Source organism: Myxocyprinus asiaticus, chromosome 14 (genome assembly GCF_019703515.2).
Source record: "Myxocyprinus asiaticus isolate MX2 ecotype Aquarium Trade chromosome 14, UBuf_Myxa_2, whole genome shotgun sequence".
NCBI lineage: Eukaryota > Metazoa > Chordata > Actinopteri > Cypriniformes > Catostomidae > Myxocyprinus > Myxocyprinus asiaticus.
This window is the reverse complement of record NC_059357.1, coordinates 35114018-35221888: the sequence shown is the minus strand read 5'-3', so window position 1 is coordinate 35221888 and position 107871 is coordinate 35114018. Positions and strand designations below refer to the sequence as shown.

The 107871-nt window shown below is 38.4% G+C and overlaps 4 protein-coding genes and 1 pseudogene across 4 annotated transcripts; 3 read left to right on the top strand and 2 right to left on the bottom strand.

Annotated features, from left to right (window-relative positions):
* Positions 1-925: 925 nt before the first annotated feature.
* Positions 926-15071, top strand: LOC127452254 (suppressor of SWI4 1 homolog; annotated as a pseudogene).
* Positions 15072-16448: 1377 nt separating this feature from the next.
* On the top strand, positions 16449-25066 carry p2ry11 (purinergic receptor P2Y11). Its single transcript, XM_051717338.1, has one exon. It carries the CDS (start codon positions 16778-16780, stop codon positions 17672-17674), a length of 897 nt encoding a protein of 298 aa, XP_051573298.1. The 5' UTR covers positions 16449-16777; the 3' UTR covers positions 17675-25066.
* A 143-nt stretch (positions 25067-25209) lies between these two features.
* On the top strand, positions 25210-33508 carry eif3g (eukaryotic translation initiation factor 3, subunit G). Its single transcript, XM_051717339.1, has 10 exons — positions 25210-25380; positions 25471-25517; positions 28282-28370; positions 28468-28527; positions 29362-29466; positions 30037-30226; positions 30965-31072; positions 31158-31294; positions 33239-33345; positions 33424-33508. The coding sequence occupies exons 1-10, from the start codon at positions 25358-25360 to the stop codon at positions 33437-33439; spliced, it is 882 nt and encodes a 293-aa protein (XP_051573299.1). The 5' UTR covers positions 25210-25357; the 3' UTR covers positions 33440-33508.
* Positions 33509-34901: 1393 nt separating this feature from the next.
* LOC127452089 (DNA (cytosine-5)-methyltransferase 1-like) lies at positions 34902-56872 on the bottom strand. The gene is made up of 34 exons (XM_051717267.1): positions 56665-56872; positions 56003-56045; positions 55504-55611; positions 55185-55422; positions 54987-55059; positions 54735-54819; positions 54613-54650; positions 54151-54205; positions 53990-54073; positions 53728-53837; positions 53538-53656; positions 53366-53458; positions 52934-53085; positions 52680-52867; positions 47910-48093; positions 47725-47822; positions 46029-46179; positions 45638-45753; positions 45363-45561; positions 45121-45254; positions 42274-42453; positions 39397-39621; positions 39058-39250; positions 38725-38815; positions 38514-38645; positions 38150-38432; positions 37888-38033; positions 36970-37132; positions 36671-36848; positions 36110-36305; positions 35867-36030; positions 35521-35637; positions 35315-35405; positions 34902-35211 (listed from the first exon to the last, which is right to left on the bottom strand). Exons 1-34 carry the CDS (start codon positions 56709-56711, stop codon positions 35174-35176), a joined length of 4512 nt encoding a protein of 1503 aa, XP_051573227.1. The 5' UTR covers positions 56712-56872; the 3' UTR covers positions 34902-35173.
* Positions 56873-61033: 4161 nt separating this feature from the next.
* On the bottom strand, positions 61034-104108 carry s1pr2 (sphingosine-1-phosphate receptor 2). The gene is made up of 2 exons (XM_051717322.1): positions 103496-104108; positions 61034-64033 (listed from the first exon to the last, which is right to left on the bottom strand). Exon 2 carries the CDS (start codon positions 63925-63927, stop codon positions 62815-62817), a length of 1113 nt encoding a protein of 370 aa, XP_051573282.1. The 5' UTR covers positions 63928-64033; positions 103496-104108; the 3' UTR covers positions 61034-62814.
* Between the last annotated feature and the right edge of the window lie 3763 nt (positions 104109-107871).

The following is a 107871-nucleotide window of genomic DNA, read 5'->3' as shown; positions in this document are numbered from 1 at the left end:
ATGTTATTTGTCTCATCATTTACTCACCCTCATGCCATCCCAGATGTGTGTCTTTCTTTCTTCTGCTGAACACAAATGAAGATTTTTAGAAGAATATTTCAGCTCTGTAGGTCCATACAGTGCAAGTGAATGGTGACCAAAACTTTGTCAACAAAGCACATAAAGGCAGCATAAAAGTAATTCATAATACTCCAGTGGTTAAATCCATGTCTTCATAAGAGATATGATAGGTGTGAGAAACAGATCAATATTTAAGTCCTTGTTTTACTATAAATCTCCACTTTCACATTCTTCTTCTTTTGTTTTTGGCAATTCACATTCTTTGTGCATATCGCCACCTACTGGACAGGGAAGAGAATTTATAGTAAAAAGGACCTAAATATTGTTCTGTTTCTCACACACACCTATCGTATTGCTTCTGAAGACATGGATTTAGTGAGTCATGTGGGTTACTTTTATGCTGACTTTATGTGCTTTTTGTAGCTTCAAAGTTCTGGTCACCATTCACTTGCATTGTAAGGACCTATATCTGAAATATTCTTCTAAAAATCTTTGTTTATGTTCTGCTGAAGAAAGAAAATCATACACATCTGGGATGGCATGAGGGTGAGTAAATGATGAGAGAATTTTAATTTTTGGGTGAACTATCCCTTTAATCTCAGTAATCGCCCTTTTATTGGACACTTTTTTTTTTTTTTACTGTAACTATATCTTATAAGTGCTAAACGGGATAAATCACCCTCCGAAGGGCACTTTCAAGGGAGAACAATAATAATAGTCATGCTGTAAGACAGCTTCAGGCTGAATTTCCAATCAAAATGACTTAAAAAGTGAGTTCTAAATTATAATTATTTTTGAGCCCCACACCTTTTAGACTTTCAAAGCTCTCACAGAGGATGGGAAAGTCTTCGAAAGGGAATAGGGCATGGGGATGATCACTTCTGAATGTAACGCACCCAGAGAATTTCTACAGTGGCATAGAAACGGAACTACTGCATTTAAATGACGCTGCATCCATGATGCCACTAGATGTCAGTGTAATTCCAAGATGACTTAAAACATTTTACTGAGTGTACCTTTATTTACGTAATGTAAATTGATATCGATAGGCCTATTTTGGGACTTAGTGGAGTTAAGAAGTAAAAATTTTCCTCAAACGTGATTGTATACCACAGGGGACAACGCTGCTAACTAGTACACAAATGAGGGCAGTTATACATACACTGCAGGAGGAGGCGCTGTAGAAACGTCGACGTGTTGCAGAGAGCGTGTGAGAGGCTGATGATGCGCATGCGCTAGATTTCCACTTGTTTTTCAAAATGGACAAGTCGTAGATGAAACACATGTGGCACTTTAGCTGACGTTTCTGTAATTAATTCAAAGCAATCACGATCTTTAAAAAGACAGTAGTGATTTATCCCATTTTTGGCTGTGCGGAGTTGTGTCGTCCTTTTAAAAAGTGGGAAAATCAAAGGTATGAGTTTAATTTTCAAAAGTGAACTAGCTTTTCTAGCCTGCCATGATGTTTACGTGAAATCACAGTAGCAAAATGTCATATGAAAATCTTAAGTTGCGTGGTTGTTAGTGAGCATTATAACTCTATTGAGAGAAGAACATTTAAAGGCTATCAAATCTACTTTGGTGTCGTGACATGTTGACCAATGGCATACCTAGTCAGTTTTATAGTTCATTTGATAGAAGTTAACGGATTCTTATTAAGTTGATGTAAAATCATCTATATGTGTGGAATGTTTTCAATCATTTTCTGAAAGACTAAGAACCAGAAGAAGTCGCGTGTAACTGCCGATCAGTTGGCAGAGGAGACTTACGGCAGTGTGCCGCGGACGGATCGGGAAGAATGTCGGTCAGCTGGTGATGGACATGAGACGAGTCTTGGAGCCTTTCACAGCGAAATCTTTAAAGGTACACATCACAATGAACTTTTAATTATCCTATTAGTTCAGTGTTTGTGGTTTATTTTATTTTTTATAAGTCTATGAAAATGTCTTTCAGGTAAAGAAGAAAAACATCTTAAAAGATTTTGTTACGGTGGCCGGGCCATTAGGAGTCACACACTTCTCAGTATTCACCAAAACAGAAAACCATTTAAATATGGTGAGTATTGATCAGAATCATTTTTCAACATTAAAGATGTTCTCTTTCAGCTATGATATATTAAAGCAGGGGTTGGTAACCTTTTTGATAGGAGTGCCATTATTGTCCTTGTTCAAGGGATATTTCAACCAAAAACAAAACACTCTCATCATTTACTCACCCTTATTCCATCCCAGATGTGTATGACTTTCTTCTGCTGAACACAAACGAAGATTTTTAGAAGAATATCTCAACTCTGTAGGTCCATACAATGCAAGTGAACGGGGTCTAAAACTTTGAAGCTCCAAAAATCACAAAGGCAGCAAAAATGTAATTCATATGACTCCTATGGTTCATTCCATGTATTCTGAAGCGATCTAATTGGTTTTGAGTGAGAACAGATCAAAATGTAACTCAATTTTCACTATAAATCTTGACATAAGCAGTCTCCTTGGTGATCATGATTTCAAGCACCATCTAGCGCTCTGCGCATGCGTCAAGCACAAGGAAGTGTAATCAAGCTTGAAATCTTGATTGTGCCTAAAGACTGCAATGGCAAGATGTACAGTGAAAGAAGTTACATTTTGGTCTCCGATTGGATCACTTCTGAAGACATTGAGTAAACCATTGGAGTCTAAAGCCCCATTCACACTGCCAGCGACTTTGTTGCTTGGTGTCGCAAGACCCTGTGATCTGTGTTGCTAGTGGCCATTCCTACTGTTTGTTGCTGTAACTTTATTGGAAGACTGCACATCTGGCCATAGCTTTTGAAAATGTGATCACGGATGCGACCTAACACCGGTATAATTAAGATATATCATTACAATTTGACAAGGAATCAGTTCTCTGTGTTTTATAAAATGTCCAGCAGTGTTCAGTGCATTAAATCATTAACGAGACGATCAATCTATCATGAATGAATGAATCAAACTCACTCGGAATGCAGACCGTTTCTAACATGCTTTTCTACACATCAGTGTTTTAATATATCCATGCATGTGGTTACAGGCAAATGATATAGAACAGTAAATTCATCATGACACTGAAACTTCTCCTCTGTCTTGCCTGCACTCGTCTCCATTCTGCCAGGAGACAAATGACGTGAGCTCAGCTGTCTTCACTCTCATTGGTAGTCGCTTGCGAATGTCGCTCGTTATTTGCCTAAAGTTGACATTTTCTCAACTTGTTAATCTCTGTCGCCAAGGGCCGCGACAGCTCGTGTCGTCGGAAGTTGCTGTGCTCTCACTGAAAATGAATGGGATGGTGTCGCTGTCTCGCACGGTCTCACTGGTGGTGTGAACGGGGCTTAATGGAATACTTTTATGCTGCCTTTGTGCTTTTTGGAGCTTCAAAGTTTTGGACCCCATTCACTTCCCTTGAGTGGATATTCTTCTCAAAATCTTCGTGAGAGTTAAGTTATGAGAATTCTCATTTTTAGGCGAACTATTCCTTTAAACCCTTTGCCAACCGTGCGGACACATTTACTTCCAAGATTCACCGTAAGTGATGCACAGTGTGTCATGCGAATGGTTTGCACGCACAAATACAGTTTCATCACCTTAATAGTGTTTTGCTTCCTATTCAGCTCATAACTGAAATGCAATATGATTCTGGAGAAGCATTACATCAAGAGGTAGATTAGTAACAGGTGCTGAGGGACTTCAATGTTTCCAGGGACTTCATAGAAATTGCCTAACCCTGCATTAAAGCATAAAACATGATATGCTTATGTATGCCAATTTTTGATTAAGTAAACCATATTTATTATTTCATTTGAATGTTCCTCCCAACAAGGCTTACAAAAAGTTCTTAATTTATTGCTTATTAATGAGTGATTGAAATTAAGCAAACAAACTCTGGTCCAACTTATCAAAATCATTCTTTTCACAGAGACTTGCACGACTTCTCAAAGGCCCAACGCTTTACTTCCATGTTACTAAGGTGATATGACCACACTACTTTTGACCAGTACTTTTTCTCATATCTGAGGGCATTTGGGCACAATTGATGACATTTTAGTATTTTGACTGTTGAGTGATGTCATTTCAAAGTAAACGCACTGATGTGTCTAGTTTCTTTTTGATCATCAATGAGAGGCTGCTCTTCTAACTTATGTTTTGAAAGCAAATTGTCTTTTTGTTCCAGTACACACTCATCAAAGACGTGGTTTCATCTTTAAAGAGACACAGGATGGATGACCAACAGTTTTCCCATCACCCATTACTAGTGCTGAATAATTTTGGCACAGCGGGCATGCAGATCAAGCTGATGGCCACCATGTTCCAGAACATGTTCCCCTCAATCAACGTGCACACTGTAACTCGCTAAGTAGGGGGATAAGGCCTCAGGTGATCAAAGCACCAGCTGTTTACACCTGGTATTAACATGCATCTTCTATGAATTCTTGTTTAGATTTTGTCAGGGGGTGGTCTCTTAGATGCATTAGTGTTTACACTATAAATGGGATGCTATCGCCTGAGATGGATGTTTATACCAGGTGTAAGCTGTGACGAAGAACAATAAAATGTTTCTCTACATGTGATGCAAGTATAGTCTTCTGAGATTGTGATGAGTTAAAAAGCTGATGTTCACGTGCTCTTGCTTGTGCTGGTGCTTGTTGTTGTTTGTGAGGGTCCTTGTATGTTTGCATGGTCTCTAAACTCATGTCTATTATAGATCAGCCTCAACAGCATAAAGAGATATGTGCTGTTGAATTACGATCCAGTGTCTCAAGAAGTGGAGTTTTGTCATTAGTAAGTAACCGTACCTTGTTTTCTTGTTGTGGAAAAAAAAGGTGCAAATGATGAAAGTTTTTAATCATGATTATATTGTGATTGTTTTCAAAGTAAATGCACAGATGCACCCTAAAATCAAAGCTTTTCTGTGAGATTGGTTGAAACATCCTTACCAACTCTTGTTTCCCTCCTGCAGTAGCTTGAAGGTGGTGCCAGTGGGCATGAGTCGAGGGGTGAAGAAGCTCATGCAGGAGAAATTCCCCAACATGAGCAAGCTGGAGGACATCTGTGAGCTCCTCATGAAGTTAGTTCACCATGAACTGGAGACCATTAACATTGTCTGATGCATATGATGAAACTTGTTGTAGTTGATGGAACAGTGATGTTTCAAAGTAAACGCTCTGATGTATCGGCTTCAGTCTTCATACTATAAAGTTTTACTATTTAAAGTAATTTTACAAGCCAAACTTTCTTTGTCTGTTTGTATTCTTTTCAGAGGGGTCAACCTTTCAGAGAGTGAGGCAGAGCAGGATGGCGATCACAACATCACAGAGTTGCCTCAGGTGTATTCGGGCCGTGGGAACATGGCTTCACAGCAGAGTGCGGTTCGGCTAACTGAGGTGAGGAAACTTTAACAACAAATTATAACTATAGATTCTTGCCATATGTCTTAATGAGAAATGAAAAATGTTGTATATTTGCTGCAGATCGGCCCCAGAATGACACTGCAGCTGGTAAAAATTTTAGAAGGCCTGGGAGATGGCAACGTGCTTTATCATTCAATTTGTAGGTATAGCTTTGTGTAGAGACCATCAGAAGATGCTAAATCTGTATCTGTTCTTGTGATTACTGAGAGGATCATTAAGCTAGCCCAAAATGTGCTTTCTCTTTGTAGTCACAAAATCTGAGGAATAGTTACAGGAGATGCTAAACAGGAAGGAGGCCCATCTGAAAGAGAAGGCAGAGCGGAAGAAAAAGCAAGAACAGAACATCGCCCTGAAGAAAGAAAAACGGGATGAGAACAAGTGAGTTAACCTAAGTTCAATTAGCAATGAACCGCCCACATCACCTTAGTGTTAGGGCTGTTGCGGTGGCAAGTTTGTTAAGGGCCAACCACCGCTGGAGAATGATGTTTGGCAGTGTTGGGTGTAATCTGATTACTAAGTAATCAGTAACTGTTCTGATTACTGTTTAAGTCAAAAAAGTAGTGTAACACATTACATGTTAAATTCTTGTAACTCAGATTACAGTTATAAAATGTAAGTATATTACTTTGGTTACACATATTTTTAAAATAGTATGTCAAATATATTTAAAACCATTTATTAATGTGTACATGTGTTTGCATATCTGTGACAGCTGAAGGTGTGGACCCCCTAACGAGTCATTGTAAGGGAGAAAGTGTGGTGCTGAGTAGAGGTTGACTGATAGTGGATGTGGCCGATATCGATAACTAAGGTGGTGGATAAGGCCAACAACCGATTAATGGGATAATTTTTAAAATAGATTTACTAAATGTAAAAAAAAATTCTTAGTCATTCCTTACTGTGACGGGCACAGACATAGAGGCTTCAAGAGTCCAAAATAAGTAAAATCCCAGATGTGTGTCCCAATAATAAGAATCCCAGTAATAACCAGAAAAAAAATTAAGATTTGATGCACAATGCCGGAATTTTATTTACAAACTAGCCCAATACACCAGGAAGTCTTCTTTTGAAATGCATTTATGTGAAAGAAAAGACAAAGGAAATAAAACACTCTTAACAATCATCTACAATGTATTACAATAGAATCAATATAAAGTAAACTTTGTCAGATGGGCTTATAAATACTGTGTATCAACCGTAGATCATTCATCAATAGTGGTTCATCAGTTATTGCTTGTCAAGTGTCTTTTTTTTATTTTTATTTATTTATTTTTTGTTACATTTTGCATTAATAATGGTGAAAAAGCTATTGGCAACTATCGGTGTAGATTTTTGCAGAAAAAACTATAGCTATAAAAAGAATCTATCGGCACTAATTAATCGGTAAAACTGATATATCGGTTGACCTCTAGACCTGCGTGTATTTTGTGCGGCTTTATACACAGAGGAAACTAAGACATTATTTGGAATTTGTTGAACACAAAAATAAACTTCTCTGTGAATCTTTAAAGTAATTAGTCGTGTGATTACTTTTTGAAGTAATCAGTAAAGTGATTTGATTACAATTTTAAATTGGTAAAATATTGTGGATAGGGCTGCAACTAACGATTGTTTATAATTGACTAATCTAACTATTATTGGAACGATTATTCGACTATTCGGGCATTTATTGCAACGATTAATCATTAGCTCGTAACCGACTATCCAGCTTGTGCCCCGACTTAAAAGGTTGTATTAAACATGCTTACTAGAGCCCGACCGATACCAATTTTAGAGAGGGAAAATTCACAGATTACCGATATGGTGGCCGATATAGTTAATTGTTGAGCTGGAATGAAAACAGACCTTTTCTGTGTGGATTGTGCACCGATATGACTATGCAAAGGTACTCAGAAGGCTGCTTTCTTAAACAAATATTTTTATCAAAGAACATTTGACATTATTATTATACAGTCAACAAATTCTAGAAATGAACACAGAGAAAATAAAGAATAAATAAAAATAGAATAAATAGCTTAATTAAAATCAGTACTGTATGTTTAGCATCTGTCAATTACTGACCATTAAAATAAAGAATTAATAAAAATAAAATATAGCTAAATCAACATCAGTACTGTTTAGTATCAGTCAAATGCTGACCATTAAAATAAAGAATAATTAAAAATACAATAAATTGTTAAATAAACATCAGTACTGTTTAGTATCAGTCAAATGCAGACCATTAAAATAAAGAATAATTAAAAATACAATAAATTGTTAAATAAACATCAGTACTGTTTAGTATCAGTCAATTGTTGACCATTTAAATAAAGAATAAATTAAAATAAATAGCTAAATAAACATCAGGGGCCGGTTGCACCAGCTATACGTACGTTACAACGTAGCCTAGTTGTGGTGTAAATGAGCACTAAGTCACAATTTACGCTCTACTAAATATTTGACCATTGCACCATCAAACGTAGGTAACCCTACATATAAACTAAATATATACGGCAGCCTCCGACCAGGAGTAACTGATGGAATAAAAAAATCAGACTCAATGACATCAATGAGCTCATGTTTTTGTTCACAGGCATCAGTCCTTTCGACATATATGATGTTGGCATTTACACTTATTTACATTTACGAGAGAGAAAAAAAAAAAGTACTTTTAAGCGGCTCTTCAGCATGAAACAGATCTAACAGTGCCATTTTTAGGGTGCGTCAAGTTTCAACACATTCAAAATATATTTAGGATATTAAAATGAATAAATGTCTTTTTCCAGCATGTTGTATTAGTATTTATTTATCACCCCTCATTTATTTTAGATACAGTTCCTATATATTATTATTATTTACAGAGGGCAAATATACTATTTATTAAATCTACTTTTATTACGTATCCTATTTTAATGTCTGGAAAACCAGACTTTTAAATATTACATTTTATAAATGCAATGACTGGAATTGTTCGGTTGAAGGGGGTACCAAACTGAATCATGAACAAAACAGTTTGGTGAATACATGTTTATACGCTGACGAGTTATGAAAGTAGCTACGTGGTTAGCTATAAGCTCGTTGTCACATAGAGTAAAAGATAGACTTTATTTACTTTCCAGCATTGTGTCTCACCAAATAGGTAACAGCGAAGCGTGAAATCAACACTCACCACACACAGTCCACCACCGCACCGTTGTCTGCTGAGCTGCAAATAGATGCTCTGATGTTTTCGCTTTCAATCTGTTACATTACTGACTGCACTGATAAACTATAGCTGGCTAACAGCAAACAGATGTGATAAACATGAGTGACATGGTTGTCAGGGACAGGGTTAACAGTATATAAGTTATATAAAATGGGGTCATTGTTTATTAACTTTCCAGTATGTATTTCACAAACTAGTTAACAACTTACCAAGAAGAGACTGCTTAACTCCGCCCTGTCTGCAGAACCACCGTCAGCTCAGAGTCAGCTCTGTAAACAATGGAGTCGGAGGGCGCTCTGCTGGACAAACTACGCTATGACACCAATTCTAAAGAATTGTTTTCGGCATTATATGTTCTGAAAAAAACTTTTCATATCGGTAAAATATACGGCGATACCGATATATCAGTGAAAGGCTAATATCGGCCGTTATATCAGTCGGGCACTAATGCTTACTAACAATAAAGCAGATGGGAAAAAAAATACCTCAATGACATTCACTGAATTAAAGGAAAAAAATACTTTTTTTATTAAGTTTAATTCTGTAAAGAATAATTCACTGCAAAAAATTATATTGTTATTGAGTGTTTTTGTCTTGTTTTCCATTTAAAATTGTCTAAAAATACATTTACTTGAGAAGCAGCTCCGGCTCCGCTTATTCCACAATGAGAGTGTTTCTGTATTTACCTTTTTGGTATTTTTATATAATTCCCTCATACTTTGTGATCTACATCACCTGAAGCTGTTTGGAAAGTTTAGAGTGCATCTTGACTGAGCTGTTTTCTTCCTCTCTTCAGTCAGGCGTGAGCTGCGGTGCAGTGCTGTTGACGAGTATTTGACAACAAAAAATTTTGTCAATGTTTTATTGTTGACGTTGTCTAATTGTTTCAGCTCTAGTTGTGGACTACTATTTTTGAGTAACTAACCCAATACTGGTGGTTTGAGTTAAACCACCAGTGCACTTATTGTGGATCAAACTTTAAAACTGCATAATTTAACACAGAATAGATATTAAACCCTTTGTAAAACATCACAAAATACCCAAAATAACAAAGACAAAACTTAAATAGTTTGCATTGGTTTTTTAAAATGTGTCTGTTATTGCACCATACAGTATATCCTACTATATGCAATGCAAGACAGAAGTTTACATACACCTTAGCCAAATACATTTAAACTCAGTTTTTCACAATTCCTGACATTTAATTGTTGAAAACATCCCCTGTCTTAGGTCAGTTAGGATCACTACTTTATTTTAAGAATGTGAAATGTCAGAATAATAGTAGAGAGAATTATTTATTTCAGATTTTATTTCTTTCATCACATTCCTAGTGGGTCAGAAGTTTACATACACTGTTAGTATTTGGTAGCATTGCCTTTACATTGTTTAACTTGGGACAAATATTTTAGGTAGCCTTCCACAAGCTTCTCACAATAAGTTGCTGGAATTTTGGCCCATTCCTCCAGACAGAACTGGTGTAACTGAGTCAGGTTTGTAGGCCTCCTTGCTCACACACGCTTTTTCAGTTCTGCTCACAAATTTTCTATCAGATTGAGGTCAGGGCTTTGTGATGGCCACTCCAATCCCTTGACTTTGTTGTCTTTAAGCCATTTTGCCATAACTTTGGAGGTATGCTTGGGGTCACTGTCCATTTGGAAGACCCATTTGCGACCAAGCTTTAACTTCCTCGCTGATGTCTTGATGTTGCTTCAATATATCCACATAATTTTCCTTCCTTTGATACCATCTATTATGTGAAGTGCATCAGTCCCTCCTGCAGCAAAGTACCCCCACAATATGATGGGATGGTGTTCTTCGGTTTGCAAGCCTCACTCTTTATCCTCCAAACATAACGATGGTCATTATGGCCAAACAGTTACATTTTTGCTGCTTCATTTCTCCAAATGTCCCCATGTGCACTTGCAAACTGTAGTCTGGCATTTTTATGGTGGTTTTGGAGCAGTGGCTTCTTCCTTGCTGAGCAGCCTTTTAGGTTATGTCGATATAGGACTCATTTTACTGTGGATATAGATACTTGTCTACCTGTTTCCTCCAGCATCTTCACAATGTCCTTTGCTGTTGTTCTGTGATTGATTTGCACCAAACTACGTTTATCTCTAGGAGACAGAATGAGTCTCCTTCCTGAGCGGTATGATGGCTACATGGTCCCTTGGTGTTTATACTTTGATACTATTGTTTGTACAGAGGAACATGGTACCTTCAGGCTTTTGGAAATTGCTACCAAAGATGAACCAGATTTGTGGAGGTCCACAATTTTTTTTCTGAGGCCTTGGCTGATTTCTTTTGATTTTACCATGATGTCAAGCAAAGAGGCACTGTGTTTGAAAGTAGGCCTTAAAATACATCCACAGGTACACCTCCAATTCAGTACACTTCCTGTCAGAAGCTAATTGTCTAAAGGCTTGACATAATTTTCTGGAATTTTCCAAGCTGCTTAAAAGCACAGTTAACTTAGTGTATGTAAACTGACCTACTGGAACTGTGATAGTCAATTAAAAGTTAAAAATTTGTCTATAAACAATTGTTGGAAAAATTACTCGTGTCATGCACAAACTGGATGTCTTAACTTGCCAAAATTATAGTTTGCTAAAATTAAATCTGTGGAGTGGTTAAATTAGTTTTAATGACTTCAACTAGTGCCCGACTGATATATCTGTCGGCCGATATTAGCCTTTCACCGATATATCGGTATCAGTGTATATTTTACCGATATGCGCAGGTATGAAAACTTTTTTTTCAGAACATATAATGCAGAAAACAGTGCTTTAGAATTGGTGTCATTACGTAGTTTGTCCAGCAGAGCGTGCTCCGACTCAATTGTTTACAGAGCTGACTCTGAGCTGACCGTGGCTCTGCAGACAGGGTGGAGTTGAGCGGTGTCTCTGTAAGTTAACTAGTTTGTGAAATACATACTGGAAAGTTAATAAACAATGACCCCATCATTTTCCCTTTTCAATATTACTAATATAACGTTAACCCTTTTTTAGGATTAAAGTATGGTTTTCTGCCGTTGAAAGTTTCCCCTGAACTTGTATAGCAGAATACGGTGTAACACCACTGCCTCTGTTTTTTTCTCTTGTCTCGGCAGGTGTTAATGCTTGTTTTACAACCTGCCAATAATTGACTGGCAGTATTAAAATAGTCAGCATTTGACTGATACTAAACAGTACTGATGTTTTTACGCTATTTATTGTATTTTTATTTATTCTTTATTTTCTTAGTGTTCATTTCTAGAATTTGTTGACAGTGTATAATGATAATGTCAAATATTCTTTGATAAAAATATTTAAGAAAGCAGCCATCTGAGTACCTTTGCATAGTCATATCGGTGCAAAATCGGTGCACAGTCCACATAGAAAAGGTCTGTTTTCATTCCAGCTCAAAAATTAACTATATCGGCCACCATATCGGTAATCAGTGAATTTTCCCTCTCTAAAATCGATATCGGTCTCAAAAATCCCATATCAGTCGGGCTCTAACTTCAACCTAAGTGTTTGTAGACTTCTGACATCAACTGTATGGCAGTACCATGTGAATGCCAATGGCTAAAATTATTCCAGAATGCCCAAATCTGTTAATACCTAAACTCGAATATTCAACACTACTAAATAGCAGTAAATAATAGGGATGTAACAATTCACTCGTTTTCTCGATGCAGCGATTACTAATCCTGCCAATTCATATTGGGGACATCTGGGAAGCAAAAGGTACACAATTAGCGATTATACACATTTCTGTATGGAAACAGCTTAAGGGCAGATTTCTTTTGTGATAAACCAAAACTTGTGACAAACTGTTTTTTTTTTTATTTATTTTTTTTTTTTAAGCATGACATCACACACCATTTTTATTGATAAAAGGCCATTTGAATGGAAACAAGCAGAAAACGGCTAATTTCGCAAAATTTATTCATTTTCACTTTGTCGATAACAAAACAGTGCAAAAAGTGGATGGAAACTAGGTTGTTTAGTTGGGGACTTGGTGTGCAGAAAATATTTAACTTGAAGTCATCTATTTGTTTTCTCTTTTCTTTGAAACCGAATGTAGTCAGGTGATGTTACTTTAACGTTGTAACATTTGGATTAGTTTACTGATTCAGGGTCCCCACGGTCATGGAAAACTTGGAAATATCAGGGAATTTTTAAATTGTGATTTCAAGGCCTGGAAAAATAATGCAAAATATTAAAAACATTAAAAATCAAAGTCTTTTTATAGTGAAATATGGAATACTTTTCTAGCTATGTTCAGCACTGAAATATTTTATTGGCACATTGTACTCTTGTACTATTATTGTATACAGTAAACAGTATGTACAGTACATGTATTTAATGTGTTTCCTTTCAAGTTACTTTTGGTGGAATAAAGCATCTTAAGTAGTTTGCCTTTCTTTTTCTTGATTAAGACACATTAGGGAAGTATTTAAAAAAAATACTATAAATACATTTTTAAAAAAATGAAGAATTTAACTGTTAATCGAATTTCGTTATGAATCGAATTGAATCGTTTTGAATTTGCAAAAATATTTTCTTTAATCTAATCGAAAACCTGTGAATTGAATAGATTTGCTTTCAACCCAAAAATTCACAGCCCTAGTAAATAACAGTAAAATCAAACAGAAATTAAATATTAAATAAAAAGCATCACATTGAAGTAACAATTTTGGTTAATTAACATTCTGGAAAACAAAGACCTGAACATGTTTACTATTAAACAGGTGGACAATAATTACTGTAAATTGTTCAGTCCTACATTTTGTTTTTACTGGAAAAAAGCATGTTGAATTTGTTCGATTTTAGACAGGACCTTTTTCCCACCGCCCTGAATGCATGCTCAGATGCAATGTTAATCTTGTCAACTAAATTACTGACTGTTAACTGATTCTGTTAAGATGAGATGGAAAATACATATCATGAGGGTAATTAAAACATAATGTTGGGAAAAATATGTAAATCAATAACACTGATAGAAATGACTAATGCACTAACATGTATTCAAATGACAGTCATAATATTTTGGGGATTACCACTGTCTGAGCTGAAAGAACTGAACACCAGTAAACTGCATGTAATTAATCAAACGCATCCTGTATAAATTAGATTTAGCAGTTATAACTATGCACTATTGTGCTAAATCCTAAAGTCTTTCGGCTTTTATTAAGACCTTGATACATTTGCATGCACATCACTGCTTGTGGCACCACTCCATTGCAATGGGGCGGTTGTCCTGGTAATTCTTGTAGCCTAGCATCATGGCAGTTTTGCACAGCCAAGTTCTACTCTTTAGGAAATGTAAAATTACTAATTTTGATAAGTCATTCATTAGCATTCTGGTATAGACCTTGATGCACTTATGTCTTTACAAATTCTTATAACATGGTCTAAAAGTTTTTTGGTTGTTTTTTCAGGAAAAAGAGCTTGGAAGGCATCAAGAGAACATGGCAGCGGGAAGGGCAGGTGTCTGATGATGAAGTGGAGGATCCTGGGGACCAGGCTCCTGCTGAGGAAACAGAAGATGAAGCAGAATATTACAGACAGGCTGTAGCACAGGAACCAGATGAAGGTGCTGCCTCATACCCAATTGGTTTCACACCAAAATAAATAACTGTTGTGATTTGCCTTGTTAGTAATTTTGTTCTTTTGCCTACATCTTCTCAGATATGTTTCCTGGGGCACAAAGGAAGCGTAGCCCTGGCAAGTCACTCAAGCCCTTCAAAAAGAGGAAGATGTCACTAGGAAAGGCCACTCCTCAAGACAAACAGAATTTCAAGTCACCTAACAGAAGAAAGCAAGCAAGCCCTGGGGGAAAACGGTTTGGAGATAGAAAAGCGGAAGAGGGAAGAAGCAGGTTTAGGAAGAGTGAAGGAAAGAAGTTTGGAAATAAAGGGGAAAGAGGAAATAGGTTTATAGGGCAAAAATGGGAGCAACAGGCAAGAAATTTGGTGGACAAAAAGCTTTTAAAGGACGACAGAAAGGCGCTGGAGGAAAAAAGGACTTCAATCACAAGAAAGGAAAAGGCTAAAGATCTAATGAAAGCAGAGTAAACGAAGGTGAGAGTGGTAATATCTTGTGGGACTGTTGAGTCACAGATGTCTTGTGTTACTTGACTGTATCATCTTCATGCAAACATTAGCAGTTCTGCTGCTTGACTAATGTCTTGCATGTGCCTTGTATAAATGTTCATTGAGTTGGATGTGTTTGCCATTAAACAATTTTCAAAGTCAAATGGCTTTTTACTGTTGCAAAAGTTCAGGTGCAGCCTTGACAGTGTGGTTTCACACATTCGTCTTCAGCATCTACCCAGAAAATGTGCAATTTTTGCATGAGACAGGAAATAACGTTTTCTACAGGTTCAGGGAGACAGTCAGAGGAATTAAGTGAAGCAGAATTATTTGGTAAGTTTTAACCATTAAACGTTATGTGCCAGCTTGGTAATATGTAATTGAAATCTATGTGTAGTTGATGTGGGTTTATTGGGTTTAATACATGTTTAAGGTATTTTGTTTGTGAATCTTATTTGCTAAAATGGGAAGACAAAGTTTTCTTCAGTACCCACACAAAAAAAAATATATATATATATATATATATACATTTATATATATACATTTATATACATTTCGATTCCTAAATTTCCATCATATTGAATTGTGTAATATATATATATATAAAGCCTTTAAGAATATACAATTCAATTTGAAGAAATGTATTAATGAAAGTCTTAAAAATAGGCTTAAATATGTTTTTGGGTGGTAGACAGTCATGGGTGCATAAAATCATGTTTTGAAATGTGGTGGCATATCTTTTCAATCTAGCACACAAGCATTTAGAAGAGGAAATGACTGTAAGCCACATGCTCAAGGCATTTTTTTTCTGCAATATTTAAATTGTACTCAGCAACTGGACATTTACTGTTTGAGATGGTAAAACGGGCTGCCTGAGATACTATGGCATCTGAATTGTAAGAAGTACATCGCTGAGAAGTGTTTTTGGATTTTAACTAGTAAGAAATTAATTATAGATGACAGATCATTGTGAAATTGTACTAGTGAAAATGCAGTTAAAGATATCTAAAATTTCAATTTTTATATAAAGAATTAGTATTTCCACGAATAATGACTAATATATATATATATATATATATATATAAGAATTAACATTTTTACTAGTGCAAACCTAATTACTGATTTCAAAAAAGCTTTTTCAATGGTAGAAATCCCATTGCTGATATCAAGAATGAGCATTTTAACTAGCGGTACACGATTAACGGTGCACTCAGTATTTTTTCCTCATTAAAAAGTTTTTACTCCTAAAGAAATTAATTCTAATTTTGATATGTATAAAACCATGATAACTCACAGGAGAAGACTCTTGTCATATCAGTAACCTTTTAAAAGCTGTTTTATTCTACATGGAGAGGGTCGACACATGGTTAAAATCACACAACCAGCTGAATACTTAACTGTCCTGTTACTGGACACTTTCACTCATGGATAAAATTAATTTCTAAAATGGTAGTAGTCTATTGGTAATGGAAAACTATTGATTAAAAAATAGTATTTTTTTTGTTTATTTTTTAATCAATAGTTTTCCATTACCAATAGACTACTAGCATTTTAGAAATTCACTATTCACAGTCTGCCACGATTCATTTTATCCATGAGTGAAAGTGTCCAATAACAGGACAGTTAAGTATTCAGCTGGTCGTGTGATTTTAACCATGTGTCGACCCTCTCCACGCAGAATAAAACAGCTTTTAAAAGGTTACTGTTATGACAAGAGTCTTCTCCTGTGAGTTATCATGGTTTTATACATATCAAATTAGAATTAATTTCTTTAGGAGTAAAACCTTTTGGAAAAAATTACTGAGTGCACCTTTAAAAGGCTTGCAATAGAGAGACAGCAATGTGTTTATGTGACTGACTGCTGAACTATTTGAGAGAGTAAAAAAAAAAAATTTTGCAATTTAATAGTGGCTTACTTGTATTATCTGCTTCTTTTTACAAAGTAACAGCCTTAGAGAAACATCTAAATGATTGGTTTAAGAGTGACTTTTCAAACACTGTGTTTTTCTTTTTGAGGGACCAGACCACATCGGGGACAATGAACAACAGCTCATTCTGCAATTCTACATTTCAAACCCATCTCCTACCCCCCATGTATAGTATTGAAATGTGTGTGGCTTTGGCAGGGAACATATTTGCCCTGTGGCTCCTGGCAACACGAGAGAGGCAGAATTGGCACACTGGAGTAGTGTTCTCCTGTAACCTGGCCATCAGTGATGTGCTTTACATCCTAACGTTGCCTTTGCTAATCATTTACTATGCCAAGACCAAGCACTGGGCCTTTGGAAGCACTGCATGCAAAATCGAACGCTTCCTCTTCAGCTGCAACCTCTATGTCAGCATTTTCTTCATTATGTGCATCAGTGTCAACAGATACCTCGCCATCGTTCACCCCTTCTTCACCCGGAGCTATGTACGGCCTAAACATGCACAGATCACAAGTGTGCTGACTTGGCTATTTGTGATAATTGTTTCATCACCAGTCCTTAAATTTGCAGGAACTTCCCAAAATAAAGACATCATTCATTGTGTGTCAAACTATGATGATCAACTTGAATCATCCCATTTTAAGTTCAAGTTATTTCTAATGGTTGTGGGATGTATGATTCCTTTGCTAGTTACCGTTGCATCTTATTTAGGTGTGATTTGGACAGTTTTGAAAAATAAAAATATAACCATACTGGAGAAGAGGAAAGTAGCTCTGATGGTTGCTCTGGTCTGCATCCTTTATGCCATGTCATTTGTGCCCTATCATGTTCTGCAGACATACCAACTGTATCTGAGGAGGATAAACATTAAGAAATGCTGGGTTTATAATTCATATCAAGTGTCAAAAGGACTAGCCACGCTAAACATGTGCATACATCCGCTTCTTTATATGGCTGTTTTTGATAGCATACGGACAGCTTTCTGTGGTAGGAGCTCAGATGACTAAGCTTCATAACACATATCTTGCCAAAAACATAAAGCAGTGACATCCTGTGTATAAGCATAGCGTTTGTGTTAAAGTTAGAACTTTGTTTTTGTCTAGATGCAATATGTAGATACTTCCCTACATGTCATTTTTGTGTTCACAAGTAGGCTAACCATGGAAATGTCTGACAATTACAATTGACTGACTATTGAAATTAACTTGAAACAAGCTTTAAGCTGGAAATATAGGCTACCAATTAAAGGCATTTCAGAAAAAATGGGCTTATTTTTTTCTTAACCTGTATTCTGAATTTCTGAACATAACAGATGTTATGATGAAATAAATGTGAACTTGGAGGGCAGGTGTTCTGTTCTGTAGGGATAAGATGAGCCTCCTTTGTATCTAGCGAATTGCACAGTTTCTATTATGTGACATCATTTTCGGAAAGTGTCCATCAACAATATTTTAATCCTGTGCTATATTAGATTTTTTAAAACAAATTTATTTAATGTACAACTGATATATTTTTTTATTATACTAATTTTCTACTCTACTAAGAAAATCTTGATTTGCATAAGGTGCACCCTTGCATCTCTAGATGCAGACTTGACGTTTCTTAGAATCCTAGCCCACACTCCCTCCTCCAAAAACATTTAAATATTTCTCCCATAATCTCTTGATAGAAGTTAAAGCTCCGTCCCCCAGACTCTGAATTAGCAGGGAGTAATACACTGATGCCTCATGACCTTTTCCAAAAGCAGTAATCACCATTCCCAGATCATCTGGTGCTTTAAGGGGGTGTATGCTACTCCCAAATATAGCACAGAGCAGGTAGCACAGTTGTAAATACCTAAAAACTGAGATCTGGGAATCCCAAAATGTTGAACCAAATTTTCAAAAGATCTCAACTCTCCACTCTCATATAGGTCACCGAGCGTATTGACCTCCCTTACAATCCACTCTGTCCAACAGAAAGGAGACTTATTAATACATAATTTTAGGTTCTGCCATATGCTCGAAGCAACATTTAAATAAATGTTAAGCACTCATAAATGAATTAAACACTCTGGACACGTTTGTCCATATCGAGTGTAAATATGAGATAATGGGGTGTAACTTAACTTCTCTGATTAGTTTGATAGAAATGCTTTGCAATGCAAAATAGGGGCAAGAACTTCCTTTACAATACAAAACCAGGGAGAGGCTCTCTCAGGTGGAAGCGACCAATGAGCCAAATGTCTGAGACTGAATGCATAATAATAAAACAAAATCTTGGGTAGGCCTAGCCCACCTTTGTCAATCAGCCTGTGTAACTTAATGAAATGTAATCTGGGACACTTACCTTACTTAAATGAAAGACTTTGCTATGCTATCAAATTGCTTGAAATAACAGAGGAGGACATCTATAGGGAGAGACTGTAGCAGGTAGTTAAATTTTAGAATACAGTTCATTTTAATAACATTAACCTTCCCAATCATAGATAAATGTAATGAAGCCCACCTGCCCACATCGCTCGAAAACCTTTTTATTAAAGGGTCAAATTTGCTGGGAATAAAATGCCCAAATACTTAATGCCCTGTCTGGGCCACTGGAAGGTGCCCGGCTGAAAAGCCGTTAATGGGCAGTATGCTGTCAGAGCCAAAGCTTCGGATTTAGACCAATTGACTTTGTATCCTGAGAAATTAGAAAAGGAGTTAATAATTCCGTGGAGGCAAGGCATAGATCTAGAAGGGTCGGAGACAAATAATAAAATATCATCTGCATAAAGCAAAAGCTTATGCGCCACACCTCCTGCCATCACCCCTGGAAAATCATCCTTCTTTCTTATTGTGGGTGCTAATGGTTCCAGGGCAAGACAGAACAATTATGGGGAAAGAGGGCAACCCTTCCGGGTGCCCCTATTCAGAGAAAAATAATCTGAAATGAATCAATTTGTTTGTACCGCCTCTAACGGGTGTCTATAATGTAACAGTCCACCCAATAAATGTACTCCCAAACCCATACATTTCCAAAATCTTAAAAAGATAATCCCATTCTACCATATCAAACGCCTTATTGGCATCAAGTGAGATGGCAACGACCGGAGACTGATCATTCACTACTGATCACATGATATTGATGAAACGCCTAATGTTATCAGAAGAGCTGCGGCCCCAAATAAACCCCACCTGACCTATATGTATAAGAGATGTCATAACTTAATCGATTAAAATTTTTGACAATATTTTAACGTCTAGCTTGATCAGGGAAATTGGACGGTAACTCTTACACTCGCTTGGATCTTTGTCCTTTTTAAGAATCAGACTGATCCCGGCTTGTGTCATGGTTGCCGGAAGCTTTCCATTCTTTAATGATTCCGTATAAACATCTAGCAAAATTGGAGCCAGTTCAGTAGCATAAGATCTAAAAAACTCAGCGGCAAAGCCATCTTGCCTGTAGGTAAGGCCTTAATTACCTCATCAAGCTCCTCCAAGGTTATCTCAGAATCAGGAGAATTTTTTTGCTCAGTCATCAGTTTAGGGAGTTCTAAAGGTTCCACAAAATTTCTAATATCTTCAAGATAGAATTCTTTAAAAGCATTATTAATATCAATGGCCGAGGTAAAAATTTCACCACCTGCAGATTTCACTGAGGGAATGGTAGAAAAAGACTCTCTCTGGTTTATATATCTAGCCAGAAGCTTCCCTGCTTTGTCCCCCGACTTGCCCTGAATAGCTAAAACTCCACCTTCTGCGACAAAATATTATTATATCTGTATTTTAATATTCCTTTCTAACTCAACGAGTTCTCGTGCTTTGTATTTTTTGGCGAATGAGGCATACTGTATGATCTGACCCCTAAAAAACACTTTAAGTGCCTCCCAAGCCACGCCCACAGAGGATACTGAGGACCAGTTGGTCTCCATATAAACATTGATTTCAGCCTTTAACATTTGTTGGAAATCAGTATTTTGCAAAAGGGATACATTAAAGCGCCAGCTGTATGATTTCTTTTTCTCCATATGTGGCAACACCTCTAAACACACAGGGCGTGATCTGAGACTAAAATGTTTCCAATTGAGCAATCAGCAACAGATGAAATGAGGGACTTGGATATAAAAAGAAAATCTATTCTAGAATAAATCTTATGAACTGATGAAAAGAATGTGTACTCCCTACCCGATGGGTTCAAAAGTCTCAAAATATCTGTAAGACCAAGATTTTTACACATCATGTGAAGCGTCAGTGTTGCTCTGAGGGGCTTACACACTTTTGCTTCATTATGATCAAGGACTGAGTCCATCAAAAGATTAAAGTCTCCTCCCAATATTATATCATGAGGGGTGCCAGCGGCTTGCAACATCCCTTCAAGATCTATAAAAAAGCCCTGATCATCAGCGTTAGGTGCATAAATATTAGCCAAAATCAACCTTTGCCCCTGAATTTCTGCTAAAACGATGCAGTGAGATCCAGCAGATGGAAATGACTTCAATAAATCAGATGATTTGTAGAAGGAATAACAACTTTAATTTGTAAAGATTAATAAATAAATAAAAATATTGAAAATTAATGTGATAATACAGAAAATAAATGTTTGATTATAAATGTTAAGTAGATATATCTTAAGGATATATCCAAGGACTAAGTCCTGGAATAAACCTACTAACACAAAGTCTTGTCTTTGTCTAATGAACTAAGTAAATGGAAAAAAGTTAAAGTACAGAGAGTCAAGATGAGGCCTTAAAGTTGGAGAACAGATGCAAAGAGCTAAAGAGCTGAGGTGTTAGTCTGACACCCAGATATTCATTAAGGTCTTTATACCCTTTTGGGACTGTGCCAGCAGGCATTTCCTTTCTAGGTGCAGAAAGTTCTGCACAATGATGTAATGACCCTAAGTACCAGGTCAGGTGGTTATGACTTATATATAAGTGTGAAACTTGTGTGAAACTTGTGGTTTGAGTGGAAAGATCGACCATAGCTCCACTCATACATTTGTCTATGCAAACAACTCGTAAATGTACTTATCTCAGGTAAATCTGAGGACAGGTGTCCAGAAACATATCCTGATATGTACTAGGTATATGTCTGTTCTATGTCTGCACGTTTCTTGGAACAATAGCAGACATAAACTATGCTCTCTCTTTCCAGCTCTGAAACCTCATCAGGTCAAAAGGGTAATCAACATGTCAAAAGGGTAACAAACTCATATACTAGAAGACCAAATGTATACATTTGGTCTCACGCATGCATTTAGTTCTCACAGGAACACTGGATACATAATGCATCATGCATGGATATAATGATAATAATACAGTGATGTTTATAAATGAATATATGTGTGAATACATAAGTGTGAATATATGAATATGATTGCATAGCTTCTGATTATAGGTGATTTCAAGCATAATATCAATAAGCAAAAAGTATAAAATATAGGAAAGACTCTAGCCACTTGCATCAAATAATGACTCTTCCTAATTTATCTTTAATCTGTTTGAGACATTTGAATTGTAGATGTTTATTTATCAGTGTAATGACTCCTCTGCTCTTACTTGAGCCAGCACTAAAGAAAACATGTCCACCCCATATCTTCCCAAATTTTTCAGCTTCCTGTGGGGAAAGATGCATTTCTTGAAGAAACACTATATCATATTTCTTACGTTTAAAAAAAGTGCCCCAACCCATTCACATTCCACGTGGAGAGAGACAATCCACTCATATTAACATTTTACATTTTGATATATTAGAAAAAATAGATTGTGTGTCAAAAATAAAATTCTAAAGACCACATTCTCCATTAGTGCAACAAACAACCCCTGAACTTCCCCCGGAATAAAAAAAAGAAAAAAAGAAAGATGTGCGCTTTAACCCCATGCACGATAGCGCCAACCGGCGTCCATCCCCTCTAAATTAAATAGTCCATGTACGCCTACGAGAGTCCCCGCGACAACTTTGCCATTGAAATGCTCAAGAGCAGTGCTTCAATACAAATTTTGTGAGACAGAATTACACAGCAAAAAATAGTCTACAAAACAAACTCTAGCCAATAAACGGAATAAACACAAAAAACGTGTAGATTCATCCTAGCGGAACGAGCACACACACACAAAAAAGAAGAGCTCGTCTAGGAATTTTACCATATCTCAGCCTACTTCGTTCTCAGGAATTCCAACAAATCAGACATTGTTTCACCGATTAAGATTTTCAAGGTCTTCCAACTTTTCCCAAACGCATTCCAAATCTGTCTTGGTTGCTAGCGGGTTAGCAGCTAATTCCCTCTCCGATGACTCCAGATAATCTATCTGTTTCTCGACGTTCCCCAGTCTTGTAACCAACTCGGTGAATTTCGACTCCATGGCCGTAATTGATCGACATATTACAGCAAGATCCTCCAAGTCCGCTACGACCTTCGTCAGCATCACCGACATGCTGGACAGTTGACGCTGAATTTCACCCACCGCACCATCCAAACTGAGTCCCTGGTCTGCGGCCCTGTCTGGGGTATCAGCTTGAGCACGTAAGTGTCTTTTAATATCTCCAGAGCCTGAGGATTTTGAATTCTTTAACATATTGCCTTCATAGAACAGTTAAGAATCAGGGTGTATCGAATCTCACCGGTTTATGACACAAATAGTAATAAAACTAGCAAAGTGCGCAGAGCTCGCCGTTCACACGTCCGACCCTCACATGGCACCACCGGAACCAACCGCTTTGCAGATCCTTGGCATTCTGGCTGTCAGTTTGTCCAGATACTCAGGTGACATTTCACCCCACGCTTCCTGTAGCACTTGCCATAGATGTGGATGTCTTGTCGAGAACTTCTCATGCACCTTACAGTCTAGCTGATCCCACAAAAGCTCAATGGGGTTAAGATCCATAACACTCTTTTCCAATTATCTGTTGTCCAATGTCTGTGTTTCTTTGCCCACTCTAACCTTTTCTTTTTGTTTTTCTGTTTCAAAAGTGGCTTTTCCTTTGCAATTCTTCCCATAAGGCCTGTACTCCTGAGTCTTCTCTTTACTGTTGTACATGAAACTGGTGTTGAGCGGGTAGAATTCAATGAAGCTGTCAGCTGAGGACATGTGAGGCATCTATTTCTCAAACTAGAGACTCTGATGTACTTATCCTCTTGTTTAGTTGTACATCTGGCCTTCCACATCTCTTTCTGTCCTTGTTAGAGCCAGTTGTCCTTTGTCTTTGAAGACTGTACTGTACACCTTTGTATGAAATCTTCAGTTTTTTGGCAATTTTAAGCATTGTATAACCTTCATTCCTCAAAACAATGATTGACTGATGAGTTTCTAGAGAAAGCTGTTTCTTTTTTGCCATTTTTGATCTAATATTGACCTTAAGACATGCCAGTCTATTGCATACTGTGGTAACTCAAAAACAAACACAAAGACAATGTTTAGCTTCATTTAACAAACCAATCAGCTTTCATCAGTGTTTGATATAATGGCAAGTGATTTTCTAGTATCAAATTATCAATTTATCATGATTACTCAAGGATAAGGTGTTGGAGTGATGGCTGCTGGAAATGGGGCTTGTCTAGATTTGATCAGAAATTACTTTTTTCAAATAGTGATGGTGCTGTTTTTTACATCAGTAATGTCCTAACTATACTTTGTGATCAGTTGAATGACACTTTGGTGAATTAAAGTAACAATTTCCTTCCAAAACAGCAAAATCTGTACATTATTCCAAACTTTTGGTCATCAGTGTATGTAAATGGACAGGGTTGGGGAGTAATGAAATACATGTAATGGGATTACGTATTTAAATACAAAATATAAGTAACTGTATTCCACTACAGTTTCAATTTAAATCATTGGTAATTAGAATACAGTTACATTCAAAAAGCATTTTGATTACTGAAGAGATTACTTTGCATTTTATTGTCATTTGTTTCATTTAATATTTAGTCCTTTCAGATGGAAAACATTTATACATATAAATGATGTGATCCAAAGAGCATTTGAACAGCGGTGAAACACTTTCTTATGATGTGTTACATTCATACGAGCAGACAGAGAAGTAAGTCTGAAGTAAGTTTGGAGCAGAAGACTTTACGCTAAGCTAAAATGCTATTTCTAGCCATTTTACATGCACGTTACCAGGCACAATCATATTTTTTTTTATCAAGAAAATTCACGTTGGATCATAATTTCTTTTTTTCTAGTAAGACCTTTGATATTAGGGCAAAAATCATATTCTTGATAATAATTTTTGTATTTTTCCTGTAAAAAAATATCTAAAAATCCAATTTGATTTATCTTGTTTTAGAAACAACACTGCATAAGATATTTAGGTTTTTCAGAGAATGTATTTTTAACGTGTATTTTGTCTTACTGTACTGGCAGAGTTTTTATAGTTAAAACAAGTGAAAAAATCTACCAGTGCTGAAGAAGTAATCCAAAGTATTTAGAATACGTTACTGACCTTGAGTAATCTAACGAAATACGTTACAAATTACACTTTACAGCATGTATTCTGTAATCTGTAGTGGAATGCATTTCAAAAGTGACCCTCCCAACCCTGGTAATGGATGTAGTGGTGCAACAGCATCTAAACTATGCAAAGGCAGGGTTGGGAGGGTCACTTTTGAAATGTATCTCTTTGCAGTCCGCCGCACGTACAGGGGCGCAGTAGCGCCGCGTGCCCTCTCAGCGCCTCAGTCCCGGGAAACGCTTCCTCTCGAGGCTGCGCTGCGGACACCCGGTAAATATGCCATCGATCGAATACGACGAGTAAGTTTTTCATCTTAATATAGTAACGTAGGTTTTTAGCTATGCGTTATTATGGTGGTTGGGCAGCTAATGTTGTGTATTTTTCCACAGCTCAAAGCCGAGCTGGGCCGATCAGGTGGAGGAGGAGGGAGATGAAGGTACGAGGCCGCAGCGTTAATATATTACACACATTCATCCACGTGTCTTAACACTCTAGAAATAAAATACACCTAATTAATTAAACTGATATTTACAAATATATGAGTACATTCATTTGGAGTATTAAACAGTCAGTAAACGGGACATAAGTTTGTCTGAAGAAGTCAGCTGTCACTTTGTGCTGTTGCTACTATACTATACTATACTATACTATACTATACTATCATAATGTAACTGCCAATAAAGATGAAAGTTAGAGTAAGAAATGTTGACTTTGTTGGAAGGAATTTGTGCGGTTTCAGTTTAGTAAGTGTCAGATGATATTATGGATAACCAACAACTAGTAGCAGGGTAATTGACAAATAACTAATTTTTCAACTAGATATCAGGGTAAAGCTAATATAAAGGTTTAAGACTGAGTGTATCTTTTTTTAAATGTTTAAAATGTTTTATATAATGTATTATATATATATATATATACTGTTGAAGTCAGAAGTTTACATGCACCAAATACATTTAAACTCAGTTTTTCCCAATTTCTGACATTTAATCGTAGAAATTATTCCCTGTCTAATGTCAGTTAGGATCACTACTTTATTTCAAGAATGTGAAATGTCAGAATAATAGTAGAGAGAATGATTTATTTCAGCTTTTATATCTTTCATCCCATTCCCAGTGGGTCAGAAGTTTACATACACTTTGTTAGTATTTGGTAGCATTGCCTTTAAATTGTTTAACTTGGTCAAATGTTTTGGATAGCTTTCCACAAGCTTCTCACAATAAGTTGCTGGAATTTTGGCCCATTCCTCCAGACAGAACTGGTGTAACAGAGTCAGATTTGTAGGCCTCCTTGCTCGCACATGCTTTTTCAGTTCTACCCACAAATTTTCTAATAGATTTAGGTCAGGGCTTTGTGATGGCCACTCCAATCCCTTGACTTTATTGTCTGATGTCTTGAGATGTTGCTTCTATATATCCACATAATTGTCCTTCCTCATGATGCCATCTATTTTGGCCAAACAGTTACATTTTTGTTTCATCAGACCAGAGGACATTTCTCCAAAAAGTAAGATCTTTGTCCCCATGTGCACTTGCAAACTGTAGTCTGGCTTTTTTATGGTGGTTTTGGAGCAGTGGCTTCTTCCTTGCTGAGCAGCCTTTCAGGTTATGTCGATATAGGACTCGTTTTACTGTGGATATAGATACTTGTCTACCTGTTTCCTCCAGCATCTTCACAAGGTCCTTTGCTGTTGTCCTAGGATTGATTTGCACTTTTTGCACCAAACTATGTTCATCTCTAGGTGTCAGAATGAGTCTCCTTCATGAGCGGTATGATGGCTACATGGTCCCGTGGTGTTTATTCTTTCATACTATTGTTTGTACAAATGAACGTGGTACCTTCAGACATTAGGAAATTGCACCCAAGGACGAACCAGACTTGTGGAGGTCCACAAATGTTTTTTCTGAGGTCTTGGCTGATTTTTTTTTTATTTTCCCATGATGTCAAGCAAAGAGGCACTGTGTTTGAAAGTAGGCCTTAAAATACATCCACAGGTACACCTCCAATTCAGTACACCTCCTATCAAAAGCTAATTGGCTAATTGTCTAAAGGATTGACATAATTTTCTGGAATTTTCCAAGCTGCTTAAGGGCACAGTTAACTGTATGTAAATTTCTGACCCACTGAAATTGTGATATAGTCAATTAAATGTGAAACAATCTGTCTGTAAACAGTTGTTGTAATATGCTGTGTCATGCACAAAGTAGATGTCCTAAACGACTTGCCAAAACTAGTTTGCTAATATTAAATCTGTGAAGTGGTTAAAAAATGAGTTTTATTGACCTCAACCTAAGTGCATGTAAACTAATGACTTCAACTGTATGTATATATATATATGTATGTATCCCATAAAATGAATAAATAAATAGTCCTGCGGTTTGACATACATTTTTAAAAATAAGAATATTTCATGTAGTCTCAAATTTAATTTGAGGTGATAAGAACTGCAGGCAAAATATTAGAAATGTTTAAAATATTAAAGATACAGACTGGGGTGATGGTAAAGCATTCAACTCACATTTGTAAGGTACTGTCTTCACTGAAGTGTTGCTAGTTGCTACATTTTCTGTTGTTTACAATTGCGCCCCTTTCGCTACGTACGGCAAGCCATGAGCGCTGAGTGCATGAAGTGTCCAACATTGCACACTCCGTTTTGACAGTTTAAGAAGTGTATCTCATATTACACTTTGTTGCATTTTCAGTGTTAACATAGTACTAGCACTACTTGAACTACAAAATGACGTAGAAATGTGCTGAAGTGTGCAGTTTGGGACGCACCAACAGACATGCTAATAACCATTGTGTTGGAGCAGATGGAGGGCAATGGTCCCCCTTAGCATTTCACTGTCTGACCCTAAGTGTTTTGCTGGAGCAGGACACTGTACCGGCCCTTATACAAGCATATATGGGCTTCCCTGTGAACGTGGACAATGTCATCAGTTAGAAAAATCGTAGCAACCAGAGTCATCTCTCTAAACATCTGTGCCAAATTTGGTGGAGCTTTAGGAGTTATAATCAGAAATTTTGGTCTAAAAGCCTAAACCATGTCTGTAGGATAAGTATGTTGCAAGCTAACATAATGATGTTTAGAATCATATTGGAAGTGTATCAAGTCACACTGTTGTCACTGTATGACAAGTCACGTTAACTACCCAGCTACAGTTTCTCTACAAACCTCATATCAAAATGTATTTCTTTAATAGGTTCACTCCCTTCACCAAAAGAGATAGTTAAAGGTAATATTAAGACTGTCACAGAATACAAGATTGATGAAGATGGCAAGAAGTATAAGGTGAGCAGGTTTTTGTATTTATTTTTTAATGTGAAAAGGTTTACACTTACAATGCCAGATTGTGCAGATGTGCAGGTCTCATTTTTTTTCTGACCAGATTGTCAGGACTTTCAAAATTGAGACACGGAAGGCCTCCAAAGCAGTGGCCAGGAGAAAGGTATAATGTCTTTATGTCTTACTAGCTGCTTTTCCACTTTTGGGCCAGTGCGAGCCAGGTCTATCAACTGACCAGCCAGGGCCAGTAGCCTTGGATCTTGTGCCGCAACAGCAAAATCGATCTGTATTCCCACCATCGGGCCAATAAACCTGCAGTGCTGCCCTAAAACCCACCCTTAACACGCTCCCCGGTGCCAACATCACACAACCCGCCCATTTCACAAGCAAGAGGGAAGCTCAAGCTGAGGTATCATGTTGTCTAGTTATCTAGAATATCGTTTGTAAACATTAACTAGATAGAAAGATATATTAGCGTTGAGAACTCACTGACTGTAACTGCCGTGGTGTCCCGAGTGGTCTCTCCACTGACAGCAGGACAATGTCCCAGCACACTGTCCATGATCTCGAACCATGATCTTTGGGCACCGCTTTGTCCATTTTGCGTTTTAACGGATTTGCACTGTGGTTGCAATTTTAAAATTTTTCCCGAACCTGTACTGTTGCGCGCTAGATACACAACCTGCAAGTTTGGTGATCTTGGTGCTGAAACCTCTGACCTGACACAATGAAACTCCACCTTTGACACTGACCTCACCCCAATCGGCCTTGTTTGGCCCAAGGGTAATCGGTCGAGGAAGCCCTGAGGCGGCATGATGAAGCCTTGGAAGTGATGGTTGGAATGCAACTCGCACGCACTAGCATGCCCTCATTTGGCCCGATAGTGGAAATGCGGTTAATGACTTGATTTGTCTTTTTTTTTTTTTTTAGCTATCCAATAAACATATCATTCATTGCTTTATGTGGGTGTTTTTTTGTTTTATCCATTTTCCAACAGAACTGGAAGAAATTTGGCAATTCGGAGTTTGACCCACCAGGTCCTAATGTTGCCACCACGACAGTGAGTGATGATGTCTTCATGACCTTCATCTCCAATAAAGAGGTATGACGTTGATAAGATCAATCTTTTGCATGATTTCACGGTATTGCATGTATATTATTGATCATTAGATTAATCAATAGGTTTGATGTGCTGCATAATGTTCTTTGATTGAATTGAGTGTGTCTTTTGTTAATATTTGAGCATGCACAGAGCGTATTACTTGGAACACGATAGTCAAAGAAATCTCTCTAAAAGAAAAAAATTCTTTATTCAATAATTACAAATAACTGGAAAAGTCATGGAAATTCATTGGTAAAAAGGTGTTTGTAACACTGCCGGTTACAATACTGATTTTTCATTTCCTTGTTTACATCTCTCAGAAATAACCAATCAGGGTTGCGTTTCCCAAAAGCATCAGTCTAAGTAGATTGAAGAAACCTTTGGCATCAATGGCCTCTACGGACAAATGGGAAACGCAGCCCTGGTTGTTATTGTTATGTGGGGAAGGCATCAGTTTGCTTTGTTTAGCTGTTCAGTTCTGGGTACAAGCTGATATTTTAGTCATCAGAGTGTTTCACTTCCCCGTTCTGTCGACGCCAACTTGAAGTGATTCTCCCAACTATTTTAAAGGACTTGAATGCCCAAGACCAGGATGAGGATCCCATGAACAAGCTGAAAGGACAGAAGATTGTGTCCTGCCGTATTTGCAAAGGGGATCACTGGACCACCCGCTGTCCATACAAGGACACGCTTGGTCCAATGCAGAAGGAACTGGCTGAGCAGTTGGGCCTGTCCACGGGGGAAAAAGAGAAAGCGGCAGGTATTTTAAAGGGATAATTCACCCAAAAATGTACTTGTCATTCCAAACCTGTATGACTAGCTTGCTTTTATGGAACACAGAGATGGTTGTTTAGAATAAAGGTGCAATGTAAGTCAATAGTGACTGAGGCTAACATTTTGCCTAATATCATCTTTTGTGTTCCACAAAATAAATAGTCATATAGGTTTGGAACAACATGAGGGTGAGTAAATGATGACAGAATTAGGGCTGCTCGATTATGGCAAAAATTTTGGTCAATATTGAGATCACGATTATTTAACATGATTACTTGTTGACTTTGAAAACATCATGCATTTATTGAACTTTAAAAAAAAAAAAGGTGTTCCTTGTCGGACTCCTTGAAACCAGTGTTTCCAAACAGCTGAATTGCATTGACCTTTCTTGTTGACCAAAGGCTCTCTTTCCATCATCTTGGCTTGAGCTAAACTAAACATGCCACAACCTGGCGGGGAGTGAGTTTAGGCTTATAGGGTGGGGTGAAAGCACACCGTTGTAAAGGAAAGGGGTGCGCTGGATTTATAACACAAGACAAAACGAGAGTATCTTTCTGAAACGGAATGCGGCACAATAATAGTTTTATCTCGATTGTCTTGTTTTCATAATCGTTGGAAGCCAAAATTGTAATTGAAAATAAAATTCAATGAATCGCCCAGCCCTAGACAGTATCCCTTTCATTATATCCTGGGAATAAATTACTTGGTTTTCTTTGATATCTAGATCCTGAACCTGCTCAGCCAGTCCAGAATAAGACCGGGAAGTATGTTCCCCCAAGCCTGCGGGACGGTGCTACACGCAGAGGAGAGTCCATGCAGCCTAACCGCAGAGGTGCATGTTTGGAATTATTGGCAAATGCATGCCATTTTCAAACATTGAAGACTTGGTAACTCATATTTTCATAATTTGTCTGCAGCTGATGATAATGCTACAATCCGTGTGACCAACCTGTCTGAGGACACCAGAGAAACAGACCTGCAGGAGCTGTTCAGACCTTTCGGTTCCATCTCTAGAATCTATCTGGCCAAGGACAAGAACACAGGCCAGTCTAAGGTGAGAGAAAACATGAGCATTCATCATATGATGCATAAAGATAAAAGTGACTCATCCACTTGGACAGTGAAGAACAAAAAAGGAACATAAATGTGTGCTCAAAAGTTTGCATACCCTTGGAGAATTGGTAATATATGTACCATTTTTAAAGAAAACATGAGTGAGCAGGCAAAACACATTTCTTTTATTTCTTATGGGATTCATATTCAACTGTAGGTTATAACAGAATGGCACAATCATAAAACAAAACATGGCAACAAAGAAAAAAATGAAATGACCCCTGTTCAAAAGTCTGCATACCCTTAATTCTTAATACTGTGTTTTACCCCCTTTAGCATCATTGACAGTGTGCAGTCTTTTGTAATAGTTGTCTATGAGGCCCCAAATTCTTGCAGGTGGTATAGCTGCCCATTCATCTTGGCAAAATGCCTCCAGGTCATGCAAAGTCTTTGGTCGTCTTGCATGAACCGCATGTTTGAGATCTCCCCAGAGTGGCTCGATGATATTAAGGTCAGGAGACTGTGATGGCCACTCCAGAACCTTCACCTTTTTCTGCTGTAACCACTGGAGGGTCAACTTGGCCTTGTGCTTAGGGTCATTGTCGTGCTGGAAAGTCCAAGAGCGTCCCATGCGCAGTTTTCGTGCAGAAGAATGCAAATTGTCCGCCATTATTTTCTGATAACATGCTGCATTCATCTTGTCATCAATTTTCACAAGATTCCCCGTGCCTTTAGAACTCACACACCCCCAAAACATCAGTGAGCCACCACCATGCTTCACAGTGGGGATGGTATTCTTTTCACTTTAGGCTTTGTTGACCCCTCTCCAAACATAGCGCTTATGGTTGTGACCAAAAAGCTCTATTTTGGTCTCGTCACTCCAAATTACAGTGTGCCAGAAGCTGTGAGGCGTGTCAAGGTGTTGTCGGGCATATTGTAACCAGGCTTTTTTGTGGCATTGGCTTCTTTCTGGCAACCCGACCATGCAGCTCATTTTTGTTCAAGTATCGTCGTATTGTGCTCCTTGAAACAATCACACCGTCTTTTTTCAGAGCAGCCTGTATTTCTCCTGAGGTTACCTGTGGGTTTTTCTTTGTATCCCGAACAATTCTTCTGGCAGTTGTGGCTGAAATCTTTCTTGGTCTACCTGACCTTGGCTTGTTATCAAGAGATCCCTGAATTTTCCACTTCTTAATAAGTGATTGAACAGTACTGACTGGCATTTTCAAGGCTTTAGATATCTTTTTATATCCTTTTCCATCTTTATAAAGTTCCATTACCTTGTTACGCAGGTCTTTTGACAGTTCTTTTCTGCTCCCCATGGCTCAGTATCTAGCCTGCTCAGTGCATCCACGTGAGAGCTAACAAACTCATTGACTGTTTATACACAGACACTAATTGCAATTTAAAAAGCCACAAGTGTGGGAAATTAACCTTTAATTGCAATTTAAACCTGTGTGTGTCACCTTGTGCGTCTGTAACAAGGCCAAACATTCAAGGGTATGTAAACTTTTGATCAGGGCCATTTGGGTGATTTCTGTTACATTTACATTTACGCATTTGGCAGACGCTTTTATCCAAAGCGACTTACAGTGCCCTTATTACAGGGACAATCCCCCTGGAGCAACCTGGAGTTAAGTGCCTTGCTCAAGGACACAATGGTGGTGGCTGTGGGGATTGAACCAACAACGTTTTGCTTACCAGTTCAGTGCTTTAGTCCACTACGCCACCACCACTCCCATTTCTGTTACCATTATGATTTAAAAAGGAGCCAAACAACTATGTGATAATAAATGGCTTCTTATGATCACTGTCCTTAAAAGATAAACCAAAATCAATGTCAACATTTTTGCCAGGGTATGCAAATTTTTAAGCACAACTGTTAGTATGAAAATGATTTGAGAACAACGTCACATCTGTGTAACCTATTTTTCCTTCACTCCAGGGCTTTGCTTTCATCAGCTTCCACCGCCGCGAGGACGCTGCCAGAGCCATTGCTGGTGTGTCAGGATTTGGATATGATCATCTAATTCTCAATGTGGAATGGGCCAAGTGAGTTCTCCAGAAACTGAGATTTAGTAAATTATATCTTAGTGATTTCTCTGATCTGTGATTTTCTTTTTCCTGCAGACCTTCCAACAACTGAGAGTTGCATAAATATTCCAGGTTCCAATTGTGCAAGGCAGTGATCTAAATAAATGCAAATAATGTTAAATCCATTTGTGCCGTCTTCACATCAACACTGGTCCTTCAATATTATCTTTTTTTTTTAAGAAACCTAAGTTTAAAGTAACTGTTTAACTTACTGATACTAAACCAGAAAATGAGAAACTAGGGATGCAGTCTTTTAGAGAAATGCAGCAGTGCATTTGCTAAATGTTCTTAGGGTGAATAAGAAGAGGAATTATGTTAAAGTGCAAGTCACTCAAGGGTTTTTATATGTAAATCAAGTGCTTAAAGTTGCCAAAATCTGTAGCTGGAACAGAGCTAGGTTAATTTCAACTTAAAGTATATGAGCAGAATCTTTGGCATGTGGTCAAACACTACAATTTGTCCCTCAGTGTGAATGAACAAACAGGATATGGATTTAAAGAACACTTGCAATGCCAGATTTGATGGCAAAATATAAACACTTCAACATTACATGTGGTACTACAAGACTGATGTGCTCCAAATGCATTTGATAACCCGACTTAAACTTATCTGGTGCCCATGAGCACATTAGCAGAAATTACTCAAAAGTCCCACTTTAAAAGAACAATTTAAAACTACGTTATAGCTACAAGTGATAATTCATTAGTGTTTTAAATATAAGCTTAAAGTTTCTGCTTTTAAACTATCTGGCCTGCTAAAGTAAAAATTGTCAGATGCAATTCATAGACACCAATCTAAATTATGGGAAGAGTCTAAGTTTAAAACCAAACTCAGACTACGTAAATTTCAATGAGATAAAATTCCAAACAAGTCAAATTTTAATAATTTTCTACATAATTGAGCTTACATATACTTCAAATTTGTACAAATAATTTCTCATTTAAATGGAAATGGCAAAACCTTTTAAATGTATTCATGCCATCCCATATGACTTTATTCTGCAGAAGAGATTAATATTTCAGTTCCATAGGTCCTCAAAATACAAGTGAATGTGTACCAACATTTTGAAGCTCCAAAAATGCACAAAGGCAGCATGAAGTGAGCCATAAGGCTCCAGTGGTTTAATGTCTTCAGAAGCAAAATTATAGGTGTGGGAGAGAAACAAATGAATGTTAAAGTTTATAGTAAAAAAAAAAAAAAGTTTCTCACCCACACCTATCATATCACTTATGACATCGATTTAACCACTAAAGCCTTATGGATTACTTTTATGCTACCTTTGGGTAAAAACATTTACATTCAAAACAAATATTCGTTTGTATTGTATGGACCTACAGAGCTGAAATTCTCCTAAAAATCTTTAGTGTTCAGCATAAGTCAGTCATACACATCTGAGATGGTGAGTAAATGATTCAAATATTTTTTTGAGTTAATTATTCCTTTAAGACCATTTAAACCATAATCCTTGGAACACCACAACAGGCAAAAGTTCAAATACACTTCAAAACAAGAAAAGCATTTGATAAGCTTTATTTGAAATATTACAACATATAAAAACTACATAGAATTTGTACCACCATCTCAGTGGATATTGCAAATACACTGTTAAAATCACATTTACAAATTGATAAACATCACATAAAATGGCACTGCACAGACTGTCCATAGAAATGCCACAGAAGTGGCCGGGCTCCAAACCAGCTCATGAATAAAAATGGAATTAATTTACTGGGCTGAGACCTCAGGCGCTCAATCAAAATGGAATGTTACATTGAGGAAGATGGCTTTAGTCACAAACCTCCATCTTCTCCTGCTTCACAGGCTCTGAGTGAAAGAAAGAAGAGCAAAAATTAAAGCTTCAATCTGACAGTAACCGTTCAACCAGGTCTCTAAACAAAACGCAATTTAAAAAAAACTTTTTTTCCACCTGTAGAGTTCTCCCTCATACTCTCCATGACACATCTCTTGATTTCCAGGCCAATGGCTTTGGAGAGGGGTGGAGGCACAGCATTTCCAACCTGAGTATATACACAAGGCAAAGACAATACACAAGTTAGTGCTACATTTGGGCTATACATCTCAAACGCAGACAGAAAAAAAAAAAAAAAAAAAAATTAAGTACAGGCATCATACCTGCCGGTGTTTGTCTAGAATATTGCCAAAGAATCGATAGGTGTCTGGGAACCCCTGGGAGCGAGCACATTCCCTGACACTCACCACACGGTGCTGCTCAGGGTGAAGAACACGTCCCTGTGAAAAACAATGCCTTGATTAAATGTGTACTTGTAATGGTCTAATTAGTCTCTGTAAAACTGTACAAACACCACTCCCAACTAGGCACTACACAATAACCCACCGCTGATCACAAGAAACATTAAAGGATGTGCTCTGTGAAGAGGGATTTTGGACCAATGAGATTACTGTAGGTGGGACCACAAAAACATCCTGCTGCACAGTAGTTTTGGTGCATTGACAATACCTGCTTTCCCATGGGCTCAGGATTGGTAACTGTAGTGCTGAAGAATCCATCCCATTCCAGCCGGCCGTACAGGCCAGCCCAGTGGTTATGACGGTTGCCCGTGTGAGGCAGACACCACGGAATCAGTGTGTTGAACTGCCTGTCTGCAGGGTCACACGGTTTTCCTAGAATGAGAAAGCACAAGTGTTAAGAACCAGACTTGACTTAATATTAATCAGAAAACATTCATGTGGTAGAACATACCCTCAGCACAGGAACACACTCCTCTCAGAGCACCAGTGCCACTGCGACCATTCTTTTTGTCAGGGTGGCTGTAGCGAAGCTTCTTTGTGGTAGTGCCATCCCGCAACCGCACATCAATATTAGGCAGATCCCTCCAATCAGAGCCAGGAGCCAGAGGAATGTGACGCATGCGGGCAGCCACCAGAGCACTCATGTCCTAGAGATGCACAAAGCCATTTATTTAAAAAAAAAAAAAAAACCCTACACTTATGGCTTAAGCAACATAGTCTTCCCTCTTGCAAGACTAGATTTTGACCATATCTTTAGGTTTAAACTAGCTGTGGGTACCCAGCCCTTGAAAAGAATATCCTGTATGTTTCTCACAGGAAAATGAGATTATTCATAAAGAAAGTACAGCTTGGGTATTAGATGACTTGCATAAAGCTCCCCAATGTGCAAAAGCAGAAACAACATCAGTTTTATTCTGTACAACCAGTATTCCCAGCTCTTGGCCATTTTCCAAATTTCCACAGAATTGTCAAAGAAATACACCTTCAAGACAAAGTCAGAAGAGGGACTGACCTTACAGATGTGGTCCCTGAGGATGGGCTGGTATTGAGAGCCACGAATGTGTCTCTGGAACCAGGACTGTGGCTCACCATTGTAGGAAATCTCAAGAGCAGCAGCTCCATTACGGATCTCTGGGAGATCGGACATTGTGTCCCGCACTGTGATGGTGCGATAAATGCCCCCGTTTCCACTGGAAAAGATAAAAACTGTGATGTTCATTGAACAAGCAGATCCTCAAAATATGTTAGTTAGAGTTAAAGTTAGAGAGAGAGAGAGAGAGAGAGACACACACACACACGTTAAATGCCTACCGAGTGACATTGCTGACAAATCTCTTTTCGTCAACCACCACGCTAAGAGAGCATGCACGAGGAGCAAACACATGGAGGGGCTCAGGGTAGCGGGGCAGTTTTTCTCCTGGAGCAGCAGCCAGAATGATAGCCCTGCGTCGTGTCTGGGCAACACCATACTGCCCTGCCTGTGGAGGTCCAAAGAAATAGGTATTAACTAGGGATGTCACAGAATATCGATAATTGATCAGCATGTTATTTTATCTACATATGAGGCATCAATAAATTAACATCAGCTGACATTTAAATTAGAAGCCTAATGTTTGTGCTTTCAATTCACTGCCAGTTGCATTCTATTCAATGTAGTCTGATGTAAAAGGGTTGGGAGACCACAAGGGGGGGTGACAATTTACTGAAGCCAGTCATGGCATGGACAAGACATAGATTTCACACAAATATTACAAGCTGATGGCAGTCCAAAGTTGCGAAAGTTTTTGAACTTTGTTAATACTTAATGTTGAGTTTGCAGGTAAGTGTATAAAACTGGAGTAACTGCAAAAAATGAACTATTAGAAATGGCGACGTTTATTACGCAATTTCCCTGTATGTAGCCTTGAATAGGTCTTTCAAGCTGTCAAACCACAAAACGATGTACTTGTAACTGAAAATACATTGTGTAGGCTGTATGAAAGATATTCTACACAATATCTATTTGCCCTATTTATATCTGAAACAAATCCTGATACATTGATAAATCATTGGGGAAAATCTTCCAACTATCGATACGTGAAAAAGGCATTGATTTATCCCAAGTATAGTATTATTACCCAAGAATCAGACCTTGATTATGATTAAAATTCCTTAGTGCAAATGACTTAAAAGTTCCCTTTTGTATAATTAGTCATCAAGATGCCCCCCCATTTACTAAAGTAAATCAACTTGCCTGCAGCACACCGAATGTGCACTGATAGCCCATGCGCACCAGACAGCGCAGAGTGAGCTTCAGGACCATGGAGCGCTTGAAGGACACAAAGTTCCTCACATTCTCCAGCAGGAAAAATTTGGGTCTGTAGTAGTCACAGTAACTGAAAAGGGAGATGGACATGTTGGTGAACATTCTGCCTTTTTCTTTTTCTACATTTTTGAAGTTTACAGCTTAAAAAAAAAAAAAAAAAAAAAAAGCCTTTACTGTTCTGCTGACCTCAAATAAGAAACCACCAGAGAGTTCTTGAACTTTGAGTATGTGCGTGAGTTGAAGCGGTTCATTCCACTGAAGCCTTGGCAGGGCGGCCCACCGCAGAGCATCTCCACGTCACCCTTCTGTGGCAGCTTCTGTCCAAGGGAGTTGGTCTTCTCTCCGGACATCACCAGCTTGAGCAGGACGTTACAGTCCTCTGTAAAAACTGTGGTGCCTGGATTATTCAACCTGAACGCCTGAGCAGCAGGGTCCCACATCTCTATAGCCCAATGAGTCTCTGAGATGCCTGTTGGGGAACAAGTCCAACTTAGTCCCTTGACCAAGCTTAAACAGCAGTGCCATTGATGGCATTAAATACAAGCCCTACCTGCTTGATGGAAACCTTCAGACAGACCACCACAGCCAGAGAACACATCCAACGTGCGTAGTTTGGAGATCGCAGGCTCTTGTGGCTCCTGTTCCGGTGATTCCTGTGAAGCTGCTTTACCTTTCCCTTTCCCTGCAGAGAGACAATGCTATAACATGCCACGATGTTCTCTCCAGGAACCAAGTCAATGTAATAATTCCAGCATAAATACCTTTGCCCTTTCCCTTCCCCTTGCCCTTATGCACAGCGGATCGGGCATGATTGGGAGGATCCTCAAAGCTCTTAGTCTTGGCATTGTAAGCCTTTAGATGAGGAAATACAAACAAAAACCTTTAATGAAACTTGTCATTTATGCCCAAACAGCCTGGTGTTTGTTTTAAACTAGCTTTTTATGGCCTTATTTAAAGTTACAGCAGAGAGGGGGACCAAAAACAAGAGGGAACATGATTGGGAAATGTTGCAAGTGTGACAAACTCACATGAGTGCCACAGCTCAGTGCTAATCACTATGTGAATTTACTCAATCACCTAACCCTCATCAATACCTCCAGGAAGTAAAAGCGATCAGGTCCTCTATTTGAATAGTCCTGAACACTTTCCACCAGATCCTCGGCATACTCCACACTACAGCGGCCCAGCACCTCCGTCATGTTCACAGAAACTTCCTCATCACTCCAGTACAGCTGGTTTATGTCAGAGTGGTAGGCACCTTTTGGTCCTTTATGAGTGTTTTCTGGTCTGAAAGTAACAGTCATTGTGAGAGCAGGTCAGTTTAAAGTACAGGCGTGTGGTACAGAAATGGACATTTCTGTTCCTAGACTGAATACAACCATTAGAGGTGGATTCATTGGCTAATCTAATAACCAAGTAAGAGAGAAAGTCACCTGTAAAATTTATAGAGGCGCAACTTGATCTCATTTGTGTCTGGCTTTCCATTACTGCGCTTGCTGCAGAAAATCTGTTTAATTCGCCCAATGCGGAAGGGTTCTGGAGCATCCAGGTTTGAGCCCTTGATGTAATCAGAGGACTTTCTGTAGTATTCTGGGTACAGATCTTCATCAACATCATCCTTCCTGTGAGAACGCTTCACTGGGCTCGCAACCCTCACCCTTTGAGAGAATATGTACATTATAAAAACTCAAGGCATGACACCAACCATGTGCAAAACCTCATTAAATCATGCATGTACATTAGGGCTGTTGCAGTTTTTACCACCACTGTGATTGTCAAACATATAGCATTTGAACAATTGTTTTACCATTGTGATTCTCCCAAAATACCAGTAAACATACCTGTTCACGTTAACACCGCTGGTGAACAGTGTTTGGAGGGCAGGGGAGCTGGTGCATGCAAATTACATGTTTATTATGGATCAAACTTTAAAAAGTGAAGAATCTGTATGAACCCTGAACGAAGCAAAGTTCAATTCAAGGTCTTTAAGCACATTTTTATTTGTTTAAGGACTATGCTCTTTCATTAAAACTAATTCTTTGTTAATTTTAAATAAATCTTCAGTTAATTTTTATAAAACCACTTATTACAAGTACAACATCTCAATGTGCATCTTTAACTACATATTACAGTAACAATTCTTGGTTCATTAATTAACAAATTGATGTGCAATTGTTGTGTGCTCCCTTAAAATGCACTTTGCTTCCCAACAAAAGTGAATAACTGGGACTGTAAACAGTAGTCCATATGACTCATGTGCTACATTCCTTGTTTTCTAAAATCACAACAGATTTATGTGAGGAACTGACAAATAGCAAATGGGTCTTAAATGTTGACTTTCCAACTGACAATATTGACATTTTCCATTCTTGCCTATAAATGCTGGGGGTAAACCTTTTGTAACATGCTGACATTTTTATTCATAACACAATTTGGCTATTGTTCACTTTTATTCAATTTTGTTTCATGAACGAAGCAAGTTATCACTGAGGGTTAAATAGGTTACACCACCAAATTGAGGGTTCAATGGGGTACAATTTATTTGTGTGAATATTACTGTTAAAATGTGAATTAACTAACATGCTGAAAAAAAACTATGCATATTTAAGCAGCCTCTGAACTTTAGAATTAAATGATAACTTTGTATAAAAAGTTAACATTGGTGTTTTCAATGCCATTAAGGGACAAACTTTAAATTTAAAATTCAATTTTGTTTAGCTTTTTTGCACTCTTGTTCGGACTAGCACTAATGCTTGTAGGGATAGGCGATATGACCAATCGTGATAGGAGTAATTTTATATCACGATAACGATATATAAAATCGCGATATAGCCTCTTTTTCTTCTGGAAAACCAATAAAAATCTGTTAAACCGTATTGTAATGCCTATTTTTGGAAAAATCTAGGCAGTGAAAAATACTTTTTAAATGATAACTTCCTCTTATATAATTCTCTTTATTTAGAACTTGACAAAGTTACAAATAAAACTGTTTTAAATCAACCCTACCATAATACTCAATTTCACATTATGCCACAATTCTGTCTGATGTTGTTGACCAGTATTACTATAAACTTTCCTCAAGAAAATGAAGTTCTTTTCAAAGCAAAGTAACAAAATTACATAATTTTTGTTTTAACAAGCTCCCCTTCATTTTCTTAACTTTTTTGATAACATCAGCAAAAACTGATCAGTGATGGAGATGTACAGATATACGGTTTAGTCAAGCACACCTCGGCATGTTAGAGGGATAATCTGGGTGTCTGGATCACAGTGACTGTGTCCTAGCAGCATGTCAAGTCAGATCACGGTGGACTTCTGCATCCTTCGCTGTAGAGTGCTCAGATCCAGCCCGCAAAATCAGAATAGCAAAGAATCAGCCACGAGTTTGTGGGTGCGTTTGAGACGTTACCTGATCTGCACAATTCCTTTAGTGAATCTGGTGTTAAATCAGCGTGGGCAAGTAACCGGCAAATTCATTCCCCCGCTAAAGTTTCGGTTTCACGTGAAACGTGCCCACTGATAGATTTGGTTACGCTGTGCACATGGATATTTTCATACCACAATATACACAATATTGCAAAATCTGCCGATTGACGCATTTTATCATCATTCATATAGCCCAACATTAAATACATGTATTAATACAAAAATTAATGAATAACTTTAAAAGTCATAGAAGTGGTGTAACAGATGAAGGGGACAAGGATTTCAGGCAACTGATTACATTTTTTTTAAATATAAAAGCAAAACTGAAGTCAAGCCATTTCATATCATTAAAGGTTACGTTATAGAATGATACATTGAATTATAAAAGCGCAGAAACAGGCACAAGCCTTTTCTTTAATATTGTTAACATGTTATCATGAATAAACTCCCATGAGTGAGTTAAGGAATTTCAGGATCATTGCTTCAGTCGAGGATGAATGGTTAATTCACCTAATCTGCGATCAGTCACGTAGAGCGAGCATCAACAAGTGAATACAAAACACTACGCCGAGTCGTTAGGTGAGTGTTTGGCTTGCGTATCTCATGTTGTGAATATGCCGTCGCCATAATGCGCTATGTAGTGCGAAATTAAGAAGTCTCTAAAAATTGTTTAAATACATCCCTTGGATGAAGAATCCACAACACAGTTACTAAGGATCTAATACTTTACTATCCTCATTAAATGACATTAAGAAATTATTCTAAGTTTTTGCAAGATGTTTATGTAAATTGATATATTTACATCGTGCATCTCAATGGTGGGGTGGCTGTCACAGTGATGCTAGCAGCCCTAAATGTACATCTGTAAAGGCAAGAAAAAGTACCCAAAATGAAAGGCATCAGGTGGGAGGTAGACACTGTCTCCTACTCGGTACTGTTCCCCCTTCAGGGTCACCAAAGCATAGAACACTTTAGAGTCACTCTCCTCATCTTCCAGTTGTTCACAGACATGAGGTGCATCCTGTTCTTCTCGTTCCTTATTCCTGATGCAGCTGGCACAAAATCTGCAGAAACATCAACAAAATCAGTCTTCAGACTTTCCACAAATTGTGCCAATTGGCATTCCTAATCATTTAACAAACCCCACACGTAAGTGTGGTACACAGCAGGTTGACTGTTGGCTCAAATAAACCAAAAGGCACTGATGTCCCTGATCTTGCAACAGATGAACAGCAGGGTTGCAAACAAACATCTGCAAGCCTCACCATCTAAGAGAGCATGTTTTTTTTTTTATTATATGGTACTGCATTGTACACAAGCTACTACTAAAGTTGCATTGAATAATTTGCATCGGAACACGTTTTCATGGAAAAATATTGTCCCACTCAGCGCTCTTTTTAGCCGCACACTTCATATTTCCTGATGTTTCAGACTGAGGAAGAGGATTAAGCGTTAAACAGCACCCTCGCGTGTACGTAATAAACCCATGAAATCACCTCTTTAGTGGTTTCATTTAAGTACAATTATTAACCAGTAGTATTAGTCAAACAAATTGTTAATGCCGGTTAATAGTCTAAATTCCTACAAACTATAAAATGGGTTGTCTTAATCAGGGTTTCTGCAGGTTCGAAGGAATGAAGACTTTAAGGCCAAATAAAAGAAATTAAGACCACTTTTGCAATAATAATAATACAAAAAAAAAAAAAAAAAAAAATTATTCTTTAGCTGGTAAATACAAAACCACCGAGACTACTTGGATGTCTCTGGACACGTTTCTTATATTTTGTGTATTTATGCGTTCTCTTTTTTTAAATAAGAATACAACATTAAAACTCTAAATGAATGTATTAAGAATGCATGTAGCCTATATTGTGATCCTTCTCTTTAGTCACTTGCTTTCCAGCAAAACGTGAAGCAATAGACCAATGCTTTGGCAACGTCACCACTTATGTCAAACACGGAAGTGGTGGCAAAAACCATTTGTAAAAAATAAACTTATCGGATTACATTGTTGAAAAATGATTCCAAGTGCTCTCGTTGACCACTGTGGCTTCAAGCCATCAGAGCTGACTGGACAAATAATTAACTCAACTTTGCAGCAAAAATTTAAAGCGAACATGGTTACATGTTTGTTATGAACTCATTTCATTATAGTAATTGTATCGCTAAGAATGTGTTTGTATTTATGATGGTTTTGTGTCACTTTCATTTAATCATCGAATCTGTCAAATCTAACGCAACAGTCAGCGGGCTTACTGCACATGTGCTGACATTTTTGTAAACAAGAGGATTGGTCTATAGACCTATTTCACAGTAGCACCATGTTTGATTTTTAATGGGAATGGAAATGAGGCTGTGAGTGATAGACTTACCATTTCCTCAATGGCATGCACGGTATAACTCTGTAAAAAGCTCCAATATCCCCATCTGATTTTCCACAACTCTTGTTTGGAGTTTTTGTCTACTGTGTGTCCTTAAATATATTTTTCCAATGTTTTTGGATTTTTCTGCGTACAAAACACTTCAAACTGCAGTACAGCCCATTGAAGAGACTGTACGTCTATCCCTCACAGCCTCATTGTCATTCTCATCAAAAATGTAATAAGGCACTGCTGTGAATAAGGTCTAGCATGTGCTGAATAACATTTATATATTTTTTTCTTGGAAGATACCTTTACCAAATACTTTAACTGGTAGTTAAAGGGCAGTTCATTTAAAAATGAAATTTCTGTCATCACTGCTCACCCTGGAGTCTGTATGAATTTTTCTCTGCCATGGAACAAAAAAAAGATGTTAAGTAAAATGTTTAGTCTGTCACGATTCACTGCACCTTGTTTTTCCATTCAATGTAAGTGAATGGTGACTGAAACTCCCTAATATCTCCTTTTGATATACACTGAAATAAGTCATACAGGTTTGCAACAGCATGAATGTAAGTGATGACAGTTTTAATTTGTGTGAAATCTCACGTAAGTCAAAACTCGTCAGTTACCTTAAAAATGGTTGTTTAAAGTTGACAAGATGTATTGAAAATGTAACCATTAAATTATGAAAACTGTGCTGCATAATTATGTACATTGAACACAGATTATATACTAAATAGATAATATATTTTCATATGTATATTATTATATTAATTATTTTGTATATTACACATTTTACATTGATTCAGATGGCAGAGAAAATACTTGTCAGATGGAGCTCAAGAGGAGATGAGATATAACAGGTGTAACTCTGCAGCTGAGTAGCTCTGTTAGCTTTACAATTCTTGTCAAAGGTAATGTGAAATAAGCGCCATGATTTGAAAGGCATCAAGACACGCTCCAACCTCGCGCGCTTGCAAATTGCAATGTTGACAGCTTTGTTGATTATAAGCAGGAGTGACAGTGTTAGCGCATCGCTCGCTTAGACGTATAACACCATTTGCATTTCTGATTAACAGGTTTACGAAGGTTTATGTGTAACATCGTTAGTTCAGTAAAAATGCACTTCCCTGCACGCGCACTAAACTCAAGCATCAGCTGCTAAATGACGGATGCACGAGCGAGAGATGATTTCGATTCTGCCGTTTTAAGCATCTCCTCTACTCACGGCCCAAAATTTAAGACCTCAGCAAATGAAATGTAAGACTTATGGCCTTAAAAAGTAAATTTAAGACTTTAAGGACCCGCAGAAACCCTGTTAATAGTACACCTGAACTTCAGTCTACCAAAAGCAACAAATCAACTCACTTGTACTTGCAGTCCTCAGATGGTGTGACCTTGGGAGGAGTCTCAAAACGAGCACATTCACCTTCATACCAGAGCTGATAAAAGAAGCTATTGCCATCATCGTCAATCACCTTGATGTCATCATCCATTCCACCCTAAAAGAATGCAAACATGAAAACTCTGTCTGGTTCAATCAAGGTCTTGCAGTTTGACGTTCTCCAATAACGGATGCATAAATCAAGGCAAGATCTCAGCATCTGTACCTCCATGAACCAGTTTTCAGATGGAGCCTTGTAGAGAACATTAACTTTGCCATGGACGAAAGTCAGCTGCATATCTTCACAATCGTCAACGAGGAAGAGCTCCAGAGGGTCAGATGATTCCCCAAGAACAGTATCAGTGCCACGACAGAACCAGTGAGCATGGAACATCTTTGCGCTGTCCTCCCACAGTGCTGTAATCCTGAAAATGTAAGAAACTTCAGTAATTTAAGCAATATACCCAGGGAAATTACAATTCCTTAGCTGTTGAAGGTTACCTGGCCAAGTACAGAGGATGAGATGGGTCATCAGGACTGACAGACACGCAGTCTCCCACCTCCAGCACCTCATTCTCAACACGCACTTTCATGTAGTATTGCTTCCTTCCCTCGGTCTGAAATAACAAAAGCAATACTTTGTCAGCGACCAATTACTTGATACAAAATAAGATCTAGCCTACGCAATGGAATTTAGATGAACTTTTACACAGTATTTCCTCAATTAACAAAGAACCCACTTGGAAATGTGCACTAATCTACAAGGGGGTAGATCATGGAACCGACACCAGGTGAAACACCACTTCCGTTACTAGGGGGTCCCATTATTGGACCACTCAGTGAATATGTTTTTTAATCCTGAAAGTGAACATCACTACATAAGAGCACATACCCTTATGGGCTCTCCCACCCAGCTGATCTTATTCTTAGTCTCTTTCTTCTTCTTGGCCTGGGACATTTTCTTTTTCTCTTTAAGTGGCAAGACCTCTTCCTCTTCCATATTCTCATCATCCTCAGCTTCCCTCACTGCCAGGTTGGGACATCTGGAAAAGGGACAAGACACTCATTCATAACTTGCTCTTCTGCAAACATGACTGACTCTTCTCTGCTTCACAGTCAAGCCAACAGGCAAAAGTTTAGGTTTTATCTGTGCCCCTTTAGCTGGTCATAAACCTGACATAAAAGCTGCAAATGCAGAGATGGTGAGGTGGTGTATTTACGGCCGTTTTCATCTTAAAACCTTGTCCCCAACGCCAAAGTACCTTGGTTATGGGCCTGCTGGATTGAACTTTAGATTTTATAGTGAATAACGGCGAATGTATGTTCAAGAAATTCACGCCTGAATGGTTCCAGAGTTGATTATTTCTGAATGAAATGGGAGTCGAATGCAAAGAATATGGCTGGAGTTTATTCATTTTTAAATACAGGCATTTTTCAGAGGCATCTTGGGATGTACAGCAAGACTAAAATGTTCTTTATATTTAGTGTATTGTGATTCAACTCGCTTGTTTCTGCATTGGATTTGCACAACGGCTCCAGCTTTGTCACAAGCAAAGACCGCAATGTGCTGTGTGTGTTTGTGGACTGATTATGGATTAAAGTTGTCAGTAAGATCATCATTCGTTTCTCAAGTCAGTGGAAAAGCGGGCTGGTATTGAGATCGCTTCAGTTTTCCTGGCTCTGTCACCAGCAGCACAGCAGAAAAGGTGTGTTGTGTGTGCTGCGATGTAAACTAAAGCCTATTGGGTACTTTAATAGCGATGAGCTATCTGGCATGTCCCGGCCCCACTTCCCATTTCAGTATGAAACATCAAAAACACCACACAGAAGCACTCAAGGCACTTCACTGTGACTTCAAACTAGCAAGGAAATAAAAAGGCCTTCTCATTCACTCTGTATGACAAGGCAGAATGCCAAATAAGCAAGTCCGATCATTATTACCATTAGTCATTTAACAGAGTGAGCTCAGCTCTGAATAATAATAGCACGAGGTATTGCTCAAGTATCTGCAGGGGCAGATTTATGTGCTCATACTAGTCTAACCTTTCACCTCAGTGTCTGTTTTTACACAAGTTAAAACTTATTGCAAACAAACACATCCAAAGTTTACCTTATGGTCTTATAGCTAAGATGTAAAGCTAATTATGTTAAAGGCTCATCTAAACAGCCTAATTTTAGCTTCTGAGGGTTTTAGCCAAAGGCAGTCCACCATAAAGTGCAGTAGTTTTGGGCTAGCAGACACTTGCTCTTTTGAACTTACTGTATAAATGGGCAGGGTTGGCCAAAACAAAGCTTTAATTTGTATGGTTGTATGAGAAGGTGCCAAATTTTTGGTCACAGTAATATTATATTTGTTACCAGAACCTTTGCTCAGGAAGATGCAATTATGATGGATGTTCTGTGTACTCTACATGTGATTTTCAAAATAGATGGACCTTCTAAAGAGATGAAGGTCTAAAGACAGTTTCAAACCAGTGATTGACTCATTTCACAACACTAACAAAAAACTACATTTCTTTGCCAAGCAGACAGATTCTTGGGCTAAAATGTGGTCTACAGAGAAGTATGACTGGACAGATTAAGCATACCTTCTTTTCTGACAGGCCTGCTTACTTCTGCCACTTCCTCCAAACTTGATCATATCTTTACAAGCTGAACATTTGCCACAGTCTGGTGCTTGACACACCTGAAAGAAAAAAAAGGGGTGTAATGCACATAATGCACTTACAATAGCTTCATTGGGTTACAAATCAAATACATTTTGCCAACTGACCTCACAGACACCACAGCGATGCCTCTTAACTCCACCTCCCTCCTTATTGTTCTGGTCAATCTGATCAGAGAAGAAGGTATCAAAGATCTGGTAAACCAGTTTAGTGGTGGTGGCTTTAGTTGGGCCCTTGCTGTCCTTCTCAATCTTGGTAGGATGACGGATAGCCTGTCTTCTGGCTGCTCTCCTGAATATGGAAATGCCCCCCACAAAAACCACACACACACACACACACACATCCCCCTAATGAGCCACAAATACAAAGGCTCCACTAACAGCCAATCTGAAATTAAGCCATGCATGTACATATAAGGTCACAGGAGATGGAGTGGATTGACAGGACGAGTTCATCAATTCAATACAGAACAAGGACATTGTTCCTTCAGACATTTATATTTCTCCAAAAAGGGGTACTTGTAAATTCAAACGATGGGAGCTCAAACATCTGTTATTCAGAGCCATGCAAACTTAAAAGAAAAAAAAAGGGAAAACATAAGGTTTTACATACCAGTACAGCTGCCTGCTGCGTTAGAGGAACATTAGAAACATGATCAGGGAACAAATACCAAGATCATAAGTTTCTGCCCTCCTTCTCCCATTGCCAAACAGATAATTATATGTATTAGTGGTCCATTAAACTAGACTTACTTGGAACTCTTAAATTCAACATTGGCTTACAACCATGCTTGCTTGACCAACTACCAGAAGTTTTAGCTCCCCCTTGTGCCAGTCTCAGAAAATCTTGCACAATATTTTCGCAACTGTGTAAATATTGCCTTTATACTTGGATATACCATGAAATGCCAATTAATCAGCCATTGGCAGGTCCAAAGAAAATCTGACCAAACAGCTCTGCAGACTTGAAGTGCTTATTAAAAGGCAGAGTCACATTAATCTTTGCACAGTGAAATTCTGTGGGCGGAGGCAGCATGGACAGATGTTGAGCACATGTGAAATCAGCAGAAAACTACTTGCAAAGCAGCCTCTTTAATGCTGTACTTCACTCTGGGAGTGTAGTTAAAAATAAACTTGCTACTAAAATGATATCCTTGTCCATTGTGAATATTCAGTGTAGCTGTACACGAAGCTCCGCCCACACAGAGGTGACCGCCAAACAAAGCAACTCATTGGTCAAACCGACATATTCGCCCATGAAAGTTCAAACTTAAACTCCACATGGAATCCGCGAGGGGAAATTCTTCACCACTGGAAGTCCATTGTGCAAAATTCAAGATTCCCACCGAGATGATTGTATTCCGCCCACGGAATTTTGCCTCGCAAAAGGTAAATGTGAATGCACCTTAACATACAAGTCTCTTGTAACTATATGAAATGTAACTGTTAATACTAGGGCTGTCAATTGGGCAGAGAAACTAAATTAGAATTTTTACCTTAAATATTTTAAATTCAAATAATATTTGAATTTTAAAAGCGGATTTTTAAATTGACGTTTCCTTATTCCACAAGAGGGCACATTAAATACATAAACCATTCAGCAGTTATATTATTGCAAATAATATTCCTGGCTGTTGAGAAAAAAAAAAACATTCCAATTTCAACTACTGTTTTAGTCAGCCCATAAGTCAACAGTAAAATGAGTGAGCAAACTCTTCAATAGACAGCTTACATGGTGTTACACTTGCACTGATGCCACAGTACTACTCCAGACTCAAGCTTCATAACAACAGCGAAATGCTACATTGTTTTTTATTCATTACAGATGTAGGGTAGCAACATTCTAGATAGCAGTGTTATGGTGAAGCGGCTCGGACAATGAACACAGGCCAGGGGCCGTTCAAACAGACAGAACAACAAAATGGAAGAATGCAAGGATCTTGAGTAACATTACCAAGTTGAACACCTTTCCTGACAAAGCATTTAAAAACTCATTGCTTAATCTGAGAAACGCTTAAAGGTGCAATATGTAACAATTTTCATGTAATATTCACCTTTTTTGCCAATGTGTGAACGGCTTGTAATTCAACTTAAAAATTAGCCCATCCAGGACTTCCTATGTTGCCTATTAAAGCCTGTAGACTGATTTTCATGTGAAGGGAGCGGGTCGCTTTTACAGGGAAAATCCAAGGGATGTGATGTTTATGCATAGTCAGACCTATATCCACACTTTGTTTTAGCCCTGTTCCAGTACTGGAGTCAATATATAGTATATAGTCTCAAAGTTTGTAGTAAAACAATCATAACTGTGTACTTTTATGCTACCTCATCTGTCAGCATGATGCCGGTGAATCACGTTGTCTTCGTACGTTACGTCATTGTTTTGGCTGATGCTCGCATCCCTATGTAGTGTGTGCATGAACAACAGGTAGCTGGCTGCAGTTCACTTAACGGCCATAGGTGTCATTAAAGGAATAGTTCACCCAAAAATGAAAATTTGCCGATTTATTCACTCTCAGGCCGTCCAAGATGTATCATGAGTTTCATCAAAACAGAAATAGATTTTTAGGATTTCATTTCTGGCCTCCTCCTTTAAACAATGCAAGTGAATGTACTCCATTTGACTGTCCAAAATGCATATTTAGGGTGCAAATTAATCCACATGACTCCAGTCGACAAATAAATTTCTTCTGAATGCAAACAGACTGATTATTTTGAGAAACAAAACAATACTTATATACACTAACTACAGATGTTGCATCTGTACATCTGTGATGCACGCTCGTAGGGATGTAAGCTCGTTGGTAATGTCACGCGTCACATGGAGGAGGCAGGAAGCGCGTCATTGTTTACAAGAGGAGCGCTGTACAAAAGTTTAATTGTCTTTGCTGTAGATTTGTATAAGTGTATTGTTCAAAATGGTCATTTGGCGTGTGTATCCTGGATGCTTCAACCTTCAGAAATCCCAAAGGAAATGCACACCGGGAAAATATTAACTTTTCATCGATTGCCTATACATGATCATGAGCGATTGAAGCTCTGGCTTATCGCGCTGAACCTGGATATCAGTACACCCCTCTCTCAAATACTGGAGGGTGTGCAGTGAACATTTTACCCCTGAGGATTTCAGACCATCGAAAGAAACAAAGGGTCGATATCTGAATTCATCGGCTGTGCCCATGCCGTTTTTCCAGCGAACTCGGGTATGTGTGAAAACTGTCAATTTCACGCCTCCCTCGGGCTCTGCACCTCCCTCAGCGCTCCATTCCTCATCCGATTACTTTTTTTTTTCTCCCTAATTTGGAATGCCCAATTCCCAATGTGCTTTTAAGTCCTCGTGGTCACGTAGTGATTTGCCTCAATCCGGGTGGCGGAGGACGAATCCCAGTTGCCTCCACGTCCGAGACCGCCAACCTGCGCATCTTATCACGTGGCTTGAGCGCGTTGCCACGGAGACATAGCGAAGGCTTCACGCAATCCACGCTCATCTCACCACGTGCCCCACCGAGAACGAATCACATTGTGACCACGAGGTGGTTAACCCATGTGACTCTACCCTCCCTAGCAACCGGGCCTGGCTGGAGTCACTCAGCACGCCCTGGGATTCGATATAACTAGCGAACTCCAGGGGTGGTAGCCAGCGTATTTTACCACTGAGCTCATCACCCGACTTCTAATTCACCGCACCTGCACTCAATTCACTCGCGCATCACTGCCTGCATAAATAAGTTAGTGAAGCTTCTCTTCTGTGTGATATCACCTTTACCATTGATCTCACTGTGTAAATCCTGTGAATCTCAGTAAACGCTCTTGCACTTGGTTTCACTAACTAAAACTTGTGTGGCTTGAATTCCTTAGTCATATAGCATATATATTTCTGCTAAAGAAAAAGCTCAAGTAGATAACGCAACAGCATTGCTCCGAAATAAAGGATGGTTATTTACTGTAGTAATGTTTATTATTTGGAATTTTTTTTACATTTTATATTGTTTTGGACTGTGGAAGTTTCTCTTGTAAACAATGACGCGCTTCCTGCCTCCATGTGACATTACCAACGAGCTTATGTCATCCCTCTCATGAGCGTGCGTCACAATGTACGGAAGTTAACATTTGTAGTATTGTTTTGTTTCTCAAAATAATAAATCGTTTGCATTCAGAAGAAATTTGTCGACTGGAGTCGTGTGGATTAATTTGATGCACCCTAAATATGCATTTTGGGCCGTCAAAAAATGGAGTACATTCACTTGCATTGTTTAAAGGAGGCGGCCAAAAATGAAATCCTTAATCTTCTGTTTTGAAGAAACTGAAGATACATCTTGGACGGCCTGAGGGTGAATAAATCAGCAAATTTTAATTTTTGGGTGAACTATTCCTTTAATAAGGGTTTCTGAATCTTACAAACTGCACCTGTAAGAGAGCAAGATGCAACGGCCAAGTACCTCCACCAACTAACTGTAAGGGGCCGTTCACATCGAACACTTTTTCAAACCATCCATTTGTTTTTCTATGTAAACACGCTAGACGAAAGTCTTTGATTCGCTTATTCAGCAAAGGAGTGCTGTTTTTTTAGATGCCATGTCTTATATAAAAGAACTTCAAAAAGCATCTAGAGTCTGATTTCTGTTCAACTTTATTTATTGCACTGTCTAACCTTTTTTAGCACAAGAATGCGATCGTTCTGAAGTCAGTGCTTGGCACACATCCAAAATTCAAATGCACAGTTTTAGCATTCGAATGTGCAAATTTTAATTTGACAGTCCTAGTTAATCCATCAGCCGATTCCCTGCTTTCTGGAGAGCACCAATATTTCGGTCATCCACAACTCAGAATAGCCACATTGGTTTAAATCTCACAAGAACTTTGCTGTACTAAACCAACCTCTTTCCCAAAGTAACACCAGCCAGCTTGATCAAGTCTCGCATGCAGGGAGTAACAATGATTGGCTGCTCATCAGAGTCTCCAGCCTCGTCGTAGCTCTCCACCTGCTCCACCACAAACTGGGCATGGCGCAGCAGTGTGTCCTCAGTAAAGCGGTTGAAGTTCAGCCCAGCAGGTGGAACTGTAGTCTAAAGACAGAGGAAAATGGTCAGAACTGCCGTCGACAAACATTGATCCACAAAAAACCCACACACCTCAATTTTATTCAGCAGGTCTTCATATGAAGCATCCTGGTTCTTCTGAAGAAATTCAACCACAATCTTGCTCATGTAGATCTTCTCTTGCATCAGAGCAAAAATAGTGGAATACTCCTCACTGGGGTCCATTAGGATGTAGTCAGCAAATGCTGCATGAAGTTAATTAACTTTAGGGTTGCAGAAATGCTACAATTCTGGCCAATACTGATAAGTTGATAATTCACACATTATAGCCCATAATCAATAAGTGGCCAATATTATAGATGAAATCAAAACTAAAATAGTTAAGCTTAAAGTATATAAATGCACATAATACAACTATGAACTAGGAATTTAGAGTTGAAACAAGTAAAATCTCTTAAGTGAAATTAACTTTATATGCAATCAACACACAGCTCTTATTACATCAGGGGATGACTTAAAGGTTACCTGTAGTGAATCCAATTAAAGCTTTCTCCCCACCATCAAAACCAGTTATCCACCAAGCATTGATGGGTCCAAGCTTTTTGGCAGGAACACCACCTGGAGAGAGATAATTTCTTATTTTTATTTTCTAAAATTGGTGATGCCAAGGGAGTATTAAAACGGTCCAAAAACGCACCATCCATGCACGGGTTGTCATCATAGATGGGTTTAACAGCACAACTGAAGTATAGTTCCACATTTTTCTCTATGAGGCCAGAGTCAAAAGGACACAGGTGTCCATGCTTGTCATAAACACTGTAAATGACAAATCACATCAGTTAGATCATTGACAACAGACGTTTCATTTTAGAGAAATCTCATTTTACCTGAAATTAGTAATCTTGTGCTGGGGCAGGTCTTCATAGCTTTCGAAACCATCCTCATTGGCATCAAAAAGGGAGAGACGCTCATCGGTTAACATCTCTGGTTCATCCAGCTACCAAATACGGTCATATACAAATTATAAACTGCTCTGAGTGAAAAGTGTGTGTGGGGTGCCTAAATTGTATGACCAAGGAGACATTACTGAAATAATACAATGGTCATTGCTAAATTCAGACAAACACTTTGACAAAACCAAATTCTGACCGCATCATCAGGATCTCCTTGGAAGAACTTGAGGTCTGAATCATCCAGATACTGCCTGCAGTCAGGACATTTTGGTGGAGGGGTCTAAAATGCAGAGTTATTACATTAATTTGGTGCATTACCAAATAAGAAAAACAAACTGAAATGAAATAGTGCGTCACCTTGGCAGTGGACACCGGCTTAATCTTGTCATTAGGAGAGTTCTCAGTGTCAGGCCTGGAAAAGAGGGGGAAATTAAAAAACCTGGCTGTACAAAAAAAAAATATATATATTTTTATTTTTATTGAACTGCACATTAAAGCAGCACTATGTAAGATTTTTTGGTTAAACATTAACATTTATCTTCAAAGTGATACTTCAGTTTTAAATGTTTAATCTAATAACATAATATCAACATGAAAATAGCAAGTTATGACTCCAGTTCTGATTATCTCCCAGTCACGATCACACACAGGCGATGTCCAGGTAAACTCAAATCATGAGATTAATCTGACAGAAGAGCAGTGCCGAAACACGATTCACATAATGTGTTCTTCCGCAAATTGCTTGCAATTTTAACTTTCAACCACAGATATCCCTAGAGAGCACAAAGTTACATAGTGCAGCTTTAACAAGTAACTCACTTTTCATCCTCTGTTTTAAGGCGTTTCTCTTCATGGACCTTGAAAAGAGAGAAAAAAAAAAAGTGAATACAACCATAGACTTATTCCAATTAAAACAACATTCTATGGGAAATTAATCTTACCTCCTCTGGAATGTCTTCCTCCATCTTAACTTCTGCATCACCATTCGTAGTTTCACCATTCAGCTCATCAGACTTGCGTTTTGGGCTATTAGAAGGATAAGATTAAGTGATAGCTTCTTAATATACTCTCATACACTTCTCATTTCCCTTTGCAGTTCAATCGCTCAAGAAACTGCCATTGCAGAGCCTATACATGCCACAAACAGATACACACAAAAAGGAAAACATTCAGACATTAAATTGTTTACTTACATTCTAGAGAACATTGACATGATAGTTGGCTGTTTCCCAGAGTTACATGTAACCCTGCTACTGGCTGGAGATTCTGTGGGAGGAAATGAGACATTAATAAAAACATTCTACTTTAGATTCAGTTTTCAACACAATGATGAGATGCATCTATTGTAATAGATGGAGGGGAATTAAAAGCTCAAAATCTGTTGAACTCACTCTTGGGCTCAGAGTCTGCTGTACTGCAACGCCCACCCTTTCGCCTCGGGACGCTGGGAGACTTTATAGCATCTCCATCCTCCTGAGTATCCATGGCACCCTCCTGCTCGCCACTGTCTTTATGAGATCCATTTTCAGTGAATCCATTTGAATGTCCGTTCTGCCCCACTCCATCATCCCCCTTGCCAACTCCCAGAGCTTTCTTCAGAACTGCCTTCACCTCTGATGTGTACAACTCCTACAAAAAGACAATCCTATTTCAGAAATTCTTCAGAAGAAAAATTCTAATAGGGAAAGCCGAAAGGGAAGAGTAACTCACAGTGGAAAGCTCAGAACTCTTTAACTTGTCCTCAAGGATTTTGAGCTGGTCCTGAGTATCAGTGAGCAGAAACTCCTGTAGTAACCTGAGCTTTTCCTTTACACACTCCTAGAAGAGTTGTAAGCCAACAGATTTCACAAGTTTCAGAAATCAAATCAGAAAATTTCACTAAGTATTGACAAGTAAAACAGAGGCCGTTTTATGATCTTCGTTTTAGAAGCGTGAAAACACTGGACTGAACACACGATTTTTTAATCTAAAGGTTTATGCTTGTGTCCGAAGACCAAACAGTGTCTAAATGAAACTTTATAAAACAAATATATTATTATTTTATTTAAATGGATGAGTTGTTTAATTTCCTTTCTCTGATCAACAAGTGCCCAGCATATTATGGTAATTCATTACAAGAGAGTAGTGGAACTGGTACAGCATGTAAATAAACATTTACATGCAGTGCACATTATAAACAATTTCTATGGCTGCAATGAAAAATACTCACCTCATCTGACAAACTGTCTCCACCTTCCTCCAGCACCTGAAGCCTGGGGACATGAAGGTAAATAGTTTATCAACGTACAAAACGCCCACCAACATTTGTAAGATCTAAATGACTCAACATACACAAAGCTATATTACATACATACACACACACACACACACACACACACACACACACACACACACAGAGAGAGAGTGAGTAACCTGTAAAATTTAATCTCGATAGCACGGTTTTACACCAAATCCAGTAGCATGCATGACAGATGAGCAATCATGATTTATTAGATTGGATGAAGTGATTAAGTAGAGAGAGAAAGGAGGCGTGCAGTGGCTTTCCTGTTACACGTGTATTTGGCGCCAAATGCATTCAGACTGATAAATGCGAGTACGCTCATATTTCCCGCATCAAAACAATCAGCCGCTGCCTATTTTACCCGCTAAATGTGAGCTGATGGCGGGTAGAGCATTTGTATCACGGCTAAATGCTAACGAAAGTTAAAAACGAATTGTTATTTAAACGTATCGACTTCTCCAAATAGCACATAATGCAGCGGCGGTTATGTGACAAGATCAATGTTTTAATAACTCGCGAACAAAGCCCGCGAACAAACAAAACATCACATTCAGTATATCATTATAGTTGCATTTAATACAGCACCGTACCGTTCCTTGACATCCTCTGGCAGATACAATGAGGTCCTGGTAGGCATTTCAAGTTAGAATTGTATGAAATAAAATGACAATTTAAAAATACAATTTAAAACAACAACAGATAAAAGCCGTTATTAAGATATGACAGTGTCAACTGTAGCGCGCGCTGGAGGAGCTCAACTGTCTTTATGAATAGTCGCTAGAATACGCGCGGGCCGCCTTTTCGCGCGGAAACGCGGGTGAGTTGGACGCTACCACTCATTCAAAGGCCGGGGATTAAAGGTGTCTAATTAGTTATCAGTTTCTAATTTGACTACAAATATCTCAAAGGCGTCATTGTGAGTACATGTCATATACATGTCATATACATTATAATTATAGGATATATATACGTTATCAGTGAAATAATGTCAAATGTTAAGTCGTTTTCAAGATTATTTTCATGCGCACCCCCTCTTCGGCTTCAGAAACTCTACCAAAATGGGTTGTACCACATTTCGTCTTAGCCTCAGGGGCGCAAATTCCCTCTTCACTATTTAATTAGCTCAAAGTAAATCAATATTTAATACTGCCAGTGACGAATAGAAATCTACTCCAAACTAGTACGTTTCATCTCTTTCGATTTAATATCCATATTTTGAATTAATTTGATATTCAATGAGGAACGATCTTAAAAAGAATCCCATAAATTAAAAAAAAAAAACGTTAATTGATTGATTACAATAAATAATATTATTAAATAACTGTAATAAATACATATAGTTCTAAAATTAAAAACTGCTGTATATAGTGCTCTGAAATAAAAGTACCACTAAATAAATGAATATGACAACAACGTATGAGGTGGTTGAAAACAGCCCAACAAAATAAACACAGGTTCTACCACAGTAGGGCTTGATGTGAAAGAATGCTTTATTCAGTCAACAAAAGTGGGGTCAAATAAATGAAGAAAACAAAACGCAGGTAACTGCTGTAGTGAATTTGCCTCAAAGGGATAGTTCACCCAAAAATGAAAATTCTCTTATCAATTAATTACCCTTATGCCATCTCCGATGTTTATTACTTTTTTCTTCTGCTGAACACAAAGATTTTTAGAAGATTATTTCATACAATGCAAGTGAATGGTGATCAGAACTTTGAAGGTAAAAAAAAAAAAAAAAAAAAAAAAATCACATAAAGCCATCATAAAAGTAATCCATTAAACTCCAGCGGTTTAATCCATGTCTTCTGAAGCGATCTAACTGATTTTGGGTGAGAACAGGCCAAAATAAAACACCTTTTTCACTGTACATTTTGCCATGGCAGTCCCATGATTTCAAGCTAACTTTTCAAGCTATTTATAGTGAAAATGTAGTTACATTTTGGTCTTTTCTCACCCAAAATCGATTAGATTGCTTTAGAAGGCATTGATTAAACCACTGGAGTCTTATAGATTACTTTTATGCTGCTTTTATTTGCTTTTTGGAGCTTCAAAGTTCAGGCCACCATTCACTTGCATTATATGGACCAACAGAGCTGAAATATTCTTCTAAAAATCTTTGTTTGTGTTCTGCAGAAGAAAGAAAGAAAGTCATACACATCTGGGATGGAATAAGGTTGAGTAAATGATAAGAGAATTTTAATTTTTGGGTGAACTGTCCTTTTAAAACTCAAAATGACTGAAAACTAGTTATTAACAACAGTAATCTGATACAATAACTCAAAGCTTATCACCCACGATCATATTCATGAAATAATAGTGTAATCATGTCCCACACTATTTATCCTATGGATAGAGTTTATCCTATGTTTTATCCTATGTATAGAGATAGGCAAGTGCAAAAGTATTTTGTTTAGCTGACCACAAGATGACACTCTTGTACAGTAGTTGTTTTAATAATTTGGGTGTGGTTCTTCTAAATAAAAAATAAAAAACCTAGATAATCTGAGGTTGTTGTTGTGCATCTGGGCCATCCAGTTCACTGGTTAAATCCAGTTTGCTTTAATCTTTCAAGACAGTAGCACATGGAATAGCCTTCAACTCTCTAAAGAACAATAGACTGATGAGTTTCTAGGGAAATGTCTTTCTTTTGGCCAATTTTAAAACCAAAAGGTGACTTGCAAGTGTATGTTGTAAATAAGTGTAAGACATTGTATTGCGATTTCCACACTTCATTAAGCAGCACAACCTTTTTTAATCCATACAGAAATCTGATATATGGCCATGATATTTCTTCAACTTTGGGCACTTTTAGCATGGTAGATTTCTAGAAAGTCTCCTTAAGACATTGTTTACACACTCTCTATATATATTTTATTTGTCCACTAACAATGTTCAAAAGTGTATTTACATCCATCTCAACTTCTGAATAGGGTTTAGTAGAATTCTGTGGTGGAAATGGTGCTGATGGAAATGACATTTTTAATAATTTTGAAATAAAATTACAAATTACAAAGCAGTTAGTTACTGTAATCTAATTACTTTTTAAGAAAAAATTAGTGTAATGCATTACATTTTAAATTCTTGTAATCAGATTACAGTTACTAACTTTCAATAAATGTAATTACTTTTTAATTAAATATTTTAGGTTTATGTTTATTTCTAATATATTATTTATGTAGAATACATGAATTATGGCCCAATAATGAGTCATTGTGAAGGAGAAATGTGAGGTGCTGAGTGTACGTATGACTTGTGTGTAACTATTAACAAGAAAGAAATATAGACATTGTTTTTAATTTGTTGAGTGGAAAAGTGTTTTAGAAAGTAATTGAAAAGTAAATTAATTCGTAATATTATTTTTTCAATGAAGTAATTAGTAAAATAATCTGCTTAGAATTTTAGAGAAATAATTAGTAATTTGTAGTGGAGTTGGTCACGGTTAACATTTTATCTATCCAAAATACACACAATGATTTAATTGATTGGAAATGACACCCAATAAGTGATATTTACTTTGAATTTATTTTTTTCAAACATCACATATCACTAACTATATTTAATCTCAATCATTTACTTAATTTATACTTTTTTTGACTTGTTTAAATACACTTTAGAAATATATATATTTTGTTATTAGGGGCAAATGTTTTTGGTGGGGTGGAAATGACACCACAACTGTGGGACAGTCTAAAAATGGCAAGTTTTGTAGTATTTTGAAAATACGTTGCAAAGTATATGTAAAAGTATGTGACTTTTCTATATCAGTGAAAACCATCCTATTTTTATATGGGAACTGCTAAAATAAGAAAGGTTTCTTGAATACCAACTTTGGACATTATGTAGGATAATGTGTTTACTATTAGAGATGAAAATGGGCCTTGGTCATCACAGGTAAAAATAGAATTTTAAAATATTTAAAATAGGAAACAGTAATACTAATTTAAAATATTACTGTTTGTCTTGTTGATTAATTAAATGCTACCTTTGTGAACAGAAAGATCTATTTCTATCAAAAACATAAATGTGTAAGTGATTCCAAACTTTTGAATGGTTGTGGATGTGTAAGCAGTTTATCCTACAGATGGAGCAATTGGCAAACACATAGATATATGACGTTAGAAGTTTTTTTCTTTAGTCGACCATAAGATGACGCTCTTGTACAGCAGTTGTAGTTATTGCTTTGGGCGTGTCTTCTCAGAATAAACGTGTTCTCATGTATGCCAAGTGGGAGTATTAGAGCATAGACATTAATCACACACAGACTGTACTTAAAACAACTGTGTATGTGGTGCAGCTGTTTCAGCAAAGCTGATGTCACTTCCTGCTAACTGTTGGAAATATTCTCAGCTGTGTTGTCTCCCAGGGTGGGTTGCTGTTCCCACCCAGGAATTCTGGATGTTTGACAACAACCACACCAGACATCTTTAAACCAATCAGTCAGAATCTTTTTCTGAGCACCCCACTGCTTATGGTCATGCAGCCTCCCAAGCACCCCTTTCCCACAATAAATACTCATCATACTACCCCCTTAACTATACAACTGTTTTGGCGAAACATCTGCACTTCCACAAAGCCTTATAACTGGCAATCATTGGGCTGTTAGAAATCAAGGCCGGCAGTTCAAGGCAATTTCATGTGCAAACAGCTTTTCGTGTCATAGCGAGTTTTGCCCTAACCATGTTCGTGCATGTTTGTATTCAGTTTCCCCTTTTCAATGTGCGTCTAGAATGTTCCTGTGCTAATCCAATACTGCGTAGCACTGAAATTCAAACCAAAAATTGCTAAGTGGAATTCATCCTCTCTGTCACACACATTTGTGGACACTACAACTACTACTTCTAAACAAGCTTCTGCTAAAAGTATAAATCAAGATATCAAGCAATAAGCACTAAATAGTTATTTACCTTGAATAAAGATCAAGCAACAAACATTTTGAAACACATTGAATTAAATTTATTTTATATATATATATATATATATATATATATATATATATATATATATGGAATGAACTAATGTTTATGTACCTACATTAGTGTTTGAGATTGTACCGATTTAGCACAGGTAGCTTGCTACTAAACAAGGCTATTGCACACAAGACATTCTATTCGTATACACATTACAGACATACACTGTACATAGATACATACATACTTTCATATTTTCATAATACAAAAAAACAAACATTGGTCCACAGGGTAGGCAATGTTTTACATTGAACGGAGTGATAGCGATGCTCACACAGACTTGAATATGTCTTCATGCAAATTAAAAAATAGGGGGAAAAAAAGATACATTAGGCCAGTATTGGAAGAGCTGCCAAAGTGCTTCCTCTACTGAAACGAACTGATCAACAGAGGAAACTAAAATATGTTAGGATCAAACAGTGAATGGGTACGATGTGTTTGGTTGATGACACATGAGATATTAAGGTCAATTCTTAACAACAGGAAGAAGCATAAGAAAACACCGGACTTCCTGTGGTTGCAGGAAGCTTAAATTATATTTTCAGAGGACTGTGAATAACCTGTAACACATAAAAACACTGCAGAACATCCATCCCCCATGTCTCAAAATGAACATGCCTTTAAGAGAGAAAGGTGCGCTCAATTTGTCCAAATCTCAGAGTTTTCTGTCTAATCAATGGCTAGGCTATACCTTAATTTTTAATGAACCTTAAACATCGTTAAGACTTAACAGTGAGAGCACCCCTTCTTTTTGCTGAATGCTCAATACTCAATACAACATGAAAAGAATGATGTTCGGTAATACTGTCGATCAGTGAAATTTCGCTCTTAACACTTCATTCTTATGTTCAGTTTTGTTTGACACCTGCCGAGAAACATTTCAGTTCAAGATCATTTAAAAAATTCAGTATTCAATTATTGATTGTTGTTTTCCTCTTAGGAAACATTAGGCATGTTAAGGAAAAGAAAATTTTAACCATAAAGGACAGTGAGCTCAGGCCATTGAAAATTTTGCATAAGTTTGAAAAACATATTAGTTTTTACACAGGTTAGACTTTCATGCAATACAATGAAGCGGAATACTTTGTTTCTATAATTAAAGGCCATTATGTACAGTATATTAAAGTAATTCGATAATTACATTAGAAGAGGTTCTGCAAGCATGCATGGTGGTTTGGCTAACATGGAGTGCATTGTTGATCCTTACATGTCAATCTGTCCAGCTTTTTCTGAACCAAGGAAACCGTAGCCTACTTGTGGATACATTTTGTAGGTTACATGTTGTATGCGACTTCTGATAGATTGGTCGGCATATACAATCCCAAACTGTCTAGAAGGCTACAAAGTGCAATATCTTCAACTTTGATTTATTAAGAAACAGAAATTGCATCTGTATTTTTGTTACCAAGCAAAAACATTGTCCAAGAGCTAAAATGCATTAATACCCATTTGAATTCAATAGTTTGCACAGATGTGGAAGAAAAAAATGATTTCCAAGGTCTTAATACATAAAAAATGTAAAATACGTGGTGGAAAAACAGTTGCAAAATGAGTCTTGTTCTGGGATGGTCATCAACTTTTGCTAGGATAGAAGCAACAAAGGACACAAGGTGTCCATTACCACAGCTGTGATATTTGCCATATCCATAAGAAATAATTGTGATTCTAGTTTCTTAAAGCATCCACGACGTCTCTGAACACTTTTGTCTTCTGTGTCTTGCCTCCAGTTCTCAGTTCTCTTCAGCTTTGCTCCTCTCCAATTTTCAAACACCTTTACACACAGGTAGTGCAGTCTTGCATGATGGGAATCGACTGATGTTCGTGTTTGTTGGTGCAGTGCTCCAGTGAACTTGAGCTCTTGAGTGGGATCATGCAGCGGTGCGGAGGTCTACCACAATTGAGAAGCCCCCAGCAGCACAGAACCCTGAGGAACTCCTTCCTCATGTCCTTACTTCGCATCGTGTAGATCAATGGGTTCAGTGCAGAGTTCAGGGTGGCTATGCTGAAGAAGATAGCGGCATTATTGAGTATAGGGCATTGTTTCATTTTACATGAAGTATCCAGGAGAAGGATAGTGAAGGCAGGCAGCCAACACACGATGAACACGCCCAGTACAATTGTGACCGTCTTCAGGAGAGCGTAAGCTGGAGAATTGGTGGCCTCTTGGTGGCTGGTGCGCACAATAAGGTAGATGCGAACATAAAGGATCACAATGGACAGTAAGATGATGCTAAAGATGGTGACAACAAACAGAATGTAGTATCTGGAGTTGAGAGGCAGGACAGCGGAGCATTCCACTAGGTTATTGATACAGTTCCAACCAATAATGGGAAGACATCCCACAAAAATGGACATAACCCAGCAAGCGCCAATTAGAAGAAACATTCGGCAAGTTTTGTTGGAGCCATAGACCTTGACCTTGGTGATGGCAATGTAGCGCTCTATAGCGATAGCCAGCAGGCTGAAAACTGAGGCAGCCAGTGCAATGAAAGCAGTGCCCTCTCGTATGAACCACTGGACAGGTGTCAATTGAAATGTCTGAGGCCCTGACAGGAAGATGTTGGCAATATAAGCAGACCCAGCTAGTAGGTCAGAGAAGGCCAAGTTCCCGATAAAGAAGAACATGGCTGAATGGAACTTCTTATTGCGGAACACGGCAATGAGCACCAGGAGGTTTTCCAAGATGATGATACTGCAGATGATTACAAATAAAAGGTTCAGGGAGCTGAGGCTCTCTTTTTTCTTCATGCGCTCAATTAATTCATTCTTGGTCATTTCTTTAGCGAAAAGATAGTGGACCTGTATGAGAGTGTTGTTGTAGTACTGGGAGTATTTGCTCATGGTGACGGTTTGGCAAATCCCTGCAACCTTATAGCCAGTAGTCATTCAGAGGGCAGCTTATACGAGCTTGTCTGGGCCAGCAGGGGCAGAGGAAATGAGACGCCCGGCCCAAAGTCACGTCTCAGCGGCCCAGGAAACTCCTTGGTGTCACCTGAAAACAAATACAAAACATGACAAGATAATTAGACAACTGGCAAGCCAACAAAGGTGAAAAAGGGAGTATCATACACATTTAATATACTTAAAGACAAAAGTGTGTAATTTCGGCCACAAGCAGCACCAAACAGAATTTCAATTTTTTTTTGTTTGACTGGGCCAGACAACAATACTGGTTCAACCAATAGTTGAGTTTGGGGCTAGGCTGCCTGTTCTCAAAACTAATTTTAGGTCTAATTTGATTCTCATAATGCTACACAAAGTCCTGTGACTATTTGATGCAATTAAGGCCAAAGTTCATGAGCGTGCCGCTACGTCTCACGCAAAGTTTGTGTTTCGCAAATTTCGTCTTCATCACAGTACGCGTGTGCAGCCCAGTTTTTGTAGATGCACGGACATTCCGTGTCTGTGTGTCTTCTGCACGCGTGCCTGTATACAAGTATCACAAAGCAGTTGTAGTGCGCATTCAGTGAATGCATCTGTACGGGTTTGTGGTCAAAAGAGTATACATTGAAAGGCTAGAGCGTTCTTGCCAAGAGTGTCTTTGTATGTACGCAGGATGATTAGCCTCTGTCTTAAAGGTTTTGCTAGGCTTTACAGGGCTCCAGACTAAAAAAATGACTTAGGAGCCATTGGCTCCTAAACTGAAACATTAAAGAGCCAAATGGCTGTTTTAGTCGCCAAATCACAGAACTGCTTAAATTCTTCTTTGATTTAGATTGCTGTTCACAAAGAAGTTAGAAAGCAGAAGAAAAGGAAGACAGCTGACAACCCATTAATCGGAGGTTTAATAAACAGTATATAGTATATAGTTGAGAAGATAAATTTACATTCCATTTTGTCTCATAAATGTTCACACCCCTTTCATAATTTATACAAATATAAGAGATAAAAGTTTTTTTTTTTTTAATACTGCTCTTCACAATCTACATTACAAATAATTACATAAAATATAGTATGCATATAGTAGTTTGTTGTCTTCTTGAGCATCAATGAATGTTTGCACCTTGTGTAATAGTTGTGAACAAGTCCCTCAATTGTCCTAAGTGTCAAAAGCTTGATCTCATAAATATATGATACTGGACTTTTAATTATAAAGAAGCCCGAAATACACACGGGACTCTTATTTTGAAATGTCTGCACTCCCAGTTGTAAGCTCACTGACGGCTGATTCGCTGAGAAAGTGAATCTGATTCAAACTGCTAACCTGAGCTCCTGAGTTCAAGCCCTCAGTTCTTTTCAGGTGATTCATGAAAAAGATCCGGTTCAAAAGAGTAATTTGGTCACGACTCTCTTGCGCTGTGTTTGCTGTTGCGTGTGGTGCAGCGAGCTCATCAGAAACAGAACGAGTGAAAAGCAGCGCAAGACAAACTGGTTGTGCACATTCTAAAAATATATTCAATAACTCACAAGATGATATCTGATGAAACTGCATATGAGCGCACACAATCCGACTGTTGCCAATGGCGACTAGATTTTAAATGATAGTCGCAATAAATTATTTTTGGGTACGTTTACATGACAATGATGTACTAAAAACAGAAAAAAAATGTTCCTTTGTTTTTTTTAAAAAACTTTTGCGTACGGACGACAACATTGTCAAAACGATCCCCGTTTACACAGATCCGCGAAAACGACTAAAAACACTGTATTATGCATGCCAGGCCAGTAGAGCGGTGAATACAAACAATGAAGATGGCGAAAGCATCGAGCAATTTTGGCTGGATGGACGATGAGGTTGCTTTATTACTACAATTACTTTGCTAGAGAAGCATCAATAAACTCAAAACCTTGAGCAGCACAAACAGTCTTGTAGTCCACCACTGTAGTTTTGAATGTCTCGCACGTTGTTTTGAAGTACTCGTGCGCATGCCTATAGACTGAACTCTCAAGATTATTCAATAAACTCCGCTCAATTTTACCATCACTTCTTCTCCTGCCTTCTTCTGTATTCCCCCTGCTGACTCTTGGGCTGGTAAGTGAGTAAGTTAACATAACAAGCTGTTGATGTTGACTGGTTTTGGATATCAGACATAACTCTGATATATGGATATCTTCTGATGGAGAGAGAGGTCTTGTTTACACTGGATCTAACATGCATTTTCACTGCCTCATGTTTTCATTTTCTAAGCATATCATTGAATACTGTACATGGCATCACATCTCTGTCTATAGGCTATATACATAAGCGGTGGGTGAATGAATTGCAGGGTAAAGGTACATCAAATAAAATTAAGTAAATAAATTAATAACATTTAAAATATAAATACATTTTCCCCATCTGAATCCATACATTAATTTCAAGATTTTCAAATTGCAGGTTCTGCCTACTGTACAATGTTCACACTCCATACAAAACACTCCAAATGAATAAATTGTTGATTATTGTTATTTGCACAGACACCAGTATTCATATTGATAATTATACATCTCAAATTGATGCCTATCAATCCATCATTCTTTATATAACACGTAATACATGTGCGCATGACGTCATCGTTTTCACAAATTCGTGTTTTTGTATGTTTACACGGAGACGATAACGGCATCATTTCCAAAAACGTACACTTTGAAACCCGTTTTCAAAAGTTTGAGTTTTCAGGCCCCAAAACGGCATTGTCGTGTAAATGAACAGCTAAAAGGCATAAAAAGTTTTCCATTTTTAGTTGAAAATGTTGTCATGTAAACAGCCTATTAGTCGCAGTCTGGAGCCCTGCTTTATCTAAGGCGCCGTTTACACGACAACGTTTTCAACTAAAAACGGAAAATTATGCATTTTGGCTGTTCGTTTACATGACAACGGCGTTTTGGGGCCTGAACCTTGAGAGTTCAGTCTATTGGCATGCACGCGAGACATTCAAAACTACAATGGCGGACTACAGGTAAATGTAAATGTACAGGACTGTGTTTGTGCTGCTCAAGATTGAGTTTATTGACGCATCTCCAGCAAAGTAATTGTAGTAATAAAGCAACCTCATCGTCCGTCCAGACAAAATTGCTCGATGCTTTCACCATCTTCATTGTTTGTATTCACCGCTCTGTGGAAGAATGCTTATGTGCGCAGGCGCGTATTGTTTCTTTACAAAGTGACATCGGTAACTACTGGCCTGGCATGCATAATACAGCGTTTTTAGTTGTTTTCGCGGATCTGTGTGAACGGGGATTGTTTTGACAACGTTGTCATCTGTGCGCGAAACTTTTAAAAAAAAACAAAGGAAAAACATTTCCGTTTTTAGTACATCGTTGTTATGTAAACGTACCCTAAAATGGTCGCAAATGCAACCAAAAATAATTTATTGTGACTATAATTTAAAATCTAGTCGCCATTGGCAACAGTCGGGTTGTGTGCGCTCATATGCAGTTTTGTCAGATATCATCTTGTGAGTTATTGAATATATTTTAGAACGTGCACAACCAGTGTGTCTCGTGCTGCTTTTCACAAGCATTGATCGGACACATGTTAAAAATCAAAAATTGCTCAAGTGGAGTTTTAGAATTTCCCCTTTGAGCAGATGCTCACCTTGAACTAAGTAAGATAAGGGCATTAACAGTCTTCTACACCCACGTTACTGCAGGAAGAACTGCAGGTTTAGGTCTGCTACTCTCAACTCTGACTCACAAAACATTTAATGCAGTCTCAAGGAAAGTGTAAAACATCACATTGAAATGACAAGGTGATGATTCCTATGTCTACATGAATCACCAAGAAAAGTTACATGGATGACAAAAGTGTGATCAAAGTCATTTTCACCAGCAAGCAGGGTGATATATTTCCCCCTAATCTAAAATCCCCTTTCAACTACACACATGAAAAATGCTGAGATTGATGTCTGTTTTTATTCTAGAATGTTCATCCTACTGCAGTTTAAGACATTGATGTTATATCTCATCAGGACAGCCACAACCCTGTTTTGTCTGGCTTGGCCACAGCGTGAATATTGCAACTGGCAACGTAAACTGCCAACTTTAAGACTAAGCAGAAGCCCCTGCCAACTGGTTGCATTAGAAATAGACTGAGAAAATACACCGATAGTAAGCCATTTGGGCAGTAGCAATGAAACAAATTGACTAAACTGTCAAAATCAAACGTAAAAAAAAATACCTTTTGGTTCAGTTAAAAAGGGCAAGCATGGGATGGAACTTCGCACAGCCAAAAGAGGTAAACCCTAGACTTAACTTGCATTTCTGGTTAGAAGATCTCTATGTTGGTGGTTATGCCAACTAATGAGATATTATTGTAAGGTTGCGCCACTAAGTGGAAGGTCCGAACTTAGTTGCTCCAAAACCATATGAGGTCCACTTCCCAAGACTGATCAGCACAGTCAGAGCAAAGCTGCCAAAACTTCAACCCTGAAAGGAGCAAATCCCCATTCAGGGCAGTGACTGTAGAGACCAAGCAGCCATGTGGAATGGCATCTGGAGACAAAGGCAGGAATCAGAGACATCTGCTTGACGCACACACCTCACACACTTCCCCATCTCTGTTTGCTGAAGAGTTTGATCCCACTCGCATACATACTGACAGATGCAGACTTATGTAAACATACCAGGACACACGTCTCAGTCACCAAAAAGAAGACAATAAGTTGCAGCTGCGCAGACAGTACCACAAATCTGCTGCCAAATGCCAACAATATCCAACAAGGCCATTTCCTTGAGCAGAAGCAAAGAACAATAACTCCCTTGTTACACCATATGACAACTACCAAACGAGCCCTGTTGTAGTAGTCCCATTCAAACTATTAAAATACAGACGGAAGGACACGTTTTGAGATAGCTCTACGAACATTCCTCTGTAAGGTCCTTCTCACATGCACTCTGGGCCTCTGTGTTAACATGGAGACCTTCGCTGTCTTTCATCTAGGGATACGAAAGCGTGTGAAACCTGATGGTCTGGTTTGTCGGCAGTGCTGTCTCCAGCCTGCCCCACTTCACCATTACCCCCCGCCCTGTCCTTCACCACAGTCTGGAGGGGACGCCTGACCTTCCTCTCTGAAAAAAGGCAGGGCTGGTGTCCGTGAACGAATGCACTGTTGGCAATTGACCTAACTTTCATATCTTTTTTTTTTTTTTTTTTTACAGAAAAACATAGTCATGACACTAGAAGATAAAACAGCCAAGATACTCATAAGTAGGACATGTAGATTGAGATGAAACTATGGGAAATATGAATGCAGCTCCAGTAGTGGACAGTTTAGTCTTCCTGTATGGTTTGTTTTGAGTGCAATATATAAACAACGTTATAACAGGACAGAGGAAGTATTCTTGGTGTCAGAAAACTAACATCCTGTTAGACTTCATAGCTAGGTGGCAAGACAGTTAGTGTGGAAAAGGTTCAGTGGATGTGAGTGACACAAAAGCAGAGCAGAGGAAGTTTATACGATTCTAACAGGTGTAATACGTGTGGCAGGAAATGAGCTGAAGCAAAGCAACAAGAACTTTGTGTTTAAAATCTTCCATCTGGCACAGAAACCAAATGTCGGTTGGCTATACTGAGCAGCCAATAGCTTCAAGAACTAACTGCAAATTGGTTAAGTATCAATTAAAATAAAACATTTGCTTTGATTCAGTTCAGACAGTTACAGAATTGAGTCATCATAAAGCCCAATGTATACTTCCATTTTCCGCCTGCTCATGCACAGCCCATAACACGATGTATAGCACAGAACACGCAGACTGTCCGCGTGCAGTCTAGTTTTTCTAGACACATGGACAGTCTGTGTCTTTGCTCATCATTTGCACATGCACCTGACATTGATTGTGCTAAAAGAGTATAAGAGCAGTCATAGTGTCCATGCATTGAATGTGTCCATACTGAGTAGAAGAAGAGGATACTCTGTCAGAAGAGTATGCTTTGAAAGGCTTAATAGCTGTAAATAGTCATGTTCCCAACCAAATTACAAATTAAATGAATGCAAAAAATCTGAGTATAGCAAAAACAATTTGCACATAAATCAGCGTTTCTATTCCACGTGTTTAAGAGAACAAAATCATCCCTTCTGGGGAAACTGGTGCAAATTAGAAATGAAAATGGAAGTTGAAACCCATGTGGCTCTTTTATTAAATGTAATAAATGCCTAATTGCGGTTTAAAACACAGACCAAATGCTCTGACGAATTTCATGTTTGCTAGCGAAAGCGTGTCAGACTGTTCTGTGAGGTAAGAGCCAATCATTTGTATGCATTTTATAATAATAAAATGATATTGATGATATTCTCATTGTGAAATAAGTATTCACATAGCTTGTTGAGGTCACATTACTTTTTTCATGTGTATCTATATTCCTTTAAAAATTATATTGGAATATTTTCAGTAAATATGTTTCCATCGTAGTTTATGTGCATGTCTTCCTATCGAATACATTTTTTTTTTAATAAACCTCAAGCAAGCGTCAAAGTTTTTAATGCGATATTGGAGATTTAGAGATTTTGCTTTCATCCTGGCATTTCCATGCAGCATTTTATATGCGACATCCCAAAATTTGCTCAAAAATATGTAGATAGAAAAACTAGGGCTGCCCCTGACCAAAGATTTTCCTAGTCGACTAGTAGTCGTTAGTTTCAGCCATTAGTTGACTAGTTGTTAATTTAATTACTTGAACATATTTTTTGGGGGGCATCAGAAAATGGCTTGAGTTCCAGGGCTGAGAAAGAATGTTATAAGTAACATTGCTAACACTGTTCTACATTACAGAGAAATACCAAACCATAATAATGAGCCTTTAAAATATAAATTTTACAAGCACACGCACGAAGTGAGCCACAGCGACACCGATAAAAGCGGTAATGATTCTGAATGTGTTGGAAAAACCATCAAGGAGTCTGTCTGAACATTTTGTTAATTTATAGAGAGAAATGCACATTAGGGTTGTGCCGACAGATGATGATCTCGGGGCTCGACGATGGTCAGAGTGATCGCCAATAGCTGATGCCTTTGACAATGTCAAGATGATATTTGGCTCATTTTTCCATGTATTAAATTATAATTATTATTAGGCTATTATTATTATTATCAAATTAATATTACAAATAATTTGCCCCGGGGCACACAGACACGCGCTTGAAGAAACACTATTATATTATTAAGAACAGATGACAGAAAAGCTGTCTATGCTCATGTATGACACGCTGTTTGTACGGAGGCGTGCAGTCTCGTGGAACACGTGCATGTAAAAGGTTCTCACACTTTCTTTGTTTCTGTCTTCTGAATTTTTTTTAATTTTTTATTTTTTTTTGCAAGAACAAATCAAATCAAATCAAATCACTTTATTGTCACACAGCCATATACACAAGTGCAATGGTGTGTGAAATTCTTGGGAGCAGTTCCGATCAACATAGCAGTCGTGACAGTGATGAGACATGTACCAATTTACAATAACATCAAATTAACACAGCACAATTTAAACATCTGATATACACATAATTACACTCAACAATATACAAATAATAACATACACTGTACAGTATACAATATGCACTATATAGATACACATTATTCAATAAAAATAAAAAATAAAAATATATAAAAAAGTATATATAGTATATATAGAATGTACAGTATTGTACTGTATTGACATTCAGGCTGTCGGTTGATAGTCAGTTGTTAAGAGAGAAAATAATATAATAATAATATAATTTATGACAGTCCGGTGTGAGATATAAGAGTAAGGGTAATAAAGTGCAGTGCTGATGTATTTGATCGTGGGAGATCAAGAGTTCAGAAGTCTGATTGCTTGGGGGAAGAAGCTATAATGAAGTCGGCTGGTGCGGGTCCTGATGCTGCGATACCGCCTACCTGATGGTAGCAGTGAGAACAGCCCATGGCTCGGGTGGCTGGAGTCTCTGATGATCCTCCGAGCTTTTTTCACACACCGCCTTGTATATATTTCCTGGAGGGAGGGAAGCTCACCTCCGATGATGTGTCTGGCAGTTCGCACCACCCTTTGCAGTGCTTTGCGGTTGTGGGCGGTGCTATTGCCATACCAGGCAGAGATGCAGCCAGTCAGGATGCTCTCTACAGTGCAGGTGTAGAACCATGCGAGGATGTGGCGGTTCATTCCAAACTTCCTCAGCCGTCTCAGGAAGAAGAGGCACTGATGAGCCTTCTTCACAACGACTTCAGTGTGGATGGACTATGTGAGTTCCTCAGTGATGTGGACACCCAGGAACTTGAAGCTGCTGACTCTCTCCACTGGTGCTCCATTGATGGTGATGGGACTGTGTTCTCTGCCTTTTCTCCTGAAGTCCACCACAAGCTCCTTTGTCTTACTGACATTGAGGGAGAGGTTGTGCTCCTGACATCAGTGTGTCAGAGTGTGCACCTCCTCTCTGTAGGCTGTTTCATCATTGTCAGTGATCAGACCTACCACCGTCGTATCATCAGCAAACTTAATGATGGCATTGGAGCTATGTGTTGCCACACAGTCATGTGTGTACAAGGAATACAAGAGTGGGCTGAGAACACAGCCCTGTGGGGCTCCAGTGTTGAGGGTCAGTGAAGAGGAGATGTTGCTGCCTGTTCTAACCACCTGGCGTCTGCTTGACAGGAAGTCCAGGATCCAGCTGCACAGCGAGCTGTTTAAGCCCAGAGCCCGGAGTTTCTCATCTAGCTTGGAGGGCACTATGGTGTTGAATGCTGAGCTGTAGTCTACAAACAACATTCTCACATAAGTGTTCTTTTTTTCCAGGTGGGAGAGAGCAGTGTGTATTGTAGATGCAATGGCATCATCAGTGGAGTGGTTGTTGCGGTAAGCAAACTGCAATGGGTCAAGAGAGAGAGGCAGCACAGAGCAGATATAATCTCTGATTAGTCTCTCAAAGCATTTGCTGATGATGGGGGTCAGAGCAACAGGACGGCAGTCATTTAAACAAGTTATTTTTGATTGTTTTGGAACAGGCACAATGGTGGATGTTTTAAAGCATGTGGGGACTACACACAAAAAGAGGGAAAGGTTGAAAATGTCCGTAAAAACACCAGCCAGCTGGTTCGCGCACGCTCTGATGACGCGGCCCGGAATGCTGTCTGGGCCCGCGGCTTTGCGGATATTCACCCGTCGGAAGGATCGGGTTACATCCGCTACAGAGACGGAGAGTGAACTAACCTCTGTAGCTTCAGCCGCGAGAGCTCTCTCCGCGAGGGCGGTGTTATTTCCCTCAAAACGAGCATAAAAAGTATTTAGCTCATCCGGGAAAGAGGCAGCGGTGTTCATGGTGGAGTTTTTATTCCCTTTAAAGTTCGTGAGTACAGTAGTACAGAGAACAGTATCGTCTGTGAGTGCTACAAATGACCTCAGACATCTCAGCTCAAGAGGTACTTTGAGTTCAGTTCACTTTATTTCCACAGAGCAGTTCATTGTGAACGCAACTCTGCAGCCTATGCATTTGTGATTAAAACAAATACAAAAACACGTTCACAAAATAGTTAACTTACCAAGACACCGCTCAACTCCGCCCTGTCTGCAGAGCCACCATCAGCTCAGAGTCGGCTCTGTAACAATGGAGTCGGATTGCACTCTGCTGGACAAACTACGCTATGACACCAATTCTAAAGCATTGTTTTCTGCATTATATGTTCTGAAAAAAAGTTTTCATATTGGCGCTTATCGGTAAAATATATGCCGATACCGATATATCGGTGAAAGGCTAATATCGGCTGATAATATCGGCCGGCCATATATCTGTCGGGCACTAATATTCATTATTCTTTTATCACTTTGTTATTTTAATTGCTTTTTTGTTTAGTTTGGAGTGCAATTTGAATTTAGAAATGTATTTGATTTAAGTTTATCATTTTTTAAATAAATGTAATTTTCAATGCAAAATCACTAAAGCAAGAATATTCACGATCCCTCAGCCCGGGGGTTGCCAATGTAATTGGATAATGCGATATATCGTGACGGAGGGAACAAAACAAATGTATTCACACACAATGTATTTTCCCGGACAACGAAATACCCGTCCGGTAGAAGTAGGATTTTTGCCAGAGAGATTTTGCCCTTCACAACTGTTGTAAAACCATCTTTCAAAAAGTTGAACAACACACATTTTAATTGCACTCATTTTTTTTCCAGTTTCATTTGAATTTTTAGTTAAAATAAATACAAAAATAAAGTTCTAAGTTTCAAATCAAGGTGTCTTGCCTTATTGTGTAGGCTTAACCCAAACCCTGCTTAACGAAAATTACCCCATAGTACCACCTAGCATCCAACCAGCGGTAATATCGTTGTTCGTCGTTTTTATGTGGAGTTGTTTCTGCGACCAACTGACCAATCAAAACTTGGTCGACCAAGACTCTTCTCATCGACTAACATTTGGTCAACTATCAGAGGGCAGCCCTAACAGAAACCCAGCTACTGTTTCTGTACACAAGGCAACCATATGATTTCTATTCAAGTCATCATTGAGTTTACTGACTCCCACTGCAAAATCACTGAAACCAGAACTGAGGACCCCAGTTTGGGAAGGGCCCCGCCCACACCCTTTTGACAGCTCGACAAAGGCCCCAGGTGTTGTTTACACTTTCCAGCAATACCTAATAAGCCTCAATTAGTCAGTGACAGTACTCAGCAACAATTACTCAGCAACAGTGTTTCCCACAATGCACCTGTTACCTAGCACCAGTTGGACACCAGTAACCTCTTTCTCCAGAGAATCTTACCTCTTTGCAGCTTGCATGCATAACTGTCACCCAACCACACACACTGCCTAACTGACAAATGTTTCACTTCAGCTTATCATTGCTTATTCAAACATGCTGAGGTAATGTATGCAGAGGTCTAACCTAGTTAAGCACAGTGTGGAGGTCAGCACATTGCTCTTTAGCTGCGGTCTGTTATGAATGTATGGGAAAAATTATATTATGCACTGATGATGTAAGCAAAGTGCTTCAGGCATCGATACGCTACCAATTCAACATCCTGTCCCGGCGTGATAAGTATGACCAAAAATATGACCGCATGATTATGCCTCTACCACAACTGCACCATCACCTAGAGCTAATTTTCAAGGAGTTTTGTTACATACTTGAACATCAAATCAAACAAACATGCTAAAAAGAATTTAGAAGAAGCCATTTAAAGGGATAGTTTAAACCCGTATGATTCTCTTCCATGAAACACAAAGGAAAATAATATTTTTGCTGACTCATGCAGACTTTATGCACTGTAGTGGCACTGTAATGCAAGTAATATCAAAATATAATCAGTTTATAGCACAGTGTCATTAAACTTATTATACCTTGCCCTGGAGACCTGTATAGTAACATCATACATAATTGTATTGATTGGCTAGCTGGGGCTGGGCTCCATAATATCAGATCTTAAAGGGTAAAACAGAGTACTCATTGGTGTGGGGGGGAGGGAAAATTGAGGGAGGAAAATTACATCTGTTGGAAAGGCCAGAAAGAGTAATGAGTCAAAACCAGTCAATGCAGTGAAGATGATACAACACAGACTATGCGCTGGTTCCAAGACCACAAAGCTTTCAATCCACTCATTCCACCCTGCTGCTGACCCAGGTCTGATGCAAACTTAACAGCCGACTACTTTCATGACTGGACAAAAAAAACGTACTTTTAAAAAGCACATATAGAATAAACAAATGTAGCGTTCAACAGTTTACGATTTCAAGAAGCCCGATCTTAAAGAAATATTCCAGATTAAATACAAGTTAAGCTTTGTTGACAGTATCTGTAGCATGTTATCAATTACCACAGAAAATAATTTTGACTTGTACGCTGGTTTGTAAAAAAACAAACAAATAAAAATAAAACATGCGTGTACATAAATGCACTTAAAATTGAAATCAATAGGTTAACTGTTGCATGCACTTACTATGGAAGGCAACGGAGCATTCTTTGCATGCACTTTAAACAGAAGTCAATGTAGCATCGGTTGCATGCACTTACAACAGAAGTCAATAAGGGTGACCATTGCACACACTTACAATTGAAGTCAATGGGGCAACTGCTGCATGCACGTATAATGGAAGTCAATGAAGCATCGGTTGCATGCACTTACAACAGAAGTCAATGGAGCATCAGTTGCATGCACTTACAACAGAAGTCAATGGAGCATCAGTTGCATGCACTTACAACAGAAGTCAATGGGGCAACCATTGCACGCCCTTACAATTGAGATCATTGGGGCAACTGTTGCATGCACTTACAATGCATGTCAATGGGGCAACCATTGCACACACTTACAACATGAGTCAATGGAGCATCGGTTGCATGCACTTACAACGGAAGTCAATGGAGCAACCATTGCACGCACTTACAATTGAGATCAACAGGGCAACTGTTGCATGCACTTACAATGAGTGTCAATGTGGCAACCATTGCATGCACATACAATTGAGATCAATGGGGCAACTGTTGCATGCACTTACAATGCATGACAATGGGGCAACCATTGCACGCACTTACAATCTGAGATCAATGGGGCAACTGTTGCATGCACTTACAATGTGTGTCAATGGGGCAACCATTGCACGCACTTACAATTGAGACCAATGAGGCAACTGTTGCATGCACTTACAATGCATGACAATTGGGCAACCATTTCGCACACTTACAATTGAGATCAATGGGGCAACTGTTGCATGCACTTACAATGCATGTCAATGGGGCAACCATTGCACACACTTACAACAGGAGTCAATGGAGCATCGGTTGCATGCACTTACAACGGAAGTCAATGGCGCAACCATTGCACGCACTTACAATTGAGATCAATGGGGCAACTGTTGCATGCACTTACAATGCGTGTCAGTGTGGCAACCATTGCACGCACTTACATTTGAGATCAATGGGGCAACTGTTGCATGCACTTACAATGCATGACAATGGGGCAACCATTGCACGCACTTACAATCTGAGATCAATGGGGCAACTGTTGCATGCACTTATAATGTGTGTCAATGGGGCGACCGTTGCACGCACTTACAATTGAGATCAATGAGGCAACTGTTGCATGCACTTATGTGTGCCAACGGGGCAACCATTGCACGCACTTACAATTGAGATCAATGAGGCAACTGTTGCATGCACTTACAATGCATGACAATTGGGCAACCATTTCGCACACTTACAATTGAGATCAATGGGGCAACAGTTGCATGCACTTACAATGCATGTCAATGGGGCAACCATTGCACACACTTATGTGTGCCAACGGGGCAACCATTGCACGCACTTACAATTGAGATCAATGAAAGAAATATTCCAGATTAAATACAAGTTAAGCTTTGTTGACAGTATCTGTAGCATGTTATCAATTACCACAGAAAATAATTTTGACTTGTACGCTGGTTTGTAAAAAAACAAACAAATAAAAATAAAACATGCGTGTACATAAATGCACTTAAAATTGAAATCAATAGGTTAACTGTTGCATGCACTTACTATGGAAGGCAACGGAGCATTCGTTGCATGCACTTTAAACAGAAGTCAATGTAGCATCGGTTGCATGCACTTACAACAGAAGTCAATAAGGGTGACCATTGCACACACTTACAATTGAAGTCAATGGGGCAACTGCTGCATGCACGTATAATGGAAGTCAATGAAGCATCGGTTGCATGCACTTACAACAGAAGTCAATGGAGCATCAGTTGCATGCACTTACAACAGAAGTCAATGGGGCAACCATTGCACGCCCTTACAATTGAGATCATTGGGGCAACTGTTGCATGCACTTACAATGCATGTCAATGGGGCAACCATTGCACACACTTACAATTGAGATCAACAGGGCAACTGTTGCATGCACTTACAATGCGTGTCAATGTGGCAACCATTGCATGCACATACAATTGAGATCAATGGGGCAACTGTTGCATGCACTTACAATGCATGACAATGGGGCAACCATTGCACGCACTTACAATCTGAGATCAATGGGGCAACTGTTGCATGCACTTACAATGTGTGTCAATGGGGCAACCATTGCACGCACTTACAATTGAGACCAATGAGGCAACTGTTGCATGCACTTACAATGCATGACAATTGGGCAACCACTTCGCACACTTACAATTGAGATCAATGGGGCAACTGTTGCATGCACTTACAATGCATGACAATGGGGCAACCATTGCACGCACTTACAATTGAGATCAATGGGGCAACTGTTGCATGCACTTACAATGCGTGTCAATGGGGCAACCATTGCACGCACTTACAATTGAGATCAATGGGGCAACTGTTGCATGCACTTACAATGTGTGTCAATGGGGCAACCACTGCACGCACTTACAATTGAGATCAATGAGGCAACTGTTGCATGCACTTACAATGCATGACAATTGGGCAACCATTTCGCACACTTACAATTGAGATCAATGGGGCAACTGTTGCACACACTTACAACAGGAGTCAATGGAGCAACCATTGCACGCACTTACAATTGAGATAAATGGGGCAACTGTTGCATGCACTTACAATGCGTGTCAATGTGGCAACCATTGCACGCACTTACAATTGAGATCAATGGGATAACTGTTGCATGAACTTGCACTTACAATTGAGATCAATGGGGCAACTGTTGCATGCACTTACAATGCATGTCAAAGGGGCAACCATTGCACACACTTACAACAGGAGTCAATGGAGCATTGGTTGCATGCACTTACAACAAAAGTCAATGGAGCTTCAGTTGCAAGCACTTACAATAGAATTCAAATGGAGCAACCACTGCACGCACTTACAATTGAGATCAATGGGGTAACTGTTGCATGCACTTACAATGGAAGTCACTTGGCTAACATTGCACGCACTTACAACAGAAGCCAATGGGGCAAGCGTTGCACGCACTTACAATTGAGATCAATGGGGCAACTGGTGCATGCACTTACAATGCATGTCAATGGGGCAACCATTGCACACACTTACAAAAGGAGTCAATGGAGCATCGGTTGCATGCACTTACAACAGAAGTCAATGGAGCATCAGTTGCATGCACTTACAACAGAAGTCAATGGAGCAACCATTGCACGCACTTACAATTGAGATAAATGGGGCAACTGTTGCATGCATTTACAATGCGTGTCAATGTGGCAACCATTGCACGCACTTACAATTGAGATCAATGGGATAACTGTTGCATGAACTTGCACTTACAATTGAGATCAATGGGGCAACTGTTGCATGCACTTACAATGCATGTCAAAGGGGCAACCATTGCACACACTTACAACAGGAGTCAATGGAGCATTGGTTGCATGCACTTACAACAAAAGTCAATGGAGCTTCAGTTGCAAGCACTTACAATAGAATTCAAATGGAGCAACCACTGCACGCACTTACAATTGAGATCAATGGGGTAACTGTTGCATGCACTTACAATGGAAGTCACTTGGCTAACATTGCACGCACTTACAACAGAAGCCAATGGGGCAAGCGTTGCACGCACTTACAATTGAGATCAATGGGGCAACTGGTGCATGCACTTACAATGCATGTCAATGGGGCAACCATTGCACACACTTACAAAAGGAGTCAATGGAGCATCGGTTGCATGCACTTACAACAGAAGTCAATGGAGCATCAGTTGCATGCACTTACAACAGAAGTCAATGGAGCATCAGTTGCATGCACTTACAACGGAAGTCAATGGAGCAACCATTGCATGCACTTAAAATTGAGATCAATGAAGCAACTGTTGCATGCACTTACAATGGAAGTCACTTGGCTAACATTGCACGCACTTACAACAGAAGCCAATGGGGCAACCGTTGCATGCACTTACAATGGAGGTCAATGGGGCAACCATTGCATTCACTTATAATGAAAGTCAAAGGGGCAACTATATGCCCCATAGACTTCCATTGTAAGTGCGTGTAAGGGTGTGATCACACTTGTAGTTTGGTCCTCTTGGTCCAGACCAAAAAAGAAAATGATACATTTAGTCCTGGTTCGCTTAGCGTTCACACTGGCATTTTTAACACCGAACCTAAAGATACAACACAAAAGGCATCAGGAAAAAGTCACAACGTGATTTGACAGCTTTTATGACAAATATTTTGCGACAGAACTTGCCGAACATCCAAAACAATGCTGGCTGCTGGGCTAAATGCACTCGTTGGATTTATATATGTATATATGTTGGTATTTTTACCAGCTGAGAAGAAACAAAGAACTAATAAAATGTGTAAAGGAGTCAAAACAGCACCAGGAATTCCTCTGTTGCACACACAAATGAAGATATGCTGCAAGGACGGCTGACGGTGGTTTACGAAGCCTGTACCGAACTATAATGGGCAACATAGTTCCTGTGATGAGAAGAACCAGGTATGCTTGAGATCAGTATTAGGCTAATTACTTCCTGTTTTCGGTACGTTTAGACGTCTTTGGTCCATGTTGCATTCATATATCAATCGAACCGCACCAGTGTTCGATTGCAAGCAGACCGAGACCCACTATTCAGGCGGTCTCAGTCCGCTTGTTTGGAGCGCACCAAGGTTCAGATGGCAGCATTCACAGTTGTTCAAATGAACCGCACAAACAGAACAATCGCACCAGAGTTCGTTTTAATCTAACCAAACCTGCCAAGTGTGAACACACACTAAGTGTGATATAACCTGGAAAATCCTTTAAAAGGCACAGCAAGAAATGGGTTTAAATTGTTTACTGGTGAATCAAAGGTTGTGGGTGGTATAAAACATTCATCCACAAACACACAGGGAAAACCACCCGGTGTGATTTTGTTTCACAAACTGAAACACTGACCCATAACAATATGCAACCGCAAGTAGCTGAGCTGCATCTGATGCTGCACATAGCACAGTTCTCACGAGTCAAGACACACGTGGGAAGCTTTGACACAAATGCATGCATACCAGCCTTGTGCACTACTGTGCTTTAGTGCTGTGGTTCCCAAACTTTTTGTCTTATCTACCCACAAAGTCCATCTGTACGGCTGAAGTACCCCTACACTGACACCAAACCAAATACTTTTAACTCATGACACTGGATCTCATTTAGCATAATCATTAATTTTATTGAAGTGGCAATTTTTACAATGATTTACAAACTCACATCACCTATAAATGGGACACTTGAGCTTGTTTGTCTTTAATAACTTTTAACAGTTATGGGGGATATTATAGAGAAACGTTCCCTCAGAAAGACCTAAAGGCAAATTTATTTATAAATGAAATCCAGAAGGGATGTTGAACAAAAGTAAAGTCATTTTCATTCTTTGTAAAGTGGAATTAACTTATCATCGAGGCTCAACAAGTATGAAATCATCCACAAGTCTCAGTCACACAAATTGGCAAAGCTTTCAGATACTATTTTGTATTCTTTCCTTAAAGGAATAATTCACAGAGTTTGTTAGTCACAGTCACCATTCATTTTCATTGCATTTTTTTCTCCATTCAATAAAACTGAATGGTGACTGAGGCTGTCATTCTGCCTAACATCTCCTTTAGTGTTGCAGTCATAAATGACAAGTTATAAACAACATAATATTGAGTAAATGATGACATTTTTATAGGTCACAGGTTTTACAGGTTAATGAAAACCTTTCAGAGTCACACTTGGAACCTGCAGAGGTACCGCTAGTTGGGAATTATAATGTGCTGGTGCTGTCACTCCAGAACAAACTATTGGGCCACCTCTCACTCTCTCACACAAGCATAGAGTTCTCGCCATTATGACTGTACATCAATCAGCAGTGCAAAAGCGCCAAGCTTCCTAGAACTGAATTGTATTTTTAAAGTTGTTCGCATCAGAGTCCACAGACTAGTTAGTAACAACATATTGCATTTGTCCTAGTAGAATATTCAGATAGTAACCACATTTAAAGGTGTATGAGTGCTTGCAAGAATGTTTTGGGGGAAGTTTGTAGTGGTGGTGGTGTAGTGGACTAAAGCACTGACCTGATAAGCAGAAGGTTGTTGGTTCAAACCCCACAACCACCACCATTGTGTCCTTGAGCAAGGCACTTAACTCCAGGTTGCTTCAGGGGGATTGTCCCTGTAATAAGGGCACTGTAATTCGCTTTGGATAAAAGCATCTGCCAAATGCATAAATGTAAGTTTAAAGAGTCAGTCTTCTTTCCACTGAGATCTTACTCATCCAAATGTACTAGAACACAACAAATTTCTGTCCTCAGCAGTAGATAACCAGCCTCCCTCTTATCTTTGGTCATGGATGAGCACCAGGCATGTAGATAATAGAGTCTCGGACATAAACATGAAAACAAATCTATAACACAGCAATGACACCATTATTGGTGTTGTTCATCTGAAAAACCAAACCTATAGACAGAGACATAGACAAAACACTGAAATACAGACATACCCAGACATACTTTCATTAGATCTAAATAAGACAACGACCCTGAAAGTGCATCATACTGTGATATTTCTAAGTTACTTCGAGGAGGAGTTGCTAGTGGTGTGCTGAGAAAAAAAACAAACAACAACTCTAAGATTAAACCACAGATACAACGCTAGGTTTAGCAGCAATACACACACTCAGGATGGCATATCTCAGATATTACACAACATATTAAAAATGGCATGAAAAAGATGAGAACCTTAAGACCAAAGACCTTAAGTCTTTGAACAGCTCCCCAGGGCTCTGCTGTGCAATGGAACAGATATGGGTGATTTGAGATTGTCTGCCACATGTCACATTCGAGAGCTTTGAAAGGAGTTCCATAGACCGAAGAAAAATGCACAGCGAAAAAACATGCTTATATTTATGAAATCTTGCTTAAGCTTGCATATGTTCATAAATCCAAGCATGCCGTAGTACAAGCTCTGATGCAATTTTACAGACCTGGTTTAATTTCACCATCAACAGCAACTCCAGAAGTATAAATGGACCCAATGATATAATAAGCCCTCTATCTAGATTTTCTACATTTTTCTACAATTTTGCTTGAAGTTGTGCTTCAAGCAATATTAATTCCCTGTGATAGGGAGTTCTAAGTGGTCATTTGGGCATTTCTTTGCATTTTTTTGAGGTGTTTTAAATGGTTGTTAGCCAGGGCTGTGCCGATATAATCATATATCAATATATCGCAACACTTTTTTATATCGAAATGTATTTATAGAAAAGTAATGGGGGGCCTGGGTAGCTCAGCGAGTAAAGACGCTGGCTACCACTCCTGGAGTCATGAGTTCAAATCCAGGGCGTGCTGAGTGACTCCAGCCAGGTCTCCTAAGCAACCAAATTGGCCCAGTTGCTAGGGAGGGTACAGTCACATGGTGTAACCTCCTCATGGCAGTCATACTGCCCCCAAACACGGCTCAGAGGAACTATAGTTCCTTAGGTGCGAAAACGACGAAAAGTACTAGTCTTAAAACGGGCTTCAGTACTGCCAGTGGGAAAGGGTCTTATAGTAATCCAGCGAGATTTGTAAAGTTGGGTTTACCTTCACCCTCAGCTGCATTGGGGAGGGGAGGAACCCGAGGTGGGAGAGAAAGCACTGCTATTCCACTCAGCTTACAGTTTAGCCATATTATTTCCAATTAGAACATTAGTCAATGTTGTGTGGCTTAAAACTATTCTTCACTGCTCTGTGTATTTTCCTCCCCTGCAAGGCACACATAAAAAAAGGCTATTAGAGCTTGTCGTGGCTCATGGTTTATATTTGTCATCTCTGTTTATTTGCTAGTGCATGTGGGCAAAAGGTGACACGAAACGAAGAGTTGTGTAAAAAGAGTGGAGTGGAGTGGAGAAACCCCCAGTCTCTGGCAAGTTCTATGGGGTTTAGTGATAGGGCTAGGCAATATTGTAAATTACGATATAAATGATATTTTGTTGGCAATGTAAAGTAACACTGAGCACGTTTACATCTAACACTGATCATGTTAATAAGCAGACAACTTGAGGGTCATGTCAAAGTCATAACTGGTTTAAGCATAAACCAATCGGCACACAAAGATTGCTGCCCATTTCCCTGATTTGTTTTGCATGCAAGAACCTTTACCAGCGTACTTATTACCTAATCTAATAGCTGATAACCGCTGGTTAAAGGCTCTGGGTTACTGACCAGAAGGTCGGGGGTTCAAGCCCCAACACTGCCAAGATGCCACTGTTGGGCCCTTGAGCAAGGCCCTTGACCCTATCTGCTCCAGGGGCGCCGTATCATGGCTGACCCTGCACCCTGACCCCAGCTTAGTTGGGATATGTGAAAACAAAGGAATTTCACTGTATATATGAAAAATGTATAACGAGTCCATGTAGGGACGAGTCAAAAATATTACTTGTAGTAATCAACATTATGCCACAAATAATGTCGATTGAGCTCAACTTGTTTTGAACCCGGAATATTCCTTTAATCAGTGTGTTGATGTCCATGTAAACACAAGTGGTCCGAACACAAGTGGCCAAAAGAGATGACCAGGTGTAACAGTGATGTCTCACTTGTACATTTGTGATCGGTAGGGATGGGCACGAGTACTTGGGTACTCGGACGTGGCAGCAATGATCGATCATGAAAACGATGATCAATGGTGATCATGCATGATGTGACTTTTCAATTAATTTCGAAACTCTGTAACAATTAGAAGACTTTTAGAGGGGCCTAGGTAGCTCAGTGGTAAAATACGCTGGCTACCACCCCTGGAGTTCGCTAGTTCGCTAGTTCGAATCCCAGGGCATGCTGAGTGACTCCAGCCAGGTCTCCTAAGCAACCAAATTGGCCCGGTTGCTAGGGAGGGTAGAGTCACATGGGGTAACCTCCTCGTGGTCGCTATAATGTGGTTTGTTCTCGGTGGGGCGCATGGTGAATTGAGTGTGGTTGCCGCGGTGGATGGCGTGAAGCCTCCACACACGCTACGTCTCCGTGGCAACGCGCTCAATGAGCCACGTGATAAGATGCACGGGTTGACTGTCTCAGATGCGGAGGCAACTGGGATTCGTCCTCCGCCACCCGGACTGAGGCGAATCACTATGCGACCACGAGGACTTAGAGCGCATTGGGAATTGGGCATTCCAAATTGGGAGAAAAAGGGGAAAAATCCAAAAAAAAAAAAAGAAGACTTTTAGAAGCCTTTTATTTTTGTCACACATTATACATTTTGCACATATACAGTGAAATACTTTTTTCACATATCCCAGCTAAACTGAACTTCAACTTAACACGCATATTAAAAACGTGATCTTTATGGCGTCTCCTGTTAAGCCAACCGTGATTTGAAAATAGACGGTTCAGACAGTCACTAAAAAAACTTGCGCACAGATTGTAACAGGTTCTCTGTCATCCCTATAACCCCCTACGGCTTAATGTCTGTTACATAGATCAAAGCAAAAGGGCCCATAAAAAGGTGATTAAAAGCATCAGGAATGATTAATTTACAGCCCACAGTCACAGTCACGCCATCTCTAATGCTCATTAGAAAATGAGCTAATGTGGTGTTACTTCATTATTTCTTCTAAAGAAACTTCTGGTGGTTTCGGCATGTCTAGACCAAGATCTGACTTCAATGACAAGCAAACTTAAAACATGAGAATACTACTCATTAGCGGTGTACAAAAAAGATAAATATCTACAGAATCAGCTAACTAAGAGTACAGAATGGTTTAAAACTAGCAAAATCAGTGAATTAAATCTCAACCAGTGTGTATCAGGTTTCACATGCACAGTTTTTCTCACACTTGTCTGCTGTTGTCTGCACATAGGAAGTATCCTTTAATGAAAGGTCCTGGAAGAGACATCGCATTTGCTTTGTTCTACAGCCCTGCTCCTGTTCCACCATCACGCAAACCCCACCCATGCTCATATTCTTCTGCTTTATCATGGGATGTGTGTCCCGTGTATGTGTTCAGATTCTAGACAGGCAAAACAGATTTTTGTGATAACACTAGACCATTGTGCAAATGTGACATGCATATGATGATGAGGAGTGTGTTTTGGGGGGGCGGGTTGAAGGTGTAAATGGAAGAGGGGGAGCCTCCACAAAAGGAAACAGGCACCCACACAGATGAACAAAGCAGTCTTGATTTCCTTTTGTGATATGATGCTGTATTATGGTCTGTAACCTTTCATCAAACGATGGAGGGGATAAGAAACAGGGTTGTGGAGAATTAAAAATGGGCATATTAAAGAGTGGCCGGCACCAATGTTGGGGAAACTACTTCAAAACTGATGCTTGCCCAGCTACAAGCTACTAATGATTTAAAGAAGTGAAAACTATAGTCAAGCTTCTCTTTTGAAAAGTAAACTACACTATAAGCCACTTACAAAAAGAAGCAGACTGCATTGCAGCTACTTAAGGTGGTTATTTCTTTTTTACTTTTGACCAATTAATTCCCATGACTTTTCCATGACCTTTCCAGGCATTTGTGATTACTGGATGCAGATTATAATTTTTTTTATCATTCTGATTCAGACTGAATCAAAATCTTTGATCTGCCAATGAATCATGTAGACCGATTTGTGAACCATTTCAAATAATTTGTTGAAAAGAACTTGAAAGAAGACTCGAAAGAAGGATTCACTGACAAATCAGAGATTGCTATTGCTTGCAAACATGTCATACTCTACCAATAGCTTTTGAAATATTTTAGAGCAGAGAAAAACTAGAACAGGCATTCACTGTAGAAATTTCAATGACTTTTCCAACTTATAAAATCAGATTTTATGATCCAAAAACCGGCTGATATTCATCTTAAATCCGTGATTGGCGATCGGCCGATCGTGCCTAGATTTAGGGCCGATCTTTTTGCAGCACGCAGGGAATCACACATTCATACTGCTACTCTAATAAATGAGCGATTTCTCAACACTTGAAACATGACAGAGTTGTTGGCAATTCTAAGCATTCACAAATTTAAACTTTCAGACATGATGTAATTCACATGAATGTTTTGTTTTTAAAAATGTGTAAGAATTACACATGCATTGTGTTGCCCATTTTCTAGAGTCATTACAGTAGTTATTCTGACTCACTGCACAGTGAGCAGGAAGAGGATAAAGAGGCTGCAAATGGGTATAAAAACTATTTAAACAACAAATAAACATGCAAATAAAATCTGAGTTCACGTGATGTAACATGAGTCGTGACAAGCAGACGTTGTGTGGAGCGATAGAGACTGTTTGAGTGATCATGAGCACTTTTGGCTTCACTCCCTTTAACATGAGCGCTCTCCAGGTGCTCTCAATATTTCATCAGTCACTCATCCCAGTGCTATTGTGTGAGGATCCCAATTTAAATCAGATTAATGTTGGTCACAATACCACTAATAACAGATGTAACTGTTTAACCTTCAATAACGGCACCGCGTCTTCACACATTTGCTTAATTATTAGTGATTTGTGTTACAACAAGACGCAAAAGACAGTAAACAAATCATAGATATTAATGATTTCTCACTAGAGCAGTTTTAGAGCTTGTAACATATATATTTTTCATATTTTTGAAAGTATCTTTGTATCTCTGCTGTGTGTGATGCTCTCATGGTTTTTACTGGTTGCCAGTATGTCACAATTACCTTCTGATATTGGCAACAGACCTCTTAATAATAACTGTTTTCAATACAAATAAATATTAGCAATTCACAATTAATGTAATTTTTATGTAATTTTGGTAACACTTCATTAAAAAGGTTTCATTTCTTTAACATTAGTTAATGCATTAGGTATCATGAACAACATATTTTTACAGCATTTATTGATCATAATGATAGTTAATAAAAATACAATTGTTCATTGTTAGTTCATAGTGCATTAATGTTAACTAATACAACTTATGATTTTAATAATGTGTTAGTATATGTTGTGACTAACATTAAGTTCATTAGTTCATGTTAACTACAGTAATGTTGTTAAATAATGTTAACAAACGGAATCTTTTTGTAATGTGGTACCGTAATTTTACTGTGTGGGGCATAAACATAACTGCAGCATATACAGTACAGATTATATATATATATATATATATATATATATATATATATATATCTGTACTGTATATGCTGCAGTTATGTTTATGCCCCACACAGTAAAATTACGGTACCACTTAACAGAAAGATTCCATTTTATATATATATGTATATACAAAAGCCACTTTTCCACCATTGGGCTAGTGCGAGCCAGGGCTATCAACTGCTCAGCAGTGGCCAATAGCCACGGACCTCGAAACTGATCTGCATTCCCACCATCGGGCCAATAGCCCCGTATTGTTGCTCTAAAACCAGCCCTAAATACGCCACCCCGGTGCCAACGTCACACACCCCACCCATTTCACAAGCAAGAGAGAAGCTCAAGCTGAGGTATCAGACTCTGGATTCACAACTCGGCAATATCGGTGATATTATACTTAATCACGTCTTCGTTCGACAGACACCAGACGAGACACAATGAAGCTCTGGAAGTGACAGTGGGAACGCAACTGGCCGTGGCATGCACTAACACGCCCTCATTTGGCCTGATAGTGGAAACACTGCAGATGAGGGTTTTTGAATGAATGAATCTTGATTAGGGTGATTTAGGCCTACTACTAAAAAAGACTAGAATATAACTGGATCGAAAACATAAATAACGAACAGCAGCTTTAAATTATACTGAGTATTTTGCAATAAAAAGATGCAAATGGCAGTGCAGAAACTCAAAACCGGCAAATTTTTCTTTTGGAACCAATGGAACCGTCCAAACGAACCAAGGTACTAAAACAAGTCAGAATTTCCATCACTACATATGAGAGGGATTATTAAGTCTATACTACTCATTTGGTTGTAAATCTGTGTGTGCAATATACTACAGCAATAGTACTGTAGTTTTGTCGCTCTACGCTGCAACTTGTTACAAAAAAGTAGCTTGTTATAGGAAAAGCTATGTTTTGAAAAAAGCTGAACTACTGTCACATTACTGAAAAATGTAGTTAAGTTAGTAGTGTCCCTACTTTTACTTAGTTTCTCCACAAACCTGGTGGTCAGGCTATAAGAGAGAGCTTTAAAAAAGCCATATTGGCAATTCTGGCATTTAAAGAGACAAATATTTTTTGTATTAAATGTCAATATACACAAACACAAGTATTGGCTTCGTCTCAAAAATGTATAATGATTCCCCATCTTTCCCAGACCCTCCTGACATATTTAAGCACTAAGTCCCTTTGGTACGATAGAGACTGGATTGCCTCACTCACACACTCACACACAGACAGTCTGTCATGGTAAAAAACAAAAGGCTTACTTCCCCCTCTCTGAAACTATAGTGAAAGACTGAGTGGTATACTTGGCTCTTTGTCATTTTATTTCCCACTGGGCGTGGTTCGGTCATTGATCTGAGGATCAAATTTAACCGGCAAATCAGTGCTGTTTATGTTACATCCAGAAAAGTCTGGGGAATCATATTATGTAGACATTAAACTCTATAGCACAGCAAGCCATAAATCCAATATATTACAATGTCTATGAATGTTTTTCTGCAATTCTGTGTTCCTGTGTCCAGGCCTTGGCATGTCTGTGCATTTGTGTTTTGTTTTGTATCACCGCACATATGTCTTATCAGTGACCCGTGCATTTGTGCAAGCCTCCACTCATTGTCAAGAAAGATGAGACCAGGCCGACTGATTACACAAACCCATTACTTTATATTACTATTTAAGAGAAGTGACAGATGGTTTCCCTCCAGAAAATGTCTGAAAGCATCTACATTTTGGTCTAAATGATTACCACAAGTTACGCAAGAATACCAACGGTTTCATTTCATTACAGTTAAAAGATAAGTTCAACTGGTGCAACATCTGTTTTACCAAATGATTGCAAAAAATAGTCACTTCAGCATGTCCCACTGGAGAGCAGAAAGCCAGGCCATTCCCATGCTAAATGAACCCTGTGTGGGCAGGATCCATCTCTTTTTTGCCTCTCATGGACATTCATGACTTGGAATTAACATGAGGATGGGTTTGATCCTATCACAGATGCCACAACTGAAAGAACAGGTTTGATGGACAAGCAAACCCTCCACAGTTTTATAGTGCACAAAGGCAGTCAGAGTAACAATACACTGTCTATCAAAAGGAGGTGGATGTGCGGGTCTGGCATGCCCTTATCTCCCCCTCAATACCTTCTCAAAACGTAATGCAGTTGGACCTACCGATGCTCGGTAGACATTAGAAAACCACAACATGACCACATCACTACATTTCCAGAGCTTTATGGAGTACTTCAAGCCACAAATCATTCAGAAATGTTTTACGGCTCACTAACACAAAAAAAGATCTCCAAGACTTTTTGTGGCTAGTAAAATGGTGAGCATTATCATTACATGGGAGACAGACACATTTACTTGCTTTTTTTTTTCTTTTTTTTTTCTTTTTTTTTGCAAGGTTTCTGTACTTCTAAAGGTTTTACCTCATTTCCGTCCAGATTAGTTTATTTTGAAGATAAATAGACAAATAGAAACAATCGTGGCAAAAAACATTTCAGTAACAGTTGACATTAAAAAGACAATTCTGGCACTAATTACTCACACCCTCGTGTTGTTCCATCACCGTATTACTTACTTTCCTCTCTGAAATATAAAATGTTCATTTTTTTCAAGTATATCCTGGTCCGGTCGGTCTGACTGACAGACGACTGCTTTCAAATGCTCACACGCTTATTTAAGCACATGCTCTGTTACTCATTTAACACTGAAATGGACAATTGATCAAATTAAAATCGTCATATGTCCTAGTGTGATTATTAAACCGCAAAAGGATAAGATTGAATTAAATAAATATACAGTCTGCATGTGCTTCACTCTTCAGAGTGAATGTATGAAGCTGCTCATACGGTAAAAACACAGTAATTTATGAGCATCACGCACTGTGCTTGTGTAAAGGTGGGCATGCACGGTGCAAGTTCTGACACTTTACTAACTAAAAACTCTCCATCATTTACTGACTTTATTTTTAAACAATTATGGATAATTATTCCAAATCCTGTCTGACATTTGACAGATTCAGATTTCGAGGGGAGGTCTGATTTCATGACTGCATATATCAATCATTATGCCAGTGTGTTACTGCCAGTTACTGCATGATAATAAAGTACACAAAAAGTACAAGATTAAAAAGTGCGTTAAATCGGCGCACAGCTTCTAATTATGGATTCATTCAAAGCGAAAACATTACGTTTAGAGCAGAATTCGTTGTTATTTTAGTACTTGTATAATTGTGCTTCAGATGTGTTTGCTTCTCATCTCTCACTGCATGTATCAGAGGATCCGTGAAGTCTTGTCCATGTGAATGCGCTTTAAAGCCGCACACAGCCGGTTAAGTTTAAGTTTGATTGACAGGTAGAACTTTCACCCAAGAAGTCCTTGGTTTCACCAGACTCACACTTCTACCATATACCATTATAATGGATGCTACATGCCCCTGAATGTAGCCCTAGAAATTAAAGGAATACAATTATGACAGATAAAAACAGACCATGATGAGAAAAAAAAATCTACAATGTACGCCTGGCCTAGATGACAGAAGATAGCTCACTTTCACAGCAAAGCGTGCAGTGCCTGCAGACTTTATATTTATATAATTAAATCACAGCATTTTGCGCTTTAATAAATCGCACTGGGCCATAGTGTATCAAAATTTCAGTAGTCGGTACCAATACCAGTGAAATTTCACTGTTCTCGATACCAATTTCGATACCACAGCAAAAATATACTAATATGATAATGTGCTATTGAACAAATAAGTATAGTTACTTTTACTAATTATAGTTTAATAATTATTATTTTCCAGAACATGTTTTAACGTTTCATTTAATCATCAAAATGGTGTATAATCAATTAATTCTTAAAACTTTTAATAAGTGAAAATATAACTTTTTAACATCATTGCATTGCATGAGCAGTTGGATTTATACATTCATTTAAAGTACGCAGCTCAACCACAGTAAGATTGCAGCCTTCAGCGGTTTAATAAGTCACATTAGGACATGTCACTTGGATTAATTGTCCATTTCAGTGTAAAAGGAGTAACAGAGCATGCATTCAATTTAAGCCTGTGAGCATTTTAAAGCTACCGTGTGTCAGTCATATTGTGTGCTGGTGCTGGATAGAGTCGGTGCTCGGTACTGCAGAAACACTGGTACCGTTACATCTTTTTTATTTTAGTACCGACTTGGTACTGTAGTACCGGTACTTTTGACAACACTACTGGGCCACATAACCAACGTCTTATCTGGAGGAGTGAAACTACTGTCAAAATGTGACAGAAATGTATTACTACAGTATAGCGTAATATTTACTGTAATAAGAATTATATTTAAGTAATATCTCACCTGCAAGAGTGCTGTACGTACTGAATAGAAGTTTTCATCAATGTTTATAATGTGTCGCTCTGTAGTGCAGCACTTTATTTGACAGAAATAAGACCAATGTTGTGTTTCAGGTTATGCACTGAGGATCTTAACTGAAGCACTTTATTTGATAAAAAAAATGCAATAGTATGTTGAACATTTTATGAATTAATAAGACACCATTTTGATGATGAAATTGAATTAAACTTTAGAACATGGAAAGGAAAACAGAATTTGCGGGTAAAAATTTATTTAGAAAAAAATAAAACTGATTTCTTACGGTACTACATTTTAGGACAGATAGAGTTTAGGAATCATCAGCAACTGGAAGAACTTAAAGGTCCCTCTTGCTATTCATGTTGTGCATCTGTGCACAATTACTGATATAAATCTACAAAATACAGCTTGTTACATTACCACAATTTCAGTAGTCGTTTTCAGTCTCAAATTGCACGCTCCCGATACCACAAAAAATAGGTTAAATGACAGTAAACACATTCCTTTAGCCTTTTTAACAAAGTTAAATGTATCAATGTAAATAATAAATTAAAACAGTTACATGTATTCTTTTTAGTACAAAGTCTTCCCCCGACTGAATCGCTCCTCAGTAAATATTTATAAAGTCTGCCATTAGCCTTGTCTATACGTGTCCATGTGAGACAGACAGACTGGGCTAAGTGACTGCATTGTATACATAAATTTATGGGAAGTGTTTGTGATAGTCTTAACACTAAATATGCAAGCTACTGTTTGTGCAGTTGCAATCGAACAGACAGCAAGAAAGCCTTAATGACTGTGCATGTTGTGGAGAAGGTTAGCATACAGAACAATAGCAATGCATTACTGGGACACTCCCAGTTTTTGGCACCAAAACTGAGAGCTCCATATTGGCTGTGAGTTGTAACTTGCTCACCAGCAGCCTCCAAAACAGAAGGCGTTTATTTTGTCCCAGCTGCCACACCCAGCAAAAGTGTTTTTCAGCTGAGGAAAGATGGCACGCTGCCTTATAACAGTCAGTATAAGCCCTGCAGCTTCGGAATCCCTGACCTCTATTAATATCACCACACATCAACATGCATATGTGCAGAGATGGGCTATTATTGATTGGTGTGATAGGAAAAATGCTGCCCTGCTTTCACAGACATGCATTGATCCCTGGGCGCCAACTATTCTTAGTTCACCTTGAAAAAACAAACATATCGGTTCTCCGAAGATGACCGTTTCCCATAATGCTTTCCAGTACAATTTTCTTTTGTTCGTATAAGGCTCTTGCTGACATGAGGGATTCAGGCTTCCTCAGTGACGGTTCTTTCAGGAGGTGCTGCAAGAGCTCTGCGCACATTGCCAAAATGATATATGCAAGAGTCCTTGAAGGATTGCTCCGCCCACACTGTGACCTGGCTCCACCCTTAACCTCTCATGTGACCAAGCCCAAGAATCCCACACTTCCAGTTCCCACCACGGCCTGCAACATTTATTTATATTTCCGTTGACTTATATATGTTTATTTATTCAATTTTACATTCAGCTTTGTTTCTCATGCACTCTTCACAGTCCTTCCTCACCAATGCATCCATTTAGCCTGCATGTGTGACCTGGGAGCAGGGGTACCGGAACCGCGGGGGAAGGATGTTAAAATATCCTTTTGGCTCGGATTAAAAGTACATGCCTGGTATAGACTACAATTGGTTTTAGTTTTATTACCTGATATTTCAAACAGATAAATTAGCTTTTTTGGCCGCCAAACAGGATGAGTATTAATAAGGTTACGTGACTGGATAGTCTAGGCCTAGGGAGATTACCTGGCAACATCAGCACAAGCTAATTAATATTCATAAACTCACCTTTCCTCAAGTAGTAGTAGTAGATTTAGACAACACAACTTGCCTGTCAATTAAAATTAATTGCAAAGCCACTCACAGGCCCAAGGTAAATAATTATCTTTCTGAAATATGCTTCAGGGACAGAGTTGAAACAAAGGTCAGTGGAGTGAGAAATGAAAGATAACACTCTACAGTCAACCTGCAACCTCATTATTAGAGGTCGACAAATATATCGGTTTTGCAGATTAATCGGCACCAATAACAGATTTCTGGAACTATTGTTATCTGCAAAAATCCACACCGATAATTTTTCCCCATTGTGTCCGGTGCTGGAGCAGCTGGGAAGGGTCCGCTGTCGTTATACAGTATGAGAGCGGCCTCTAGAGGTGAAATAAAAACTATCACTTCCTGATGCCTTGTGGTGTTTGTGTTGACATGTAAGACTACACTCTGCATGGAGCAGAACACTTCAGATGCGGATTTAAAACATCACCAACAAAAAGGTATGTACAGAGTACACTACAGTACACTTTGTCGTATCATAATAAAGTAATTAATTTGTTGACTAAATGCTGCATTAGTAGAGAACAGCAGTATGTTTTCGACAAGGCTGAGAGGAAGCTAACATTAAAGCTAACCTCAAGTGGTTAGGTTATGGGACAAAAATACATGCAAGTCCTACCCTAAATGTCACAATTGTTACCATCTATTACCATCTATTTGCATTAGTTTATATCCAGCTGGTCACGTTTATGCATTCGTTAGCCAGCTAAGTTGCATATTTAAAGCTAGTGACGTGAGAATGCAAATTCATATCTTCATGCAGCTGAGAGAAACATATAAACAAATCAGAAACGCATCTGATTTAAATTAAAAATGTTTATCCTTACTGTAATACGATTACTTCAGATCGATCACATTCTTGCACTAAAAAAGGCTAGACACAGCACAACAAATACAGTTTAACAGAAAGCATGTGTCACAATATGCTTTTAAAGTTCTTTTTAATTAGACACATCATCTAAAAAACAGCACTCCTGCACAAGACGCTGAATAAACAAAAACAAAGGGAAACAAAGACGTTCTGCTAGTGCACGTTTACATAGAAAAACAAATGGATGGTTGCAAAAGCGTTCAGTGTGAACAGGCCCTTACAGTTGGTTGAGGTCTTTGGCTGTTGCATCTTGCTCTCTTATAAGTGTTTCTCAGATTAAGCAATGAGTTGTTTAAATGCTTTGTCAGGAAAATGTTCAACTTGGAAATGTGTGTCTTGAGATTCTCGCGTTCAGTTCCAGTCTGTTGTGTTCTGTCTGTTTGAACAGCCCCTGGCCTGGGCTCATAGTCTGAGCCGCTTCACCACCAAGTTCAGCCGAATACTACTGCTATTTGTGAATATTGCTACTCTACGTACAACTAGTGCCCGACCGATATTATCGGCCAATATTAGGCTTTCGTAAATATATCGTATCGGCGTATATGTTTTCCGAAATGCACAGATATGAAAACTTTTTTTCATAACTTATAATGCAGAAAACAATGCTTGGGGTGATATAGAATTGGTGTCAAAGTAGTTTGTCCCACAGACTGCACTCCGACTCCATTGTTTACAGAGCTGAGCTGATGGTGGCTCTGAAGACAGTGTGGAGTTAAGCGGTGTGGAGTTAAGCATGTTTCCATACATACTGGAAAGTTAATAAACAATGACCCCATCATTTTCCCTTTTCAATATAATGTTAACCCTGTCCCTGACAACCATGACACTCATGTTTATCACATCTGTTTGCTGTTAGCCAGCTATAGTTTGTCAGTGCAGTCAGTAATGTAGCAGATTGAAAGGGAAAACATCAGAGCACCTTTTTGCAGCTCAGCAGACAACGGTGCGGTGGTGGATTGTGTCTGTTGGTGTTGATTTCACGCTATGTTGTTACCTAATGCTGTAAAGTAAATAAACAACGTCCATCTTTTACCCTCCGTGACAACGAGCATATAGCTAACTAGCTAATCATGTAGCTACTTTCATTGTTGTCAGCTGAGTGGAAGCTAATGTGTAAATGTATTCACCAAACTGTTTTGTTCAGGATTAAAGTCTGGTTTTCCACCATTGAAAGTTTCCCCTGAACTTGTATAGCAGAATACGGTGTAACACCGCTGCCGCTGTTTTTCTCTTGACTCAGCAGGTGTAAATGCTTCTTGTTTTACAACCTGCCCCTAATTGACTGGCAGTATTAAAACAGTCAGCATTTGACTGATACTAAACAGTACTAACAATGTTTATATAGCTATTTATTTTATTTTTATTTATTCTTTATTTAAATGGTCAGCAATTGACTGATACTAAACAGTACTGATGTTTATTTAGCAATTTATTTTATTTTTATTTATTCTTTATTTAAATGGTCAGCCACTGACTGATACTAAACATACAGTACTGATTTTTATTTAGTTATAATTTTAATTTATTCTTTATTTAAATGGTCAGCAACTGAATGATACTGAACATACAGTACTGATGTTTATTAAGCTATTTATTATATTTTTATTCTTTATTTTCTCAGTGTTCATTTCTAGAATTTGTTGACAATGTATAATAATAATGTCAAATATTCTTTGATAAAAATATTTGTTTAAGAAAGCAGCCTTCTGAGTACCTTTGCATAGTCATATCGGTGCAAAATCGGTGAACAATCCACATAGAAAAGGTCTGTTTTCATTCCAGCTCAATAATTAGCTATATCAGCCACCATATCGGTACTCAGTGAATCGGTCGGGCTCTACATACAACTGTACTGAATAAAAAAAAACAATGTGGTATTTCGCTGTTATTATGAAGCTTGTATCTAGAGTAGTAGGAATCAGTACAAGTGTAACACCATGTGAACTGTCTATTGCGTTTTCCCCTGACATTTTACTTTTTACTTAACATTTGAGAATATGGGCCGACTGAAACGTTTTATTTATTTTATGCACATTAGTTGAATATGAAATGCTCTTTTTTTTTAACAGCCAGGATAGAAATGTTCTATGCAATAATATAACGGTGATGTATGGTTTATGTATTTATTGCACCCTCTTGTGGACTAAGCAAACAACGTCAATTTAAAAATCAGCTGACTTTAAAATTTTAATATTAGTTCATATTTATTAATATTTATATATTTATTTCATTAAAAAAATTACAATACATTTTCATGGTTCAGTCAGTACTGTTTATTTTTGTAATAAACTTCAGCACTATTTTACTTTGAGTGGTATTTTTTTCATTCTGTATCAATTTTAAAAACTATAGGTTGATTAATCAGTTATCGGCAGGTACTACCCAACTTAGTTATTGGTAAAATCAACTATCGGTCGACCTTTACTCATTATAATGGCAAGTTCTGTCATAGTGACCAGTACCACTCATTTCTGAAGGCTGTGTGGTTTCATGGGACTCGACTTGAAATTCATTCTGAAATGTTTGAATTGCTCAGGATGAAACTGAGTCATAGTGTCTGTTCAAGGAACAAGTCTTTCACTAGTGATCAAACAATATTGTTCTTTTAATGGCAAATATCTAGATAGCACAGTGGACAATGTCTGGAATATTGCTGATATAAAAAAGAAAAATTTTGATGGCAAATAATATGTGGGTCAACGATGTGATGCTTAAAATGTGTCTTTACTTAAAAAAATGTGATTACTTAAATACACTTCTACTATGATGAACATGTTTTAAATTTCTGAGTTAAAAAGTAATTTTGATATTTTTTCTGGGCCTTAAATTCAAACATTTAAGTGGTGTAACGGTCCGGAGACAAAAATAACCAAATAAATATAAGTCTGATTAAAAGTAAACTTCTTGAAAAAAGACATGTTGGCATAAGCAGTTTGGAATAATTTTTTATTAATAATTCTTTAAAAAAAAAAAAAAAAAAAGCACTGAAAATGTTTAATTTCAGAGTTTCATTAATATTTGAAAAACCTTTGTCCTCTAAATCAAAATCAAGTGGTGTAACCAACATGCAGGTAGCCATTCTGTCAGGTTTTTTTTAAATACACCAGATATTTTGACATTTTTATGAAAAACTCATTATATTTATATATATATATATTTAACGATTAAGTTATGTTCACTCAAGTGTAGGGCTGGGACGATTCATCGACGTAATCGACATCATTGATTACAGAAATACGTCGATTTGCATAACATGCGTCGGCGCGTCGCAATGGAGTAATTAAAATGGCAGCTCCCGCTTTAAGTATGGATTCCCCCGAAGAACAAGCTGCAGCTACGGTCATCTAAAGTGTGGGAGTATTTTAGCCAGAGACCCAACAATGTGGTGCTGTGTAAGCTAAGCAAATTGGAAATGGCTTATCACAGCAGTACAACCGCCATGAACGAACACTTGAAGCGAAAGCATTTGTCAAGATGGCAGCAAGGCAGCACCGTAAGTCCTGTTTACTTTTTGTCCCATCCAAACATGACATATTAGTATTACAACACGTGTTTCTGTTAGTAGTACTCACTTCAAATTTATTTTCTAAATGTTTCCTCATCGCCCCCATGTTAAAAGTAATTTCTGCACCGCTGCTAACGTAGAGTGACCATATGTCCTCTTTTTCCTGGACATGTCCTCTTTTTCGGACCTTAAAAAAGCGTCCGGCAGGGATTTCTAAATTTGTGAAAATGTCTGGGATTCGGCTTTAGTTGCATTATGATGTGCATCTGGTCTAATATTTCATTGTGTGTGCGCATATTTGCATTGCTTTAACCCCTCTTTGTAAGTCCCGCCTTCTCGCACACCAATTGGTCGATTATAAGACACTTGCAGCAACTATTGGACAAATTCCTGCCTGTCAATCTCTCCGCAAACGTGTGAAGCACTGTTGTGTTCGGCATCAAACAGTTGCTTGACAGTAGCAGCAAATGACAGCTGAGTGGAAACAATGCCCAAACGAAAGTGCAAATTTACAGAAGATTTGCAAAAAAATTCCCATGCTTTCGTCCAGGTCGAGATCCGTGGGAAGCAGAATGTATGACATGTGAAGCTGGCACTTATGTGTCAGCTGCTAATAAAGGTGCAAGTGATTTAGAAGCACACATTAGCTCTGCGAAGCATAAAGGGTCAGCAAAAGGTGAAAGTTCATCAGGTAAATTAACGGACTACATTCTGCGACCAGGTGAAATTATCACTTTGCTTCATTTTCCATGGCCATTCAATATAATAGTAATAGTTAATGAAGGTACACTCATGGCATCAAATATTTTATTTTAGTACATGGACATTCAAAAGAATGTTGGACATTTGTATTTATATATATATTTATGTTATGCTAATAGAGTGTCTTTTTCACTGTATTAAAGTTTGCATTCATAGTAACACTGTTTTTTGTTGCAGAATAATGCCCTGCAGTGCACACTTTGTTTCTTGTACATTTGTTTGTGTTTAAGAGAAGATGATTTAATAAAATATTGAAATATTAATGAGACAAGTTTTTTATATTTATTTTGGGTTAATTAATTGTTATATTAATCAAGTAATAATTATAAAAAATCTTTAGAATAATCTACAAATTAGTCGTTAGATTAATCGACTAATCGGAAAAAGAATCGTTAGGTTAATCGATAAAACAATAATCGTTAGGTGCAGCGCTACTCAAGTGTATTCGAGGTGCAGGGAAGTATTTTAATACCTTTTACTTGATGGTTCCACATCTTGACATTTTTAAAGTCATTAAATATTATTTTTTGTGGAAAATGTTTTTAAATATTTATGAACTAACTTGATCACAAAGACTAGTGTTTTAAACTAGATTTTTAGATGATTTATTATTTTTATCACCTCGGACAACCTTATTTGTCAATGACCCATGTGCACAAAATTGCTGAATTTAAAAAAAATAAAAAAATAAAAAAATAAACATTTAAAAACAGAAAATGTGCAATATTCATTGACAAGGCAGTCGGTAGATTTTGGACAGAATGACCAGTTCTGTTAGTCAATCCCGATAAATGTCCAAATATCAGCCAATTAACCAGCCTTACTGATATATTGGTCTATCACTGTCTTTTACAGAAGAAGAAAAAAAACAGTTCTTATATAGACATCGTTCGAGAGTTTGAACATGAGCGTAGAACACCAGTTGTGGTCAGCGGAGGCAGTGTGGCTGGTTTTGTTCTGGTTTAATGAAGCATGGCATCACATGATGCCAACACAGGCTACATGCTGCCCATATCAGATTCAGTCTAATGATTGGTTCACAGTGTGATGAAAATCTGCTCTACTACACCCCACCAGCACCCGAATACAAGACCCCACACCCCAAACAAGAAACTCCAGCACCTGATATTCCTGCTCTTCTTAATTTTCCACTCTGCTAATGAGGTTTCCATCCAATAAAAAAACTTAGCTCTCCTTTATAGCATTCAGAAATTCCCATGTGCTTCTGAATGCACTATTTGAAAAGTCTGATGCAGTCACGGAGCAGACAAGATAATGCAATCATTCCATTTAGAGCTTTTAGAAGAATATCGTGACCACACACACATTTCATGTCCACTGTTAAGATTGATGGATGAACACCACTCAATGTGATAATCATTGTTTGCTCCCACATATCAGCTTATCTCGTAACGGGAAGCATCATGTACCACAAAAGCAGATTACAAAACATCTCAACACCTTCCCTTTTTTATTGCACTTGGGAGAAAGTGCAATTGTTTCCAAAAAAAATCAGGTTTTGTTACTACCTCAGTGAGGTGTTTTCAACAAATGCTTATCTTTGACAGAGAGAAGGGATGCATTTCATAGTTTGACCTGAATTCAGAAGCAGTTGCAGTGGCTTTTCAATATAGCTCTGGATAAAAGGCGAGACAAAAATCACTAAATACAATAGAGCTGACCTAAATTTGTACAATTGTCTCGTTCCATAATAAAACAGTCAACAGCCAAAGCAGAAGCATAAAGGAGAATTCAGGGTTCAATACAAGTTAAGCTCAATCGAATACATTTCTGGTATAATGTTGATTACCACAACAAAAAAAAACAACAACAAAAAAACATTTTTTGACTTGTCCATCTTGTCCACTTATCCTTTTCTTTAAAACAAAAAATCGAGGTAACAGTGAGGCACTTACAATGGAAGTGAATGGAGCCAATTTTTGGAGGGTTTAAAGACAGAAATGTGAAGCTTATAATTAGAGGTAGACCGATATATCAGTTTTACCAATTAATCGGTGCTGATAGTTGCTTTTTGGAACTATCGGTTATCGGCAAAAATCTCTACTGATAGTCGCAGATGTTTGGTTTTTTTTATTCCTCAACAATAAACCTAAAATTGTGAAATTATATATATATATATATATATATATATATATATATATATATATACATATACACATATACATATATACACACACACACACACACGCACACATATACTGTATATACAAAATGGAGCTAAGTCCCCTTTGTATTTCAGGTTTGTTTATAGTTAAAAGTCCAGCGTTATGCACCAAACCTTAAACTTTCTGGTTATAATTGGGACTTTGGTTGCACATTAAACTGCTTTTGGGATTATATTAATTTTAGACTCTTGTAGCCTCAATGTCTGTGCCGTCATAGTAAGGAAAGATTAAGAAATGCTTATAAATCGATTTAAAAAAAAATCTATCGGCCAATTAATCATTTATCTGCCTTTTCCACCCTCTTGTTTATTGGTATCGGCAAAATCCACTATTTTACTACTTATTATATCATAAAAGCATGTACATTAATTCTTCTGTTAAAGTTTGTGTATTATTTAAACTGTAAAGCTGTTAAAATCATAATTTATTCGGTGGTTATAGGGTTTACGCCATTACATTGTCATGGCAACGAAGTTGTAAATTGAATACAAGGTTAGTAGGCGATTTTATAACAGTAAAACCATGTTAACACCCATATTGCTAACATTTTGTGGCTATACTTTTACAAACAGAAAGTATTTTAACATTTATGGATTGGCCCCATTGACTTCCATTGTAAGTGACTCACTGGAACCTAGATTTGTGCTTTTTTTTTAGAAAAGGAGGAGCAAATGGAAATTAATTTTCATGGTAATCAACATTATGCCACAAAGGCTGTCGACTGAACCCAGAATATTCCTTTAAAGGGATAGATACTCAAAAATAAATATTCTCATATAATTTACTCATCCTCGCCTTTATGTTTTTTCTTTTTGTGTAACATAAGGTCCATGCTTACTCTTTTCAATGCAACCAGCTATTTATTTTTATTTTTTTGTCAAACTCCCAAAAAAATTCACCATAACAGCAATGTAACTGCTGTCGTGTGACCAGATTTGAATATGCGAAAGCGCAAATGAGATGAGACTTCAAGTGGAAGAGTTCTCAGCAAATTATGACTTAAACTTCCATCTGTTCTTCACACAAAGCTATTGTACAGACAACTTGCAATATAGCGCTCGGATCGTACGGACCAATTTTATGGTGCTTTTTTGTTCTATTTTTATCTTGACAGCATATATCGCCAAACACTTACGTTGTAAAGAAAACAGCCGCTTGGATATTCTGCTCAATGTCTCATGTTGTGTTCCACATAGCAAAAAAACAAAAGTGAGGGTGACATGAAGATGAGCAAATGATGACTTTTCATTATTGGGAGAACTATCCCTTTAAGAGACAGACAACTAGCCTCAAGAGCACTCGGTCCAACATAATGGCATAATAGAGCCTTTGTCTTATTAATATATTCTTTAAGAACAATGCCATCTTTACGGTGACGGATGGACAAATCCCCACGAACCCCACAGCGGCTTCTGCAACGGCTACACATGTAGCAAAGCACCAACAGTGCAATGAGCTCAGCAAGAGTCCGTCCCTATTGACAAATTAACTGCTGCAATACACATGAAATCCAGCAGGTCTGGATGATGCTGGTCAGTGCTTAACTGCATGCATGTTACACATTACATTGGTGAACAAACGGCTGTTGGCTACTTTCCCCAATTTAATGCAAAACCTTTGGAGCGTGACACAAAACAATCCAAGCCAAACATGTTTAAAGTGACACTGGTGGAATACGCATGTGTCGAGAGCTTTGATAAGGGACTAAATGTGTGAGATAGTCTTATCGTGAAGCTCTACACATGAGTGCAACCCAGAGAGACCAATGACTGAGGTGATAGAAACGTGTCTGTATTGACACATATACGCGTCACAAGTTACTATTAAAGTGTGAAATATATCCTTTATGTTTACATATGGATGGCAATTAAACCAAACTATATTAATTAAAATACACAGGTCTGCTGTACTAATACAGAAATACCAAAGATAATAACATATTGAAACATATTCATGCGTTGTGGATGTGAGATGCTTAGTTCAATTCTGGCAGACTTACCCCATGTGCGATGCCCGGCAGAGAGAAGAAACGCGTGCCACTGTATTTAATCTTCATTTACAAAGTTCACACGAGACTCCGTAATTCCAAATCGAAAGGGTTCCGATTCGGGAGAGCCAACCGTTGCAACCGAAACTGATTTTTAAAGGAGTCAAAACATTCGTGGAGCAATGGGCATTACTGTGTATATTCGAATCAATAGTGAAGCCATGGCTGTGATATACGCCAAGGAATAATCAGTCTTGCATCGAAAGCTTCAAGACGCGTCAGTTAATGTGTTATATGGTAATTCCACGTACTGTGCGGTTGCTGCTCTCGCGGACTCACTGAGTGAACAACAGCCTCACGAGCTGCGCGCGACGACACAGTCCAGTAATACACACACACACACACTCACTCGCCCTTCGACTCAACACAGCATGGAAATGCGAGCTTTCGTTCCAACTACAGAGTAGGGTGCCACGGTGATGATTTTACCCCCTATTCTCAAAAAATATTTATTGCAAAAATATATATAATTGCAAACGGTCTCCAGAAGATGTTGTCACTACTTAATGAATGAATATGTTCAGAAAAGAAAAGTCACATTTATGGTACTATTATACTCTCTCTCTCTCTCTCTCTCTCTCTCTCTCTCTCTCTAGGGTACAAATGAGGTCCAGATGTTTTTTTTTTTGTTTTTTTTTTCCGTCTTTTTTGGTTCCACCTCCTCACTTCCTCTCGCGCTCTCTTGTTGTTGAGAGTCTTTCAGTAATTTTTCCTTTCTTACATTTATGGTTCCTTAGAATGTGTTCAACTCTCAGCTACAAACTTTTGTACAATTAACATTAAGCTTACATCATCTAATGTTTCAGTGACCTAAGAATATTCTGGGTTCATTACGGAATATAACGAGGCACGCTCGATTGACAGCATTTGTGGCATAATATTGATTAGCTACCACAAAATTAATTTTGATTTGTCCCTCCTTTAATTAAAAAAAAAAAAAAAAAAAAAAAAAAAGCAACAATCTGGGTTCCAGCGAGGCACTTACAATGGAAGTGAATGGAGCCAATCAGTAAACGTTATAATACTCACTGTTTCAAAAGTATAGCCACAAGATGTAAACAATATGCATATTAACATGATTTTAGTCTGATAAAATCACTTACTAACTTTTCTGTGTAAAGTTATAGCCAATTTTACAACTGTGTTGCCATGACGATGTAATGTCAACAAATGCTAAAACCCTAAAATGAATAAAAATGCTTCTTTAAACCCTCTAAAAATGGGTCCCATTTACTTCTATTGTAAGTGTCTCACTGTAACCCAGATTTTTACTTTTTTTTAAAGAAAAGGAAGGACGAGTCTAAATAATGTTTTGTGGTTATCAACATTATGCCACAAATCCTGTCAATTGAGCTTAACTTGTATTGAACCTGGAATATTCCTTTAATGTTGAGATCACTCTTGACATCTGTCAGACATGTGTAAACTAAAAGGTAGGACCTTTGTTGAGTTACTAGCCTATGCTTGTCTGTTTAGTTTCCTTTTTTTCCCCTTTGAAAGTCAATGATTTCATATGCATTGATTGTTTTTTATTTTTTATTTTATTTTTTTTTACATGTTTTGCCTGAGGTGTGTTCAGCTTGGTCTAGGCTTGTCATCTGGGCTGTGTTGTATTGTGTTCACACGAGGAGGGCAGGTATGACTCAGGTATGACATTTGCATCTTTAAACACAGCACTAAAATGTAACTTTGAGCCTGTAAATAAAAGTCCCATCTTGATGAGGACCATGTGGTAAATTGTTCCCTGATAAGCCCCTCTAGCATATATGGAAATTGGTGAGTCAGTGAAAATGAAACACCCACCACAAGTTTAAGAAGCATATTGTGAAGCAATTTCACAGTTTTGGGAACCATTTAAGTAAGAAAATATGATTCCCCATGATGGTAGACTTTGCTTTAAATGGCAAAATGAAGCATAATAAAACCCAATGCTATCTGGAAGAGGCTGCATGGATTCAGAGGTTTCACTACTATATATTTTAAGAAATCTAAGAGACTCCAGTTTGAACTCTGCATTTCAATTCTGAAGTTGGCTTCAGGGAGGGGTCAGGAACCCTGACCTCACTTCCTGTGGCGACTTCACAAGCCATGCATTGTCTGTGAGAATGTGACAGGGCTCTTGGGACTCCTCCACATCTGGCAGCTGTTTTGACCACCCCCATTCCTTCCCACCCCAGGAAGATCTAATTATGTCCCTGGTACTCACCTCAGAAACTCCCCAAAACCTACTCTACTGGCTTGAACTTCTCCATTTCCACACACTGTTATGTACCTAACACATGGTCCATTAAATGTAGTACCTGAAAAGAGGCTCTGACGTGTATTTGGTCTGCCACAGCATGGTTTCCACCATCAGGTTTACCCTGTATAGGTTCGTGTATCTGCTCTGCCAATGTCTTTTGCGAGTATCTAACCTAATTAGGTATCATAAACTAACAATGAACAATATTTTTTCTTGGTTAATTTATAAATGTACAATTGTTCAATGTTAGTTCATAATGCATTAATCAATGTTATTGTTTGAACTTTTTATGTAAAAAATTATTAAATATGTTAAAATTAACATTAACCAAGATTAATACTTTATGTAAAAGTATTGTTCCTTGTTAGTTCATGTTAACTAATATAGTTAACTTATGTTAACATATACTACCTTATAGTTAAGTAATTTTTTATTTCAATATGTGATAGATTTGTGTTCCTGGGCATTGGAGGAGTCAGCGAACAGTTGAGGTGAGTATTTATTTTCTCTTCCACACACACAAGGGTAAATAAAACAGGCTCTCAATAGCTGACTCAAATCAAGGGCTTCCAGTCTCCCAAAATAACTAAACAAATAAATTATCTTAATATGATGTGGCCAGACACACAGACACCACTTCCTTCTGCCACTCACTCTCCCAGTCTGATGCTCTGGCGTGCCTTATCAGGTCTCCCTCCGCCAATATTCATATATGTATATATATCACACACACATAACAACTACACCTCTCTCTCCACTGCCCCTCCACGAGAGCCCTCCAAAAACTGCCAGATATTTGCCCCACTTCCCCACAAAGAAGTCCAAATTCCTCAGTCTTCTAGATGACCCTTTTTCAAAAGCCGCCACCCTCCCCATCTCCAAGCACCACTCCTGAAATGGGGGCGCTCCAGCCGACTTCTATCCCCTTAAAACTATTTGTCTGGCAATCATGACGCTGGTTAGGACCCAATTTTTTATGTGCTTATTCTCTATATTGATGACCGCCCCATCGCCTAAGATACAAAGTCTGGGGCAAAATAAAATTTGAGTGCCCAATACATCACACATAAACTGAACCTTCAACCAAAATTCTTGGATCTTAACACACCACCAAAAAACATGGGTCGTGTCTCCATCATTAACATTAACATTAACATTGCCAGCAGGTGGGTGTGTCTAGTGGGGGGTCCAACAGAATCGATGTAAAATCTTGAACTACATAAAGTGAACCCTTGTATAGCTAGATGCAGACTTGATGTTTTTTAAAAATCCTAGCCTACACTCCCTCCTCCAATACCAAATTTAAATCTTTCTTCTATAATCTTTTGATATAAGTTAAAGCTTCGTCCCCCAGACTCTGAATTAGCAGGGAGTAATACACTGATGCCTCATGACCTTTTCCAAAAGCAGTAATCACCACCCCCAGAGTGTCTGCCGCTTTAGGGGGTGTATGCTACTCCCAAAATAGTACAATGCAGGTGGCGCAGCTGTAAATACCTAAAAAACTGAGATCTGGGAATCCCAAAATGTTGAACCAAATTTTCAAAGGATCTCAACTCTCCATTGAATTGTATTCCAAAATTCATCATACCGGCTACAGTCTCTCCCTGTAGATGTCCCCCTCTCTTATTTTAAGCAATTTGATAGCATAGCTAAGTCCTTTATTTGGAATGGTAAATGTCTCAGATTACATTTCAACAAGTTACATAGGCTGATTGACAAAGGTGGGCTAGGCCTACCCAAGATTTATTTTTATTTTTATGCATTCGGTCTCAGACATTTGGCTCATTGGTCGCTTCCACCTAAGAGAGCCCCTCCCTGGTTTCATATTGAACAGGATGTCCTTGCCCCTATTTCGCCATTGCAAAGCCTTTCTATCAAACTAACCGGAGAGGATAAGTCACACCCCGTTATCTCACATTTGCACGTGGTTTGGACAAAAGTGTCCAGAGTGTTTGATTCGGACATTTATTTAAATGTTGTTTCAAGCATATGGCTGAACCCTAAATTACATATTAATAAGTCCCCTTTCGGTTGGTCAGAGTGGATTGTGTGGGGAGTTACTACACTCGGTGACCTATGAGAG

What these genes read in the sequence shown, in the direction of transcription:
- p2ry11 (XM_051717338.1), top strand. Translation starts at nt 16,778, where the DNA reads ATGAACAACAGCTCATTCTGCAATTCTACATTTCAAACCCATCTCCTA.
- eif3g (XM_051717339.1), top strand. Translation starts at nt 25,358, where the DNA reads ATGCCATCGATCGAATACGACGA. An exon ending in CCATCGATCGAATACGACGA is followed by an intron (nt 25,381 to 25,470) that starts GTAAGTTTTTCA and finishes ATTTTTCCACAG; the next exon opens with CTCAAAGCCGAGCTGGGCCG. An exon ending in CCTTCATCTCCAATAAAGAG is followed by an intron (nt 29,467 to 30,036) that starts GTATGACGTTGA and finishes ACTATTTTAAAG; the next exon opens with GACTTGAATGCCCAAGACCA.
- LOC127452089 (XM_051717267.1), bottom strand. Translation starts at nt 56,711, where the DNA reads ATGCCTACCAGGACCTCATTGTATCTGCCAGAGGATGTCAAGGAACG. An exon ending in CTTAAAACAGAGGATGAAAA is followed by an intron (nt 54,206 to 54,612) that starts GTGAGTTACTTG and finishes CCTCTTTTCCAG; the next exon opens with GCCTGACACTGAGAACTCTC. An exon ending in CTGAGCCCATGGGAAAGCAG is followed by an intron (nt 35,638 to 35,866) that starts GTATTGTCAATG and finishes TGTTTTTCACAG; the next exon opens with GGACGTGTTCTTCACCCTGA.
- s1pr2 (XM_051717322.1), bottom strand. Translation starts at nt 63,927, where the DNA reads ATGACTACTGGCTATAAGGTTGCAGGGATTTGCCAAACCGTCACCATG.